Consider the following 114317-nt stretch of genomic DNA (forward strand, 5'->3'; position numbering starts at 1 on the left):
ATAGACAAACACCATTAACTTGTAGCGTTAACAAATATACATACTTTAATATTTTTTGCAGACAACATCTAAATCAAACGGGCAATACATAGCCAAAGCCATTTTATAGCGGAAGCAGTTAGTGGTCAGCAGGACCACGATACTACTACACCTCCTGTTAAGCCATCGAAATTGTTTTGGTGCGGGCTGCTCTAGTAACTGTGGTTTATAGTAACAACCAATTATAAATTGAATATAGTTTAGAATCATTTGAAAATTCGGATATAAAAATACATTCTCGTAATAAATTTTGTATTATTTGAAGACAAGTTTGTATTAAGTAAAATAAAACACATATCGTCTCATTTAAAATTGTTTCAAAAATACATTCCATAAACATGTCCACGTTCTATTCAAACAGAGGTTTTTCAAACATTTATAAATATAAAAAATAGAGCTTTTTAAAGTTCTGTAAAGTAAATACATTTCACCCCAAATCAATTTCTGTAAGTAAATTTCAAAATTCTAACACGAAATAGGTAGCTACTCCGTTTTCAAAGACAGATGTTATATGTTTTTTATAAGAAACAATTAAAGGTTCTGAATTAATTGTTTTTAATAAAAACATTTAATTGTTACTCACAAATATTTGTCTTTCAAAATGGAGTATCTACTTCGTGTTGGAATTTATGAATTTACAGAGTTTATTTTATTGTTAGTACAATTACTTTACATTGTATGTAGCCTAATACTGTATTAAGATCATACATAATTTAATATTTGATACGCATCTTCAGAAAAGTAATGTCGAATACTCTTAAAATGAATTTTTAATTCATTTACTCCATTTTTTTGTAATCATAATTTTGTTATCCTCTTTTACTTATTTTTAAAAATTCTCAATTGAAGATAGATTATTTGAAAGGATAATGTGGTTACGGAGATTTCCCAATCATTATGTGTTTTACAACAAAATAAATCTATGTTATGGTATCCTTTATCTTTACGATACGGAGTTTGATTCTTCTAGATTCTCTTACCTACCGGTAGGATTAAACTATCGTTAGATGATTCACCGGGTGAATGACCTGTCATGTGGGAAGGGCAGGACCGCTATTTGCCGGCATTTGACCACAACACCGACCGGCGTGGGTGTGGTGCGAGTGTGGGGGGCGTCTCGCTAGTATCTGCCCTTGTACGGAGATCTGCGGGAGCAGAGCTAACTCTGCCGGTGATGATGGCTCCTCCACACCTCTGCTCAGGCCTGACAGCTCATTCGCATGATCTAACCGTATTACTTCCTGGAATAGTCTGGTTATGCTTTGTTTTGTTTGTCTCCACTTAAAACTCTTGCAGTTCATATACGTGTACACTGGTGTTAAATGTAGTTTTGTGAGGATATCGACAAAAAGGATATAGCTTTCTGCTTGTTCTCTGTTCCCAAAGTGGTTTAACATGCTGTTAGCTGTAATTACTGCTATCAAGTGTTAATTGTGAGCGCTGAGTTTTAGCTCAATTTACACTGAAATCTAACACTATCACGGACACAAGTTTTGTTTGTCAATCATTGGTTGGTCCCCTAAGTACCCCTGGTGATGCTGGTGCGTTCAAGAATTCTGAAATCATAGCAATTATAAAGAAGTATTGCCAAGGTACTCAACTGTTTCGGTCTTGCTGGTTCTTTAATGACGGATGTGAACCTCCGATTCCAGAAATCATGTCTATGGCAGTGTCCGAATTCTGATGCTGCATTAAGCGGAGGGTGAAATGAAGCTAAACTCAACATTGACACTGAATAAATCCTTCCTGCCATAGCTATGTTATGGGTGAAGTGCTCATTTGTTGGCAGAATAGTACTAGTTCACAATATTTAAAATATGAAATCACATTACCTATCACTCTCTTATGTAAGTGACAACATATACACAACATTAAAGAATAAATCACTTGATTACATTGTCCTCTTGACGAACCGCAAGCAAATCATATCAAAGTGTGCTAATAATAGTAATGTTATCTTGAAGTAATCGACTAGAGTTAGAAAACCTGTTACTGCAATACACCACTCTATAAACTGCTTTAAACATATCTAAACACATGAGATTTAAATGAAATTTCTCAGTCGGAGATGTTTCGTATAACCGCGGAAGTTGTTACTGCAAAGTCTGATACATTTCACTTTTATTCGAGAGTTAAGACCTCAAATTCAATCAATTATAGGCTCAGGTTACCATCTGATAAATTTTTCAAACTTCGTCAATGCAATCGTTACAATCTTGTACAATAATCAAAGTATAATTAGGTTACAGTATACAGGAAGTCCAAAAACTCTACTAATATTTTCATGTAATATTCCTGAAACAAAGACAAACCAAAATATAATTAAACTTTCGAAAAATCAATAGGTACCCAAATAGCCACCAGTTTGTTTTTTCACTTAACTAATTTAAATTTGAGGACGGATTGTCGGATAGTAAGGGCTAAAACTTAATTACAGAAAATATTCAAATTTTTTATATGTTATATTTTGAAAATGGTGGCTTCTTAAATTCTTTAAACGTATTCATCTTAAAATCGATATTTAGGAAGCTGCCATTTTGAAAATAAAGCTTCTATAAGATTAAAATATACCAAGTAGGATAGTTTGATTTGTCTTTAGTCCAGAAATAATACCTGAAAATATAGGTAGAGAGTTCTGGGACACTCTGCATATAAGAGTTAACTCGCTTACCAATTACATTAATAGGTTTCAGCTATTGCGGTTCGCCTCAAGAAGAGACAAATAATTAAATCTGTTAATTGGTTAACACTCTACCAACGCAATTCACTTGGAGTGATAATTCACTGCCAGAATTACTTATCACATGACTGAGAGATGTATGAGTGACCGAGGCCACCAGATCACGCATTGTGAACTGACGTCACGGCCATGACATGCTTCTCATCGTCACCGTCATCATCATCATCATCATCAGATGGTTCCTGACAGGCACGCACTCGCACTTTCTTGTTTATCTTTGATCTTCTTTGTTTTATGTCTAACATTATTTCTTGTTAATTACGTTTTTCTCGTAGATTTGTATCAACTCATTCATAAATAAATACAGCTCAAGGTATGCATAAATTTGTTTAACGAGATTTCGTAGTAAAATTAGTCATTGTTAGCACTGTTATTTAGAGCTATCATGTGAAGTCAACAGAGAAAATAATTATAAGATAATTATAAATTAATTATGTTTATACAAATCACTGAAGATAAAACCAATTCGCAATACTCGTCAATTTCTAAATTTGTCGTGGATTAAATATATTATCAAAGGTTAACGTTTTAAAGGACACACATCTATTATTATTATTCAACAGGCACACTATTTAATCCCATTAAAAATGCTTGAAAAATATTATTATATAAATTGCACTAAAAATATGTTTGTTTTTTCTTTAGACTCTTAACATATGTGAGAACATTAGTGTGTTGATTTAAAACATTAAATAAATTCTATAATTTTTTTGACAAATGCTTCTATTTTGTTTAAAAAAATGTTTTATTTGAAAAAGCCATATTTATTAATTATTTGAAAGTGTTATAAACAAAACTTTATGGTATATCACCCATAATTCCATAATTTTGTTCTATCAGTTGTTTATATGAATTAAATATGCTACATGTTTATATGAATGTAGTATGTAGGTATCATTACATCTTCTTGTAGTGTAAGATCTGTTATTTAATATAAGTGAAAGTATCTTTCTATAAAACAATATTTTATTTACTATGTAGGTACGATAAAGGTTTATTTAATAAAGCTTTCGAGTTATCACAATGCATGGTCAACAAAATGAGACCTCACAATCTCGTATGTTCAGTATGCACTTGTTGTCAATACTAGTGATTAATACTCATATTTAACACTATTACGGGTACATTCATATTTGATTTTCTTTTGCAATTTGAAATTAGTATGATACTAGCTAGCTCCTTGTTATTACTCTGTATGTATTCATAATATGCGATAGTTGAAAGTAAATATGGAAGGTAATAGCTAACGGAATGTTTCATTTAACTGAGATTTGATATAAAAATAACTTATTGAAAGGACAGTTATCAATTGAATCGGTTATCCGATCACTATATGCACATTTTAGATATCGAAGATTAAATATTGTTAAAATAATCTGTGATTAAAACCATTAATAAGAAGTGTCGTTTCAGATGTATTTTGTGAAGAGAATTTTATTAAAAAAGTGTAAAAATTACTTTTTTTAATTTGCGAAAGTTTATATTACTTTGCTTAAGTTATACTGAGTAAATAACCCAGTAATACTTTTGGAACATTCAGTAGCGCTACTTACATTGTACTATACTTTGGTTATAAGCATTATTCATATTTTAATAGAAATTGATATTTAATTTTCCTAGAGAAGTCAGGTAAATAATTTAAATTACTCAGGTCCATTACGAACTTTATTTATTTTCTTGTGCTAGGGCAATGAGTGGGCTTAATGAAAACCCAAATATTAATCAGTTTCGGTGGCTTTTATAAATTAATTTTTATGAATAATTTAAGACCTAGTCACTGTACATAGCCGGTTTCCTTGACAAAAACATTCTTTTAAATGTTTATTTTGTTTTTATACTCTTTTGAGTTAGGTCAGTATACTTCAATTTAACCGTCATTTCAATTACAGAAATCCCAAGTTTTATAGTATGTGCCTTGGGAAATCGATGCCACAGGGAAAGATTCCAGAAGTTTTCCTGTGTAGTCTGTTGACTTTGTTGTACTGTTGTACATTTTCATATATCCTACTTATGTGTAAATTTTCAAAAACCCAGATAGTATTCCGCCCTCACCCAGAGCTTTGATTTGTGATTTTTTAGGCACAGGATTGTTATGTTCCGATACAATGTCCTGAAAGTATTGATTCATTAATTTGTACCAAAGTTATATAACTGTCTGTTGTGTTAGTAACTAATGTTAAATAATTAGGTACTGCGATGGTTTACTATCGTTAGTATCGTAAACATATTTTTCAATTACTAAAGGCTACTTCTATATCAAGGAATATTTGAAATACTTGTCCTAGTTGCGAAACGCTGTGAATTACTTTTTTTAGTCTTTCTGTTGAATAGAGTTTTATTAGTGGATCGACAGTAACATAAATAGACTACTTGGACACTAACTTGACAATGATCTATGCAATATTGATGATCAATAAAGGATTTGATTTTAACTTTTAGTGATAACTAGCTGACCCGGCGAACTTCGTACCGCCTTAAAGGGTCCACAGCATCCACATTGGTACTTTAAATGTGCAGAATAAAAGACAAAGTAAAATATAAATCAAATTAGGTCCTATGTGATTTTTTTCCCTTCACAACTAATCTGAAATTTAAATAGGAAAACAAAATAAAAAACACAATTCGTAAGTTATCTAAAATAATTAAATCGCAATAAGCAGCAAAGCCACAGATACATTAATTTATTAATATTGATTCTCTTTCTTCAGTCGAGTACCTTGTGATATACAACATTTTTGTCTTGTTATTAGGTGCAAGATGAATAAAGCAGATGGTTTGCCGACACGTGAACATGCCACATATAGTTGTCCATGAGAAAAACATGGATTTTCTAAATTTAGTCCACAAACGCTCAAAGATTGGCCTTGTGATTTATTGATCGTCATGGCAAATGCAAGACGAATCGGAAACTGAGTTCGTTAAAATTCAAAAGGCATATCGGTAGGAATCATAGGAATCCTTGGAATAAGAACTTCCTCACCTTTAAATTTTCCTTTAAGAATTGTCGCGTGAATCACATTTATCATTTATCGTGTCGAACTTGATCTAGTTGTTGATCAGTACGATTAGCTCGCCGATTTCGCATAGCCAAGCGAGCTGTTTCACGGGCTTCCTTTCTTTGCTCTTGAGATTGAGAAGCACGAAGTCGGGCCATACCAACACAACGCTCTTGTCGTCCGATTTCACGTTCTTCTTCAGTAGAATTTTTCACAACGTTACGAAGCCTTCTTGCATTACGGCTTTGTTGAGACAGATTTGATCTTCTGGGTCGCGGCATCTTTATAATAATCCTCTCAATGTTCACAAACACTCGCAAATCGTTTAATTTCGAGCGAAACAAAGTTATCCGAACCGAAAGCAAGCGAAGTAATAAGTTGTTTGTCTTTTTTAAAAACCAACAGATTATTGCAAAGGTAAAAAAAATCACTTCATGATTGACTGATTATTAGGTAAAACTGAGAGGACAATCTATATGTCAGTAGCTATGATTTCATTTTGTTTGACTGAGTAACCCAGAAAAATGACACAGGCAGCTGTCAAAGTGTCAATCAAATTTACAGTTGTTTGTTTACATTTTGGAATTCAGGCAATTGTTTTTTTCAAGATACAGTTTTTCTACTCTATGCTTTCAAACTATAGGTGTAAATAAATTTAAAAATAGTAATTAAATTATATAAACATATTTATTTTCTCGCATTATATATGTTTATAAAGAACAGCTGATTAAATTTGAACAGGCTCTTTCACTTAATAACATATGTTTGCTGCAATGCATTTCTTACGGGTATTTTTGTAACGTTTAGAGACCAGTGGGGCGGAATCCTGAATCGGGAACGGAATAAAAAGTATCCTATGCCCTTCTCCCAGTTCTTAGCTACCTCCCTACTAATTTTCAGCCAAATCGGTTCAGCCGTTCTTGAGTTATAAATAGTGTAACTAACACGACTTTCTTTTATATATATAGATAGTTTAGGGTTTTAGAATTGCATTCAAGCTTCCAAGAAATATATTATCCATATCAGATGAAAGCCATACAATTTGTTAAGTTACTATAATTATATTATAATAAACTAAAAAATAAATTCTATACTAGATGCATTTCCATTACCTTCATTCAGTTCCAGATGTCACCAAACGTATCTAACTTGGATTATCTGATCCCTTAATCTAGCTAGTTCTGCTGGGTTATACTTAACAGTCATAGATTGCGATAAAAAACTAATAGGTACAACAATAATAGGGATAGTGCACCAAAGCAATGACTCCCACTGTTTTGAATACTTTACCTTCTAATTCTGACTAGTCAAAATACTAATTTCTCATTTATACGAGGGAAATTAATTGATCCAGCTCAACTCAGTTGCAAAACACTAGAATAACCTGTTCTGCAGAGTGAAACATTTTTGACGGACTAGTATGATGCAATAGGCTTGAACAAATAGAGTTCATAAATCAGAATGTATTTCTTCATTTGATGGTCCACAAGCGTAAAACAAACGTAGATATGTTTAGATGAAAAATCAAAATTTTGAAAATATGAGTTAATTTTACTCCTTCTTGTTTTTTAGGTACTAAATTTATATATTAGGCACTGAGAATAAACTCGCATTCTTGGATTATTTATCAAACGGCTATACTATACGAATAAAATTTTAAAACATTGCTGTATGGCACTCTTCTATTTATAATCTAAGGGTTCCACACTTTTAAATTTGTTAGGGTACGGCAGACCTATAAACTAAGGAATTTGTTGGGACTATGTGGCGGGAAAGTATGTAATATTCTTCCAACGCTAAAACCTTGAGCCCAAACATTTTAAAATTCTTATCCTATATGAGCGTTCAGATTTTGTTGCTGTTTTTTTTGGAGGGGGGGGGTTTGGAACACTTTAAGTTATCATTCTTTTTAAAGTGGACATTGTTAAAAATGATAGACAGGATTTCAACCTGTGATATTTCGATCTCAAATAGTTAGAATATAATGAATCTAAAGTAACTGAAAATACAAAAAAATCCTATGAAATTGAGTATTTTAATTATGTTAAATGATATAGACTATAATTGTTCATAATTTCTTTATAAAAAAGATGCCAATCCCTTTGCAGCCTTACTCTACCCGTCCTCGTGAGCCACTGGCCTGTGCGATGAACTTATGCAACCTAATAAGGAAAAGAGTAGGTACAGTACAAGGTCGACTGTACTGATAAAAAGAGCCATGGTCATACAGAATTTTTACCTGTGCAATTTCTATCTAAGATAGTTTGAGTAAAATGAATACAAATCAACTTAATATACAGAAAACCCTATTTTAATTTAACTATTCGCAATAATATTATTCTGATATAACTTGTATGTTTACAAAATAAAGATATAAATAACTAAGCATGAAGTAAGCGATTTCTATGGCTCTGGTTAATGTGACGAACAGATTAATAATAATGGTGGCATGGAATCAGCATAATTGGTAGTGGCGAATTTGCAAATCTGAGGTCAAAGACAGCAGTGGGCTGGTGGTGTGGTGGGCTGGCCGCCTCAACAAGGCTAGCCCCGCAGTACTCGAGCAGACATCTCCCCATTGTTTGTATAACATTCTTCCTCTTCCTTTTCCTATGTTTCATTACCATTGTACTTACCGTTGTTGAAAACATTTTTCAAAATTATATGTTCTTCATATTGCATGATTTTTATGTTTAAAAATGTAAAAACTTGAAGTTGTATGTCACTCCAATAAACACAAACAACTAAGGTTTATTAGGTTTGTGTTGTATTTTTGGGTTTAGTGATAAAAATTTAACACAAAGGAAAGACTTAATACAAAGGGAAAACACGATTCTGCCCTAACTTGTCACTCTTTTTTTATTAGTGCCATTTTATAGTGGAAAAGAGTAATATTACCAACTTGTATTCACGTTTCGTTGTCTATTTTGCTTCAGGCTGAATTTACTATGACAACCATATTTTGTTTTTGAAACTATGAGGGGGTTTGTTACTATTCTAATATAGAAGGTAAGTTTTAAATTTCCCGCCTCCCTACATGTTTCACATTTCTACAGGTGTTGACTCCGGACTAACGCTGATCATTGTTTAGTAGGAAGTCAGCCATTTTGATTAAGCTCATATATTTGGCCATCTTGGATCCATTATATTTGTTATATCAACTTTTAATGTAAAGATAGAGTTGTAACACGTGACGTCAATGTAGTTATTGCACTAAACAAAATGCTGCATTCGCGAGTCTCTTACTAATAATTTTATTATTAGTACCAGTCTCAAGAACGAATTAAGTTATTTAAAATGGACTTGTGAAATCGTGTTCAGCGCAAAAAATACATTGAAACTGTGAATTACTACAGCACTTTTACTTATACAAAATTTTGAAAAATTTGACTTACAGATCAAAGATGGCGGCTCAAAATATGAATTTAATCAATGATACACTGCACTCATGATGTAGCCAGTGCAGAAAGTTAGGAAGGAAGGTTTAATATGAATGTTGAGTTAGCTGCAGTTTAACTTCCTCTTAATGCAGCGTCTAGAATCGATGCTGTTGCAGACTTGACTCCTGAAATCTGGTGCCATGTTTTTCTGAAAAAGGTTGAAAAACGGGTTTTGCTCTTTTTTATAAACTTACCAATTTAACAGGGGCGATTAATTATAAATTTTAAAATATAAAATGATTGAAAAACTGGGGCACAGCACTGACTGTGTTCTATTTGGCAACACTAAGAGGCAGTCAGGCCAGTCCTGTCTGTCCGACCCACGGGTGTTGGTCAACTCCGCCTCGGCACCGGGCGGTCGCGGTCGTGTCGCCTCGAGTGGGACGTGGGTATCTGCCAATGTCTCAGTTTACTGGACCCATACCCACACTCAGACCGTCATCATCATTCATGATAACATCTGTCGTACAAGGAGACAGTCTTCTTTGGCAAGTTTTAAGGACATCTTCGGATACGACGTAGCACTTATATTGAGTATGCAGTTCAATAACTAATGCAGATAAAAATACCTCCCTCTCGAGGTTGCAAGCTTATAAGCTAATAAATGGTAAAAAAAATGGAGTTACAAAACAATCATATTTACTGCATGTATTGGCATAACCTAGTTGTATATGAATGTTGAGTTTAGCTCCAGATCATCTTCCTCTTAGTGCAGCATCTGCAATCCGACGCCGTCACAGACTTGACTCCCGGAATCTGGAGTCAAAATAAAGTAGGCGACGTAGATACTCGAATTTAACTCTTTACATCGTTTCGATAATAGAGACACCTAGACTACAAGATATCGTGAAATTTAGATGAAGAGGTATTCTCATTGTCTCACCACGGCACAATTGAGAGCGCTACGATGTATTGGACACGATCAATAAGCACAGTGGAGTAACCGAGTTTTCTACATATAACGTAGCTATGGTGGAAAGGGTTGATTCAATATGAATTTTGAGTTTAGCTCCAGATAATCTTCCCCTTAATGAAGTGTCTGCAATCTGACGCCGTCACAGACTTGACTCCCGAAATGTGGAGTCATGTTCGACTGAAGAGATCAAAATAAAGTCGGCGACGTAGATAATCAAAATGAACTCTTTAGACCTTTTCGAAAATAGAGACACCTAGACTACAAGATATCGTGAAATCTAGGTGAAGAGGTATTCTCATTGTCTCACCACGGAGCACAATTGAGAGCGTTACGATGTATTAGACACGATCAATAAGCACAGTGGAGTAACCGAGTTTTCTACATATAACGTAGCTATGGTGGAAAGGGTTGATTCAATATGAATTTTGAGTTTAGTTCCAGATCATCTTCCTCTTAATGCAGTGTCTGCAATCTGACGCCGTCACAGACTTGACTCCCGAAATCTGGAGTCATGTCATGTTACGATGTATTAGACACGATCTATAAGCACAGTGGAGTAACCGAGTTTTCTACACATAACGTAGCTATGGTGAGAAGGATTGCTTCAATATGAATTTTGAGTTTAGCTCCAGATGCTCTTAGTGCAGCGTCTCTTGGATCTCTTCAGACGAGCATGACTCTAGATTACAGGAGTCAATTCTGACAGTGTCAGATTCCAGACGCTGCACGAAGAGGAAGATGATCTAAGACTAAACTCCACGTTTATATTGAATAAACCCTTTCCACCTTAGCTGAATTTTGTCCAGTAGTATACATGTAACAAGCAACCATAATTTATACTCGTAATGGAATTGAATATTCTATATTTGTAAATAACCGAATTAATTTCACGGTGGTATAAATATTGACAACTATCTAAAAATATGAAAACTTCATATCCATGAATGGAATAAGTGTGTAGGCACTATTTTGTTTATCTACACTATTATTATCTTATTACATACTAATTGACATGGAGCACGCATGCAAATAATATGTACTGGCTTAGAATATGTAAAATATGTAATATGTAAAAATAAAGAAAAAGTTTTTTACATAATATTCTGTGATAATAACATAGACTGTCAATAGTATGTGGGATGTAAAGAAAGTCTCCCACTCTTAAGTTTTGAACGGCCATAATATAAACTGAGTTGTTTTTTGTTTGTTTTGAAATTACGCTTCCTCATTCCAAAATGAGAATTGGACAAAAATATTTTAGAAGACAGATTCATTGAGCCACGCCTCAAATTAAATCTCTTTATGAAACAAAGCTAAGAACGCCAATAAAACGGAAATCTAATATACGTAATTTGTTTTTTATTAACTAAACATTTAATGGAGTTCGTCCAGTTATATTCTATATTTGCTTCTTTTCGAAATAAATATTATTTTACCAGTGACTTCAAAATACAGGAAATTACTTTTTAAAACTGAAAACTGTATTTGGCACATACCTTATAGAAGTACCAAATGACATATCAATCTACACGCTTTGTGCTGTTGATGTTTTGACGTGTAATCTAGAGCATTTATTGCAGGAGGATATCCAGTAACTGGCAGCAATGAGTTGATCAGTCAGCACTCCAAGTGTTGCGTCAGCACGCGGGGAGCACAGTGCGCTGGTTGTAGCATTCCGTCATACTTTAAAACGGGCGTAATTGTGGGTGTTTTAACACTTTCATTCGCCAAATCTGCCCGAATTGGGACACACTTCAAGGACTTCAAAGCAGATTGGAGAGACTGTATCGATTAGTTGTATTGACCAAACTAATCGGATAAGTTTTATATAATTAAGAAACGTACATTGCTATTTAATAGTGTTTAACTCACACACATAATGTATATCAAGACAATACACAAGCATATCAATGACCACGGAAAACCCGCCTACAAGTTTGATATTCATTATGTTATTTTTCTTTATCTTTATTTTAGAATCTTTAGTAGAATCGTTGTAGTGTATTGCCTATTAAAACGTATACAATTATAATAATTAGCGTTTGTTTTATTACGAGCGTGGCTTAGATATAGCATACATTGAATGGTCAACAAGGGTCGAGTACCATCGGAGCAATTCCTTTTTGTGATTCGTTGTTTATTTAAATTAAATTAGGCTATTATTTAGGTCACTTATACAAATTTAATGAATTTAAATAAAAGTCGTTGGATAGGTATTTCGTCTTCCGATCATATGTTAGTTCGGTTATTTAAAGAGGTATGTGACAGAACAATCTAAATACAAAACTTCTGAATCGTAAAAAGAAAGGGCTTTGTGGTAAGAGGATATATTTTATCACTCAACATGGCAAATGTCCGAAAAAATCTATTACCTGTCCAATCTTGTCATCGTCAAAACCTAACCTTAAGCAAGGAATGGATGGCTCACTAGAAGTGTAGTATGTGCCAGTGAACCCGTATTTTTGCAAAGAATGCTATTACCATAATGAATACGACGTTACAGCGTTTAGCCCGTGTACAAGACGCCGACAGGCAGATAATTAAGGGGCGTGGTTTAGCCATCCACTGATGTGCACTGGAGCAAGCGTGCCCCAAGTCTTATGGCAGCACAAAGGGTTTCTTATGGGATATCCCTGAAGGCCTGTCTAAGAAACGAACAAATAAGTCACCTTTTTTACAGTATATCTGTTACCATACATCAGTCTGTCTTCAGACGAGAAATACGAGTACATCGACAACAAGTTATGTATAAAGAAAGTAAATGGAATGCTCTATCTAATATGAGGATTAAAGTGCTATATCTGAACACATGTAATAAAATTTAGACTATGTGAAATTTTTAATACAGTTTAATAATGTAGGAGCAGGCTTTGCTGTAGGCTTTGCCACGTGTCGTGTATGAGGCTTTGCTGTGGCTGCATGCAAAATGTCGTCTATAGACTATCTAAAGTGTTTCAATATCTTATGATTTTTCTACGTTTATTTACGAATTTATTTATTCTCCTATTTTTTTTATCTGGCATTTCCATTAGGGTTTAACGATGAGGCAAATATAAAAATGGCCAACCCTCAGCCAAATGTTATGGAGTGACATGCATCATCATGGAACGTATTGTCACCTATATAGAAAGCTTCATGCAAAATTTCAAGTCTATAGTACAGTTCATTTTAGAGTTACTGTGTAGACAGACAGGCAGAAATTAAAAATTTTTCAGCACCTTGAGGGATAGGCTAAGCTAAAATTTAGCCAATAAGTAATCTTATATGAATGATTAGGTACCTTAATTGTTACCTCGTACCGGTCCATGTTATCTTGGGGTGTAGGACTGTAGCTTTAAACCTACTTTTGTCAAGAGTGAACATTAAATTAAAGCTTATAATTCAATTTTAGTTTAGTAATATATTTACATTTATTATTTTACTACCATGTTAAGCTGTTTCTTTATCAAGCTTTACGATATACGAAAACTAAAAATGCAATGAATTTTGAACTATTTTAACTACGAATTCACATTTCATTACAATCTTCACGTGAATCAGAGCTGCCATCACTCCATTGACCACCAAGGATTATGACAATTTAATTTTTTTTTAAACCATACTCTTTCCTTTAGAAAGTCGTCTTCCTGCAGATGCTCGGCATGCCTCACGCAGTTTTGTAAATTTTGGAGCGTTATGTTGGTCAATGTTTGTTTTAACAATATGTAGACATCTGTCAACTTGAAGGTCTTGTTTCTATTTGAAACTTATCCTTTAACTTTGGCCCAGATTAGATCGACATGGTTGTAACGACAGCAATGATGTGGAAACATAATTAATTCATACCCTTTTAAGAATCTAAAACACACTATCCACAGTTAATTAACAAACTCAAGATTCATTAAGTGATAGCTGGCACTGTCCCTTTAAAAACACACAGACCTCTTTAAGAGTTAACAGGTCGAAAAACAATGCTTTAAAAAAATGACTATTCATATCTTGGTAGTAAACGACAGAGATTCCGGTTTCGTTCTAAAATATCAATTGTTTCTTTCAAAACTCTGTGCTGCGCTGAACCACCATGATAAACCACCATGTGAGAAGCTTAACCCACAAGAACTTTTAACCCATCCCCCCATCCCTTGAGTCTGAATCTCGCTAAATGTATTCTCTTGCGTGGGTTTGGTTGATCCATGTCTTTTACAAATGTATAATAGTTCGTGGCTCCTGCCTTATTATTTAATCATTTCAGTTTAATTCATTTCAACGTGAGTGATTTTTATAGTTTTATATGAATCAAATATTAAATTAGAGAGTTTTAAAGATTTTTACTGAAATTAGCAACTGTTGTAGCAGCCAGAATTTAGTAAAAGATTATTTTTTGTATATTATAGCAATTAAAATTCAGTCATAATCGGACGAGGGTGATTGGGATTAGGGGGAGATGGATGAGAGAAACCAGTGCCATGAGACATACCACAAACAATGCCACATAGTTGGGTTTTCCGTTCATTCACTTTCCTTCTAGAATCATTCGTTGACTGGGCTGTCTCTATTTCAGTTTAATGCCGGATCGAAAATGTGTTTTTCTTATAGAAGACGACATATGTGATTATTTAATTTGATTAGTACTATTAAAGAATATTCATAATGTTGATCTTTGCCTGTCTATTCAATCCGCCTGTCTATTCTACTCTATACAAACTATGAGTGTGAAATATATACTTTTTAGAATTTAATACGATTATTCTTAATCAATCTACTGTATTTTCCTTTTATTAGAAATAGACTACTGTCAATAAACAATATATGAATGTTATGTTGTTCATATTTGTGTCCTTATTAAAAATAAAATATCATTTCCAGTGTATGATTCGATGCAATCGCATAATTCTCAAATATTTTTATGGTGTTGAAACCTTACGGGATATTAAAACGTACGCAAGTACAAAACTGTTTGCAGCCCAGAAAAACCACAGTTTTGCAATTTTAATAGATATAAAGATTTGCAAATATTATTTACAAGTGACCTAAGTATTCATTACTATGTATTTTTTTTAATATGTATAAGCTGTTAGTATTAACATTTCTAAAAAGCACGTCACTTGTGTTGAAAAATCACTCAAGATCAAATTTGTACATAGCCAGGAACACACTCCATATTGAAATGTTGATTTGATGAGACAGCCTAAAGGGCAGACTAAATCCAAGCTGTCTAGAGGTACTACAGTACCAAATGTTGAAAATGGAGCTTATATTGGCTACTGTTAACTTATTACATTAAAACACATTAAACCAATATTTAATATTTTTATTTTTGCGAGGCCTTTCGATAGCAAGACTTTTGTGATGTGTCTGACGAAGATAGCCTTGCTATCAAAATGCCTCAAAAAAAAAAAAAAAAAAAAAAAAAAAAAAAAACTACAGTACCAAGTTTGGTTTGAATTCATTAAAAATTGTGGTAGTTATCATCTTTACAAAACACGAGATTTCGGACTGTTGCAGTTTTGGGTTCTGGAGGTTATGCAAAAGTACAAACAATATCACAATAATTACGTTATTTAAATAGTGATTTAATACAATAGTGATTTAAATAGGTAGATTTGTATTAAATATACACAGTAGAACACATTTTAATTGAGAATGATTAAATAAAAAATTTAAAAAATGTTTACTACGGTTCTAGGTGCACCTGTCATTCCAATTTTTAATTTCTTTCTCTATTGTACAATCTAGATCTTTACTTTATCTTTAAATTACAATTATCCTTTATAACTTGGTAGATAATTAGTATCTCCGTGTATTATTGCAAACAATGCATGCACAGTATATATGCACAGTGGATATAAGCTCTTTATATCGTACTGAAGCATTTATAAAAGCCAAACAGTAAGTGTAATACAGTAAAATATGAATGCCTACTAAGAAAAAAATTCCCTAACAACCACCTTGTTTTGTATACTTTAAGATAAATTACAAAATTAATTTGACTATGCAACTACTTCTGATGATAAAGTGGTTGTGACGGTGATTAGCAACTGCTATTATAATGAGTAAATGATGTGACCTCATAGTGCGCAAGGCTCGGACGTCCCGGACTTCCTTATTCCTGCAGAACCACAATGTCACAGGAATGTCATCTTAGTTATTAACCGTAATTAGCTATAGTTTTGTGGTTAAATTGACGAAGTGGAGGTGTCGCTGTCCCTGGTATTTTGTGTAATCGTTAAGGAGTTTCTCGTTACTATCCTGTTGCACAACTTGCCGATGTTGTGTATGATAACATTATAAGCACAGGTACATCACGACTCTTCAAGGATTTTTAAACGAAAGGCTTCATTAAGTTTGAAAACCACTCTGAATGTCATTAAACAATTAGGTGTAACTATTCGTGCTGTGGGAATACCAACTATGGATTCTTCTACGAATGTTTGATTTTATAACGTCAATATTTTTAACTTACACCTTATATCCGGCGTTTTTGACACCTGATAATTATATTTGTTAGTAGAAATAATGTTAAAAATTAAACAATGTTACGATTATAATAACAATTATTGATACGATTATTTTAATACAAAATTAATCCACATTATCAGACAAAATTATATATCAAAGTAAAAGAATTAAAATAGCTTACTTATAGTTTACCCAAGATGGATTGACGAAATATTAAAAAGCCGTAAATTATGTGTATTACAAGAGAATTGTTTTTATATATATTTTTGATTTTGCATATCAAAGTATGAATTTGGGGGAAACTCAGTTTTGTCCAATTATAAACTATACTTTGTAAACCATCAAATGTAAGAAAATATGAAACAAATTCTAAAAACTATTCTTACAATTCTTACATTCTTAAACCGTTCTATTCCATTTTTAAATAAGTTGAACCGTTTCCATTCTTTTAATAGTATTACTTTACGGGATGGCTTAGGGGCTAATTGATGGGAAATTAAATACTTATGTAAGACTCGTTTATTAAAATAATAGTAAACTATGCAGTCGGGAAGTCTTATTTGACCCCATGGCTCCAGACTCACTTATCTTAGATACTGGAGCGTAGTCGAAAACGCATTATAGAAGGCAGGAACGTTGGCGGAAATCGTTCCCTTCTATAAAGTAAAATCACGAATACCGATAACAAACATTTACTTTTGAGGACGTTGTGTTTTTGATTGTGAATCATCATGTATTTTCTCCACGTGAGATCAATAACGTGAATTCCGCTGTACAGAAACTAACCTCATAAAAAAAGTTTTATAAAGTTTTTTTCGTGGTTGTTTGTTATCATTTCACGTACTGGAGCTTCCAGTCTAAGCCTTCCCCTTTTAATTCATGGTTAAGTAGTATTTAAACTGGATGATATTATTTTGTTGAAACAATTTATGGTCTGAATTTTTATTTTGTAAACAACCAATATAAATTTAGTGCTTTCTAATGGATCATTAAGGACTTTCTACAAAACATTTAAGTGTTTCAAGAAACCTTCATAGGTTGCATACTTTTCGATCTGTATTGATCTCCTTTCTTCAAAACGAGTTACTGGTTAGTACTAAAAGTTTATTAATATGTAATTTATTGGGGCATGTAAGCCTGAAAACTATGAACGAATTTCATCCTATATCTCATCAGGAGAGTTCTTATTTGCTCTATCGTAGTAAGTGGCACTGAAATCGAATGGAAAAGTAACTATGAATGAATATGACAAGCAGTGTAATAGGTTGTCTACTAATGGATAATTCCGGTAGAAGTACACGAGATATAAGATAATAATGATTAGAACGGGTCGTGGGAATTTCAAATAAGTATTTATTACCTCCAAATGAAGTGTCCTTTTTCAATTTGAAGTCTTTAGAAGTTAATAACCTAACAATTTGGATACAAAAGCGAGGTATCAATTTAGCGTATTTGGACATAATGACTTTTTTATTAAAATCTCTCCTTTATTCATAAACACGTCGATGTTCTCTAAATATTCTTCGTACGTTTGAGGGTTAGAAAATGTGTTATTTATCATAAGGTAAATTCGTGTTTTGCGTACATTTAACAATGTTTAGACTTCCTCCTCATGATGGATATATATATATATATATATATATATATATATATATATATATATATATTTTCAGAGATTGCCGGACTTTTAGAACAACTAGTTTGGGGTCTTCAAACTACTGCCGAAAATAAGCAAACGCTTTTTGAAAATTCTTTCTTGACGTGGTTTTAACCGGGAAATTGTTTTGAAATTGTCCTAATGGCAATATGCCATTAGATAACTGAACAAAATTATTGAACAAATATCTCTCAAAGCTTATGAATTTATTTCATTATTTAATACGTCACAAGTAGCAATAGGTTACTTTATTTCTACTCTTTAGTAATATCTGAGTTACTTGTGATTTTGGCAAAATCAGTGATAAGGAATAGATTGTTTACGTCCTAATATACCTCAGAGCGAGATCTAAGGTCAGGAATAAGAAACAGTATTTTGTGTAGGTACGTTTTAGCGATCAAAATTGAATTACTACTCGAGTAATCGAGAACTCTGATGTATTTTACACAATGCATATTTAGTAAACGTTTATTCTGACAAAAAAAAAAAAAATACTTTGTATCATCATACAGATCGTAAGTGCCATCCGCATATTAGATTTTGAACCGGGTTCTACACTTCTCTGCAGTTTTTCTACAGTAACTTGATGGAATGTTCTCAATTTTCAGATAAGCAACCAAACGTACCCACCCATCAGGAAGCAAGAGGCGTCAATTGTTCAGTGCCAAGCTACACCTACTGGGTAACCCTGAGTCCTAAGTGCGGGGGTGACCTATTGTTTGTGTTTATAAAACAGCATCAGTAGAGAGCATGTAATAGTAACAACACTATGTTACCCTTGAACTAACGAGACCACTCATTTCATAAAAAAAACAATGGAAATCGAAGCTTCAGAAAAAACGTTTTAGTAATGATTGTCGATTATTCTACAGATAATATTTGTATTCGATGTGATTTACTTATTCACGGCAATACGCCAATTACAAAACTAAACACAGTTTGCAGATGGCTGCCTGCAATAATAAAATAAAAGCCATCATGACTACAATTAAAGTATGGATAAATATATAATAAGTAATATTAACAAGATTGTATAGTAAAAAAGCTAGATACTTAATGAAAATAACATAACTGGATAGATGAGTGACACTAAATACCAGAAACGAATACAATTGATTACAACATAAGATAGACAACGAAAACACTAATAAGTAGCATTAACAAAATTGTACAGTAAAAAGCTAGATCCTTGAATGAAAATAACATAACTAGATATATGAGTGACACCAAAAACCAGAAACGAAGACGATTGACAACAACATAATGATAGACAACGATAACACTAATAGACTATGAAAAATTAGTAATGTAACATATACTAGTAACCACTACAAATACGCGACAAACTTGAACATGCTACAGAAAAGATAAATACATAACAATTTAAATAAGTAATAACAGAAGATGCCGAATACACAATAGCCTAAGAGACGATTAGAATAAATACAATACAATAAATAATAAAGACATATATGAGCTTAGTTAATGAAATACACCCGAAATCAGTTAAATGCCGCTATTGGTTATGGATTTCGGAAGTCAGTGCTCTAAGGATAGGAATAAAGTCCTCAGACTAGAGGTGCTGTCGTAGAAGAAATCATAGTGATATTAAATATAGTAAGTTTGTCGTTTTTTTCTAATTTTATTATGTATTTAAATTATTTCGACAATATTCAAAGATTTTGCGTTTTTTTAAATAAATAAAGATATATAATGGTTTGTTTTTTAATTTTCCTGAATTCAGGATCTAACTTTTACTAACCCAAACGACGGATTAGGCAAAAAAATAAAAGATAATATAATAAAGCCATAAAATAGAGTATTTAACACGGTATTTCTTTACGGAGTTGCTTACAACTTGTTTCCCTTTGATATTTGACCCCAAAATCGATTTAGTTCTCCCTTAAATCTAGAAAAAAATTAGCAAACTCTTTTTCAATTCTAGGAAATTTCTATAAAGAGTTATCGCACATACGGGCATACAGACAAGGGCACAATTTCAAGAAGGACCTATCAGTACTTAATAAATCATACGGGATCCAAGTTTTAAATAATTTATCTGGGTATAATAGGTTAATATAAAATATGGCTATTATATAAACTCATCATAGTTATATTACGTCCTATTCAATGTATGTAACGGACCTGCAATATACTGGTTCTTGGATAGGTCGTTCAAACATATAATTATTATGAGAACATTAGTAGGTTGGAGGGAAAGCGATGTCCTATACAACTTTAAACAGACATGACGATAGTACGCTTGATATCTAGGAATGATTACTGAAAGGCGATTGGTTGCATTTAGCTCACCTTTATTTGACGAATGATAAAAATATTTGTACCGTGATTGATTTGTGGATGTTTACTAGTTATTTTTACATCTATATTTGAGTAAACACTAGCGATAAAACATGTTTCATGCGATAAAGATTGTATAATGGTGTGTAATACGTGTATTTTATACAACCACTGCATTACGAATCAATGCCAATTAAAATGAATGTACGTCCAGTAACTGGTTAATGGATATGTGTCACTTTCATCTTATCACATTTTCAACTGACAAGCAAAAAGGGTTGAATGTGAATATTTGTTTTAGTTGTAATAATAAATGTAATGATGGTACAAGTACTTACTGCAAGCCATTCACTGATCAACGCCTTCAAAAGTCATACAGATCAATACAACATAGAAATTGCGTGAAGTACCTGATGAAGGCGTTTAAACTAAGTATCAAAAGGCTAACTTCTAAATTCCTTTTCATCTACAAAGTTTAGAATACGTATTGCTTGTTCAATCGACCTATTTAATCCTAATAGCCTTTAAAACACAAGTTGCATAATGAGCATATTAAAATATGCTGTTTTTATGAAATTATCGAAAAAGTGTCGATATTGGGTGATTGATATATTTGTTTTACTCCTTGATTTGTAGGAAAAAATTCACACTAAATGTTTTAAATTTTAAGAGGAGTTAATATTTTAACTTGAAATTAGTTCATTAAATAGGTTATTACGAAAAAATTACTTTAATCTGAAATAAGTCGTAAATGGTTTAAAAATAAAAATTAAAAAAACCCTGTACGTGAAATTTATTTTTATCATTATACCAACCTGATTTTAAAGTCTTCGATTATAACACAGCACTTTTCATTGTACAAAGAAAACATGTACCATATATAGCTCTTTGGATAACTGTAAGTTCACTGCCACTATCACGCCACTCCTTGGGTTGTTTCATGTCCCCTCCCGTGGTGCTGTATTAATACCAAACTACGGCAAATAGATTGTAAATGTGAGTTTGTAACTGTTTTCAGCGAGGCCGCAGATTTATGGATCCTGTAATTGTTTAGTTTTCCGCAGAACACGCCACCGTTATTAATTTAATGGATGTGCGCAACTATGTGGATTAAATAACATCTGCTTCCGTGCCAGCAACAAGGCTTTAACCGGCAATAAAGTCGGGGTGAATATTTCAGGAATAAATATTAGCGACTGTAGCACTAAAATATTCTTACCCGGTAACAGTACTGGGGGTTCTTTATACATTTCCATTCTAAGTTTAGGATCTCCGCCTCACTTAGGACGATTTTTAAATATTTAATTAAACCTAGATTTAGTCCTTATTGATGGTTTGTTGATTAAAGGAGAAAAATAATACCGTATTTCTAAAAAAGAAAGAATATACAAATATTAGGTTATATTTGAGCAAATATCCAATGGAAAGCGAGCTGTCTGAGAGTATATGTGAATGTGGTCCGTTCCTTTCCTCTACAATACGGGTTTAAATATTGTAAGGATTTTCAAAGACTGGCTAAACATTTTCAAATTCTGGATCTAATTTGGATACAAACGGTAAACATCTAAAAAATGTTACGTTATGTTCAGCATCCATCCGTCATTAAGTGTGAATCTCTGATACAATTGTATAAATAACTTTAAAAATTGTAAGTTGGGGTTTTTTAAACGCAATGAAATTAAAAAAAAAAATTTTATTCGTCTAACTCAAAATTACGGTCTAATAAATGTATTTAAGTCAAGAAATCTACAATGACATAATTTGGAGACCAAATTTTACACAAAATCTAAACAATTAAAAGAACAGATGTTTTACAATTATTATACCTAAGAAGACGTCCACAAATGGAAATCCATTTCGATTTTGCAATTCTTTGCAGTATAAATTAACGCAGAAAACCATTTAGTTTATTTAAATAATTCAGGATTTTTATTATATTTTCCAAATAAAGATCTAAAAATGATCGTAATAGAGTTTTTTTTTATAAAAACTTAATACAAATTACAATTTCAGTCATCGCAATTTAACTTAATGAATAACGATTAGGAATAGCTTTACAATTGACTAGGGATGTTATCTAAAACCGCTTAACATCTTAGTCAGAAGAAATAATAGAATTGGGGTATTATAATGTAATCAACTATGGCCAATATTAATCACCTTACTGAATAATAATTATTGGAACATTTCTGGCAAATTTTCCGAAATAATCAACATCAACACGATCTATAAACTCAGAAACACTTTTCTGTGGAATCTCCACTACTCTAAAATTAGCCATAGAAAGCCGATTCTAGAGCTCTTGTCTAGTTATTTGAAAAGGTTATTTGAAATGGTAAGTTATTTGCCTAAAATATCAATATCAATATGCAGGAATAACTGTATTCATGACTTCGTACACATTTTTTTCTCTATGTAACAAGGACGTCAAAGCCACCCTCTTTTGAAACGTAATTATATCTATTACTTATCTCCAGAACTATTAGCGAACTATTAAATCCAATTCAATATCAAAAATAGTAATGGGATTCAAATATAATATTGGGATTCAAAAGCTTATTCGAATCAAAATAAAATACTAAGAATCAAGTTATTGCCGTTATCTCACGGAATGTCCGTATGAATGCATCTCAAAATAACATTTTTTTTAACTCAAACTCGACAACTGTAGTGTGTTGTATACTTGATTTACCAATGTCTTTTAATATCACAAACAAAGTTGTTGTAAAATCGAGTTTTTTATAGTCAAGTTTGATGAGATTAAATATTTGAGATGAATAGTAACTGATTTCCAGTTACTTAAAATAATAACTGTCAAGTAGATGTTGGTGATACAATACCAATACTAATTAACGTAGCTAAGGTTGGAAGGATCAGTTCAATGCGAATGTTCATTTCAGCTCCAATTTTTCTTCCGTTTAGTGCAGCGTCTGAAAACTGACGCTGTCATAGACTTCACTCCTGGAATCTGGAGTCCACGTCCATCTGAAGAGATCTAAACGAAGTCGTCAAAAAAACAATATCAAAACGAACTCTTTGCAGCGTTTTGACATCAGAGATGTAGATGCTACAATCTGGAGACTGCAAAATCAATTATAATCTAGATGAAGAGGTGTTCTCATGTCCTTATGAGGTGAAAATGATATTTCAGAGGTTCACATCAATTACAAATTAATAAGGATAAACGCATGCAAGGCTTCGGGATAATGTGGGATGCTTTGAGGTCACCCTGGCCAGTAGAGCAACCACGTAGGTGATATTCATCATTTTCAATATCTTCTTCGTATAGGCAATTAAAGTACATTTTGTACCAAATTTCAACCTTATAATTAACTATTGCAGATTACATATAGAAATCAAATTTCAGTGACTGACGCGAAAGGTTACGCTAAACGCTAAAGATTAAATACGGGGTTGTATATTTCCTCCAGAAATGTAATTAATTTCTTGTAAATGAGACAAACCGTGTACGATGTTCAAGTCATAAACTTGGCAAGACAATGTTAGTGGCCACTAATAAATCAACGGGCTATGACAAGAAGCCATGAATCACTAGGCTGTTATTTCGGTTATCAAACTGCTGATGGCTTTATGTGCTTACTTTGCCTACCCCAGGTCAGCGAAGGTTGCGTGCACCCGCCAACGTCTAAATAACAACTGCCCAAGTTGCGGGGCGAGGCCGATTATAATGTTGAATTGTGCCGCAACAGAAAAGGGAACTTTCTTAATGAATTGAGAACATTTATTGTCGTGCCACGAGACAATACGCATTTCATCGCAAGTTTTTGGAGTCGTAACAATATTATTACGAAATACATACCACGTTAATTTAGCACTTTTGTTGAGTTCACTATTACAAGAAACAGAATTTTAGATGTCGCCTTTTATACTTGTTAGTATTGTTTTAAAACACAAACATTAACGCGTGCACTTATATATTTATACTCTTCAAATTTATAACTTTTAAAATACACAAATTATTATACTGTCATTTTTTTATTTTTTAGGTATTATTTAACTTCATTAAATGCATTACTTACAAAATAACGTCAGATTTGACATACCCTAATAAATTAACATTACAAATACATATGTTAATTCTTTATTACTCTAACTTTTGTGAATTTATTTAATTGATAATATACTAGAAGATAAATTTACTTCAACTTCAATAGATGAGAAGATTTCAAAAGAACTCCACAACTCTATGGTAAGGTACAATGGTAAAGTTTCAAGAGAGCCTTTCTAAACTGAATGAGCATAAGAATAAATATGTATTTTACCAGCAAGCAAAGAAGTTTACAATTATTTTATATAACATTATTACTTTGTTTATTCATTGGTCGGTCCTCTCGCCTTTCTAAAAAACTACACAAAATGCTAGTATATTTTGTAAAAGACAGCCTTTTTGACAAAAGGTTATTATGTGGATAAATTTCAAATGAAATCCATGATTTATTAAGGTCTAAAGTGTTCATAGATCAGAAGTAAAATCTTTATCAAAATTAACATTTTACAGACTACTAAGATTTAAAATTTAACTTTAAATGAAACCCTGGTCTTGGAAAAACCTTGGTGATGCGTGAATTTTCACCCAGTTAAAAATATAGCAATTTAAAAACTAATTTAAACCTAAACAAATATAACTTTTTCCAAATATTATATTGTTATCATGTTCCAAATAATGTTAATTCTCTGTTTAGGCAGAAATTCGAATAAAGTAACTTGTTAATAATGACAGGAATACGCCGTGTATGCGTTTCGGTTGCAGGTCATTTGATAACTATGGTTTAGTTTTATATGTTATATGTATGGTGAAATTTAATAGTATTTAACCCTAATGATTTAGGTATATACTAATCCGGCAGTCCTAAAGTCGGTACATGACTCGCATAGTATCGCAGAGAAGGTATTAAAGAAACTTTATGTTAAATTAGAACGGGTAAGATTAGGGTAAAACAGTATGAGATCAGAGTTGAATATGTTCTTCGATGAAGAGTATAAAATACTTTAAATATTTGGTTAGGAGACATATTTTGATTTAAGGAATAAAAATCTTTCTTCATATTCTGCTTTCTTATTTGTTCAAGATTCTCTCACATTGAGTCTTTACGTGTACCTACACATATTTCAATATTATTTTTTTGTACGAATCAGTAATTATAACAGATGTCAATATAAATGAATGGCACTTTGTTTACTTTGTTGGCTGAGCTTTAGCGAAGCCTATAATTCGAGAGGATGGAAAAATTCTGTCTGTCTGTCTGTCCTCACGATATCTCGAAATTTAAATGACCTACGGACTTGAAAATTTGTTTGAAGCATATTTATATACCAGCAATACTGAGTTAGAGATGGTGCATCTCACTTCATGGGATTTAGCTGAGCTTTAGCGAATGTTTTTATATTGGTCTTCAGAGTAACAATGATGGCAACGGGAAAATATCATGAAATATTGCACAAACTTCGTAAAATCATAGGAGATTTTAACATGACAGATTACACATGTAGCTTATAAAGAAATTATTGAGTGGAAAGTCAATGTTAAGTGTCATTGACAATATTTCATTTTCAATGCACTCTTGCGTTGTAGTATCAACCGGAACTTTCATTATTTGAACAGTATTAACGAACGAAAATGGGAATGTTATCGTGTGGCAAAATATCTCTAGAAATATTTAATCCGCAGACATTACATGTTGCACGAAACTGCACTTCTAGATAGACAAGAATGAGTTTAATTATGGTACACGTATAACTATGGTATCTGGTTGAGCGTATTTTTGTACACATTTCTTTTCTGTATGATTGTTAGGCTCTCTATCTGTCCACAGAACATCTCAAGAATTAAATAATTTATAGATTAGACGTTTTTATGCGACCTCAGCGAAGCCTGTAACGGTAAATATTTCGTGTTATGACGTACTTGTTTCTTGTGATCAACGGATTTCAACCCCCTTTCTCACCCTTTCTGTCCGCCTAATGTACCACTGGTCTTTGCGAGGATTTGATCACATATAATAACGAGAGTACAAAATCGAAGTTACAGACAGGAACGTGTGATATCACCAACTCAGATTCAAAGTGTGACGCCTATTACTGTGATGCCACCGGCAATGCAAGAACTCAGCAAGCAAGGAGAAATGAGAGCAAACAGGGGAAACGAAAAGCGGTGGCTGAATTTAAACATCCTCTCCAAACGTAAGAAATTACGAATTTCAGGGTCGAAAATGAATACGAGTGCTAGATATACTTCAATCACTAGTATATGATAGAGGAGAAACTAAACGGCTGAAACTTATTATATTGTCATGAAAACGAGAGTGGGATATTTCTACAGTGCGTATATAAAGTAATTTACGATACTGTATATCTATTGAATATAATGAAAATAAGAAGCATTAATTTGTTTTTCAAAAAGTATTGGTGGAGTATTAAAATGTCCAAAAGTATCTAAAATATAAAAAGAGCCATAATACATGATGGAGATTAATACGGCATGCCTTGCGTACGAATACAGCTCATGGGACAAAGGGTGAGAGCTTCTGGGCTCTGAATCTTTTGATAATAGTATTGTTTTAATTAGTGTTATGAGAGGTTATTGATGCTGATTATTATGGACAAAAACACAATAGCATTTCATGCAGAACATTCTCAGTCCTCTGCTGTAATAGTGGTTGCTTCATGATTTCCGGTTTGGGTTAGCATTAAATCGAAGTAGTTTTAGAGATCGGTAGTTTTCACGCTACAAGAATTCAACAGGGATGAGTGGATGAATGTTTGGTACAACAAGTCCGAACTGAATAATATCTAGTAATATTTTACATTACAATTCAGTCATGAATATTGGACAATCAGCAAGAGTAAATGAAACAATAACGCAGTTACACACAAAACGTAGTCTAAAAGACACAACTCTGAAACTTAATCGAAATATGGGATAAACACGGGCACACCACGTTAAACGTTAACGACAAAGGCAGCAGTTGTCAGGACAGTTTATATGGACCATGAAATGTTAAGGTAACGGCGAGGTGAGAGGGAGGGTCGTAAGACACGAGGTAGGTGATACAGTGAGGGCAAGGGGAGGGGATGAATGAAAGACAGAGAGAGCAAAATCTTGAAATAGCTTTTCACTCTAGAATCAATATTCAATGTATTCTGTCAATGGTTCTATATAAACCGCACGAGTTTAGTGTTGTGGAGAGGGGGTTTAAAGGGGATAAGGAGGTATGGTAGGGGTGTGGGTGGGTAGGGGAGGCCATAAGTAACACAAACTCGCGTGCGGCTCCGCACAACCGCCGAGACTCCACACACAAATGCTCGACCCAATTTCGGAGTAACTTGCTTATATTTACGTAATAATTAAACAATTTTGAGAGGTGTAATCTTTTATTAAAACATGTGCTCGATATTTCCTCCCCTCGGTGAATGTTAACCGAACATTGTGATGGAAGGCAGTTTGAGGTTAGGTCCGGTCACGTGTACGTATACTCTCACATGACTTGAAACAACTGCTGCTTATTTTCATCCTCAGGTGAAAAGTGAGTAACACCATTCTCATGATTGTAGTTTCTGTTGATAAAATTGAATTTCACTCATTTAGTATCATTAGCACGCCAGTAGCTTCAAATATATCTGTAAGGTAAGCGTCTTTTAACATTTTCACGGTTGTTATCACTTATGACAGTTCAACATTTAAACCGGATTTTTTTACTGGAAAACCGGAATATTCTTTATTCACATTTTCAGACACAAGAACCAAATAATATATTCTAGTATACAATGGCTGTTATTGAATATCGTTTATATTTTCTATCCTCTGTAATCTTCAGTTTAAAAAAACTGAACTGTAAAATATTTTTTTCTAATCTAAACCTAACTTATTATGAGAAATCAAGTCCAAGCAAATGACAAATGTATCTAGTCCTAATTCAATGTACAAGGTGCAGCACGGAAAATCTACGGAATACACACAGAATCACTTGATCTTGCAGGTTAAATATAATTAATGAATCATATTTTAAGAACTCTAATTAATTCTACGAAGAAATCAATTTGTGGGTTCAGATTGAACTGAATATTTGAGGAGCCATATAAAATTGTTTAGATCTATGTAACAAATAAAACTGTCCAATAATATTATTTCTCAAATGATTGAACCGAAATACACAAATTCAGTTTTATAATAGTTAATATTTAAATATTAATAATATTTTTCTGATTCCTTTCTTAGACAAGATAAATCGGACTTTTGCTAATTTAACAGTTACTACTTTTATCTACGAAATAGCATGGAATATAAAAAAATCAAAACACATAGTGTTATAAAACATAATCGGTTGAATATTATATTGACAGTTGCATATAATATTATATTTATAAGTACTTTGCATGGCAATATTAAAACACTAGTTTTCGTTGGTATCCTCTCTCCTAATTCTGCGTTGCGACTTCAGGCTAGAGGGGATAACAATTTTGTAACTTTTGTTCAAATAAATCATTTTAAAGCTAATAAAAAAATCGAAAGGTATCCTGTTTGAACGAAAAATTATGCGAGTAGTGCATTACCTTTCTACCTTTCTAAAGAAGCACCCGAGATTTGAAGAAGCACCTTATAACGACTAAGCTTGCTGGTAACAGGCTATAGTTGACGAAACTCAGTATATCAAGTTGGGTGTATCAGGTATATCAAGTTCACTATAAGACCCTCATGAGTCGGAAGTGAAGATTATCTCTTTCCCCACCAAGTATTACAAGCTCGGCAGTATTTGCTTGTTCATGGAGTATACTTCAATATAAATTACAAATAAAACTTACCTAAATATATAGTAGTAACTCTGCAATGCTCGATTGTTATGGTTAATACTCTTACTTTTCAACTCACTGATGAGTAAAATAATGTTATAACGTCCTTTGTCATCATTGTAGTTTTAGTGAAAGGAGATGAAGTAAAACAAGAAGGTAAATTTTCCAACATATTTACATTTTATCAAAAGATAACATGTGAAGAAATGTAAGCTTCTTATGTCATATTGTTTTAAAAATGTGTGTTCCACAGTAAATTTAACAACACGTGTTATTGTCTCTATTAACTATGGAATCATCTCGTAAGTATTTGATCAAGGTACACGTTTAAACTAAAGTAAATAGCGCCATACTGAAAACCCTAACATTGTTTCCGACAGTGTTTTCAATATAGTAAAACGTTAGACTCAGACCCAAGAGCAACTGAGATGCTGAGAGTGAACTGAGGGCTTCGCGCGTAGTGGAGCCCTGTAACTTACGACTATATATGATAGGCAGATGTACTATAAAATATTATAAAGAGAGATTTTATAAACACACCTGCTACCATAGCAAGTAGCCGAGTGTGATGATTTTTTTCTTGTGTATATTAGCATAGCCTGCACAAAAGACAGTATTCTGTCGTTATTTAACCGGCCCAATAGGAAACAAAAGTTTGTATTGGGTTGTTTTATATCAGCTAAGTGTCCCAAGCAAGGTGAAATACATTTTTATTAAGGATTGTATATAGTTTAAAGTAGTTATGAATATTTCTGAATTTAATAATTGACATTAAACTTAAGATAAACATAAAACGTATTTTTTCGGAGATATTGTTAGCGTATGATGTGATTAAACATTTTTAAATATTTTATAAACAGTTCATTAAATACTTGTTATAATTTGTAGAAATTTTTAATTTTTAATCTCAAAAAATATATAAAGAAAATATGGATGATGTTAAGAAATATATATTTCAAGGTCATTTATCAGAAGTGTGGATTAAAAAAAGATCTTTATTATTTACTGATTTATATACAAAATGTGATCTAAGAATTACAAATAGCTCATTAGATTCAAGAGTTTGACTTTTAACATTAGGGATGATTGGGGTGGATTTTGAAAAGTATTATTCCCATGAAATATTTAATAGAGCTCACTTGTTTATGAAGCTTCAGATAGTTCCGATAGTTAATTTTATTTTTCTGTGAATATTAAGAAGTGGGAGATAATTGCACCCTCTTACATAAGTTACGTCAAAGAGTTTATTTGCTATATCAGTACTAAATTTAATAAAAATCGGTACAGTAGTTACTAAGATACGTGTTTGAAAGAAATACTGATATTCATTCATTTAACACATCCTCTAAATCACAACACCTAGAGGGAATTGATTAATTTTTATGTTTGAATGTTGGTAGTAATTCTGTATTCCTTCACTATTCTGCTACAATGGCGTTGGCTTTCTCGTACACGTTAACAAAATTTTGAAGTTTCCATTATTTGCGGCTAGAAGAAAGAGTGTCTTTCATTAGATTTGATCAAATCAAATTAATTGTGACAACTGTAATTTAAAATACATTGACCAAACAAAAAGGAAGATAAAAAAGAGAGTAAAGGAACATAAAACATGTCTTAAGTATCAACAAGAGGAAAGATCGGCCATGGCGAAACATGCACTTCATACTGGACACTGCTTTTCAAAAGTAAAATTATTAAAAGAAATTTAAAAAATCCTCGATGCTTACGAAACTATTTTTATGCAGAAGAACCAAAATTATTTAGTAAATAATGAGCCTGGACCTCTATATAATTTACCGTTACTGCTTTTAATCTAATTAAATATTAATTTTTACATATACAGTAGATATAGTTCCTGACCTTTAAATTTGATCTCTTTGTATTTTCCAAGACATATGTTTTTATTTAAGTCTAAATTGTTTGTATTATTTCAGTCATTTGGGTCTGACGATGTGTTCATTGAGCACGAAAGGCCTCACAAAAATAAAAATTTGTCATTTATTGGAGTGTTTGTTCATACATTAAGCAAATCTATGTATATTCATATCTGTGTGTTCTACGATTAAGACTAAAATACATCGATCGATTTTTGTATAATTAACATGTGTAGATCAGATTTTATATATTTAAATTACATTTACACACAAACACACACACACACACACATATTATTTATACATATACAGTATAAGGGGCAAACTTTTAAATTGTTACGTGCTCCTGTCTCTGTTCACGGTCAAGTCTATTAAACCTGCTGGATGTATTTGCTTAAATGTTATTTGTAGATAGGCCAATCGATGTATACATTATAGCCGACCTGTCTGTTACACGATTATAACCTTATCTATCGATTACTGACTGAGTAGATTCCTCATTAATAAGGTGATCGATAAGGATGTGTAGGGTTTTTCCTATTATTAATGCCAAACTTTACAGCTTCCCACGTATCATTGCTTGTTAATCATATTTTTGAGATTAAGTTAATGTAGGGTATACAATCTAATATTAAAAAAAGTTTAGAGCATACATATTTAAATGGCATTTACAACAAAAATAACATTTTTCCAAAAACCTATACATGTCCTGTTTAAGACTTTACTGTTTATTCCTTGAAAAATCGTATTCGTAAAATATATATTGACACTATAATACAATGTCAAATATTGAATTTAGGTACACATACAACTGAAATAATCAAAGCGAACAAGTCAGTAATTTCAAGTTGGACAAGGTTTCGCATGTAAGAATGGCCTGCTTGTAATTTTAATGTTCACAGGACTACTGGTTAAAATCGGCATTGAATGTAAAATGGCACAAAACAGCAATATCGATGATTTATCAGCGACTATAATGGTCTCGGTATATTGGCATAGGATGAAATATCCGGACAGAAGTTATTTATTACAAGGTTGACAATCAGCGACCGGCACGCCAAGTCGGCCACAATTGCGTGCCATTAACATAAATAGCCTTTAATAGAGCAAGATTGTACATTCGCGGACTGCTCGGGTCTTGTGAGCACAAGGGGCAATCATCTACATTGTTAAATTACAACAAATTACAACGATCTTTGTGATGATATACAATTATATTCGTTTACAAATTCACTTACAGCCCTATTCATTCTTCTGGGGCTTCAAGAGTCCTGTGAATTATTGAGACTGTCTATCAATCCGTTTGAGGTAGACGTTCTGTAAGAGTGCAATTTTCATGAATTTTGCATCGACCCTAAGGATACACATTTATTGAGAAGGTATATTTTAATATTGGAAATTACATTTACATTATGAATGGCAGGTGCGTTTTGCCGGCTCCAAAATGTGTTATGAATGAATGTGGTCCATGGTGTGTGACTCATGGAATGTTATTGCGCCTACGCTTCAACATGGTTTCCGCTTGATGTATTTTATTACTCTCAAATGCTAGTACACAGTTGTGTTATTATCAGAATAAGGCAGTACAGTATAAACACGTGTCGCACAATAAGCTTCGCTAAGGTTGTATGCAAAGTTTTAAGCCTATAGCTAATTTCATCCTGCGCTCAAATAGAATGACGTCATACAGAAATATTTACATATCCCTGGAAAGGAAGAAACTGTCAGCCTACTGAGTGATAGGCTTCAATGACGCTCAGCCAAATTCCATAGTAGAACATACATCGTTATACAACTCATTCTTGTCTATGTAGAGATAAAGTTTAAACCAAAATTAAATGGCTGCAGATGATATTTATGCATATATTTTGTTACATGATACGAATGCATTACAATTTTCGTTCATAAGTTAGGTTTAATACTAGTTTACAATTAAAAAGTTTCGGTGAGGTAGGGATGGTACTACAATACAAGACTGCACAGATTTTAGATCTTGTCACCAACTTCTAAAAGTGGCTTTCTACTCTATTATTTTTTCTTTTTACTGTATGAATAATCTACAAGTGTTAATGTCACGCGTGAAAATCATATATGATTGTACTAATCTTCTACAAATCTATTTATTCTGCTATTTTGTTGTTACCATTATGGTTACCCATAAAACTAATTTAAAAATATTTGCTAACGCTCAGCCAAAACATAGAGTGACATGCACAATCATAGTACTCAGTGTTGCTAATTAAAAAATGAAGCTTTATGCAAAATGTTTTTAGAAATTCTCAAAAAGTCTTTAGATCCGTTCGTTTTCAAGATATCGTGCCGACAGACATACAGGTAGACAGACAAATAAAATTTGTCCAGCCCCACGAGTCAGTACTAACGTTGTCCAGCCTTTAATAACGCTTAGCCAATAATTATTTATAAATTATAATTAAAAAATATTCGGCTATTTAAGAATCCGGGGATGAACAAATAAGGGGATAATTTTATTGTTTTAAGTCAACTTCACTTTTCAATACCTTTGAATCACAATGACAAATCATTTAATCTAAAATTCCTTTTTAGTATTTATGCGCAAGACACCTTTGAAGTTTGCTTTTATAATCTTTAATCCTGGTTATGTGTGCTCTTGCAATAACAAATATATAATGAAATTTAGAGCTAACCTTTTACTTTCAGGGATGGGAACCAGAAGGCTCGCAGACTACCAGCCCAGCTGATAGAATGGCTCTAGACAAGGGTCCGTTCGTCTTCCGCTTGAATGACAATGGCACAGGACCTAACCTCCTGCTTCAGGTAAAACATACTGTGTGGTGAACTTTTTGTACTTAAACTCTAACCTGGAACCGTTTGCTGTACTGTACTGTAAACTGGGATCAGATTATTGTTTGTTAGAGTGCAAAACTGCAGAGTCAAACCGGGATTTAAACCCGCATCTCTAGGCTGATGCCAAGGGCACCTACGCTGTAGAGGTTTGGGTAACAATACATTTAGACTTTAATTTATTAGTACACCTGATAGACCATTAATTATTCACAAATCTACGGCTTGATGATTAATACTGAACCCATATACATTGTTCCGTTAATATTTGTGCAGTTAATGTTGATTTTAAATTGTCTAAGTGCACTTTCAAGTAACGCAGTTATATATTTCTAATTTTAGCTTAAACTATAATATTCCAGAGTAAAATGTAGCAGAGAAAAGTACATAATAATAGCAGAGACCGTTAAAGAGCTATTTTGCAAAACGAATTATAAATAAATTTGGTAATCATATTTTTAGCATTTTAGGAAATAAAAAATTGGTGGATGTATATTCAATATTTGTCGAAGATGCCTTTGATTTCATATTATAGTTTCTAAATCTCAGATGTTTTGCATAATCTTAAAATACATCTTAAATCAACGGAGATAACTTAATTTTCAAAAAGATTACCGTTGTTACAACTTAATTTGAGCACATGGATTGTATATGACATGATTTGTATTAAAACTGAATTTTGTTGTTTTAAAGAAGGGAAAAGAGCTAAAATAATAAAACATCAATCATATATGCACCCAATATAACCTGATAAGCACTCAGCATTAAAGGAGAATAGAATTTATTGCCTAAACAAATGCTGATTAAGGACTTTTTCTACGTAAAAAGAATGGGTAATATAGTTTAAAATGAAGTTTATATAAGAATTTATCCAGTTAATTAAATCATATATTAAATTCCAACTTGATGTACCCAACACACAGATGAAATTGTCTAAGCCATCGGTGATGTAATCAACTGAAACAGATGGAAGAGGACACAGTCTAAGCTGATACAGGTGTACTCAATATCTTTGTGTCTCTTTAGACGGCAGATGAAATTGTCTAAGCCAACGGTGATGTAATCACTGAAACATATGGAAGAGGACACAGTCTAAGCTGATACAGGTGTACTCAGTATCTTTGTGTCTCTTTAGACGGCAGATGAAATTGTCTGAGCCAAATGCTGTTATAATCAACACATAAAGATGGAAGAGGGACACAGTCTAAGCTGATACAGGTGTACTCAGTATCTTTGTGTCTCTTTAGACGGCAGATGAAATTGTCTAAGCCAACGGTGATGTAATCACTGAAACATATGGAAGAGGACACAGTCTAAGCTGATACAGGTGTACTCAGTATCTTTGTGTCTCTTTAGACGGCAGATGAAATTGTCTAAGCCAACGGTGATGTAATCACTGAAACATATGGAAGAGGACACAGTCTAAGCTGATACAGGTGTACTCAGTATCTTTGTGTCTCTTTAGACGGCAGATGAAATTGTCTAAGCCAACGGTGATGTAATCACTGAAACATATGGAAGAGGACACAGTCTAAGCTGATACAGGTGTACTCAGTATCTTTGTGTCTCTTTAGACGGCAGATGAAATTGTCTGAGCCAACGGTGATGTAATCAACACATAAAGATGGAAGAGGACACAGTCTAAGCTGATACAGGTGTACTCAGTATCTTTGTGTCTCTTTAGACGGCAGATGAAATTGTCTAAGCCAACGGTGATGTAATCACTGAAATATATGGAAGAGGGTATAGTCTAAGCTGATACATGTGTACTCAGTATCTTTGTGTCTCTTTAGACGGCAGATGAAATTGTCTGAGCCAATGCTGTTATAATCAACACATAAAGATGGAAGAGGGTATAGTCTAAGCTGATACAGGTGTACTCAGTATCTTTGTGTCCCTTTAGACAGCAGATGAAATTGTCTAAGCCAACGGTGATGTAATCACTGAAATATATGGAAGAGGGTATAGTCTAAGCTGATACATGTGTACTCAGTATCTTTGTGTCTCTTTAGACGCAGATGAAATTGTCTGAGCCAATGCTGTTATGATCAACACATAAAGATGGAAGAGGGTATAGTCTAAGGCTGATACAGGTGTACTCAGTATCTTTGTGTCCCTTTAGACGGCAGATGAAATTGTCTCAGCCAATGCTGTTATAATCAACACATAAAGATGGAAGAGGGTATAGTCTAAGGCTGATACAGGTGTACTCAGTATCTTTGTGTCCCTTTAGACGGCAGATGAAATTGTCTGAGCCAATGCTGTTATAATCAACACATAAAGATGGAAGAGGGTATAGTCTAAGGCTGATACAGGTGTACTCAGTATCTTTGTGTCCCTTTAGACGGCAGATGAAATTGTCCGAGCCAATGCTGTTATAATCAACACATAAAGATGGAAGAGGGTATAGTCTAAGGCTGATACAGGTGTACTCTGTATCTTTGTGTCCCTTTAGACGGCAGATGAAATTGTCTGAGCCAATGCTGTTATGATCAACACATAAAGATGGAAGAGGGTATAGTCTAAGGCTGATACAGGTGTACTCAGTATCTTTGTGTCCCTTTAGACGGCAGATGAAATTGTCTCAGCCAATGCTGTTATAATCAACACATAAAGATGGAAGAGGGTATAGTCTAAGGCTGATACAGGTGTACTCAGTATCTTTGTGTCCCTTTAGACGGCAGATGAAATTGTCTCAGCCAATGCTGTTATAATCAACACATAAAGATGGAAGAGGGTATAGTCTAAGGCTGATACAGGTGTACTCAGTATCTTTGTGTCCCTTTAGACGGCAGATGAAATTGTCTGAGCCAATGCTGTTATGATCAACACATAAAGATGGAAGAGGGTATAGTCTAAGGCTGATACAGGTGTACTCAGTATCTTTGTGTCCCTTTAGACGGCAGATGAAATTGTCTCAGCCAATGCTGTTATAATCAACACATAAAGATGGAAGAGGACACAGTCTAAGCTGATACAGGTGTACTCAGTATCTTTGTGTCTCTTTAGATGGCAGATGAAATTGTCTCAGCCAATGCTGTTATAATCAACACATAAAGATGGAAGAGGGTATAGTCTTAAGGCTGATACAGGTGTACTCAGTATCTTTGTGTCCCTTTAGACGGCAGATGAAATTGTCTAAGCCAACGGTGATGTAATCACTGAAATATATGGAAGAGGACACAGTCTAAGCTGATACATGTGTACTCAGTATCTTTGTGTCTCTTTAGACGGCAGATGAAAATTGTCTGAGCCAGCCCAATGCTGTTAAAACACATAAAGATGGAAGAGGGTATAGTCTAAGGCTGATACAGGTGTACTCAGTATTCTTTTGTCCCTTTAGACGGCAGATGAAATTGTCTAAGCAACGGTGATGTAATCACTGAAACATATGGAAGAGGAGACAGTCTAAGCTGATACAGGTGTACTCAGTATCTTTGTGTCTCTTTAGATGGCAGATGAAATTGTCTCAGCCAATGCTGTTATAATCAACACATAAAGATGGAAGAGGGCATAGTCTAAGCTGATACAGGTGTACTCAGTATCTTTGTGTCTCTTTAGACGGCAGATGAAATTGTCTAAGCCATCGGTGATGTAATCACTGAAACAGATGGAAGAGGACACAGTCTAAGCTGATACAGGTGTACTCAGTATCTTTGTGTCTCTTTAGACGGCAGATGAAATTGTCTAAGCCAACGGTGATGTAATCACTGAAATATATGGAAGAGGACACAGTCTAAGCTGATACATGTGTACTCAGTATCTTTGTGTCTCTTTAGACGGCAGATGATATTGTCTGAGCCAATGCTGTTATAATCAACACATAAAGATAGAAGAGGGCATAGTCTAAGCTGATGATACTGGTGTACTAAGAGACACAATATTTAGACAGAAAATGAAATTGCCTGAGCCAACTCTGATATAAGAATCCAGCCCGCTGAAAGAGAGAATAGCAGCTGGCTGTCACAGCAGATCTGATCGCCGATATATTGAATTGAAATCAGTTGATTGGCAGACGTTGCGTGCACAGGTATAATAGGTTGCCGGATATATTGAATTTCACTTTCAAAGAATAAACCATATCTTTTCTTAGTATAATTCTTATCTAATTAGTTGAGTATAACCAAAGTAAATTTTAATACACATTGAAATCATTTGTATTACTACTTTATCCAACAAAACGAAAAGCAACTAACATTGTGTGAAATTTGGTAATGTTCTCTACCCCGGTACCACATAATCTACGCCAGCATCAATATCTGCTATGAACAAAAAGTATCGTGCTGTTGTATTAAGAAATGGCAAATTCGAAGCGGCAGCTTTAAAAAAATTAAAAAAAGGTTTATTGTGTGAATATGTTGTAGTCCAGAATCGTGTTGGTTAGATCTATCTAGCCACATCACCTCAACCTTAATCCTATAATATCCGTAATATTTGTGTGCAATATTAATTATTTTTAAAGGTTTAATGGCGGTATCGAATTATTGACAGTGCACCGTATATAAGAATGAGGATTTATAAATTGGTTTTTATGTATTTAACTATTTATTTGCAATCATGTATAGTAAATTTCAACGCAACTTCGCAATTAATTACCTAAAAATAGCCAGTAAGTATGTGTCATTAAAACTCTTGAGGGATGTTTAGTGTTACTAAACAGATTCTAGACCCATCACAAATATTAGTACGGTAAGACAGATTTTACAAGTTTATAATTTAAAAAAATTGAACTTAGCCCGTTTTCATTATGTTACTTTAATTAAATCATTAACATTAAGATAAAAACTACAATTTTTTGAAAACCTCTGCTCTCAAAGATTTGTTATTCTTGCGATTGCATGGCGCGGCACTGTTAACCCCTAGCAATACTTAACTAGTAACAGTTGTTTGCTGAAAATAGCTCACCCCAACTTGCATTCCGTGACCAATTCAAATTGAACTGGATGAGGCATTAGATACGCACAGTTTTCATTAGGCGCGATATTATCATTTAATGATAATTAATTGCTTAGTCTCGATGAGTTGTTTTTTATTTTGAATTAAGCTAAGAGATGAGGAATTAAGTAATAAACATGTTCATATTATAAATATTCAACAAAATATTGCTGTTATAAGAGGTGAATGGGTAATTCGTCATAATAGAATATAAGAGTATTGTGAGGACTGTTTTTGTGTTGCCATTATTGCAACAGATGATGATGGGATTAAAACTGACAAAATTTGATATGAATGGCATTTTGAGGGAAGTTATGTATTATTCAAATTACATCAATTAATTTTAAAGACAAAGTACAATGTTTTATGTAAAATACCACAAATTACTCTTAGTGTAACGTCTGAATCTGACCACAGACATGACTCATGGAATCTTAAATATAAACTCAACGTTGACATTGATTCAACCTTCCCACCATGGATACGTTATGTGTAGACCATACATTCATTTGAATTATTAAGTTATTTGTAGAATTTCTTTGTAAGATAATTCGTATACGCTAGCGACATGATATGTGTTTTTATGAAATTAGTATGAAACTTTAATCTTGGAAAAAATTGTAAATTTACTCTGATTTTAATTCTGGTTATGCACGACTTGTAGGAACCACAGAATCTCGTGAGAAAGCTTTTTATAAATAAGACCAGACCACTTGATGGTTAAAGATTCGTCCAGTGTACTTGGTTGAGACTTTTATGTGTTTATAAGTATTTGTTTATAAACAGTATTATTCTTATAAATACAGTTTCTTTTCATTAAAAAAAGATGCTGATTATGCATATGCTGAACTTAAGCCTACGAGGTATTTTGCGCAGCTTCCGGAGAGACAAGATATTCGGTATGGTGTAAGGGTCGGACATTATGGACTTTACCAGGCGAGACACTTACCTCTTCACCATGAAGAGGGATAATGGACACCATCTCAACTCAACCGTGCCATTGTGCCAGAAGAGTACGCTGTCCCTGTCCCAGCATACACAAGTCAAAGCAGACAGGAAAGAGTTTTCCCTCATGTTTAGACTTTTAAGCCGTTAATAACAAGGCATCACTCAATCGAACAATTAATTGCACATCGCAATAATTAAATCCTATCGATTCGGTTATCCTTTTAACCCAATATCTAGATATTTGCTGTTACTGAAGTACCGGGATCCGGTGTTGGTCTACTGGCAGGAATAAACAAGCAAGGCGAGAACCTTTCTTGGTATTGAAGGATTATAACAAAATGCTATCATTCGAATTGTGCAGTTAGCTACAAAAATGTGTTATTCTTAAAGAGGTTTTTCTGACTAACCCCATTTTTAGTTTCGGTCGCAAAAAACCTGAATGAAGAACATCTTTAAAAACGCTACTTTGTAAGTACAAGTTTACCAAACAAGTAGTTCTTAGATGAAACACATTGGAAATGTGGGTTAAAATGTTTAAAGGTTTTTGTAAATAATAGATAGAAGGAATAAAATTAAACTTATAAGTCGATTTTGTGAGGAGGAATAATGAGACAGAGGCAGAGGGAGCAGGGGTGACAGTGACATCAGAACCACAGACGACATGGAATGTTATCCGCGTAGGAATGGAATCGATATGGCGTGTGCCGAGTGCCGCTGACTTCCGCTGCTTGTTGCTGACATCGCACCGTGTGTGGGAGTTCGTGGGATGCACTTCCACAACTTTCAAGGGCAAAGTCCAACAGTATGGCTTTTAGATTACACAAGAACAGATTTTACTAACACAAAAACAACGCTTTATACATACACCACCGTTACTGTTATTTATAGCTTTATTAAATTAAAATATGGGAGGGTGGAGCCAGGCGTGAAGATTTATCAAACAAGTGATGAATAAGAAACGGTTTACGATAGTTTACAAATGTCAAAATTCAAAAATAATGAAGTGATTGGGATAGACCAACATGGTAATATTAAAAAAATACAACTATGGTTAACTTATTGTTGTAAACTTAAAATAGATTTTTTATGGTACTACTAAAAAAATACAACTATGGTTAACTTATTGTTGTAAACTTAAAATAGATTTTTAGATAGATATATAATATACTTAATTTATAGTAATATAATATTTTTGATGTAATGATTGCCTAAATCTCTACATATGTATGTCTAGAGAACATAACTAGTGTAAAATTCTTAACGGATCCGTATGAAAACCGGCAAGATCTTTAAACAATTAAATGACATATACCAGTTCTTTTTCCACAAATCGGATGGAAGAAAGCAAAGCAACAGAGCCAAAACAATTTTTTTCGGTGGTTTAAATATTGATATCTTCTATACTGAGAATACTAATTTAATAAATTACATAGATTTCCGAGATCCTAATTAAATCAATAGTTTACTCATTAAAGTGATTTAAACAATGTACAAGTGAGAACGTGTTTGTTTAAAAATGTAATTACCTTAACATAATTTTTTATTACAACAATGCGACTTTTCCATATTACTTCTTGTGACCTTCTTGTTTACATTTTAATTGAGCGTCTCTTATACAGTTTAAGCTATTTAAAATCATATGCGTGTGATCCTATGTGATACAAGCAACTGTAAAAGAATGGTTTGAAATTTTCTTCTTGGCTGCTCGTATATCAGATTCACAGGACTGTTCGAGCAGCCATTTATTTCACTTGCATATTTAGGAATTGAGTAAATTGATTGCCATGTAATTCATTAGCGGAAAAATTGAATTTTGAGGATATATTGTTTAGGGCAATTAAGTTTAACAAATTATTTAATTGCAAAATATAACTGTGTAATTTATGGTCGTACAAAATATTTTATCTACAAATAACGTTATTAAAGGAAAGGGTTACGGAGAATTTAAAACATAAATTAGCGCTAGGTGAAACTACAAAGAAACCCTTACTGTGATGAAGGAACATTGATTTAAATACACAATACCTCACGTATAAGAAAGGTCACATTATTGATTTGACCACTGGAAACAAAATATCTACACTAAAATTGTTGGACGGGGCAACATCTTTCCTGCATCAACTATAGAAATCTACATATATTATCTATATTTAGAGAGTTTATACAAAAATATCTATATTTCTTCGAATAGCTTAATTTTTACATACTTTAATTACAACTGTCCCATTCATTAATTACGTGTAAATTAGTTTTATAGTCATTTAATACAAAAAATGGAAGAAAATTAAATTGTTGTAGAACTAAGATGGAAACATCTTATAGGTCAAACAAAGTCTTACTATTAAGGTAATTACGTACAAAACTATACAAGTTTTGAAAGCAAATATTACAATATACCCCTGAAAATCTACACATACGGCCCTAGCTTATTATAAAATGTATATAAATCATTAATTAAGGCCGACACATAAATATAACACTTAATTACTTAACAATGCTACTAAATTATTTGTATGTGTCTGTTATGAATAATAATAGATTTACAACCGAAATTACAAGCCAGGTTTGATGTTGTGAAAAGTGTATTTGAATATTTAAAGTACAGTTTTATAATCACTAATTATATTACACTAGGGACGCAACTATCCGATGTTGATAGGCAGGACCAAGCCTTTTTCAGATTCGATAGATTGTCAATAATAACCTGTTTCTGATTGGTATTGATACATTACCTACATACGTATGTGCCTGTGAGTATCGTCACTTGCTGATTGTACCCTTAGAATGTGAATTCCTGGCGCACCGTAAACTAATAGCGTAGTTGTATAGGCAGTACTAAGTCTTCATATAAAATGTACTATGGATAACCCGGAACTTCGGATAACCGCATTACGGAAAATCGCGTTTTCTAGTGTACTTTAATTAAACAATATATTCCATTAGAATGCGAGTTTTTTTATTCAAACAAATTCAAATAATATAGGAGCAAATAATTATATTTATGTGGAATAAAAATACTAAGAGCTAAAGTTAACTAGAGTAAATTACTTGAACCTGCAAAATAATAATTATTATTAAAAATTCAGGAATCATACATAGCCTGTATGCTTTAATACTGTATTAATGTAACTGAATGTTCGCATGAATTTTTATATTTTATTTCATCCCACATTTCATAGAAAGATTTGCTTGTCTTTCTAGTTATGATTAACAAACTCGCGCTAAAATTTTAATCTTGAGCTTTTGCTGAAATAGTGCCGATTTGATAAGAGTTAGTACATCCATGAATAAAATCAAACACTTAAAAGATCTCCACTCTTACTAATTTTGATGTTTGATTTGTATTTAATTTAATTTAAATTATGTTATTAATAATAAATATATAAATATGTTATTTAAATAAAATTATGTTATTTGAAACGACAGTTTCTCCATTTGTTATTTTGCTTTACTGTCTCACGGAATGCCACACTGTCAACATTTCCCGATGTTTTAAGTGGTTGTAAACGAGTCTCAGGTAACGTTGAGGGGCAGCGTCACGCCACGAACTCATTAGTGCGAGATGTTAAACTACTAGTTTTTTTATTTATTTAATTTTTTTAAGGATAACGGAATTTTAGACATTTACGACCGTTATAGGTTCTAAAAGTTATAATACAACGTTTCTATTCACGACGTATAACATTAGTTTTAACTATTCTTCACTCATTGTTGGCGAGTACTGTACAGGTATTTACGGTGGTAGTATGTAAATATCTCGAAGGGTACGTTTAAACATTCTCTCGAAAGTAACAGGTATATGTAACATGTGCAAACAAACTGTATTACACTGTATAAACTGTTTTATGAGGTTGGTCGATGAGTGCATACTTATTGTGACCTATATCCTGTAGTTAAGTTACAATAATTAGTGTTTTGTTTTAGTTAAATGCATGTTTTAGGGTTAGTGTGTATAGAGTTGACACACAATATGGTTGTTGTATTCCTGAATTGCGCGTGTCACAAAGCTCTGGTATGATTTGCTTATTTTAACCTATATTGTAGTTATGTGTTAGGTTAGTTATTCACCTGGGGAAAATATCAGATTGCAGCCATCGAAACGAACTATTATTTTTCGAACATTTCTAGCCTATAAACTTGGTACTTATAGATTACAACATACTAAACTGTAGAAGTCAATAATTCAAGCGATTTCTGCGCACATACTAATTAAATCTAAAACTAAATTTAAGAATGCTGATCAATGTTTAAAATATCATTAGTGGTATACGGTTATTTGAGTAGGTAGGCTTCAAATACCCGTGGGGAGTTGAAGTACGTACGAGTATACCGACGTGTGATAACTTCCCCGGGAATAGAATCCGTGATCTCTCGGTTAGCGAGAGCCTCAGTCTTACCCCTGCTCTCCGGTGAACACGGCATCAATATGTATTGTTATTTGGAATCAAACACTGGCTGTGGTAACTAAAATATTCACTCGAAAAGATTGGATACATATTATTTTGTCATGTAAGCGTCATTTTAGTCAAAAGGGATAATTAGACAACACAGTAATATTAGAAGGCATGACGGTATGAATTTTGGAGAAACAAAAAAAAAATGGGAACCACTTAAAATTTGTAGATGCTATGCAGACTTAACAGTTATTTTCACTAGGTTTTGGATTTTAATAAACCTATGCAACGGAGTATCTCAGGATCCAACAGAAGATAAAGTAAGACTTATCACGCAGACGGACAAAGAGACGGATGGATTGCTCTTCGATCTTTTGACCACAAAATTAGTAGGGTTCTTTCTTGGACCAAGAGGGGAACCTTAGTACCAAGTTTGAAGTTTCTACGACCTTCTTATCAAGAGTTATCACGCATACGGGACAAAGAGACGGATGGATTGCCCTTCGATCTTTTGACCACAAAATTAGTAGTGTTCTGTCTTGGACCAAGAGGGGAACCTTAGTACCAAGTTTGAAGTTTCTACGACCTTCTTATCAAGAGTTATCACACAGACGGACAGAGAGATAGACTGATTGCCATTCGATCTTTTGACCCTAAACTCAGTAGTGTTCTTCCTTGGACCAAGAGGGGGGCCTAAATATCAAGTTTGAAGTTTCTAAGACAGTTTCTAAATAGCAAGTTTAAAGTTGCTATCAAGAGTTATTTCACAGACAGCCGGACAGAAGGTCGGACAGCGACACGATATTAAGTCGAGTCCTAAATCAAGAACCATAGGAAACTCATTAGTTTTTCACGGAAAATGTAGGACACTTCTAGTTTTGAAAGTTGCCCTCAGAAAGAGAACAGAAATTGACATAGAGGGCACAGAGCCGACCCAACTGTCTTTTGATATAATAACGTATTAAGTCAATTCTCGAGACCTATCGTGGCTTGGTCGATACGGTGCGTGTGTCCTGGGCACAGTTACTTGTCTACCTTATTGCGGTTAACGCATCGTGGCTCTGTTCCACGCGAGACGACATTTAATTGGCCCACTTCCTCGTTAAACTCCTGATATTAATTCTCCTATTATTGTAGTGAGTAGTTCAGTGTATGAGGAGGAGCGCGCACGCTCAGCCAACCACACCAATAAAGTGGCCAGTTTAGAACTTGTTAATTGCTGCTGGTGAACGGTACGCAGCCCACGACAGACTCGCCTCTTCCCGATCGTGACTGCTCGTAGATAAACTCGTTTTCGAATATCGAGAATGATTTCGGGTGGCACGGGTAATGGTAGTTTGCAGTTTGACCTGAGCCTTCCTCTTTCACGTTCGTGTTTCATGCCAATCACTCACTCTTCCTCTCATTCTTATAAATTTTCGATACGTTTCACTTCTTTCCTGGTTGTTTACAAACTTTCTTATAATTTTTCTTCAGATATTTAATAAAGACTTCAAATATATCATATATTCCTCTAAGCGAAGTCGAATTCTTGTGTTATAGAAAATCACGTATCATTATCATTCCGTAATTCCCCTACTACTATAAGAATAATATCATCTAATAAACTCATTCTTGGTCTATTATTCTTGTTGTACTTAATTTCAATTTTATTTCTATATTTTAAGCATATTTAACGTATTATCAATACCAGAATATTTCTCTCTCAATCACTCAAAGTACTGTTGTTTGTTGAGGTGTGTCTGGAACGCGGCTGGAGAGAGTACAATGAGTCTGCTCCACTCAAAGACAACTGGAACCTCTGGTGGCGCACCTCAGGGTTCCCTCTTAATCACTACAAGCAACTCAAGCCCTGGCAGGTAATGTTCCTGATCTCCTCTTTTCCTTTTTTTAAGACAGTCAAATTTTAAATTGCAGCTAGTCCTATAAGGGCCTTTGCGCTGATTCCGGAGTGACAGGATATTCTGGATGGGTAAGATTGGGAGTAAGGGCCGTCTCCTATCAAGATCCACGAGGAAGAATTTAGGTCAGTAATCTGAAATCATACCCCATCGAAAGAAGAGGAGCCCAGCTCTGAACCAGCCTCTCCAGTCAAAGCAGGCAGGGGATGGCACACCCTTATGCTGAGGCTAGCAAGAACCTTTGACACTTAGAAAGGAACCCCACCAACTGCAAGAGTCATCTCCCGCAGAAGACTAGACCTATCGAATTACCCTTGCACCCCAGAACCTCGACATTTGCGGTGCCGCTATTGGACATCTTCCATAAGGTTGCCCAGGTGTGATACAACGGTTTTGCTGTGCCCAGTGGTAGGTATGAACCATCCAGCAGTGACCCCTGCTGGTTTCTATTGAGCGATTAATATATAAAAAACGTATTAGTAATATTTAATATTTATTTAATTTATATAATTTAATATCATATATATATATATATATATATATATATATATATATATTTAGTATAATTGGTTTATGACATAATTAGTATTTTTAATGTAATTCAGAAGAGGATTACAAACCTATAACGCGACTTTTTCAAACACACTGCCGCCTACGGTATTGCTCTGCCATTTCGCTGAGGTCAAAACCAAGCGCATGCATGGCGGACATTAGTTCCACACTTCAGGCGAGAACTCTTTCTTTCTTAAACGAACATCAACATCATACTCGCCCTTCGGGGAATATATTTATTGCGATGACCTGGCCTTCCAGTGAAGGTACTGTTTGAAGCGCCTGTGTCCTCCCAGGAGTGGAAGATTTCCCAGTGACTGCCCTATTTTATATTGTATTGTTTACACTTGATTAAGGACATATCTCATGTTAAACACTAGTGTTTTTGTAATATTCAAAAAGATCTTATCGAATGAAAATGTTCGAATAAAAATTCTAAATGTGTGATTTTTTTAAAACTTGATATATAGTTACAATCTTGTTGATTTATTACCATTATCAATACAGGTACATTTAAATATTATAACGACAAAACATTCGGAAACACGATTATCCCCTACTTGTATACACAAACCTAGTATTGGATTGCATATTGTAACGAGGTCGTATCGCAAGAGACTTTACATGAGCAAAGTTTAGTTTGATTTTAAAAGTAAAGTTTTACTGTATTAAACTGAAGGCTCAAGAAAGGCCAAAACCTATAGGACCAAACATTTAGTGGTGTCCTATAGGTATGTTACCATTATATCAGTAACATATAGACACATCCTTTAGTTTTCAATTGAAAAATACGATATTAGATTAGACATATTTAGGCCATCAGAATGTTATCCCAAACACTTGATATTTCTATCCACTCGTTATGTTCAACATTAATCTAGGAAAATACATATTTTACATATGGAAAATGAGTTTATGTGCTAGTATTTGGAATTCACATTACCAAGTGATTGGAATAACGTTGAAACCCCCACGTTCAGTATCTTTCAGACGACTACATATACCTGCCTAGTATTTTGGCCTCCGACGAAACGAATTACTTTCTTATCCCTTAAGTGCAGCTAAGGGTAACTTGGGCATCACTCGTCAGACTTCGTAAGAAATAATACGTGGGCGTGGAAAGCGATGGCTTTCCCTACATCCCCGTCCCACACCATCCCTTCCACTGTGACACACGGCAGGGCTGTCTCTCAACTGACGTGAACTTCTATTTTCATCGAAACGTTTATATACGATGAACATGGCCCTCGCCATCCAGGCGGTATCTGATGACCAAGGCATTTCAGTATGATAAAGAAGACGTTCTGGTATAAGTAGTTTTTTTTTTAACCTAGTTTGTAATTATGTGTTAGGTTAGTTATTTACCTGAAGAAGAGATCAGATTGAAGATCTCGAAACGTACTTTTACTGATTTTGTTGTAACACTGAACGGTGGCAAATGTCCGAAAAAATCCTTTTTCCTTCACAAGACATTCCACCTCCGGTGAAGCGCTTTCTGGAGGATTCCTAACCTGCCAGAAATTGCCAAACGGATCGTGGTAGCAAGCTATACGAGCCTCTACTTCTTCCATGAAGCTAAAGATATGTCCTTCGGTTCCATTGTGACATCTGTTCGAGTCTCCACTCAGCATATGCCACTAAATGTCTTGCCTTCCTTGTTGAGAACCCAGGGAAAGATGGAATCAATCACAAGCAAGTCGAGGAGATGACTTTCGCAACGATCACTGTTGAAACGGCTTCAGGCATATACGTTCCAGAGCATCACTCTGCACTGTACCAGCACCTGCTTGCTGACCATCTTCATCCATACAGAAGAAGACATTCGTAGTGGAGTTAAGGAGTGGCCTTCTCCTTATCTTGTACAATTCACGCTCCTTATTGACATGCTGGGATTGTGACCACTCTTGATATCTTTTCATACACCATTTCAATGTGCTTCCATTACCAAAGACGACAGTCTAGACATTAGAGCCTCTTTAAACTTAAGTCAAATTTATCACCCCTCACAATCCGATCAACTCTGAGTGCACGCTGTCTATTTTTCTTCATTATTTGGCTATAGATTGGTGGAAAAAGGTTTGTATCATACGTTATTATTTAGGACATACATGCACATAAACATAGATTAACACTCATTTTAGGAATAATATATATCTAAATGCATGGAGATATAGGAACCCTGATTTCTGACATTTGATATTAATCTGTATTGCACTAGTTTTAAAACTACCTATAAATAATCTATACCCTACATTAATCGTGTCATGTTATTTTCAGTTCACAAATCATATCCCGAAAGCCTCCTGTATATGTCGGAAAGATAACTTATCAAGGTATCTCAAGTGTATGAAGAAGGTGTTTGGGGGAATTTATGACTTCAGGTAAGCCACCTGGACGTTTAGCATCGACTATACCGGTTTCTTGCTCACTCGTTTCTTTCCTATTGCACACCATTTTATACGTAATTATAAAACCTTTTTATAGCCGCCTTGGACATATTTTTAGTGTTAAAAGTGTAATTTTTTATTGAGAAATAAACCTTGATTATTGTATTTATTTATTTTATAACTTAACTGTATGAGTGTTAATAATCAATGTGTACTATAAGTATATAAGTAATTTGAATTTTCATGTATGCAAAAGGTAACGAATTTTTTTAATCAGCCAACATTAAAATGAGAAAGAATGGACAAATGTTTTCGAAGCGGATTGGAAGTTTTAATAATTATTTTGAGAAAAATTAGTGCCATAACTGATTAACACCGAGATAAGTCAAGACGAGTAAGTATTAAAGATATATCTATAATTATCGGTAATATGATTCGGTAACAAAACGTATGGCGTGAGGTCGCGTGCTGAAAGCTCCTATTGTCGGTTCACACGCCATTCTCCACATGTACATCCTTAGGTACAGCTGTCCTACAGGGCTTGTCATCTCTCCCGGCCAGGCATGTCAAACAGTAGGGTTACACAGTCCGGTACATGTTCAGTTTATCCGAGAAAATATTCATAAAGATTGTTAAAAATCACTATGTATTAATATTATAGACTTGATCTGGCAATAAAATGACTTTAATGCTTGTTTTCCAAAATCTTGTTACTAATCTAATCATAAGAGAACAATGTGTACTTGGTATTAAAAAGTATGTAAAATGAATAATACTTTTTTAGTTTCATTCATATAAATGAATGTGTGTATATCGTCACGATCTAAGAACTATATGTTATGCCATCTACTTCTATTTCTACATATGGCGATGATCTTTCACTTATCAGCCAGTTACTAGCCAAAAACAATGTTGTTAGTTTACCAAAATTCAGTTTCAGTTCTAAATAGTAATGTTCATTATCTTGTCAGCCAGTTTGATTAGAGAACTTTAATTCAATTTTATAAGTATTTGTATTTAGATATTATGTTCAAATAAATTTGGATTTTCATAGTATATTACGTTTTGCTACATGTAGTTTTATCTTTGGCTGATAAAGGAAAATTACAACTTTGCAAACAAGATATATATTAGTCAGCCATCCGTTGTCAGTTTGTTCACATTCCTGGTTACTCTATAAGCAAAAGTATCTTCGATTGTAATTCATAGCATTGTAGTTATTCAAAACATTTAAAAACAAATTGACAAAAATCTCTAGGTTAATGTTGTGCTAATTTACTGAGTTAAAATAGTTAGATTCGGTTTAGAGGCTCTAAAATTTCGTTTAGATTTGACCATGAGAACAATCCTATTAACCATATTCCTCCTTCATCTTTAGTCGCAGGTTTTAACGGTACAATTTTTAAATCGACGAATTCAATTTTTCCTGTGTTGAATTGATGTCATGCAAAATTTAAAGCCTATGAATCATTCTCGTGTTATCCTGCAGATGGTTAGGCTACACTACGGCTCGGCCAAATCACACATCGTGATCCGTCGTCAAGCACGATATTGCCTTAGCAGACATAAAGTTGCATGCAAAACTTCAAGTTCTAATTTTAAAAGATTTGAGTTTTTGTGTTGTATAACTAGCAAAAACATCATAAAACTAAATGAGATTACGATTCTTATGCATCTTAACTTAAAAAAAACGACATTTAGCAATACTTCACAACCAAAATCAGGCGAATAATATGGACAAAGAATAGGTCATGTTTTAAGTGGGACAAAATTAAAATGGTCGCCAGGTCAATCGTGTCGTAATATGGTATGCCCATGTGTCCAGAAGGAAGAGTTTTAAGATTTACTTCTGTGTAGTTACCGAATGAATTAAGCTATGGAAGATCATTATAAAAAGGCTATAAAGTTATTAAAATACAGACAAGCTTTAGAAAACTTCGGATACGTCAGTGAGTTAGGACAGTTGTCAACAGATTAAGTGAAGTTGAAACATGTTTGTCTACGATTACATTGATATTCAGATCGTGAGGCTGACTGCGGTGTGCAGAGGGAGGAGAAGGGTTACGAAAGAACCGATAAGTCGACCTCCCCAGACCTCTCCTCACATTGAGTGTACGGGACGATTTGCATAAAAATGTATTCTGTTCGAAACGTTCCCGCTTCTGTTCATGCAAAGCTCCACAGAATCGTTTCCATATCGTGTTCTATTCGTTCGTGTCAGAACTGACGTAGTAAAAAGCAAGGGTTATTACCTCCATTATTGTGGCGCTGTTGCATCGTATCCCAATATGCAGTTTATATTCCAGGAAATTGAAATAAGCACAGTAAGGAGTCAGTTTGACGTCACGAAAGGGGGTGCTAAACCAGCGCAGTGGCCATGTCCAGACCCATGAATAATCACCCCCTTAGGATAGGGGGTCCTTATTCAGCGTCTGTACCGAGTCCATGTACTGATTAAGCACCCCTCGACTCTATTTGCAATGGTTACGGGCTCGCTGCGCTCGCTTGTTCCTGAAATATTGTAGTCAAGGCAAATGTCCTATTGGATCATGTACTAACACTGTGGTGTTATAATCACTAGCCCGATCACTATTTTCTATATTTCCGTAAATATTGCCTGTCACAATGCCTAGATATCTTAATTATGGGTATCTTAAATGCATATATTCACAATGTTGTTCATTAAATTTCCTTTCATAGCAATATTTAAATAATATTCATAATACACTAAATGGCACATACATGCTAAAAGTCAAATAATACGATACATTGTCAATGTTGTTTACAGCACACTACTATCTTTTGAGATGCTTGAAATTTCTTGTGTCATTGGAAACTCTGGGATCTATAAATGTCAATTTGCTCCCTAAAAAAACTAAAGTGGACTATTACGAGCTTTTTAAAATAAAAATAGCCACATCGGTCCAGCCGTACGTACCATTGAACAACATTTAATTTTGATTTATTTATATAACATCGCTGGGAAAGTATTTATTAGTTTAATAAAGTAAGCTGCACTGACTTAAGTTGAATCTTTTTTACATCAACACCATAATCCGTTACAGCATTTTACAGCTAGCAACAATGCTTAAACCAAGCATATTTTGTAGTGAATTTAGTCTTCAAAGAAACAACTCCATGTTCATTGATACTAATTTTTATCCTCATGACAGTAACTCCATGGACACAAAAATCTGTCATCCCTTTATATTACCGCATTTAATCTAGAACAACACATTAACTAATATGTTAGTTTAACTGGTCTTTGCAATCAAATGCATGCAGTGTTAACAATGATAAAGAATTTATTTATATATTTAGAAAGGTGTGTAGAAAATATAATGGGCATTTTAGGCAAACAAGACATTTTTGTACAGGACACCTTAAGGTCTAGACATTGATTGTCAAAAAATATACCTTTTAACACGTAAATAATATTATACAGTGTCATAGTTGTTTGCAATCCATCAGAAGGATACTCTAATCCTCCAATCACAGTGTTTTATTTTTGTAAAATTAAAGATGGAAAACATCCCAAAGGAGGTACTAAATCAGCGTAGTGACCGGGTCCATGCGATGAATAAGCACTCCTAAGGCGTGACGTCAGAGCCCAGGGGCGTGTTTATTCCAGGGGTGCTAAGGCTGCGTCCCCATCACATATAGCAAAATTTGTGTTTAAAACATAAGTGCTAATAGATACCTTGTAATGTTTCATGATGGACTGGGGCTACAATATGTTTGTAAATCATAAATTAATATCCTTGTTGTTATTTAGTTGCCAGGGCAAAACTCGTTTGTAAACCATATGTACATATTGACTTCAAAACTACAGACAAATAGAAAGTGTACGATGAATAAAACACGGGTCTCACTGGAACACTGTCCAAAGCGCGCCGCAACGGCCGACGTAGGAATTACGATCGGCGAAACAGCCCAACACTAGCGCATTCTGTTGACTGGACCTAGTTATTAAGAGCCCGTTGTAATGAAACGACCTTGAATTTTCCCCAATTGGGACAATGTTAAATCTTTTACACTCTTTTACGCCCTTATTTTTTATATCGCAGCTTTATAGGAGATGTTTTGTTTTAAAGATATCATCATTACGCAACCGAATTTTTTAATTTTTTGTAAAAAGTGCACATTTTTTAAATATTTAACGAAGAAATACAAATATTTTCGAAATTTTTTCTAAATAACCTACAAAACATCGAAAACTAAAATACGTTTGGATGCGTAAGTTACCAAGATACTCCATGGCATTTAACATAGTTCTTATAGATATCAATTCAAGATGGCAGTCAGCGCAGCTTAAGTTTTAGGTTTTGTTCGTCTTTGTTGAAAACCATGTATGAATAATAATTTTTATATTTCCAGATTTCAGCCACTTACGTAATTTACTTTTTTCTGACTGTAACGGACGTGATATTTTATTTAGGACAGCAAACAATTTTTTAAATGTGATGTTTGGTAAAGACCTTTGCAAAACGTTCCATTTATATGAAATATGTTTATTACAGATTTGTATTGATTTAAATACACATATTCTATTACATTGGTTACTATTTTGAACGACTGTTAAATTTGATATCACAATATAAGCAATTGTCATTGAAAGGACAAGTTATTGGATAACTAGAGAATTAAACGAAATATAACTGTTATAGAAGATGTTGACAGAGTTTATGAAATCTTCTTATTTTTATTTTGTATCCTATGTGTATAATAAACTTAGTAGTAGTACTAGAAGCAATTCAAGACAGCTAACAACACAAGCGACACTGGACAAGAATATTGGCACAACTGGCGTCGTTTCGGTTAAAGTTAAAAGTGTCCGAAGAACTTAATAAAGCCACAAATCAAATTTTCATAAACCTCTAACAAGAAGTTAAACTACTTTCAAAGTTAAAATAGCGTTTCGTTACGTGCTATAGATTACAAGGTAGAAGAACTCTGCTACGGTTTAAAACTTTCTCTAAATAGCAATAATTTGCAGCATTACTCTTGGCCAAAACAAACTGCGGGAAAGTTCGCTACCGAGCTAAACAACTTGTGCACGCAACAACCCTCCCCCAAACTTCACTTTATTATATCAACTTTGCAATTACGATTAGAGTCAGTACATCCTCGACAGACACGAATTTGCGACAGAAATGTGACACTTCAAGAACAGCTGAATTACTGTGTAACTGAGTTACTTCTTGATGGTTTAGTTTTCATATTTATATTATTAAATACATATATTGTACAGGTTATAGCAAAATGTATATTCATAAAAAATAGCTAATTTCCCCCACATATTTCCTGGATTTTATTTTCAATTGGATTTATTCAAGGCGTTAATTGTTTAACCTACATTTTGGACACTCGGATTTTACATTATGATTTGTTCAACCAGTTATAATTTTTTCTACATGGGATCTTTCTATGCCTGTGGCATTTAAACGATCCAACTCAAAATGTTACTAATCTAAGCATAGTATGAACTGAACAGGGTTAGTTTACTTCATAATTCTGTAGAGATGCCTGATTTAACACAGGCAGATGGTACTTGTACTACATTTACCAGTTGGTGAACAGTTTCGGAATCCGTGTAACATTGTAGATGAGTTAGTGATATGAAGTGGGAAGTAGTGAGGGAGTGGGAGGGAAACAGTTCGTGCCAAGCTGACATTTTTACCGCTGACACCAATAAATGGCGAACGTTGACAAACGGCAGCCTGTTTTGGCAGTTGGGTAGCAAAAATCCGTTACTTCCCCCTTTCTCTGTATCTTTAATAATAGTCTGAATAAAACATTTTGTTAAATTTCGAGAACTGTGTTATCTTTTGATTTAGGATTAAATTTTAAATATATACAGTGAACTAAGGATCTTAACGTACGAAATTGGACAAAACTTCTAGTTAAATTTCAAGAACTGTTTTTTTTTTATTCAGGATTAAATTTCATACGTATCTAATGAATTAACTGTAATTAACGATATTGCAATAGTGTTAATTACTATATCTAATCGCTATAGTATTCTTAGCGATTAATCGCTATTTTATTCTTAATGTAGAACTAATATATCTCATTTTATGTTTGACTTCTTAATGTTACTAGCATGTATTTGCAAATTTCCAAAATAGCACACATTAAGTATCATTCAGGACCGGCTTTAATACTCTGTTCTATCCCATCACAATAGCCCTATACTTTATTACCACAATAGAGATATTCTGGTACAAATCTCGACTGAGCTTGTACTTTTTATGTTGGATCTTGAAGAAAGTTGGTTTACATGCTTGACCACACACATACATTAGTACCATTGAACATAAATACCACACAACTTACTGTTTCTTACAAAAGAGTAATTGAGATTTTTTACAACAAACACATACATTTTTATCCTTGCTATTTTATTTTCAAATATTTATTTGAACGTTTAAATTTTGTTTTAGAAACGCTTCCAAGAACGTGCAAACTGTATCATTTTTACTTACTCAAGTGTTGAGTTTGATCTCACAGTTTACACATAAATACAGAAAAAGGATATGTACAATTTTTTATGTTCGATCGGTTACTTTATTTATTATTTATATGATTTGTTTATCTATTCTAAATATATATGTATTCCTTAATATCACATTCAGATTGATTAATACTAAAATGATGGACTACAAATTATGTATTACAGTCCCGACGCATACAACTTGCCGCTGGAGTACACAAAGCTGGTAGCAGAGTGCAGCAGACAAAGTCAGCAAGACACACAGCGGTGTGATGTATGGATATGCAAACCTGTGGGACAGAGCCAGGGTCGTGGTATCTCACTCTTCAAGGTATGTTAGCATTAACATTGCTGTTATCACATGAATAAGTTTCAAGTTGATGTGGTCAACAACCTAGATAAGTGAGTTATCCAGATCGCATAAATATCATTTAGGCATATTCTAGCATCTGTGAGAGTGGAATATCTTAATTCGACAGCCTAAAATTATCAAAACAATTATTACACTCCCTTAGCGATTCGCAGCTCACCTTACAATAAGGTCTCTTTATACCAGTAAACTCACTGCTCATTGACATGTTGACTACTATTCCCACTGTTCTAAATTCGGTACAGGTCGGGTGTTGCAGTGAAGGTGTTAGTGACTGTTAGATATAAGAATAAAGTGAGAGCACCCAAAAAGTTTGATCAATTTGTATGAAAATATTTATTAACCCATACAGTGCCAGAGTCTCGTGTACTGTGAGGAACATCTAAATGGTGTCAAGTGGGGGGAGATGTTGGCACTCGATATGTTAAATTAATCATTGGTGTTTCAAATAAATATTAAATTCACATATATTACTTTAAAAATTAACTAAAATTATTTAACTTTGCTTATCTTTTCAAGAATAAACGAAAATATGATTTATTGGCATATATGATTATTTTCAAACAGTAGATACGACATTCAGTAAAATAAAAGAGTTCGACAGAATATGTTATATTGACTAGCATTTAGGTTCGAGAAAAGAAAAAGAATTTTCAGTCTTGTTTAACTGCTTTAACATACAAAATTATATTTATGTAATAAATTACACGTTTAACTACTTCCAAGTTCAAACATAATAAATGGGCTTGTTCACTATCATGTCAACACAAACTGTGAAAATTATTATAAATAAGGTGGTAACTATTTGTAACCTATGTTTTGTTGTGTTTATGGCTTATGCTGATCTCTTTAAAGTTTTCAGTTAATAAATGTAAAATAGTCTGATAATTTTTGTATAATACTAATTGAAAAGAAAGATATTTATTTGCACAGTTAATGAATAGATCTTATTTGTTATAACAGAGGTGAGTTTATTACAGTTTACTAGTGATTAATAATGATAATATTAATTTAGGTTAAATAGTATTGTTTCATCTGCGCTAAAAAAATATCTAAATCATGCTGGTTGGCTTTGACAAAACTGGGTAAATTTAATTTATAGTTTTAAAGTGCTTAAGGAAAGTATTTTTGCGGAAGAATAAATTGATTTATTAAAAGATTCTTATTTAATTTTTCCAAATTTATGAGTCAGCTTCCTTTCTTGTATGAAAACTACTTTGAATCAATTAGATATAAGTTAGGGAGCGGAGATTTGTTGCATCTATTTTTTTGAGGAAGCTGTACAGCTGATATAGTAACAGTATATGTTGAATGCAGAAGCTGAGTGAACTAGTATACTACTCAAATGCTGTGGTCCAACGCTACATCCAAAACCCACTACTGATAGGAGGATACAAGTTTGACCTGCGACTGTACGTCTGTGTGCCATCCTTCCGTCCTCTCACTGTTTACCTGTACAAGGAGGGACTTGCCAGGTTGTGCTACAAGTATTCTTTGTTGTTAGTTACTTGTTATAAGTAGAAGAGGAATTATTATTTAATTATATCAAATATGAAATAATGTACAATTAAAGCTTCATCTAATAGTAAAAAAAAACATCTTTTCAAATTGCATTCTAATATTAAAAAGTAAACAAGACTTTGGTCAACTTTAACAGTAGAGAATAACAGTTTAAGAATGTGATCAAAACCAAAGATGGTGAAAGCTTTTGGGCTATGAAAATGTAGTAAATGTGGTATATGAATAGTTTTTTCAATTAATCTTTCACCATTTTGAAATGATTAACTTTTTTACACTCATAGTTTTGTATGATCCAACGTTTATTAATTAGGAAAAAGGAAAATCACGTTTTATTTTCTACTCTAGCACATGCTACTTTCTGTGCTATAAAACGTTTGAAAAATCTTAATGCCAGAATCGTTAAGACTATTATAGATAGGTAATTGGCAAGTCTCGCATTGAGCAATGCTTAAAAGTTACACATACTATATTAATAGTACTAATGTACTGACTTCCTCAGAGGAGATTTGATTCAGTTCTGATCTTGTCAAAATGTTATCAGTAAAGCTTGGCTAGGCATGTGGTTTGATTCATTATTTCCGAAAGTAATTCTTCTCTAGACAAGCTCTAAAGAGATTGATGTAGAAAGAGAATTTTGGATACTGATAGAAGTGCCCAATTATCCGATGATAGTAACTGCCATTTTTTGGATGATAGTAACAAAATTCATAAGTGATTTTGTTCCAAAATTAAATTCAGCAATCTGAGTGGGAATGGATGTGGAGAGTTTGGAACCATGAGTGTATTGATCAAGAAAGTTTTTAAAACCAGTCACACAATCAGCATAAAATATATTGGTGTAATGTAAAGCAGTATTGATGATCACAAGAAGGAAATTAGGAAGGAATCGTTGGGGAAGTGATTGGAGAGGAGACTGGGGGGAGTTGCTGGTGTCTTGAAAGGATTTCAGCGATTTACAACCACTAAGATTTAGAATCTTCCATTAACAAAGACAGAAACTCCTTCAATTATTGGAGTTGATGCTGGCCACAGTGGATCTACCATAGCAAGAAATGATACCCTTATAGATTTTTTGTACAATGTAGAACTGGGGTGGAGCTTTCGTTAAGAAAAGGAATTCTGTTTCAGCCACCCTTTTTCTCATATCCAATCTCTTACGAGTATAATAACCAGAAGTGCTTTCTGCCATCTAGTGGAAAAACAGTGAACTGTAATGCTTGTTCTTGATCAGTGCTGCAGTCTAATGTGTTCACTTAGAACTAGTCAACTGAACAGAACCAATAATCAGCTTGCAACTGTATCTCTTAATAATTATTTAAAAAAGAAAACAAGTCTAGTTAACTCTGATAAAAATGTGATTTTTCGTGTATACTATCACCTGTGCCTTTGCAAGCAATGTTCAATATCGAAGTTCATAGCCTACGTAGTAAAAGAACTTATGGTGTAATATGATGAAGCTATAACACTTCCAAACTTAAATACATACACAAAGTAAAATTCCTCCAGTTGTTCATGGTTAGGAGAATCAGAGGTTAAAGGATTTTGTGACTGATTCATATATAAGGTTTTGTATGTGTTTGGAGCCTTTCTGGTTTGAATTATAAACTGCTGATTAGTGTCAGTTAAATGTGAAATATGAAACATAATTATTATTACTATTTATCCGAATTCTAAACTATTCCAGGAAACTACTCTGATCCTTCTCTTCATATATACCTTATGTGTACTTCAAAAAATATTTTTTTTAAGAATTAGCCAAATTAAACTAACTCTTTTTGAGATTAGCGCTTAGAATCAGTACAACTAAATTGTCAAGTCTAAGTTCCTAGCAGCAATGAGCTGAGAAATTAATCAATCCAGTATCAGGATGGTAAGCCCATAGTACTGGTAAAGTATCGAAGTTCATTGTGTACTTTACCAGTGCTCCGATTAGGCAAGTCTTGCTGCTTCCATATTAATGTGTCTTACCACAGACTACAGATATTTCTATAGAAATAACTATATTCTGAAGTCTAACTATATATCTGTGATGAATTATAACATTGTTTCAATCTTTAGTATAATACATAGATGTTCTTCCACATATAGGTTTGGAACAGAGAAATTCACCCTAAGTGACCTAGATAATCACTTTGCTCACTTGACCAACAGTTCTCTGAACAAGCTCGGCCCAAGATATACAGAGATGAAAGAGAGGGTAGGTGCTGGTGAGTAAACTTGTACCATACCCAACAATAGTTTAGGCAATTTATTAACACTCCGGGCGTTCATTATATTTTGAAAAAGGCAGACCTGTTTTGTGATTTTTGCAGGCTCTCCTTTTAAAATTTTTAATAAACCTAAGTAGTAACTTAAATATAAAGTGTTATATACCTCTTTTTTGCAGAGTATTGTGCTTTCAGACTGTATAACTATGAAGTTAGAAAAACAATTTTTCTACTTTAGAAATAAACAAAAGTTACAAAAATTAAAAACTTGCAAAACATTATGCACATGTATTTGAAATATTACACATATTCCAAATTATAGGAAATTTTGTCTTGAAGACAAATGTATAATATTGAACAGCTTATATTAACCCTAAAACTGAGGTTTAGTATAAACAGTATATATATGAGGGTATGCAGAAAATTTGTAATGTAAGGAAAAAACTTGATGGACACTTAAAGATTGGGAAATGTAGTTTTCAGATAATCCTTTTGTAATGTAACAAGTAGCACAAGTTAAATATTCCTTTGAACTCTTCCTCTCCCAAATACATTTTAAAGTGATGGCACTCATTTTCAAAGTCACTATCCCCTCATCTGCAAAGGATTTTCTTGTTCTGGGATATTCAGATTTAACTTGCAACAACTTTTTGGATGCTTCTTAGTACTTATCAAGCTCATTATTTTTTGTTTTAACTAGTTCTTCAAGGTTTGGAGTTGCTTTGTGCCTGCTAAGATATTTAGGGGTTTTCTTTGTAAATATTGGCCTTTACAAAACCTTTCCAAATGTCAAGAAAAGATATTTAGAATATTTCAAACTTATTTTCAAGCTCTTTAGCTTCCACTTGAACAGCAGGCATCTGAGTGGGGTCTACAGCAATGTTTTTGAATGATGCTTTAATTTGTCAAAAGCCTTTGACAAGAGCCTTCACGGCATCATATCTTGCGAACCACCTTGTATTTGATAAGGACTTCACCACAGGAGTTTTACTTTTCTCCAAACATGTCTACAAAATTTCCCACCCATAATACATAAGGTGAGTTTGAAGAAAGGTGAACAGGGCTTGGACAAATAAAAAAAAACACTACATGTAGAATTCAGAATAGCCAAATTGTAGGAAATTTTGTCCTGAAGAAGAAATGTATTAATGTTGAACAATATACTACAATAACACGTTTAATTGTTGGAACAAATTGTAATATGCATAAGGTTTAGGCTATAATGCGATTTGACTGGTATGGTGTCGGTAAAATGAATTTAAAAAGATGAATTTTTTTATTAAAATTTCTTATGATGACATTTAACATTAGTCTGAATCATCAAAATTATTGACGATGGATGCTTGGAGGTTTTAATTGTGTTATTAAATTATATTATCTAATCACGTACCATATATACTGTAGGTGATGTATTAAATTGCGTTATTAAATCATACTGAAAAAATGTCTATTCCCTTTACTTGAGAATTTCCAAAATCCTCATTTATCCCAGACAGAGATTCTCTTGAATAATGGCTGAATGACTTGACTGCCACAGGATGCAAATGGAACCTCAGGCAATTGAGACACTACCTACACCAGGCTGGTCTGAAGGACTGGTTGTTATGGCAACGCATCTCATCCCTGGTGGTTCTCACAGTGGCGAGTCAGCTACATGGCATTCCTCCCAGCAATAACTGTTTTGAGTTCTATGGCTTTGATGTACTCATTGACTCTTCTCTCCGGCCTTGGCTGCTTGAGGTCTGTCTTTTCTGGTAGTTTTAAAATTGGATTAATTCAAATACATGCTATAATATGTTACAACATAATCAAGGGTTGTAACATACGAGTAAGTGTGTGTGTGTGTGTATAAAACACTAGAATTAGAAATAGGTGCAATCAAATATTATCCTATAGCAGTCAGCTAACTAATGCAGTTAAAAATTACGCCTGATTTATATAACCACTAAAATATTTTATTTTTATTTTTAAAAGATGCTTCAAGCATCAATTGATCATTCATATATAAAATTCTTGTTATATTACCTCCTGCCAAGGCTTTAATAGTTCTACATCTTCAAACTAAAAGTGACAAATCATTTCTTTTATAGGTATCCTAATTTGTCTTTCTATGATATATATATATATATATATATATATATATATATATATATATATATATATATATATATATATATATATATATATATGAACCATTACAGATGTAGAAAACAATTACTTACATGGAGAAACAAAGATTGAACTCATATTATACAATTGATTTGAATTGCTGATAGAATACAATTGGTTTTGTTGCCTTAATAAATACTCACATTTTGTAAAAATGTATATAAAACACATAAACGAAGTTAACAAGATATGTTTGGACAAATACTACCAAAATCAGATTTAAAAAAAGGTTAATTTATTATAGCATATAAGAGTGACAAATGTAATTTTTCAATTCAAATGTTTAGATTGTCATTTGACATATGTAAAATGAAAAAAATCTTTTTTCTAAAAGTTCCAACTCAAATTATGTCATTAGATGTTTTAAGAGATTTGACACATTTTCTAGACCAAATAATACAGTCATACACATGAACCTAAGCTCAGTGTTAGGCACGGACTGTGTGTGATGTGGATACTGCATTCAAGAACACCATGCTACATGATATGTTAGATTAACTAGGAGTCCTGTTTGTAACACTTGTCTGTCTGTTACAGGTGAATGTAAGCCCAGCGTTAGGCAGGGACCGTAATGTGGATGCATTTGTTATGAAGCTCATGCTACATGACATGTTTGATCTGCTAGGACTCTTGTTTGTAACACTTGTCTGTCTGTTACAGCTGAATTCTTGAATCTTGAATCTAAGCCCAGTGTTAGGCAGGGACTGTGATGTGGATACTGCATTCAAGAACGCCATGCTACATGACATGTTTGATCTGCTAGGACTCTTGTTTGTAACACTTGTCTGTCTGTTACAGCTGAATTCTTGAATCTTGAATCTAAGCCCAGTGTTAGGCAGGGACTGTGATGTGGATACTGCATTCAAGAATGCCATGCTACATGACATGTTTGATCTGCTAGGACTCCTGTTTGTAACACTTGTCTGTCGGTTACAGGGGAATCTAAGCCCAGCAGGGACCATAATGTGGATGCATTTGTCACGAAGCTCATGCTATACAAGTCAGGTGTTAGATGAGCTAGGACTCTTGTTTGTAACACTTGTCTGTCTGTTACAGGTGAATCTAAGTCCAGCGTTAGGCAGAGACTGTGATGTGGATGCAGCAGTCAAGAAGCCCATGCTACATGACATGTTTGATCTGCTCGGGCTACCTGTTTGTAACACTGGTCTCTCCTTGTTTACTCTTTGGTCTGGAGAATCTATCCGCACCATGTCAAACCGGAGTGTCAGGTAACATTCTCTAGTTTTATATTTCAAATAATCAATATGATCATTTCCTTTTCAGAGACTACTCTGAAATATAATTATTTGTATGATGAAACGGCCTATTGTTTCACAAGCACAGTTACCCCCACAATCATTTTCCAATTGTGTAATAAATAGTATTTAGTGGCATATCCCATTGATATTACCATAGCCTTCATGATTGTGCAAATTGAATTTCTGATACTTAACAGACAATTTTTCTACTTAATTTGATCTGAATTTAAAAGGCATTGAAAACCAACTGTGCAGATGTTAATTTGTTTCTTGAGATTAATTTACTGCTCAAAAGTGATTTTTATTCAGAAAAGGCTAAGCACGTTAAATCTGTATTAATTTCTTTTTATTACTTAACATAAAAATTTGTTAAATAATAAAAAAAACTGAAGATAGATACCTAACCTTTTATATATTCTATTCAGTTCCGATGGCATTACTATGAGTGCACTCATATAGCAGCGTTTTATTGTTGCAAAACTAGGAACCTTTTTTGCTATCTAATCTTTATTGTACTTTATTGTAAATTTGAGATTCCTTTGCCATTTAATAATGGTACAGTACAAATTATTTTCTTAACATTCAATTTAGTTTCTTAAAAGTCGGTTCTGTCTCATCATTGACATAAAATTGTTAGAAGAAATCAATAAGGCTTTTTACATTATATTTAAAATGTTTATATATTGTGTACAAAAATATCTAAACTATCAATTCTACCTTTTCTCAATTTAGAAAGAAATACAAGTTTTTTATTGTAAAATAATCATAAAATTTTAAATACAAGGTTGTTAAAACTGATAAACTGCCTATAGCTCTCGTTCGTCAACATCGATGGATGACGCAATCACAGGAGAGGAGGATGAAATGGCAGTGAGTGGTGGGAGCAGCCGAGCAAGGTCCGCCCCTCACACCGCCGTGACTGTGGTGACGGTGGCTAACCGGTGGCGGCGGCGTCAGCACCAATCGGAAAATCAGACTCGCAACAAAACCGCCAAGAGCACCACTTCTCCGGCATCAGTTAGCCGGCCCAAGACACAACGCAAGCAAACCCCTAAAATTGGTGCTTTTCTCCCCACAGTAAACATTGGTGAAGAGTATCACACTCCTGATGAATGGATGAGGTATAATGAAATAGTAACAAATCCCAACGGTTCAAAAAGTTACCGGAGACCAAAATGCCCTCCTTCTGCACTCTGGGGCAATGGGAGAGACTGGAGAGATCCTCCTACTAGAGAAGGAGATTGGGTTAGAGTATATCCTCAGGGTCAGAAGGCTCTGGGCAGGAATATCCTGTGGCATGATGAGCCGTCAGAGCCGCACACTACCATGTTTGGTGATAAGGAGATAAAAACAATTGTGTCCAACATGAGTAAGAGTGCCAAACTTGCCAAAGATATCTTCCAAAAAAATCCTACTCTAAGTGACGATGACAGAAATTCAATGCTAATGAAAAATTTAGGACTCGCTGGTCTTGTATGGTTACCAAATAATTAAATTCATGCTTGATATCAATACACAACCTTTCAAATTTATAACTTTTTCAAACTATTGTAGTTTGTGTACAAAATGCTGCCTTCCTGCTCACTATAATCAGCATTGCCTCAAAATTCTAAATGGCTGCCATTTTGTCTTCACTTTCTGGTCAACATAAATTTATTGTGTTCATATAAAATACGTATGTAATATGCCTTGTAATTATTATTGTGAATATAAAACTGTAGACATGTAAATAAAGAACTTAAAATTAATACTGTATATTTAATAATTTATCCATCACATACGAACATCGCTTTTTTACCTCTTTAGGCCAGTTTAGAGAAGACAAGTAAGTACTCAGTATATAGTATACTTTATTATCTCTATCGATGCAAACACTTACTTGAGAAGATAAGTACTAAAGATGAGTACCCAAAAGAAGCAAATAATACATTAGAGTAGATCATCTAATGGAGTTAAAAGGTTATTAGTTGTAGAATAAATTTATTAGAAGTATAGCAAAATAGTATTATACTGCTTCACCTCCACCTTTACGAGTAAACTCTCTTCATTGATGTAAAAATTATTCCTATTAAACTCATAGACAAATAAATAGTAAGAAAGGTATAGCTAATTACAGACAGTTTCACCTTTTTGAGTAATTCCAAAATTCCTGTAAAGGTTATAGAAATTTATATAAGGTAGTACGCCACATCACGTATTTCATAACAGGCTTGACTGAGGTTACATACAAAATTTCAAGAGCTCATTTCTTTCTTTAGATGTTCTGTGAATATATGGACAATTATACAGAAAACATTATTACATCCCCTCAGCAGACAAAAGAGAAATTGTGTCAGCCTACTGAGTGATAAGCTTCAATGATGCTCAGTCAGATCTCATCGTTGGATATGCACCAATCTAAACCTTGTCAATGAAAAAATATAGTTTTATGTACAATTTAAAGTCTAAAGATGAAATCATACTTGAGACATCGTACCACATGATACAATCAAAGTTTTGTTCAAAGTTTCAGAGCAATGGCCATCAATCATAATCTAACCTCAGCAGACAAAAGAGAAATTGTGTCAGCCTACTGAGTGATAGGCTTCAATGATGCTCAGTCAGATCTCATAGTTGGATATGTACCAATCTAAACCTTGTCAATGATGAAATCATACTTGAGACATCGTACCACATAATACAATCAAAGTTTTGTTCAAAGTTTCAGAGCAATGGCCATCAATCATAATCTAACCTCAGCAGACAAAAGAGAAATTGTGTCAGCCTACTGAGTGATAGGCTTCAATGATGCTCAGTCAGATCTCATAGTTGGATATGTACCAATCTAAACCTTGTCAATGATGAAATCATACTTGAGACATCGTACCACATAATACAATCAAAGTTTTGTTCAAAGTTTCAGAGCAATGGCCATCAATCATAATCTAACCTCAGCAGACAAAAGAGAAATTGTGTCAGCCTACTGAGTGATAGGCTTCAATGATGCTCAGTCAGATCTCATAGTTGGATATGTACCAATCTAAACCTTGTCAATGATGAAATCATACTTGAGACAGCGTACCACATAATACAATCAAAGTTTTGTTCAAAGTTTCAGAGCAATGGCCATCAATCATAATCTAACCTCAGCAGACAAAAGAGAAATTGTGTCAGCCTACTGAGTGATAGGCTTCAACGATGCTCAGTCAGATCTCATAGTTGGATATGTACCAATCTAAACCTTGTCAATGATCAAATCATACTTGAGACATCGTACCACATGATACAATCAAAGTTTTGTTCAAAGTTTCAAAGCAATGGCCATCAATCATAATCTAACCTCAGCAGACAAAAGAGAAATTGTGTCTGCTGAGTGATAGGCTTCAATGATGCTGTCAGATCTCATAGTTGGATATGTACCAATCTAAACCTTGTCAATGATCAAATCATACTTGAGACATCGTACCACATAATACAATCAAAGTTTTGTTCAAAGTTTCAGAGCAATGGCCACCAATCATAATCTAACCTCAGCAGACAAAAAGAGAAATTGTGTCAGCCTACTGAGTGATAGGCTTCAACGATGCTCAGTCAGATCTCATAGTTGGATATGTACCAATCTAAACCTTGTCAATGATCAAATCATACTTGAGACATCGTACCACATGATACAATCAAAGTTTTGTTCAAAGTTTCAAAGCAATGGCCATCAATCATAATCTAACCTCAGCAGACAAAAGAGAAATTGTGTCTGCTGAGTGATAGGCTTCAATGATGCTGTCAGATCTCATAGTTGGATATGTACCAATCTAAACCTTGTCAATGATCAAATCATACTTGAGACATCGTACCACATAATACAATCAAAGTTTTGTTCAAAGTTTCAGAGCAATGGCCATCAATCATAATCTAACCTCAGCAGACAAAAGAGAAATTGTGTCAGCCTACTGAGTGATAAGCTTCAATGATGCTCAGTCAGATCTCATCGTTGGATATGCACCAATCTAAACCTTGTCAATGATGAAATCATACTTGAGACATCGTACCACATGATACAATCAAAGTTTTGTTCAAAGTTTCAGAGCAATGGCCACCAATCATAATCTAACCTCAGCAGACAAAAGAGAAATTGTGTCAGCCTACTGAGTGATAGGCTTCAATGATGCTCAGTCAGATCTTATAGTTGGATATGTACCAATCTAAACCTTGTCAATGATGAAATCATACTTGAGACATCGTACCACATAATACAATCAAAGTTTTGTTCAAAGTTTCAGAGCAATGGCCATCAATCATAATCTAACCTCAGCCGACAAAAGAGAAATTGTGTCAGCCTACTGAGTGATAGGCTTCAACGATGCTCAGTCAGATCTCATAGTTGGATATGTACCAATCTAAACCTTGTCAATGATCAAATCATACTTGAGACATCGTACCACATGATACAATCAAAGTTTTGTTCAAAGTTTCAAAGCAATGGCCATCAATCATAATCTAACCTAAGCAGACAAAAGAGAAATTGTGTCTGCTGAGTGATAGGCTTCAATGATGCTGTCAGATCTCATAGTTGGATATGTACCAATCTAAACCTTGTCAATGATCAAATCATACTTGAGACATCGTACCACATAATACAATCAAAGTTTTGTTCAAAGTTTCAGAGCAATGGCCATCAATCATAATCTAACCTCAGCAGACAAAAGAGAAATTGTGTCAGCCTACTGAGTGATAGGCTTCAATGATGCTCAGTCAGATCTCATAGTTGGATATGTACCAATCTAAACCTTGCCAATGATGAAATCATACTTGAGACATCGTACCACATAATACAATCAAATTTTTGTTCAAAGTTTCTGAGCAATGGCCATCAATCAGAATCTAGTTGATGTGTTATATGTCGGTGTTTTATGTGATGTGTTTGATCACTATTAAATCTTTAATTCAACCATAATGATGATGTCATTAGTTTCAGGAAATTGAAATTGAACTTGTATTACACAAGTATTAACAACATCATGAGTTACACTGATCTAGCAATGACTTCATTTTAGATTATAGTTTGTTAAATAACTCTAAAAAGCTAAATCCGTTAAATATTTTTCTTAATGTTTGGTACTAATAGTAGTTTACTTGAATTCATATTAAATTAAGATCTGAAACCCCTGAGTAGAAGACAATATTGAGGTCTAAGAAATAAATTCTGAGTTAAATCCAAAACATTTATTTATAATGGTTAAAAATCACAATTCTTGTAAATCTCTACTCATATCAAAACAAATTAAAGTATAATACGCTACTTAACATATAAAATTTAATCATAAACAATTTTATTATAAAGCATTATAACTACATTTATTCATTTAAGTCTCTTTAATGGTATGTGACTAGAATCTAAAATAGGAATCACTTTTCTCTTGCACTGTAATGTAAATGAAAATGTATTTTTTAAAGTATATTTGAAACTATATCTATTTTTATTACATTATAATCTGTTAAAACTTAGTCTTTTCTCATTTTAAAATTTACCAAGTGATTTAATTATAATTTAGAATGAAAACAAAACACTAGGTCAGTACATGAATGTACATACAGTACAATGTTGAACCGTCTTATTTTCAAAACAATACAGTGAAATTCTGATTAAACATTTAATTTTTAAATAGTTTCTTTCTTATACTCAACACGTTAATTTTCATCTGAAGATATGTCATCATTGCAAGCAGTTAAAATATCACTAAACTTTAAAATTTTACAGGTGACTGCGGTTTTATTATATTTTAGTGAGTTGTACCACAGATTAGATTCCTAGCACATTTTATCTTATATGACATAATTTTAGGGTTTATTTATACTGTGTTTCCTAATTTAAAGATTTTATTTGTATTTAAGAATAAAGTACATAACAATAATTACTTGGATAAACGATTTAGAAATATATTGTAATTAATTCTAAATACTTAAATTGAAAGTAAATAGAGTTTGAAATGAGAGTGCTAGAGTTTGGAGGAACAGGTAAGTACAGGCCTTGATTATATGAATAAGCATTTGTATATAATTAAGGGTATAGCTCCACCACAGTGTTTTCTATGTGTCAACAAGACTCTTTTGCTGATTGAAACATTTAACTCTTTAAAGTATAAAAGCTGCAAAATAACAGAAAAAAGGTATAACCTGAGATGAAAGTACTTTATATTTAATGAGAGCTCAGAGGGGTTGAGACTATTTAGCACTTTTGTCGTATTGAGTCACCTTTTGGGCGATTTCAAAATTACTAAGAAATAGTTCTTCTAGCTCAGGCGGAAGAAATATGTTGATTTTGTGTATGAAATATTTTAAATTTATCCTCATGGGATTTACATGTACTCAATATCTCAAAAACTATTCGAGATACAACATTGTTTATAAAAATAGTGTTGGCACAAAAAAAATCATAAAAAGAATCCAGTTGATGGAAAAATCAAAATGATTAAATACTCGAAATGACAATAAAAATACTTTTATCCTTCTCTATGTATATGTTATCAGTTATTTTAAAAGCAGTGTGGTGAACAATAATTTTCCTAGTTTTTAACATCTATCCTACAAACAATGGAGTGGCCAATAGCGAGTTCCTTCCAATCTCATTTTGTTCCCACTTCTTAGCTGACGTCCCATGCACTGTCATTGTTGATAGATGAGTCTTACAATATAATAATTAATCTGTCTGTTGTGTAGTCAATTAAATGTTCCTTTCCATAATATTCGTCTGCAAATCAAACAGCCCTCTTATAAACTTTTACCCAATCTTCTTGTGTTACTGAGCCAACCTTTATTTGCATAATGCAATGGTCTTTGACAAAATGTTCCTACCTAGATAACCTTTCATTATTCCTCAAATATTTTCTATCAGGTTTGTGTGCATGGTTTTCCAACAATTCAAATCTTTTAAGACTGGTTTATAAAACAGCATACTTTAGGATTTACCAAAATTACATTCAGTTTTTTACCTTGTGCTGACCACTTTTCTGCATTTTTGAAATTGGAGGTGGATGCTTTGATGATTCGAACGTTGATAGGCGTGTTATCAATAACTATCAGACAGTTTATTGGTAAATTTGGAGTGAACTAAGTTCTTGTCCAAATCATCCCATCGTTATACCACCTATGTGCGATATTATGGCCCTCTCGCCTTTGCTTACAGTAGAACTCGAATTATCCGGATCAGATTGAGAGGTACATTATCCTGCGAGCAACAAATATGCAGGAATCACACGCAGTAGTTGACCCTCTAACTGTGAACATAGTGTAGTGATAGAGGGGGGGGAGGGGTGATAACTCGCACTGCCTTGCCACCCTACTACTGTCATTCACTACAGTCTATTGATAATTAGTCAGCCAGTGCTTCTTCAACCTGCAGTAGGATGAATTGATATATTAAATTTTTCGTCTTCCTTAGTGTTTTGATTTCCGTGTGCAGTACTATAATGAGTTCTAGTGTAGTGTTAACGTTGGCCTATAAAATTAAAATTAACAAACAGTTGGACAAAGATATCTCGGGTCAACTTTTAGCCACGGTGTAAAAAGTGGAACATCAACAATATCGAACATAAAAAAAAATCCTCCATTGTACACTTTGTATCCGTCCTCGAGAATGAAATTGGAAGTTCATCGAGGAAGTATATGAAAAAGTACAAAATAAGAACTGAAAGAAGCAGTATTTAAGTGGTTCATGCAGTTGCAAACATTGTGGAACCCTCATTCAGACCCGATTATTTGTGAAAAAGCCTGCTTTTTGCAAAGGAAATAAAACAGTGCAGATTCAATGGATGGCTATGAAATTTTAAAGCCAAACACGGAATCCGGGAGTTGGACTTAAGTGGAGAAAAGCTTTCAACAGACCCTAAAGCTGCTGAAAACTTAATTGAAACTTTTTAAGAATTGAATCAACTTCTTATGACTAAGTTTTTATAGAATGCAGATAAAACGGACCCAAAATGGAAAGCCTTGCCAAAAAACAACATTGGCTTCCAAAAGAGAATCAAATGCTCCTAGTAACAAAGTTATCAAAGATTGTGTGACTACCCTTAATTTTGCTGATTCAAAGGGAAATTACAGATTACCCCTACTAATGATAGAAAAATAAAAAATAACAGGGCATTCAAAAACGTAAAAGAAGTCTGAAAACACTCTCTACAGCTGTCACGCGACTGCATCCTTCAAAAAAATTCTCAATCCCTTTTTTGGAGACCGAAAAGCCCTTTGGAAATTATTTTGAATGTTAACCCTCTGAATATTAACCCACAGGTCAGAAGTGGCTTGAGGACTTTGTGGTAAGTGAGCAAAAGGGCATCCTGTGTACCAATTGTAGCTAGACATCTTAAGGCATAAATAGATGAGTTTTTTTTACATAGATAATCTATGTGGACATCCCATTTCTATTACTTTGAATATTACAGGAACATATCTATACAAGAACATATCTTTAGTTCCTGTCATAGCCAAGATTGTAGAAGCAGCCATCAAGAACCAAATCAGCAGTTACTTTGAGTCTCACCAGTTACTTGCATCTACCCAGTTTGGTTTTAGGCCTGGTATGTCTACGGTTGACGCTGTCAGTGACCTTGTGGATTCAATTATTGAAGGTTATGAGGTTCTCACATGTTACTGTGAGAAAGGTGAGTTGTCACAAGCTCTAATGTGCGACTTAAGCAAGGCCTTCGACTGTGTCGACCATGGCGTCCTTTTGCAAAAGTTAGAGCAGTATGGGGTTACTGGTACTGAATTGAAACTTTTTGAATCTTATTTAAATAACCGCTATCAACAAATTTGTGTCAATGGTTCTCTATCCGATGCTGCCCAAGTTCTGTATGGTGTCCCATAGGGTTCAGTTTTGGGCCCTTTTCTTTTTTTGATAATGGTTAATGACCTTCCTGATAATGTATCGGCTAGTACACTTATGTTTGCTGATGATGTTACTTTTTGTAAGTCCAATAGCTGTTATCTTAATTTGTGTGATTACATGACAAATACAGTTCTAAGTGAAGCAGCTGAGTGGTATGCAGCAAATAAATTTTTATTGAATGTGGAAAAAACTCAAATAATAAACTTTTCTGTAAACAATAGTTTTCTTAATAGTAATAATGTAGACTTTGTACAACCTGTTAAATTGTTAGGTTTTTATATTGACCTAAAATTATCTTGGCATTCACATATAGAACATGTTTGTAGTAAACTTTGTAAAGTAGTGTACCTGATTAAAAGATTAAGAGAAATTGTACCCACCAACTTTTTAAAACAATGTTATTATGCTTTTTTTCACTTTGTGTTATTGTACAGTATTTTGTACTGGGGTAATGATATAGGTGTATTAAATGTTTTATTGTTACAAAAGAAGATATTAAGGATATTAACTTTCTCAGGTTCAACTGACCATTGTAGACCACTTTTTGTTAGAGAGAGAATTTTGACTGTGATCAACTTGTATATCTTTATATGTTTATGTCATGTGAAAAATAATTTATTTCAACACTCCCTTGCTACTGATGTACATAACCATTTTACCAGGTCTAGTCACACTATTCGTTTTCCTCACTATAGGCTAAGCAAAACTATGTCTTCCTACAACGTTATGAGCATAAAGCTTTTTAAAAGGCTCCCACCAATTGTTCATCACATTAGCAGTGCTAGATTTAAGAATGTTATGTATAACTGGTTAATAGATAACCCATTTTATGATGTAAAAGAGTTTTTAAATTTCACTTTTAACGAAACAACTTTGAAATTTTAAGCTAAGTTACCATTTTAATTTAGTTTTAAGGATCTTTTAACTGTTGACGCTTTGTATGTGCCTTAAACTCATATTTTTATATTTTTGCAATGTAAAACTTACTCTTAATTAATTTTCTAACTTGTAACCTGCAATTGAAGATTCTATTGTAATTTGGTTACAAATCATGTTGTAATTTGACTCTGCCTATTGCATATCATGTTTAATGGCAATAAAGAATGTCTATGTCTATTTCTATGATACAACAGATGAAGTGCTGAGTATTTCATTATTTAGAGTTTGGAGGTTTAGAGGAAGATTAAAAGACAGTTTGATGAGAAAATGAACGATTCAGTTTTGGACGTCTGTAGGAAGAGTTTATTAGATGAAAACCAGAGAGTTAAACGTCAAGAATATTCATCAAACTGAGTTTGCATGAACCTTGAGTCATCGCCCTTAAAGAGAAGGCTAGTATCATTGGCAAACAAATTTATTTTTTGGTTGTTAGGAGAGACTGCGTTGCTTAAAAAAGAGGAAAAGTCATTAACGAATATTATGAATAACAATGGAGCCCTGAGGAACACCTGTTTTAATTAAACTAAAATCTGACCGACACACATTTGTAGGTTGGGAGATTTCAACAAACTGAGTCCTGTTTGTCAGATAAGAATAAAACCAATCAAAAGCCTGGCCTCTGACACCATAGTGATGGAGCTTATCAAGAAGAATTTGATGATCAACAACATCAAAGGCCCGGCTAAGATAATAGTAGAGGTCCAATAAACAATCATAGGACTTTAAAAAAGTGTAAATTTGATCGAGTAGAGAATATACAGCAAACAATGTGGTGAGGATTGGCCGGAACTCTAATTGAGACTTAGAATGTTTTGAGAGGTAAGAATTAAAGAAGTTGGTGATGGATAATACATTCAAAGATTTTGGAAAAAATAAGAATAATAGAAATTGGGCTATAACAATTGAAATTATGATGATTGTTCTTTTTAAAGATAGGGATCGTTCTCAAAGTTTTTAAGTCTTGTGGGAATAACCCTTTAGATAAGGATTTATTAAATATGAAAGAGGACAGGTGCGTGTTCATTCAAAAAAACACCAAATATCTTTAGTTTTGCTGTTTTTTAGAGAATTAATGGCCTTAAGCATATGAAAAGTTTCTATAGGATGTAAGACGAATGATCTATTGTTAAAGAAGGAATGTAAGGCCGATCCACATTGTATTTCTCCACAAGGAGAATAATGCGAGGCCTGCTGATCTCAAGCATCTTCCGGGGACTTGAAAATTGCTCACACAGGCTATGGCACATGCAAAATCTAAAAAAATACGATGATTCGTATTATAAACGTGAATCTTCACAGAAGTCGAGTAGCTGATGCTGTTTTAGATCAAACGAGGTTGGAAAAACACATAGACCTTCCGATCATCATAAAACTGTATTGAAACAAGTATGATCCAGGGTGGTTTCTGAATGACCTCAGAACGGAATCATTTAGACAAAAATGCTGATGATACAGTTGCAAGAAGAAGATCTTCAACCATAGACTGTCATTGGAGTTATGCTTTGAGGACGGGAATGCTGGAATATGGTGACCAAATACATGGAGAAAATTCTGAGGGCGAAAAAAAGTGACTAGATAGTAAACAACTAATCTAGGAAGTAAGGAAACCAGATGAGAGCTTGAATAAGGCTCAAACAAAAGGCCTAGTCCTAAGTATTGAGAACACCATTTCCAAGCTGGTTCAAGAAGAGAAGGGGTGTTTTTTTAAGTGGGTAAGCCTTCAGGAAAAACCTGTTGGAGAGCCCCACACTTGTTTGCTTCGTTACGGTGAGGCCAAACGTTCATGCAGTAATGCATTATTTACACCACCTCAAAAAAACCCCTTCACGTTTGATTGCACTTGTTGAGCCATTTTTCGAGTGCTTTTTGGTGAACCAGAATGCCTCAATTGGGATGATTGAACCTTAGTTTCAACGTCATATCCGTAAACCTATGTTTCATCACTTGTTATAACCATGTTTTGATAAGTCTACATTGTCATTAATTTCATTTAGTGAATCCTGAGCAACTTTCATTTGCAGCTGTTTTTATTCCAAATTCAACATTTTGGGAAGAAATGTTGCTGCCCCATGTTTAAAACCCGAAACATTTGAATAAATTTCATGGCATGAGCCAATTAATATGCCAACATCATCAGTGACTTCTCTGAATTTAATATGGGGATAATAATATGGCACTCATAACCATTTCTTCCATATTCTTCAAGTTTTCATTGGTTGTGGATGTGCTGGGGTGTCCAGAACGTTCGTCATCTTCAATGCCTTCACGGCCATCTTTGAAAAATGTATACCACCTATAACCTCATTTTACTCATAGCAGATTCACCATAAGCCTATATTAGCATTTCTCAATCTTTGTTACACTATCTCATTTTTCACATAAAATTTGACACAAATTCTTTAATACATTTTTTTAACATAAAAAATCACTGAGTTCATAAAATACGTCCAACCTTAGCAACTGCCACTGAAAAAGTAACATTGAATACAGCTGTAAATTGTATTATTCTTCAGGAGCATGAGTACCAACATAACAAAAAAATCTTGATAATCAGATTCTCCAAACCTGTAAAACTTAACAATTCCCATTACCTTTTGAACAGACCTCGTACTATATGAGAACATGAATTAATATAAACATAATTACTAAAACTCACTATTCACTTAACCTTAACAGCAAGGATAATATTAAAAACAGATAGCGAACTACAATTACTAAAATTCACTATGTAAAAGCTTACATCTACATTTTACTTGACTGATCTTGGTGTCTTAATGTATGTAATTAAATTTAGCAACATAAAATTCCTATTTTCATAATCCTATTATTTTTTATGTTATTATGCTTTCAAAAGGTCAATCACCGCAATATTGGACCGTGGCATGATAATCTAATAATAGTTTATTCTTGATTGGAGACTGCCAAAAATAACGAGTTTTCAAGTTTTTATCTTTATTGGTTTCTAAAATAAAAAAATAAAATCTATAAAACACATACTAACAGAAAAATGGTAAACTAAAATTTTCTGACCCATGTTTATATTACACTTTTTGCTTACGTTTGCCGAAAAACAAATCTCTAAAAGATTTGTCGAGAGTTTGTAAATACCCTGTACAATTGGCTATGCAAAATGAAGGTGTTTTTTTTAAAACTACTGAAGACAACAGGATTTTGCCATTGTTCAACACTACATCTTGTGACCTATATGTATCTCTTCCTCAGGTGGATAAATAAGCTAATTTTTTGATGCACAACTTTTTCAAGTATTATCTATGGCATTGGTAAGTTCATCGCTACTTACTTACTAGATTAAAATAAATTGTACATGCTTAACTTTATGTTTTAAGCTTTTATGAAGTCTAATAAATGTACTGTTATATTTTTGTACAACGATCGCAAACATTCAATAAACTGTTATTCTTTAAAATCATCCTTCGTCAATAACAAACTTTAAAACTGAGAACTAAAGAAGTAACTTAGCTAACACAGAAACATAATGTTACTGATTTCTTGTATCAATGAACAGTGGCAAAACAATCCTGTTACCTTCACAATTCTTCCATCATTGAGAACAAACCAAGAATTAACACTACTTTTGTACATTGTCATGTTTTACTTACATCAGTGCAATACAAAATTACGATTATTTTATTCTAAAGTGTGCATCTCTTAATCAACCTGCCCAATATAGATTACACATCTATTCCTAACATTATTTTAGTCTGTTATTCTAAACAACAACAAATAATATTACATGTAACTTCTTATTTTGTATAAAATTACCTCCCAGGGCAACAATTTGTGGTGGATGCCATTTGAAGGGCTAAAGCAGCCAATGGCTTGTTAGTCTGGCAACAACTGCCTTCCAGTACTTTCCTCAGTTGATGCAGAGTCTTCAGGCAAACTGTCACACAACAGCTGTTCACCTTAGAGCCCCCAGTCTTACATTTACAGGTACTATCAATTTCTGAGTTGGTAATTTCACTGCGATCAGAACAACTAGTGCTTGCATTATTGTGTGTAGTTTCTTTTGGAAATAACGTTTCACTGGTAATTTCACTGTTTTCAACCCAATCCAACTTTCCATCAATATCCAAATCGTCCCCTAACAAACCCATGGCATCTTGTAGAACATAATTATTGTTTTCAATATTCCTCCACAACTCTGCAATGTCTTCACTTGCTAATGAGTTTGTTGTTAGCGGTGAAATTTCTTCTTGTCCCCCATTAATTATCTCCGACTCATTCTGAGACTGGATTGTTTCCTGTACATTAACTGCCTCAACTGGAATATTACTAAGCTGAGATAAATTTTGTTCAGATGTCATGCTAAGTTTCTTCTTGTTCATGATTTCATTCCACTGAAGTTCAATAATATCCAGTTGTGGACTAACAACAATTTCATTCACAGCCGAAATATCGGCCCACTCAGTTGGTTTTCCGAGGTCCATGATAATTTTTTCAGGGTCAACGTCTGGTGATGTATCGCCAGCCGTTGGATTTGAAGAAGTAGTGACAAGATCAAATTCTGTTGATTGTGAACTGGGATTTACTATCAATACATTTTCAGTATAATTTGAAACTATGTTGTTAACCTCATCTTCCAAAGGAGGTACTGAAATAAAAACAGCTTGCTTACAATCAGGTACAAATCTGTTGGCAGTTTCTAAATCAGTAGGCAATTCTAACAATAAATCTTGTGACATAAATTCGATTGAGTTACATGGTTTGTCTTGTAAACAAATGTTACTACTAATTTCTGGAGGGCTTGACTCAAAGCTGGTTTCAGATGTTGATGCTGAAGAAAGACAGCTGGTTGGAGAACTATTGGTGGTAACTGGTACTGAAGTTTCTGAAGTTGTACCTGCAATTTCAACATATCAAGTTAATAAGAACTTCATAACAGTTAACACTTTAAACAGATAATACTACAGTGAAACCTCACTATAATGTCTTCTTTCCCCACAGACTCACTGATATTATAAGCAGGAAACTTTACAAGCAAATTCGGTTATTTCATAATTGTTTGTCCCTCTCTCAATTAACTGTTTTAGGCACTTTAAAGACTAACTAATATCTAGAAGATTGTGATGTATTGAAGCCGATATCAATTTGATAATTGCATCTACTGAGATTTGCTATGTAAACAGCATTAATTACCAATTACTAAAATGTGTCTTTGTCATTTTTTGTTTGATAAACTGGGGATAGGTAATCTAATTATTAAATTATCGTAGTTTTTAAATAATATTTTGTTAACAGTTTATATTTTCTATAATTATATTCATGCTTCTCTGCGAATCTGCCACTTTTATCTGTGGACAATGCTGATCGGCAGTATGCAATTTAATAATTCCTAAAACATGTTTTTATTGTACTTTGCATAAAAACAAAGTGTAGATAACCAAATAATTTAGAATATGCTAAATAAATGAATTCAAAATTTTGGAAATTTAGCCATCCTGATTATATAACTGTAATTGAATTGAATTTTTAAATATATATATGTATGTATGTGTATATATATATATATATATATATATATATATATATATATATATATATATAAAGAACTGTATGTGTGTCTACATACAATAAAATACCTTGCAATCCAGAATTTTCAAAAGACGTAGAAAAGTCATCACTTGGTTCTTCTTGATCAGATGGATTATCCTCCACTTCAGAACAATCTTCTACTTCCGGCTCCGTGTCCAAATCCTACAAGCACAGTAAATTATTCAAAAATAAAGATATACAAGCCACTATTTGATATGCTCACTTAACCCTGGAACTAGTATGGTTAAATTTAAGATTTTGTTATAACCTATTTAAACTTCATTAAAAATATATATGTTGAAGCCAATAAATATAGTGTAATATATAAATTTAATCAGCATGAACTAGAGATTTTTCTCTCCAAGCATCATAGAGCTCCAATTTCTTAAGAATTTGTAACAAATATAATCTTAATGAAAGGTTTACCATTTCATAAGGAAAATAATGTTTTAGATATACAGTATTTGAATAAAGTATTCCCATAGTTCATAATTTTTGATCGGCTGAATAATTTAAGATGACCATTAGGGAATTGTCATAACATAAACTGAAGTTGTTTTTGCAAATTTTTAGTGGGAAGGACCCATGGTGTAACACCCCAAATTAAAGGTCTTAATGAGACTTCCCTTAACAAAATGGTGATAATTTTAACTTTAAATTCATAAATACATTACTTTAATTAAATTTTATTTTTTAACATTGTAATGGTGAAAATTACACTAGAAACAATCAATGAGTCTACTGAACAATGAAGGAGATTTTCCAGAAGCTTCAGTGATTGTGGTTGTGCGAGGGGGATTGAAACTCTCCTATCATTACTATCAAATGTACTGCACATTTATTTGAAGGTATTCTTTAGACACTCAGTGAAAAATAACATTTCAGTTTAAAGTATTATAATAAAGATTCTTAACAGAAAAATGTTATATTAATTTCCTCTATTAATGTGTCCTATACCAAGAGGGGAGCACTTGGCTTCTTACCTTGACCTTTGACCTCAGCCTTGTAAACAAAAATTGTTGATAGGAATCTTTCATTGTTTTCTTGGATTAAGTGAGTTTTGAGGATAAAACATGTTTACTTTATGAAAATGAAATGAAAAATGCCTTTATTAAAGAGGCTGAATTAGGGCTATTAAGCCCTATCTACCACTCAATCTCATATTGTATACAGTAAATTTACAATAGTTTGATACAATTGCGGTAAATTATTAACTTATGCTTTAGATAAAAATTAACAAAATTGCTTAACCTATATAGCATTAAATGAACTTAAAATAACAATCTATATATTTAAATGAATTCAAAACTTAAAATACATAAGAAACTTTATGTCCCCGCTTCCTGTAAATCAATTTTATTCTGAGTAAGATTTCATTTAAACTTTACCCTTATCATTACCCTTTTATAGAAAGTATTTGAGGAAATTCCCCCTTTGTAATTAATAACACAGTTTCAGAAAATAAAAAGTATTGCAAACAAAATGATTTATGTGATTTGTGATTGTGTAACAAGCATCTGTTATTTGTCTTGCTAGATAGAGGACAAATCATTATTTTTTTAATTATTACTACAATGTTTTTATTGTTTTATTCTGCTGGTTTTTAACCAAATGGATGATTTATATCAGCTGAATGTTTCAACATTATAGAAAGAAATTTTCAATGTTTAGAACGATTCAGGTGTACATTGGTTTTCATTACAGAGTATTAACCCTTCCAGTGTCAACTTTTCAGTGTGAAAAAAGTGCCAGCATCCGATTTTACCAGACACCAGATATCAGGAAGAAATAAAATCTTCAAATACATATTTTAGCTTTTGTTTTATATCAGCTTGTTCATAAAGATACATGACAAGATATTGTTTATTTTCCACTTGGACAAACCAGAATATATTTCAGAGATTAACATTGGCGTCAAAACTACAATCACGTTGGTCATGCGGCTCACCTTCCACCAGCCCTTCCTGCCCAAAATGTTTTAGGGCAGAGAATGAATGCAATGACCACTCTGAACATACTAGGGTAATTCAATAATTAAAGAGACAAATGGGTCTGGGAAGAAACCGTTTACTTTTACAAAAAAATACTTTTTCTACTTTTCAACATAATCCCCTTGAACATTTTTGCACTTGTTCCAATGAGCTTCAAGATTTTTTTATTCCAGCTGCAAAGAATCTATAGTTATTGATCTTTGAACAAATTTTCCACAAACTTTTTCACACCCTTGTTGTCCTAGAACCAAATCATTATTTCAGTAATAATCTTTAAACTCTCTAACTTTTGATCAAATTCAGATAAAATCATAAAGCAGGACCTCATTTTGAAGTAAATGTAATTCTCTACAACTTTCTTTTTGACAAATTTAATGAACACTTGAGGCACTAAAGACAGAAGTATTGTAAGAAAAGCATTTTTTTAAATTGCCAATTTATGAGAGCGTATATGTCATGAGCGTTAACAGATAGCAAACCAACTGTAAGAACAAAAGTTATAGTACATTTTATCAGCTTAAATTTTGTTTACGTGTAGGACCAACCCCTACTGAGATATAGGTGAAACTAAAAAAAGAGATCTGAACCCTCCTCCTCTTCCACTACACCAAGGGTTAAAAGTATGTTAGACCAGATACCCCATACAGTGTACCATAGTTGGTATTTCCGCTTATTAACTTTCCTTCTAGATCTCTATAATGACTATTTGTTTTGGCCAATAGACTATAAATGAAATGTTCTAATCAATGAAATCCAAACTTTTGACATAGTGTGTATTTTTTCACAAAGGTAATTTTGAAGATTTTTGTTCTATTTTTAAATTATTTTATAGGATTACATTTAGGGTTTCATTTTAGTGAATTTGTCCCAAAATTTATTGGTAACAAAACAAAAACAAAAATTTTTATTTATAGCTTATTAAATAAAAACAACAGTAATGTTACTAAGCCTTTTTAAAACTGCTAAAACAAGCTGACATTTTTTATACACTTAGTAATAAAATATCACTGTTTTAGTTAGTAAAACTTATAAAGTAATTTTTACTGTACAACAAGTTCAAATACCATGTCACAAATATTATAATTAGGTAGATTTGATAAGCCCAGCCTGACTACGAAACTTTGTTTTTATTTTATACAATATATACATACTATTTATGTGCACGCATGCACATATATACTTATAGGACAAAAAAAAGTTATGTAACAAGTTTTCCTATCTATAGACAGTTATATTTTTCAATATATTTTAAAACGGGTAACATAATAGATGTCTAATAATAAACTGATAAAACAAAGTATTGTACGACCCGACAGCATAACAGCATAACCAACAGGTAGCGCATAGATGGGGAGACTTTTACTTTTTGAACCTAAAATTAATTGATCTCTTCCTTGGACCAAAAACAACCTACATACCACATTTCAAATCTCAAGAACCTTTCTCTGAAGAGTTATCATACAGACAGACAGGACATATGGATGAACTTCCCTTTGATCTTTTCACTACAAAATCAATAGGGTTTTTCCTTTGACGAAGAGGAACCCACGTTCTAAATTTCATATTTATAAGATTTTTCTTTATTGTTATGCATAGACAACAAGATTTCAATAAGGCCTTAGTGGATCCATAATAATGACCAGATAAATGACCTACGATGCCACTAACAGTACACAGTGACTAATTCCTGTGGCTGGCATTAGACGTGTTTGAGAAAATCCTCCAAAAAGGGTTTCAACATTTTTCATGCAAGTAGTTGGAAGAGACAAACACTATAACTGAGAGAAAAAAATTAAGAAATCTTTACTTTGTTCATTGTTTACAAGAGAAAGTACTGAGCAGAATTAGCTCTTGAGTATCAGAGTGTACAACTGATGAACGTATCAGTTCTTATAATCACCTGTAGAGACTCATGGGTGTTGAAGTGCAGCACCACACTGTGCCTGGAGGTGAAGGTGCGTCGACAGCCGTTGTGGGGACAAACAAACGGGCGTTGACCAGTGTGAGTGCGCCTGTGAGTCTTCAAGTGATGAGAAGCTGTAAAAGCCTTCCCACATCCATTTTCTCCACATCTATAGCACATAATATTATAAATACAACTCCTGACAAATATTAATAAAACAGCCATTAAAAAAACATTTAATTTTATTTTTCTTGAAACTAATACATTTTTTTTGAATTGGCTTAATCACAAATTATACATGTACTGCAATATAATGTTGATTTTAAATCAAGTAATTCTAAGCCATTGTAATTTGATCAGGGTAGTCTTAGAAGATAGTGAGAAGAATGTTAAAAATAAACCAAACCAATTGATTGAATGTTCTAATCAATTTAAAAATCCCAACCCATGCAATTATTCATTATTATACCATAATATCAGTCTATGTAAAATAAGGATGATTTTTTATTCTTTATAGAAATAATACAACGTAGACAATACATGCAGTACATACTGCAACACTTGTATTTTAGTTATACTTTTAAAAAACTTGATCACGCACATGTTTGTAATACTTATGTAATCATTCAAATGTCAATGTGCAATAAATACTTTGTATTTCAATGTTCAACTACTATTAACATAAAACCATACTACACCCTACAACTGGTATCCTAATAAACAAAGCAATAGAGAACCTGCCTTAAATGGAGTAAAGTCCTACCTACAGACATCAAGATACAGGAAATAAAAATGTTGATAAGATGGAACCTTAAACCTCCTTTCTACTAATTTTATGAAATGTTTAATTCTAGGAAGACTTGGAACATTACCAATTTTCTTAACATCAATTTGACTTGTAACAAAGTTTTATATTTGTGGCTCGTTTTTTTTTAATGAAAAAATATGTAAGATAAAGAGTATTTACTACCCAGTCCTAACCAATTTTTCCTAAAATTGTTGGAAAAATTATTATTTGTTCAATATTTTCTTTAATGAATTACACCATTATAATAACTTATGTAAAACTCAAATACAGTTTGGATGTGGTTTTTTATAGGTTACGACACATAACATACAATTGCTGAGGCATACCTTAAAAGTACGAGGCATGTTCAGAAAGTAAGTACCGTTTAATTCTACTGTCGCCATAGCGCTGCAATTGATGTTCCGCGCATGTGCACTAGGCTATTGACTCACACAATTTTAGTTGTCCTACCTTGTGTTTTAGCTCGGCGGCCAACGCTTTAAAACCAACGATGAAGTGAAAACTACAGTGGAGTCTTGGCTACATTCGTTGGTGGAAACCTTCTATGAAGATGGTATAGACAAATTGATCACCCGCTATGAAAAGTGTTTGAAACGGTGGAAACTATGTTGAAAATTAGTTTAAGGTTTGGGCTTTAATGTAGAAATAAAATTGTTTTGAAAAAAATGGTTTTCTTTGTTTTTTTTAAAAAAGGTACTTACTTTCTGAACATGCCTCATATATCACACTCAAGACAATATTAACAAAGTATTTTACATAACTATCAAGTAGTCTAGTCTAATTGGTTAAGTTCTGAAATTGTTACAAACTGTACTGAGGTTTCTCACTCACTTGTAGGGTCGCTCCTGTGTGTGCGTGCGGACATGTTTCTTTAGGTCACTGTGAGTGGTGAAGTATTTACTGCACCCATTGTAGATGCAATTGAACGTGTCTCCATTGTGTAGTCTCTGATGGGCTCTTAATCTGTAATAATAGAATAAAAATTTCATAAATTGGGCTCTGTATTTAGAATTATATTTCTCTAACTGGATTTTTAATGTAGTTAACACACACAATGCTATAACAGTAGTTGTATATAGTGTCAGTGGAATATATTTATTAATTTTAGAAATTACACAGTATTGTATATTCTACAAGGCAGGAAGTGTATTACAAAATCAAGCCAAAAGTACTATTACCTTAAAAAAAGGAAAACACAAAATAACACCACCACATAAGTAGTCCTATTGCTATAAATCAGTAATTAGGTAGTGCTGAATGGATGTATACCTCTAGGCCCACGTTGGTTACGGCATACGAGGTATGTTCAAAAAGTATCCGACCTTGACGTCTGGCATGAACTGACATTACTCAGCGGCAACGGCAATCTGGTCCCCTTCAAAGTACTCCCCTCCACAAGCCACTACCTTATTCCAATGCTCTCTCTTCCCACTTCCGGAAACACTCCTTAAATTCATTTTGCGGAATGGCTAACAGGTCCTTCATCGCATTTTGTTTTATTTGTTCAACATCGTCAAATCTTTTTCCTTTCAAAGGAATTTTTAATTTCGGAAATAGCTAGAAGTCACAAGGAGCTATGTCAGGACTGTAGGGAGGCTGTCGTAGTTGGTTGATGTCGTGTTTGACCAAAAAACGCCGAATAAGATTTTAGGAATGAGCTGGTGCGTTGTCGTGGTGCAGGATCCAGTCACAGCTTGTCCACAGTTCAGGTCGTTTCCTTCGCAATGCATCTCGTAGCCGCCTTAGGACCTCAAGATAATACTCCTTATTCATTGTCTGGCCTCTTGGAGCATATTCGTGATGAACAACGCTGTCCTGGTCAAAAAAAACTTTCAGCATTGTCTTGACATTGCTTCGACTTTGTCTTGCTTTTTTCGGCCGTTGCTCTTCGCGAGTTTTCCACTGTGAAGATTGAGCCTTTGTTTCAGGGTCGTAGCCATAAACCCATGACTCATCACCAGTAATAACTTTTTTAAATAGCCCTGGGTCACTTTTTATCAAATCCAGATTGTCCTGTGCGATTTCAAGTAGACAGTTCTTTTGGTCTTCTGTCAGCAGCTGAGGAACAAATTTTGCCGAAACACGGTTCATTTTTAAATCTTCGTGTAAAATGTTACAAACTGACTATTTTGGTATTCCTAAATCTTCTTCCAGCTCTTGGACAGTCAATCGACGGTTTTCATTAATTGCTGCACGAACACGTTCAACATTTTCAGCATTACTGGCCATTTAAGGCCTGCCAGATCGGTCATCAATCTCCACTGATATGCAGCCATTTTTAAACCGCCTAAACCACTCTTTTATTTGTGTATCGCCCATACACACGTCACCATAAACTCCATATCATAGTAATCGTCTCTGATTTAATGCAAATGCGCTGCTCAACACGTTCAGTCATATTGAAATGCAACGCACACACACACGGCAGTACTGTATGGAACAGAGCGCTGTGACTCACTGAGTGACTGGATCATATTCAATGCCTAATATGGGAAGGAGTAGGCTCGCCCCTCCCCTCCAATAACCGGTTCGAGCCGGTCGGTTACGCCGCAGCCGCCTACTGGTCGGCGGTCGGATACTTTTTGGACAGACCTCGTATGTTGTAGTTCTGTTTTTACTGTGTAGTTGATTCCCCCACGTTGGTGGTGCAATAAGTGGTTGATAAAATTATTTTTGGTTTCAAATTTATTGCAGGAAACTGCCACTCCCATTGTGCACCATGTAGAAGTTCAGGTTGTGTAGTTTATTTTATTTAATTGTGTGAATAGTAAAATAAATGTTCAATTCAGGTCGACATGAAAATATTGAACAACATTACATGTCGCTCAATTCACAATGACGTTAAGACAACCGGAACAGGTGGTTATTAAGATGTTCATTAAAACCAATGTTTTTGAATTCTTCAATAGTTTCTTTCAATTCCAAATTATTGCTTCTATTTGTTTGTGTGATTTCTATTATAAATCAATTTGTAATATCATTGAAAATAATTTCAACGTGGCCCTGTCTTTATAACACTGTACCAACTAATATTTCATGTTAACATTAATTAATTTGCTCATTTCTCTTCAAGTTTTACATTTGAACATTATACATCAACTGACTAATCAATTTCATTTGTTTTGACGTATAATCAAAGTTAAAAAATTTATGAGAACATGTGCTCCTTCTACTAGCACATCACACATATCCTTTCTTATATGCTGTTTAGACCAGAAGAAGGAGAGAAGGCCGAAATCTCCACGACCTGTTGGGGTTACATAACAGGGCTCAAATACCAGAAATCAATGGAAAGTGTTAGCCCTTCAGCCTCCAACAGACAAATATGTTTAAATGGGATGAAAATATTACATCTGTTTTTTGCTTTATTAGCTGTTTGTGTTCGAGTCAATTTTTATTGTTTTCGAGTCAACAGATCTTGGCACGGACCATTTGAATTTGACCGATGTTGATCTCGTCACATTTGGGAAGCGATGACTATTATTACAAGACCATACATCACCCCTGATCCTTATAACTACTTAATCAGGTTAGTTGTACAAGTAACATCTCAATTTGAAATAAACTTCATAATGCATTTACAAAGTATGACAGAAATATTCCTTAATCTGACTGGCCTATAAATTAAAAGGTCCCTATTAAATTAGAAAAAACCCAGTTCCACAGATCTTGCAGTACCAAAGATTGGAACTGAGTCTGTGTTTACAAATTTCAAGGATTAACTCAAATAATATATATATTTTTAACATTACTAAAAAATTAAATAATTTAAAATGCCGAATTCTCTCAATTTTAAGACGTATAGAAACCCTGAATATGCCTATCTTCCATGGCATAGCTGCCAGAGCATAAGCTTTGTGTACACATAAGACACTTAATCTTCTGGGATCTATGTTATAAGAAGATTAACAAAAATTACAGACACTGCCACGGCTAAAATAGCATATCATGCTCTTTTAGAATCTCATCTCCGTTATGGTATCTTAGTATGGGGAAACTCTTCAATAGGCAACCTATATCGCATCTTAGTAATCCTAAAAAAAGCAGTAAGAGCACTGACTGGCTTACAACAGAGAGACAGTTGTTGTCCATTCTTTGTCAACTTATCAATATTGACGGTCGCGGCTCTCTATATTCTGGAGGCAGTTACCTTTGTTCACAATAATGGACTACCAAGAGGTCGTGACATCCATCATTACAACACTCGAAGGGCAGAAAACTTTCATCTTCCTGTGCATCGAATTGCCCTGTTTGAGGAGAAGCCATCATACATGGGTATGAAGCTATGGAACTATTTACCAGAAGATCTGAAGAAGAGTAACACAAAGGCTTTCAGGAGTGAAGTAAAGAAATGGTTACTAGAAAATCCCTACTACACCATTGAAGAATATCTAGAAAGAGATTTTTTATGGAAAAAACAAGACCAATTTATTGTACACAAATTTTAATATTGTTAGTTTTAAGGACGCTGTTTACTATTCTCTATGAATATGTAAATAAATAAAGAATATTGTCTATTGACAATACTGAAATTAAACAATGTTATTTGTATATTATAGATAATTCAAAAGAACATTCTCTGAAATGCTAAATGGATTTACTTCTGCTAAGAGTATAATGTAAAATCTAAAATTGTAGAAAAACTGATGGTTAAAAAAAATAATGTAAATAATTTAACTCTTAAAAATATAAGGTAGGAGTACTCAAGCAACACACACCTTGTGTCGTATAACATGCTTCGCTAAGGTTGAATGCATGATTCAAGTCTATAGTTTATTTAATTCTTGAAATTTCCTACGGACAGACAGACTGACAGACAGTCAAAAAGAGATGTAATTTTTGTGTCCCCTGGCAAACAAAAGAGAATTGAGCCAGCCTGAGGAGTGATAGGCTTAAATGACTCCCAGCCAGATCACATGAATGGACAAGCATCACCATAGAGCCTATTCTCGTCTACATAAAAATAAAGAGGTTCATGCAAATTTTAAACTGAGCAGATAAAATACTTCTCGAGATATCTTGTGGATAGGTTGGGTTGTTTACAAGGTATTATTGTGTCACATGTTAAAATCTGTCAAGATTATACTCAGTTTGTTTATAAATTTATTTATTTTGAGATTTTTTGTTGTTGCCACCATTATTTCCCAATGTAAAAATGTTTCCAAATGCTCAGCCAAATCCCATGAAGTAACATGCATCATCATAAAACTCAATACTTTTTATATAGAAAAAAAAGCTTCATACAAAATTTCAAGTCTATATGTCAGTTCCTTCACAAGATATCATGCGGATAGACAGACAGACAAGAATTTTTCCAGCCCCTTGAGTGATAAGCTTCACTAACCCTCAACCACTGTAGTAAATTATTAAATTAAAAATAAAAAGGTAGTACTAAACCAAGGGTTACAGATGATATTTAAAAAAGTCAATGAAATTAATACACAATTGATTTAAACAAATCATAGATGGCAAAGAGAAACAAGTCCTGTGCCGACTTACAGAGAAAACAATAATCACTAGTTCATAAACCATGTTACTTTATATTCTGACCTTTTGCTCAAACCCAACCATCTCCTTTGGAGGCCAAAAGGATCAAGTAAAACTTGTAACATTATGTTATTAACATTTGAGCTAAAGACTGTTAAATAACTCCACATGTACTTGGTACAAGTGAAATAACTTAGGATTGAATAGTAATTATTTATATATTTTACTTTACAATGCTGCAAAACAGCCTACACCAATAACATTAGAGCATTAATAAGAAAATCAAATTTAAAGTAAATCATAACATACAATAATATTTATCTAACTAAAATTAAAAAGAAAAACAGATTTAAAAAATGTTAAAAGAAACTTTAGCATTAAATACTATCATTGATATTTAAATATATTAGAAGAATTTTTATAAAATATTATCACAAATTATTAATTTAAGAAATTTTAAAAAATGTTTAAAAGTTTAATAAAACACCTCAAAAATACAATGCTTAAAAAGTATTAATCCCTCTACTTATCATTTAAAACTCAAGAAACGCTTAAACTTGAAAGTTAATTAGGAAAGAAATGAACTTACCATGGATATAACAAGCTGACTTTATTGAATTTAAGGATTTAATTATGCTTATGCCACTAATGTCATGACTATTACTTAAGTTTTCTGATTGCTAGTGAAATTATTGAAATATTACAGCCTCTTTGTGGAGAGCCCTTAGTACTGTTCATTGTCTAAATATTTCAAGATCTGGTGATAGCAATTTTTTAAGTGGTGTGAACACAAAGAAAACTGTAATAGTAAAGTATAAGTTACCTGTACAGGGTGTTGAATGCCTTCTCACATCCATCATGGCTACAGTTGAAGGGTTTTACTTTAGTGTGAACTCGGACATGTATCTTGAGGCTATATGATGTCAGGAACGCCTTTCCACAGCTCGGTTCATTACATTTGAATCTGTACTCACCTACAACATATAACATTATCTAATAACAATCAAACAGCATACATAGCTCAGATTTATATATTTCATTGTTGTTAATACAAACTATAAAGTGTAAAACCAAGAAGATCACAGTAATTGAGAGGGTAATGAATGAGTTAGAGAATCATTTCATATATAGAATCATTGTTACTGTTAAGTCAGTACTTCTTTGATAACATAACATTATCAAGACAAAACCCCAAGGTAAAAATTCCAAAAAATAATTCACTAATTTTCTTATACAATACCAGAATTATATTTATGGTTATTCAAAATCACTGGCTTTATTGGATTAATAAAAAACTCAAATATGGTAAAAGTTGAGTACAAGGATGTCTAGTTAACTGGATATACTAAATATCAAAATACAAAGTATAATAACCATCAGGCTTTATGCAAAATAATTCTATAGCAAAATTTTTTATAACAATCGAAATACATACAAAATGGCCAAATACTCATACTTTGGCTATTTTTTTAAACTAATTTTAATAATTTCAATTGTTTTATTTGTACATTTAATTATAATACATTTTAAAAATAAATTTGGGTTCTCTAAACTGTAGTCTTAAGAAAACGAAAAAGATCATTAACATGAAAATGTTGTATCTTATTATAGAGCATCAACTCTGTTAATAATTTACAATTTAAGCAAGAAGGTCTTGAAATATTTTGTATAACACAAATTAAATGTTAAAAAAAAATGCTAGATGAGATAAATAAGTTTATTCTAATAAGCATAGGTAGAAACTAATAACTCTAAAATAAGGATTTAATGATTATTATCTACTTAAAGATGGACCACACTAAGGAAAAATTTGCATACATATACAGCAGACGTAACAAAACAGCAATATACAGCACAAAATAACAGGAAGAGGAAAATAATATGTGGGGTATCACAAGGGAGTATTAGCTGTAAAGAAGCTCTAACAAATACTTGTTATAAAAAACAATGTACAACCTATGGTGTAACTTAAAAATCATTTTTATAATACTAAACATTTGATTATAATTTTTAATACAATATTGTTTGTGTTTTAATTTGATCTCTAGTGTCCTGCAGCAAGCAAATTCTCAAAATAATTGTTTGAACGGTTTAATACTCTTAAATTCTGATTAAAGAGGACTTACAACATTTACAGATTGATATAAATTAAAAGAAACAAAAATACGATTAAAAATGGTGATTTTGAGAGCATTTGGATATTTGTAATATTATAAAAATCAAATTAATTATTTCCAATCATTAGATATTAAAGGTGTGACTAAAAGCTAAACCATAATGTTTTGGAATAAAGAGTTTACAGCAAATTATGCTTCCACAAAGATCATTATTCCAATTATTAAGTTTCACAATAAATGCAAACTGCAATGAATACTCCCTTAAAAGTTAAATGCAGATAATATGACAGACTTTGGATTATAGCGCAGTAAATAAATAGCTTCCTCAGGACTAAGCAGTGGCGGTGAAAATTAAACTGTCAATGAATAATCATAAAACATGAAAATATTTCTTGCATAAGTATGTTTCAATAGAATTTTCACTGTAAAGAAAGATTTGACATCACAGCCACATTGACAACATACAAACACAAAACCCCACCAGTATCTCAACCTTGTGCATATTACCCAGAAGTCAGTAGATCCTGGGAAGACTGATAACTCATCAGTTTTCATTCAATGTAGATTTTGGAGTGCAACACAATTTTGGCATGTCAGTCTGTTTGTTAACCCGTCGCTGTGAGAGTTTTGGAAAACCTCTCTATTGCCAGCCATGGGAACTATTCAGCTTAATGTCACTTATATCATGTGTCAACTACTTGGCCATTGTTATTTGACATTTGTTCAAAGTTACTTTTTAAAATATGGTAAAAAATAATTGTCTACAATGATAGGAGCACTTATTACATCACTACTATTTTATAACTACTTACATTATATAAAATAATAACATTTTTATAATTATTAGACCTAACTACAACACTTGTAATACACTATATTGCACTTATTGAACTTAAAAAAAAAAAAAAAAAAAAAAAAAAAAAAAAAAACAATAATTAGACCTGTATTATAATCTATATTGACAAACACAGTGATAGCATAACACTGTGTAATGAAAATCACAGTAAGCGGTTTTAAACAGCAGTGAACGTAGTGTATATAAATCATCTGTTTGGTTAAAAATAACCAGCTGAATAAAACAAGCAAAAAGTTGTAGTAAAGACAAAGAGATGTATTACATTTTTCTTTACTTAGTGAGACAAATAAATGCTTGAAATAGTTCCAGCTGCTGGCAATAGATTGTTTATAAATACTGCCAACACTAAAACATTTAAACTGGTTTTTGTCCACTCACTGCAGCGTGAAAAGTTTACTGACCAAGACTATCACGTAAACAGTAAGGGGTAAACTGTAATGTTTTAGTGAAACAACTATTGTGACAAAAAATGTATGTACGTGGAACTTTACAATCTGGCTGCTGGGGTAGCCTGTAGCAAATAAGAACTGAAAAAGAGAGTTAATAATAACTAAGGAAAATGAAAATATTAAAGTTACTGAATTAATTGACAAACATGTCATTTGATAACCATTGCCTCGGACTAAGAAAAAAAAAAAAAAAAAAAAAAAAGAGAAACCCACAATTTAGCCTATAACAATAAATGCCAACATCACTGTCAGAAATGGCACTGTCTTCTCTTACCAAATATGTAGTATTACGCAGTATTGATAAAACCACAAAAGCTGTAAAATGTAGCTAGCTGTTGAAATTCTCTTATGGACACGTGTCTCTTGAAATATAATCATAATTTTTTATAAATTCAGAGAATTGAACTGTGATGGTTCATGTTTTGTGACATGATATTAAAATATCCCTTCCGGCTTAGTCGGCAAAAAGGTAGATTTCACATGTGGCCGTCATCTATAGATGTCAAACTGAATATGCATTATTAGTCTATATATATGTTTAATTTGGACAACACTAATGGGACATTAACTCTCAACGTTGGTATGTTAACAAAATCATAACACTTTCAAAAATTTAGAAACTCCATAATCTTGAAACCTTGCAAGACAAAAATTTTGATATAACCATATAAATTTCTTTGTAAAAACATGTACTCGATTTAGTTACAGTTAATCATAAATTAAGTTTGTAAATATATTTACTTATAATGGATTAATTGTATACTTCTAAAAATTTAAACAACCACTATCTTGAAACCTTAAAAGTTATTAAAAAAATAAGTAAGAATAAATGTTGCTGAAATTGCTCAACAAGTTTAGGAAAACTGTTAACGTTTATTTATATTATGAAATATCATGGAAAAGGAAAACAGGGTAAAGCCTAGATACCCAAATAGTTAATGTCATAATATGTTTGGAAAGTCAAGGCACCATTATCCAGCATAAAATCGAAGACTTGAGTTGTGGCTGACGTTAACATTGTTGTTCACAATGAAACTTCGAATAGAACCCTTAGAAATGGTCTGTCATATGAAGAATTCCTGAAGAAATAGAAAGTAGTATTGCTGCACAATATAGAATTATGAAAGAGTCCAATTCTGTTAAAGTAAGAATATTTACTTGTCATGAGTACCTACAGCCAGTTGAAGGGTTGGCAAACCCAGATACAGACTACAACATCAACACATCAGAGAGGCTCACACCATTGAGTTCCATGGAGACCTTCCCGCCATTGATGACCACAGAGGGACTTGATTGAGAGACATGAACAAGGTACAAGAGAACTGCCACCAGACTATCTGTCTCTCCGAGAGTATCCACCACTGCCTCCCACCTTCGATGAGAGCACTACCTCGCTGTCACTGGTCAAACCTGTGGAGGAAACAGAGCATGGGGCGATAGGGTCCCCTGAGATGGATGGTTGTTCTGCTTCTCAGGTTGACCAAGGATACCAAATCGTGTGGCTCCTACCATGCCTGAGTGTGAAGTACAGTGTTCTGAGGTTTTATCAGTTCACCCCCCTGGTGTTGTGTCTGTTAATGAAAATCAAAAAAAATGATACCTTTATTAATTTTTTTTAGAAAATCAGTCCAACTATGTACAGAATGCATGAAGAATGCTAGTAAAAAATCTAGTCACAACTGTATTACACCATGTTGTAGTCATTTTTGCACTTCAGGATTGGTTTACCTCTTATCTCAGTAAAAAAAAATAACTTAAGCTGTAATTATGTAAGAAAAATTACATCAAGTCAACAAACATTAAGATATGTGGTTCTACAAGACTCAATATTGGGCCCCCTACTTTTCATTTGTTATCTGAGAGGAATTACAAAACATGCCACTCCAAGCAAAATTTGTTTAAATGCAGATGACACTAATATGATAGTGACAGGAAAATCAGCAGATGACATTGAGATTTCTACTTATATTGACTTGGCAGTTATCAAAGAATTCTTAAATAATCATAATTTGTTATTGAATTCAAGTAAATCAAACTTTATAACATTTTTCAGATTATGATAGTTTTGGATTCTGGGGGATGATGATTGGAGAAAATGGCAAATATCTCCTAGAAATATCATAATGAGGGTGATTGCAATAGAGAGTTCCTATCAAAATAGCATTGTGGCTAATCTGGAAATTAAACCAGAGAAACCCTGAACAAGAAAATATTCTGAGAAAATTCATAAAGTAGTTAAAAGACCACAACCCATAAAGAAATAAAGAAAGCTGTGTTTGCCAAGTTATGAGATAATTACTGACGAATGAAGAGAAAATGAAAAAAAGCAAATACATTTCTATATATTATATGGATTTGCAAAATAAATTTTTAATGTGTCTCACATGTTTCAATGTTATATACAACTGCGATAATGTAAACTTCCTCAGACTCATTATGATATTGTAATAGATTATGACCTTATATTTTACTATTTTTATTGGCCCAATATTTTACTTTCATAAGCATGTGTTTATAAGGTCTCACGAAGCAGTGTTTTTGTGCTTTGGGCTGCATTACACATCTGACTCACTGAAGAATCAACCACTAAACAATATAGTGTTGCAGGTGTGGCCGAATAAAACAATATCACATATGTTAATAGCAATGCATACCATTATGAACTTAGTTTATTCATTCATTTATAATAAAACTTTACATCGTATAACCATGCGTATGTATAAAAAACGTATGCACAGATGAAATAATCATGCTGATTTCATAATAATTTTTAGATTTATCCACAATTTCAAAACTCTCACCACGAAACACACCCTAACCTCAAAACATTGCTTAATCATAAATTATCGTAACGATTACCTACTGGTATAAACATGCAATTTCATCTAAGAGATAATGCAGCTTATATTTATTTAAAACCTTCACTCTCTATTTATCTTGAAAACCACAAATTTCCCTTGAAATATTTCTAACAGTAAAATAAAGAATGCCATGCTAACAGGCTGAAAGATACACAATTATTGACAGTAAGTAGTGATGTAAAATAGTTACCATGTTAAGACGACAAGCCACTGGTCAGCCGCTGCAGGCCCTGGCACACACAGAGGTTAGCTGGTTAGCAGGCACAGTTAGACACATCAGACTAAGCTATCTACTAACAATAGTCTCTTGTAATAACTGAATCAGTGCCTTCAACACCAGGAAACTGAGACGATATTCCTATCAGTAAAATATGGAAAATTAACTATCTATATTGGAAACATGTACCATGAAATTTCTTAAACATTTTAAAAATTGAATAGGTATAATTTATTCTTCATTTAACACCAACTACAAGAGATAAAATTACCTAACAATATTTGCAAGCAAAATGTACCATGCAAAACTATATTTTGTATAGTAAAACAATACTGTTGTCACAAATAACATTTTATCCCTCCTTTAACAAAAAATATTGTAATTTAATAAAAGTACGATGGCCTCATGCATTGAACCCGTATATGTTGTTGAATCTTAACCTAAATCTTCCTGAAAATAAACCACACAATAATATAAGCCCAAACTCATTTTGTTCCCTGGAATTTATGTAGTTTTGAGCTTGAAAAGTTAATAAGTTTACCACCCATTAAATGCAAATGTATTGTTAATTAGCAGACTTAAATATTAATCATATTTAACCCAGTACTTTTTCTGTACAAAATTTCCCCACAGGGAATTGTGTGTAAGAATATACAGTTAGAAAATGTATATTATATAATTTCTTAAAAGCCAAAATGTCTTTCACCGTCTCTCGAATCAGATCGTTGGCACATTATTTTCATAATTTAAAAATACATTTTTCAATAACTCTGTCCAATAATTGTCCAGGCCCAGTGAACTCACATATGCTGAGTGTACTATGATTTTTCTTCTTCAGCTAAGGACGCTGATTGGGTACTGTACCAAAGGACTGCTTGTCAATGTAGCCTGTTTTTTTATTGGTTGGGAGTTTAATCTCTTAATATCAAACATAAGCTGTTATAAATAAATTAAAACAGTTATATATGAATGTTCTTACAGTTCCTATTATTTTATGAATCACAACTTAAGCTTATTTTATACATACTGCCATACTTCTTTATTTATATTTTGTTAATGTATTTATAAAACTATGTATTTATGTTACATAAATTATGTACTCAGTTACTTTTATAACTAATACTGGAGTAAAATATCTGTTAATGTGAAGTCAGCAAAGTTTTTAGAACACTATATATTATTTATTTATTTAAAATTTGTAGCACATAGAAGGTAACAAAACTTTGAACTTTCCATATCCAATGTGCTAAACAAAATGTGAGTGTTAGGCAAATAAATTTGGTCATATAATTATGTAAAATTAAATGTATTTTTAAATATGGGCTTTCCACTTCATTTTTTGTTTACCCTAGATGCAAATGTTTGTTTGAGTTTATATATTCAAAAGCCTATTTATATAGTTTTAAAACAAAAACCATAAGTCAAGCAGTACTTATCTGTGAATATTCACTATAAGTCAGAGACCAACCAAAATTTAAATTTAGATACTTTATAACTGTGAGGAATATAAGGTTGTACAAATAAATTCGAATACATATGCTGAAAAAACAGAGATAATTTTGAAGTTACAATTACCTTTTAAATTAAACATCAATTAATAACATACTTGATGTTCACTATTTAAGTTACATATAACCACGGAAAATAGTTCTCCATATACAGGGTGTATCTGACTACCTGGTCCACCTTTATTGGCTAAATAAATTGAAATAGAATCTTAGTTCTAACTGTAACTCAAACTTTTGAACCCAGAGTACCTAGGGAAATTATTTCCATCTCTCTCACATGTCCAAACATGTGATTCTTTTGAGAGGAAACATGAGAGGAAGGAGATTGATTTTGGAAAATTAAAAAATGTAAACATAGATTGTGTTGTGTTACTTCTCATTTTAAAGATTTATGAAACCTGGACACTTCAGTACAAAATGTTTTAATCGTAGTTAACCATATCTACAGGGTACGCCTATATGCTAAGAAAGTCTGGTGTCACACTTTATTTCATTGCTACTCTTTGTAATAGTAGTGAACCAATTTTTCTAGGACACTTGATGACATCTTCTCAAATCCAGACCTGATCTAACCAAAGAGTGAAGAGATATCCTTTTGAGAAAAATACATCTCTTCCAAGCAAATGTTCCCCAATTATAGGTTGAATAATTTTAATGTGACTTGAATACTGTATGAAAAATATATGACTATTACTTGATTATATTAATTATCTAAAAATGCTCATTCTCCTCAATATTGATAAATTATTTCTACACTCAATATTTTGAAATGAACTTGAATCATTAATTAAAAAATATTGGCACAGTTAAACTATAATTTAGATACATTTTGTACTTCCTATTAATCTATATCTTTTAAGTGGAATGCAATTTTAGTTTTATTGACAATTTTTAGACTCTTTCAACAGCCAACCTTTTAAACCACACAAAGTTGTTAAAAATGTTGAGTGACATGTTAAGAAATGCGAATGAAAATCCTTGGTTTTGTAGATAAAAGTGAATTTAAAAAATAATTGTTTCTTGAGGGCGTGAGGGAATCTTATTCAGACCTGATAACTTATTGATTTAAATGTTTTAATGGTAGATGGACATTTTAAGATCGACATGTTGTGTTATTTGGATTGAAGTTTTTGCAGAAGCGTTATGAGGAATACAAGGCATATTCAGAAAGTACTGTTTCATTCTACTGCCGCCGTTGACTGCAATCGGTGTTTCGCGCATGCGCACTAGTCGTCCTTGTTCAATGGCTATCGATAGTTGTTCTACATTGTGTTTTCAGTATTCTCTGAACGTTAAAATGTTTAAGACAATTACTGATCCCGCCGTTAGTGAGATTCATTCTGTAATCAGATTTTTGAACACAAGGAATGTGAAACCGACTGAAATTTATTGTCAACTTAGAGTTCTTTACGGGGAAGACGTGATGAGTGAAGGAATGACGAGAAAATGAGTTAGAATGGTTCAATGGTGGTCAAACAAATGTGCATGATGAGAATTGGAGCGGTCGGCCTTCTCACGTCACCGATGATTTGGTAAGGGCAATTGATGAAAAACATTCAAGAAAACAGACGTTTCACTATAAAAATGCTATCTGACGATTTCCAAGAAATTTCATGCACTCTTTTGTACGAAATTGTTACGGACCGCTTACGTTATCGCAAGGTGTATTTGTATTTCTGATGGGTTCTAAAAATGCTCACTGATGTGCACAAAACCAAGAGACTCGGATGTGGATTTTTTAAACAAAATTATGACGGGTGATGAAAATTTGATCCGTCATGTCCCACCTGAATCCAAACAGCAGTCAATGGAGTGGTAACAACACAAGCAATCCGCGAAGAAACAAAAATTCAAGACGACAATGTCTGCACAAAAAAGTCATGTGCACTGTCTTTTGGGATTAAAAAGGTGTGTTGTTGATTGATATTCTCCCAAGAGGTGAAACCATTAATACGGCAAGGTATTGTGAAACCTTAAGAAATCTCAGGCGAGCAATTCAAAACAAACGGAGAGGAATGCTCAGTAACGGAATTGTGTTGCTCCATGACAATGTGTCGGCCCAATTATACCGCTGATGACACTCAAACATTGCTTCGACAATTTCGTTGGGAGCAGTTCCGTTACCTGCCCTACAGCCCGGACTTGGCACCGTCTGACTACCACTTGTTCCTGCACATGAAGCACGAGTTAGGTGGCCAATGCTTTGAAACCGACGATGAAGTGAAAACTGCCGTGGAGTTGTGGCTACATTCGTTGGCGGAAACCTTCTACGAAGTAGGTATAGACAAACTGATTACCCGCTACGACAAGTTTTTGAACATCGGTAGAAACTATGTCGAAAAATAGTTTAAGGTTTGGGCTTTCATGTAGAAATAAAATTGTGTTGATAAAAATTGTTTTACTTGTTTCTTTTTAAAACGGTACTTACTTACTGCACACGCCTCATACAATGGCATTTCTATCAAATGCTCTTACAACCTAAATGCAATTTTAAATGCATTAATATTGTTGATCACATTAAAAATTATATTCTTTTAAACTTAGGTTTTTAAATGAAGATTATGTCTACCTATCTAATGTGATAATACTTGACTAATTATTTGTAATCGTCTTCAAAAATTGGTTGTCCATCCCTGTATTCAAATATAGCGTTTCGTTTAATAATGTGCAAATTTTCAGGATTTTTAGAGAATTACTATTTCTTTAAAGGATTGCTTAAATCAAGACCCATATTTTAACACTTTTTTAAAACTAGAACTAAACTTAGTTTTTGAATCTGTTGTTGTGCTATATATAGAGTCTAAAAGCTACACAGGAATTTAAATGCGCAAAGTATATAATGTAGTAATGTTTAATTTACAGAAGTTTCATATAATGCTCTTATATTATGTCATTCACATTGAAGTTTAGACGCCGCTTTAGTAAATGTTAATTATTACAGTTCTTCAACTCAACACAGTAGTTTATCAGCCAACGGTATGATCAGTTCTAAATTGTGCTGTTTGAAATTCAATGAATATGTTTTTCATATTTCACAGTGCATTATGTGCATTAAACATTGGTTAATTCTGATAGAATTTAAAATACAACATATAATTGTTTGAAAATTCTTACTGAATTTTTTTTAGCATCATCTGCGTAATATCATACTTTATTACTTGAGCCTTCTAGTTATTGCTTCCCTTATAAATAATGTAAAATTATTTTGATTGGTTATAAGTGTGCTTTGATGTAAACAGTATTATAATTGAATGTTATAGAATTTAATAAAGTTTTATTGAATATTATTATATTTTTAATGCAAATTAGCTGTAGAATTATTCCATGTCTGCTGCTAGGAGGATTATTTCTTCAAAATAATTTTACCATGATGTCTAAGATCTATTGTTAAAACTTAGTGGTTTGAACAAATGTTAGTGTAGCATAACAAACAAATAAGCAGACACACATAAAAGCATTTAAATCTTGGAAATTGTATATGCAACTGAAATTAAGCTGCTATATATGGTACACAGATAAGAAGCAGTGAAGCATTTGAAAGCAACAAAAAATACAAGTATTCAAAATATGATGTAATTACGTAAACTTTAATGGATAATGGAAATAACATACTCATGCAACTCAATCTAATTATATAATTTTATTCAATTGAGCTCTGGAATTCACCAATAAAAGAGGGAGCTATTGATTCAACTTATATTAGATTAATTATATTTAAAAAAGTGAGTTCTGTTCTTTAATTTGTATTAAGCATTCCTCACAAGGACTAATCAAAGAACCACATGATAAAGAAAGCTTATGATGAAGTTACAATAATGATAAAAATTAAAAGAAAAATTATTATTATAAATTACTTATATTTTGAAAAAAAAAATCTTTACCTGGGCATATTATAAATATTTTTGATTATGTTACTAGTAACCACTCTTTCAAGCCCTTGTTGATAAAAATAAAATACTAAAGGAATTGGATTACTTTGTCATAATACAATACTGAACAACAAATTAAACATGTTGTAATTAAAACCCTAAAAATGTTACATTGATGCCTTGCAGTCCTAGGGTTTGTGATACATTCCACAATAAAATTACCTGTTGCAAATTACAATAACTACTGTAAGACTATCATATCATTGTATAGTTAAACAGCTACAGCAGATTTGTGCCGAAATAATGAAGAAACAAGAATGAAAAAAATATTGTAGCTCTATCTTTTAGTTCAATACTTTTCTGCTAATTGATTAATCTTTAATACTTAGCTTCTATCATGACTTTAATATCATATAACGATATTAATAGGTATGAAATATAATATAAACTACAGTACAAGCAAACATAATATAATTAACCTACAATTTTGGTTACACACATTGTATACTCTGGGTAAAATATTTAGGCTTTACACAATGATTTACATTATATTTCACAATTTTTAATAGTCATTAATTGTATATAAGAGAGATATTTTTTAAATTTGAACATTTTTAGAGATGTATAAATACTAAACTTGTGTATAATGTTGGTTAGTAATAGCACATAATGCACTGATTTCATAAAAACAAATATGCTCTAAGTTATATATTCAAGATTTGGTTCTTATAATCTATGAATAGATTTGTATAGTGTTGAGTAAAATAAAAAAGTAAAGATATCGTACATGTCCAGAAATATTCATTCCATCCCCTTAGGATAGGATCTCTTTATAACCTCATTTCTCCTGGGGATTGTCAAATATTTTTAACTTTAGAATTGTGGACCTTAGATAGACATCTGAGAAGTCTTTGGAGTTTTATTGCTGTTCTGCAGTAAAGGCGTCTGAGACGTCTTTAAACTAATTATTTAATTGCATTGCTAATTTACATGATATCGTGATGGTATTGGTACTGTCATTCAGGAAATTCTAATCTATATGTTTAATTCGATTTTATATCTGTAAATGCGGTATTATAACAATATAAAATAGTTTTCCAAACTTGATTTGAAAACTATACCCCGATGAAGACAACAAAACTCACAAAATATGTAATTTTGAACCAATTAAGGTTGACAATGTATATATGGGTATTTACAAATGTTTCTATCATTCATGATATTTTTTGACATGTTAAATCATTTACATTTCTTTAGCTAAGGTTTTCTAGATATGGAAAGGATAATCAAAAATACTATAAAAATAAAGTATAAGCACAAATTTTAATTAGATTCAGTTTTTCCTATCAACATTTTTCAATTTTATGGTACAGTAAAAAATGTTTTGTATATATTAAAAAATATATACATACTTTTTGAGGAGGTAAATTTATATTTTTCTAATAGTATACAAGTTTGTGTGTACAACACAAATGTTATTTGTATTTTATGACTACTTTTATTAACAAGAAATATTATACAGTTGTAAATATATAAATTAGTCAATTCTGAAATTGTATAAACAAAAAATGACAGTAAATACAAGTTTTACTTGTATTGAAATATTATTGAAGTTTGACATGATATTATTCCTAATAAATTTTAAAATTTTTGCTATTTTAGATTTTGTTACAAATTTTTCTTTTTACCCTTTATGAGTTTTCAAAATTAGAATTTTTATCAAATCATGCATGCTACTTTTCATTCTTTACATGAAAATGTAAATATTTCAGTAGCCTAATAATATCACTCATAATAGAGCATTTCTTAAAAAATTATATATATATATATATATATATATATATATATATATACATATATATATATATATATGTGTGTGTGTGTGTGTGTGTGTGTGTGTGTGTGTTCATTTAATTTTAATTAATTTTAATATTTTTTATTATTTTTTAGGTGGAGGCTTGCAAACTGCCTGAAATGGGCACACCAATTAAAGATGTTTCCATGGCCACAACACTAGAATTAAAGTGGGAAAATATAACTCCCAGAAATTTTTTTAAATAAAACTACAAATCTTCTACTTTTACAAACCCACACCAATGCCTTATATAAATGGTATTTTGGAAAAAAGTATCTACGTTTACAACTTATCATAAATCTACTGCTTAAGCTAAAACCTCTCTCTCTAAAAAAAAACTTAGCTAAAACTATATGCTTGAATGTCTTTATTTATTACTCTACCTTATTTGTAGGAAACTGTTCTTTGTTACATTCCATATTTATTATTTCAAATTCAAATTTTTTTTATATTAAAAGTAATAACTGCACCAGTGATGTAACTAAAGAAGATGGAGCCTGTTAACACAATCACAATGTTATGTGAGGTAACTTACTAACCTTTGTGAGTTTTCATGTGTGTCCTGAGGTTGCCAACAGTGGTGTAACTGCGGTCACAACCTCGATATTCACACTGGAATTTCTTGACCTGTTTCTGAAGAGTGTTGGGGTCGGTTGACTCCACTGTGATCGTTGCATGCGATGGGAACTCTGGCATAGCACTTGAGTCACCCACAGCTATACGCATCTCTATTTCATCCGAACTTATTGTGTGGTGGATAAACCTATTAATGTAAAAGATTCATTCAAAACCTATTGTTATATAGTTACCAAAACCATGTTTGTAGAACAATTTATTCATATTATTTGTTCCAGCAATTTCTAGTTTATTTCAAGTTGTAGAAAAAACCCACTTATAACGTTTCATTACTACCAAACATTTACTGCTTAAAATCAATCGAAACTCCATTAGCTAATGAGCTAAACACTAGTTACTAAGCAAACTACTACTTAAGTTGCACTATTGAAGAAAATGTCATACTACGAGGGTCAGTCAAATATAAACAGGACTTTTATTACTATACCCAACGTCCAGGTTGTAGCAGGTAGCCATGTTGCAGTAGTGGTAGGGGGCAGCCTGGGGGAGGGGGAAAGCTGCAACAATGCGTTCTCAGTGCTGTTTTGTTTGTCATTGTAGCCATGTCTGAACAAGAGGTTGTACCTGCAGTTGCGCAACGAATTATTATTAAGTTCTTGACAAACGAAGGTGTTAAACCAAGTGAAATTTTTGTTAGACTGACAACTCAGTTTGGGGATAAGACTTTATCACGTTCTCAAGTGTACGATTGGGTTAAAAAGTTCAAAGGCGGACGTGAAACAGTTGAAAATGAAAGTCACAATAGGCGTCCAAGGTCCAGTTTGACTAATGAGAACATTTGTGCTGTTCGTGAACTTCTTGAAAATGATCGACGCTTAACGATAGATGAAATTGCCAGTGAAGTGGAAATTAGTCATGGTAGTGTGCATTCCATCGTCACAGAGCATCTGGGTTTTCGGAAAATTTGTGCAAGATGGGTCCCTCGGCTTCTGACTCTCGATCAAAAACAAACCCGGAGAGACATTTGCCAAAGGCTTTTGAATCGGCTTGAGAGAGAGACGGAATGGTTTTTTAAATCGCATAATAACCTGTGATGAAACGTGGGTCCATCACTACACTCCTGAATCCAAAATGGCGTCAATGGAGTGGCGAAGGAAAGACGAAACTCGCCCTGTGAAAGCCAAAACACGGTTGTCTGCTGGGAAAGTTCTTGCCACCATCTTTTTTGACTGCAAAGGCGTTTTTGCTTATTGACTTTTTACACGAACGTCGTACTGTGAACGCTGCTTATTACTGTCAACTTCTTGAGCAAGCAAAAGCAGCCTTTCGGAACAAAAGACTTAATCAGCCAATCAGAGATGTCATTTTGCTTCATGACAATGCTAGGCCTCACACAGCTGCCTTGACCGAAGAGAAATTACGCCAAATTCATTGGGAAACATTGGAACATCCTCCCTACAGCCCAGATTTGTCTCCATGTGACTTTCACCTCTTTGGTCCTCTCAAAGAAGCACTTGGTGGAAACCGTTTTGAAAGTGATGAGGAAGTACAGGAATTTGTGTGCAATTGGTTCAAGACACAACCTCAAATCTTTTATGAAGAAGGGATCCATAAGCTATCCTCACGCTGGGAAAAGTGTGTGAGAGTTGAGGGAGACTATGTAGAAAAGCAGTAACATGTAATCATTGTATTGTTTAGCTTTAATAAACGTATAAGTTAAAAGTCTTGTTTATATTTGACTGACCCTCGTATAATGAACAATTATTATTGAAGATGGATGATTTGAACTTGATCGTTTAAAACTTAATATGTAAGTTTGTTAGCATAAGTAAGGAGATGATGTTGGCAACTCCAAAAAAAAAAAATGGGTTACTTTGTCCCAAAAAAAAGTGGAACAAAGTAGCCCTTAGAATAGAGAACAGAAATAAAAAATTAATTAAATCGTTAAAATATGGCTTTTATTCAATTTAAAAAATGTTATTATCAATTATGTGAGTTACCAACACTAGATTTTTATTCCAGATATGCCATCTAAATACAAGAGGCAACCCAGGAACAGAAAATATCATGATTACACAGAAAATAAACTTAATGAATGCTTTGAAGCAATAAGATCAGAAGAAATGAGCCAACGACAAGCTGAGGTACATTTCAAGATCTGCCAAAGCACTATCAAAAATAAATTACGGAACTTGCACATCTCCTCACCTGGTCATCCAAGTGTTTTTATGAGGGAAGAGGAACTAAAGTTTACGAGCTACGCAGATAAACGTTGCGAATATGGCTTTCCAATAGATAAACTTGATCTATGTTTTATCACAAAAGCTTATCTGAGTAGGCAAGGTAAAATATTTAAGCAATTTAAAGATAATTTATTACGGGGATGTGATTGGGCAAGGTCTTTCCTATGAAGACATCCAGTATTAACAAAGAGGTTTGCCTCAAACATCAAAAGGGCATGTGCCACAGTGACTAAAGAGACAATAACTGACTACATAACCAACCAAGAACATATTTTGACTGATGATGGACCGGTACCATCAAACAATATATACAACTATGATGAAACCAATGTGACCGACAATCCTAGAAGTAAAAAAAATCATTTGTCGTAGAGGTTGTAAGTACCCAGAGTGGGTAATGAACTTTACAAAATAAAGCACAACATGATGTTCTGTGATAATGCTGCTGGAGAGCCACTACCCCCTTATGTAACATAAAAGGCATATAGAGAACATTTATGGAACACCTGGACAGAACGTGGACCTATTGGAGCCAGGTATAATAGGACACGAAATGGTTGGCTTGACCTGCCAACATTTGAAGAATGGTTTACGGCACTTTTGCTTCCAGAATTTAAAAAGAGACGAGAAAAAAATTGTATAGGGACAACCTAACTTCTTATTTGAGTGTTATTGTTCTGCGAATGTGTGAAGAGAAAAATATATGTTTTGTGTGCTTACCACCTAACTCCAACCATCTGAATCAGCCCGTAGATGTGGCTTACTTTAGACCACTAAAGTATAAATGGAAGCAAACTTATCGAACAGTGGAAACAAACAAAAAGTGGCCAGAACGATACAACTTTGTCCAAAGACTTGTTTCCCAGGCTCTTGAAAAAGGCGTTGGGTTCCCTTGAAGAAAACACTTCATCCAACATAATATCTGGGTGTAGAAAGTCCGGAATTTTCCCACTCAACAAAGAAGAGATAATTAAACGCCTTCTATAAAAATACATTGCAGTTGATCTATAACTTGTTGGAGAATCTCTTTTGTCTCACCTAGAACAGAAAAAGTGTGCAGTTGTGAAACCACGAAGCACCAGGAAAAATAAACTAAATGTACCTGCTGGCCATAGTATTGTTAAACAAGACCTCACCTCACCACAAGAAGAAGAAACAACAAAAGACGACGGAAAAAAACAAGACAAAAGGCAAAGAAAAAATACACAATGAAATACTGTCATCTGATGAAGACTGTGGCACCTTCAGTATTATTTCATCTGGGCACAGTGATTTAGTATTCAGTTCAGATGAGGAAGTGTATATATCACAACCCAAAAAGACTTGCAAGCGGAAAATGTTTGAGCCAATACAAGGCAGTTCTGGTTTAGGCAATAATCCTAAAGACTCGAGGAAAACGAACCATCGCCTTGAACTTCATATACGACTGAGCAATCCCAGCCTCTACAGAATGTTATAGAAGAACGAAAATTGTTACTGTTTATTTGGAATGGAAATCAATAGTCTGGACTGGTTATTAGTATATTTGAAACAGGTGCTATTGTGGATTGCATGCAGCCTGCACAAAGATATTGGAAGTGGCCAAAGGAAAAGGACATGCTATCCAAGTCCAAATTATCAAGCACCCAAAATAATTGAAAAGAGGGCTTTTTTTGTAAATATGCCAACATAGACCTCATACTATACTTAGACCATTTATAGTGAGAGTTACAAATTTAGGTTCAGCAACTTTTTAGTTTGTTCTTTTATAAAATATGTATTTTTACCAGTAAATACTAAAAATAATAAAGTTTATTTGTTTATACTGAAGTGAGAGAACTTTATTTATCAAAACCAGGGTGTTACTTTGGTCCAGTTGTGTTTTCTTATGTCATAAGACAAGAATATAAAGAGTGGGACAAATTAACCATAACCCATGTTCAACCTTAGTCCAATTATTTTTATATTTCATAAAACGACTATAAAAAGTGAAGTTTGCATGTAACAGTCTTTAAGAGAAAGTTTTGAGCTACGTAAAAACTATCTTCAAACTATTACGGTACTTCATTTTTTTTGTCAGGCTACACAGTGGCATAAATACATGAATAATGATAATTTCTGTAGTACAAGAATACACTAAGGAAAATTTAAGTTTTTGCCATGGGATAATTCATTTACCAAAATACTAGGCTATTTTAAAATGTTCTGTTGCCACATACATCTATTCTTATGCCACTGGTTCCTCTCTTTGTACAGAGTTCATTACTAATGTATGATTTGAAGGAATTATATGATTGTAGTGTTACAATAGAAACATGATGTTTGACACTGGCATCAGCTCTCTTCTAGGTCAATGTAATCTTAATCTTTCAAGAATTAGGTAGACTATATTACACACTGTAAAATATTTTAGAGTATACACACATTTTTTAGGATTATAGAAACTTAACTCAATTAATTACTGAAAAATTCATAAGTAGGATAAGAATAAAGGAACTAAATTTTCAGAGATGACTACTTTGATTTACTTACAAAATACTGTATCATCATATTTAAAATGGAATGATACAAGCTAAATTGAAATCGGTTAACTATTGCTACCTAGGGGAAAATATATATAGTTACCGTACACATATTTTGTTTTTCTGTTTTTTTTTTTTTTTTTTTTTTTTTTTTTTTTTCCCTTCCTGAGGGAAGAGGACAGTTTGTCCCCGCACTTAGTCCTAAAAGGACCTTTGCGCCTCCCTTACTTTAATTTGTGCCCTCAAAGACCGAGTTGTTTTTCTGTTATAAATGTTTGTTATGTTATCATTTAGCTGTTATTTATGAGTTTTTCCTATTACCCGTTCTAATTGTGTTGTATCGTTATAGCTCCTTTATTATTTATGAGATTGTCACCTACGTGTTTTATATTAACTATTTTAATTCTCAATATGATTGCTATTATGACTATACATATGTTGATATGATTGACATACTCGTATTCGATATATGAATATTAAGTATCAATGATAATATTAATCAATGAAAAAACCAGGTCCGCTTATCGTACTCTAACTGGTATCAGTGAAGTTAATGGCCGGAGAGTTGCCAATCATAATTTCAACATGCAATGTATTGTTTGCCATCCTGAACAAAACTATACATGATTTTTGGGGTGGAAATCACAAATAACTGACCTATAGTGTTTAGTAATTGAAATGGAAATGTAATATTTGGCAGTATTGATGTATCGTTGTGTATTATTTTCAGCGTTAACTGCATTCAATAGCTTATCTGATTGTTCTGTGGTCAGAAAAGTTTATGTCACAACACCAACAACCAACCCGTGTAACATCCTTCACTTCCTTACGTGGATTCCATGGAGTCCATTACTCAACTACCAGGACGCATTATCTCTTTTTTTTTTTTTTTTTTTTTTTTTTTTTTTTTTTTTTGTTCTCTTAGGACAAGAAGCTTATAAATTGCACTTAGTCCTGTAAGGACCTTTGCGCTGCTTCCGGAGTAATAGGATATTCAGGATATTCAGGATGGTTAAGGTTAGGGAGTAGGGGCCGCCTCCTATCGAGATCCATGAGGAAGAATTAGGGCACTACATCTCAAAGTCATCCCGGAAGAAGGGAGGCCAGCTGTGAACCAGCCTCTCCAGTCAAAGTAGGCAGGGGGTGGCACACCCTTGTTGAGGTTAACAAGAGCCTCTGAGGTAAGGGAACAAACCCCACCAACTCCAACAGCCATCCTCCACAGTACGCTAGACCTATCGAATTGCCCATGAATCCCAGAATCTCAACATTTGCGGTTAGTGATGTGCCGCTATTGCACATCCATAAGGTTGCCCAGATTGAAGTGGCACATCGGTTTTTGCTGTGCCCAGTGGCGGGTTCAACTAGTAGGTTGAAATTATCGCATTATCACACGCATTATCTTTTAACCCATTGCAGATCGTATTGTTTTGGTGCGCGGGCACCAGCGGGCACAAAATAATTTACGGTCAGCGGCCGAACGAACAGCAATGGTGTGCCACATCGTATCGCTCGCTATTGTAAACTCATTTCATATCTACGTTGAACTGGATTCCGGTTTATAAAAATATCTCCATCTATATCCAAACAAAATAATTAAGTACAATATATTGTTTATTAACTATTGTAATAAATATCGATCAAGTTCAGACGATCATAAGTTTTCCATTTCCATCAGCTCATATTATGACACGCAAATTATACCATAAAATGCAATACTAGTTACTATTGTAATAACAGCTGAGGAAAACAACCAATCAGAAGCGCTAAAAAGCAGAGAGTAAACTCATATGAATGATTTTTCAACTTCGACATACAACTGTGATCTGTAGGATATTTATAAAACTTTTGAAAACTCAACAACGTAGGGCATTGTTAAACACTCTTAGTTAACAAGTGAAGACAGTCACCAATCTATCAGACATTAATAGAACTATTTGGAAGGAAACTTAAAAGCAGACCGCTTTTGCGTCCTGAGCTCGTCATTGTGCCGTTAGGCCCGGCTGCTGCGTGATGAGCGCAGCTCGTCAGTGATCCGCAATGGGTTAATACTGTCAATTAATTAGTTTTGAAACTTATTTACATGTTTGAGTGTGGATTACATGAGCAGTAAAACTATTTAGAAATTAATCTATTTCTTTTGTATGGGTTTGTCGTGTTATCGTGTTGTTCTTAAATCAGGAAAATAAATTTTTATGTAATTGGAAATTACCAGGAGAATTGTAAGTAGATTGTACGTGGGGTAGCAATGTCGTGTAATTTTCTAAAATTGACTGCCATTTTTAATAATCAAATGTTACTTATGTAAAATTGAAATATTACCTTACGCGTATTATTTGAAAGTGTTTACAGCTGTTGATATAGATTTTTTATGTTAATTATTCATAATAATTAATCAGTATAGATTGATTATATCGATTGTTATGATTAAGTAATATTGATTGCCAGTTTCGATATAAAAAACCGGATCCGCTTATCGTACCCTACCTTGTACGTGCGTTACAAACAAAATTAAGAAGTAGTTTATTCACACCAGCAATAAGATTGACATTATTAACCAATTGCAAAAGTTCTGCTGAACAAAACAGTACAAGGTTTTTTATAGAATAAAAATGAGAAATAATTAATTTGTTGAACTATAAAAGAGGAACTATTTTTCTTGCAGGATAGTAGGATGTTACGGTTAGGTGAATTAACAATATATGTTTGCTTGTTTTAAATTTTGTTTCTTAGCTAGCAGTTATGGCCAGAGACATCCATGACCCTCTATAATTTGATCTTATAGTGATCCTAGATACTATTTTAAAGGAGGGTTTTCATTTTTTGCCATCAGCATGGAGCCCAAAATCTATACTGATGACTGGAGCCACTTGTGTCAGCCAAATATGAACTTTTATTCTCAGGTGTAAATTAACAAAAAGGTTGTTTATTAGGATAAAATCCTTGATGTCAATGTTATTATTTCACACAGCCTACCCAAAAAAAAACGCAATGGCTGATGTTAGCAGCAACCAATACGAGGTTAACTCACAGTCACAAGTATGTGACACCAAGCGCAGATGTAGAACAAGGAAATAGGCATAATGCTCTGTGAGAAAAGTAGTTTCACATTAAATGTCTATCACTTCCTTATTTGTCATTTCCACCCCTTAAAGCCTTGAAATGTTTTGTTCCGGAGGACAATAGCAATAGGTTAATAATGTGACTCGTAATTTTCCACTCCCGTTAATTCAACATTTACCCAATATTTGTGGCATCAGTAGCACACACTAATAAGTTATCATAAGTTAAAGTTAGAAAATGATTAAGCCATAATACAAATGGTAAACTACAACCATAACCGTAAGTTAACTTTAGCTTACCCAGCATCCTTATTGTTTTTGTCAATTCTAGCTACATAAGTTGTAGTTGCTTGAGGGGTATTTTGGTTCACAATATTTGCTGTATATATTGGGCTCTGGTCAAAAGCAGTATCAAAATTAGGAATTTCAAAGTTATCCATATTACTTATGAAATCCTGAAAATGTTGCGGCGCATCAATATCCAGATTGAATATGTTGTCGTGATCCATGGGTGTATGATAAAACGACGCTTTAATATATCAAGACCAACACAATAATCAACAAAGTAAATTCACTGACTGGAGAAGCTTCACTCCAGATAAATTTTCAACCAAAGAGGCTAACTTTACCTCTTATCTAAATTTGTATTAAGTTTAAAACTGCGTGAAAGTTTGACCAAAATTACATATAAGCCTAAATTTCAATTTCAATCAACGTAAAAATTTCGACAATAACATACTACTTATAAGTAAACGAAAACGAGAACAAGCTTCAATAAAAATAATGTATTTTATTTATGTTAACAACTAAAATGATACACTCATTCTATATAAAAATCAGCTGACAACCAGCTGATGATTTAATACCTTTCATGGAGTATGAAATAAATTTACTTTAAGTTACAGAGAGAAGTTAAATTGCGACCAAGAAGTATTGAGCATAATGGAAGAGTTTGAGAATATATATATTACAAACAGCTGCATTAATATTAGCATATTTCGCTGAAAATCACAATCAAGAACAATCCTTGCTGAGAAATACACCCCTTATTGTTCTCCTACACCGGCATAATTGTTCAATGCTCTGATGTTTGCTGATGACGTCAAGGTGTATAAAGAGATCAAAACAGAAAAGGACTCCTTCAACCTTAATCATAGCCTTGGAAGTATCAGCGACTGATGTTGCACAAACAATATGACTATCAATGTATCTAAGTGTTCCGTTGTCACCTTTACCGAACGTGAAATCCAGCCTTTCAAAAATATCACCTTCAAGAGAAATAGCTTCAAAGAACTGGAGTTGCGAAGGATTTAGGGGTGTTTTTTAGTCTGGTTTTGGCTTTATTCACCATATTGATGTTATCTGTAAGAAGGCCAACAAAACGCTGAGATTTATCACAAGAAGAATGAGGAGTCCGGCAGTTCTGAGAGCATTAGGCCCGATGAACACGTCAGGTTTTTTTTTAACGTATGGTCCCACTGCGTGCAAAACATCCTTCCCATCTTGATGTTAGTCCAGAGATTGAAGTGAAAAAAGACACTATAACGTTAATAAAAGAAGATTTTAGGTTCATCCATTTACTGATTCAAGACTTATGAGACGTAGATGTAGGAAAAGTTTTGGCGATTGAAAGGGAAACCCAGATAAATCTTTCAATTATTTTTAACGAGCTTTCATTAATTTGATGAATTAGAAGCAAGAGTAACTCATGTGATAAAACTTAAAGATACAGTCATGAGGCTATCCATACCTACGCTGAGAATACTTGCTATTACCATTAGGTGTCACCTCTGAAGATTTTTTTTATTACTTTTGGAGTATATCTTATTGGATTATTGTAGAATTAATCTTTATTTTGAATTATTAGTTTATCCTGTTTCCTAATATTTAGGAAGAAGGTAGAGAGTTAATAATATAGCAAAATGTATTTATTTGCTGATTATAACAAAACAATGAAGATTATCATTATTTATATAATTCACTAACTCTGTGTACATAATTATTAATTTAGTTAAAACAATTTTTTCAAGAAAGGTTACTATTGTCGTCCCCATTCTAAGAATAATTGTCTTAATTGCTATTCACCGGTGTTTATGGTGATAATATATTTGATGACAAATATTGGGGTGGAATTGCACAATTCTGCAGTTATGTTAGTCGTGTTGTTCGTTTGTTAGAAAATCTAAGTGAGACTCAGTCTCTCAAAAAAGGATTTATCAGCATTCCTGTCTGGAATTGATTTCACGACCGTTTCGGAGGAGTAGTTGTTTCAATATATTTAATTAACGCTGGCGGTGGCTCATAGTGCCTATAGGTAAACCGCTAACAAAAAAACCTTAGTTGATTTGAGTTCACGCAGGGTGGGGTAAATATCCCTCCGCCGCCCCTCAAAGCATCCCCACCACTGCTCAGCGCTCACTCTAATTCAATCTAATAAAATCAGCTGACTAATCTGGCTCGGTAGGTATCGTTCACTGCTGCGACCAGTTCAGTTGAACCGGTCAGCAAAGAGTTACTACGCCTTCCCGCTAGAGCGTGTTTTACCGGTCATCGTATTCAACAAAATAAACGACTGAACGGAATGGCAAGTGAACGAAAGGATCCGCTTGCAAAAAAGTGTTCGGATAGAGGAAGAAACAACATATTTTACAGTTAATGGATAGATATATAACAAGAAATGTATTGTTTCAGGAATCTAGTAAATGTAAATATATATTATTATAAGAACTGATTAACAAAAATTAACTGTATGTTACTATATACATTACTAAATATTTTAAACGTTAATACTTATGAACAATGGACTTGGTTGATTAATATGCCTTTGATTTATCATAAAATTATTTCACTACAAATTTTTCTATAAATTACTAAACATCAAACAGACACATTGCATTGTTTGAAAATAATTTATTTTTATAAATAACAACACATTTTAAACATTTAATCGATTAAGTTCCCACCACTTTTCGTAATACCCAGGCTGAGGCATTAAAATAATATTACGAACACTACTACACAGAACGCCTCCTCTCAAAAATCCATTAATTTTTTAACAGAATACAATACTAAAAACCATGTTCTTTAAGAGTACAATATATTCTTTAGAATTAATTTTCTTCGAGGAAGAACTAATGACTATAAGAAATTTGTCAATTTAGCTTATACTCATAACACACGGTACTCGCAACAAGTCGCTTTCAAAACTATTCTTGAGCCAATAATTTTTGAACAAAAAACAATACTAAAAAATTAATAATGTTCTTTAAGAGTACAACATATTCTTTAGAATTAATTTTCTTCGAGAAAAAACTAATGACTATAAGAAATTTGTTAATCTAAACCATTCTTATTTACTTATACATTAATTTTCATACTCTTTTAGCGTTGACAACTTATACTCATAACACACGGTACTCGCAACAAGTCGTCATTACAGTTTCTATATAAAAAAAAAAACATTCAGCGTAACAAATTTGTATTATATTTCT

The 114317-nt window shown here is 33.2% G+C and overlaps 3 protein-coding genes across 3 annotated transcripts; 2 read left to right on the plus strand and 1 right to left on the minus strand.

The window, feature by feature from the left end:
* The first annotated feature begins 27806 nt into the window (after positions 1 to 27806).
* Positions 27807 to 64916, plus strand: LOC124357636 (probable tubulin polyglutamylase TTLL2). The gene is made up of 10 exons (XM_046809609.1): positions 27807 to 28071; positions 33889 to 34005; positions 46046 to 46168; positions 49040 to 49143; positions 55829 to 55973; positions 57330 to 57487; positions 59622 to 59740; positions 61278 to 61480; positions 62966 to 63138; positions 63981 to 64916. The coding sequence occupies exons 2-10, from the start codon at positions 33934 to 33936 to the stop codon at positions 64660 to 64662; spliced, it is 1779 nt and encodes a 592-aa protein (XP_046665565.1). The 5' UTR covers positions 27807 to 28071; positions 33889 to 33933; the 3' UTR covers positions 64663 to 64916.
* Positions 64917 to 69131: 4215 nt separating this feature from the next.
* LOC124358388 lies at positions 69132 to 72007 on the plus strand. The gene is made up of 2 exons (XM_046810687.1): positions 69132 to 69159; positions 71583 to 72007. The coding sequence occupies exons 1-2, from the start codon at positions 69132 to 69134 to the stop codon at positions 72005 to 72007; spliced, it is 453 nt and encodes a 150-aa protein (XP_046666643.1).
* A 4553-nt stretch (positions 72008 to 76560) lies between these two features.
* On the minus strand, positions 76561 to 111632 carry LOC124357637 (metal regulatory transcription factor 1-like). The gene is made up of 7 exons (XM_046809610.1): positions 111127 to 111632; positions 102984 to 103207; positions 89536 to 89686; positions 84057 to 84188; positions 82415 to 82586; positions 78571 to 78685; positions 76561 to 77831 (listed from the first exon to the last, which is right to left on the minus strand). The coding sequence occupies exons 1-7, from the start codon at positions 111333 to 111335 to the stop codon at positions 76747 to 76749; spliced, it is 2088 nt and encodes a 695-aa protein (XP_046665566.1). The 5' UTR covers positions 111336 to 111632; the 3' UTR covers positions 76561 to 76746.
* Positions 111633 to 114317: the final 2685 nt, after the last annotated feature.

This window comes from Homalodisca vitripennis, chromosome 3 (genome assembly GCF_021130785.1).
Source record: "Homalodisca vitripennis isolate AUS2020 chromosome 3, UT_GWSS_2.1, whole genome shotgun sequence".
Lineage (NCBI taxonomy): Eukaryota > Metazoa > Arthropoda > Insecta > Hemiptera > Cicadellidae > Homalodisca > Homalodisca vitripennis.

Bases quoted from the DNA above. Each gene is read 5' to 3' on its own strand.
- LOC124357636 (XM_046809609.1), top strand. From the start codon at position 33,934: ATGGCTCTAGACAAGGGTCCGTTCGTCTTCCGCTTGAATGACAATGGC. The intron at 34,006-46,045 runs GTAAAACATACT...TTGTTTGTTGAG, and splicing joins GACCTAACCTCCTGCTTCAG to GTGTGTCTGGAACGCGGCTG. The intron at 59,741-61,277 runs GTGAGTAAACTT...TGACTGCCACAG, and splicing joins GAAAGAGAGGGTAGGTGCTG to GATGCAAATGGAACCTCAGG.
- LOC124358388 (XM_046810687.1), top strand. From the start codon at position 69,132: ATGAGAGTGCTAGAGTTTGGAGGAACAG. The intron at 69,160-71,582 runs GTAAGTACAGGC...TGAATATTACAG, and splicing joins GCTAGAGTTTGGAGGAACAG to GAACATATCTATACAAGAAC.
- LOC124357637 (XM_046809610.1), bottom strand. From the start codon at position 111,335: ATGGATCACGACAACATATTCAATCTGGATATTGATGCGCCGCAACAT. The intron at 103,208-111,126 runs GTAAGCTAAAGT...TTACATTAATAG, and splicing joins AAAAACAATAAGGATGCTGG to GTTTATCCACCACACAATAA. The intron at 78,686-82,414 runs GTGATTATAAGA...CTGTGCTTGTAG, and splicing joins ACACCCATGAGTCTCTACAG to GATTTGGACACGGAGCCGGA.